This window comes from Pseudonaja textilis, chromosome Z, assembly GCF_049901715.1.
Source record: "Pseudonaja textilis isolate UNSWEBS1 chromosome Z, rPseTex1.2, whole genome shotgun sequence".
Lineage (NCBI taxonomy): Eukaryota > Metazoa > Chordata > Lepidosauria > Squamata > Elapidae > Pseudonaja > Pseudonaja textilis.
In genome coordinates, this window is record NC_142008.1 from 17,836,788 (window position 1) to 17,962,398 (window position 125,611).

General features: G+C 36.4%; 1 protein-coding gene and 1 long non-coding RNA gene across 2 annotated transcripts; one reads left to right on the plus strand and one right to left on the minus strand.

The window, feature by feature from the left end:
* Window positions 1-838: 838 nt before the first annotated feature.
* On the plus strand, window positions 839-16,124 carry LOC148123921 (uncharacterized). Its single transcript, XR_015739918.1, has 3 exons — window positions 839-916; window positions 13,354-13,439; window positions 16,044-16,124. It is a non-coding gene; the product is annotated as an uncharacterized LOC148123921 (long non-coding RNA).
* On the minus strand, window positions 6,349-121,652 carry SVIL (supervillin). The gene is given in 41 exon segments (XM_026710066.2): window positions 6,349-7,282; window positions 7,380-7,535; window positions 9,100-9,221; window positions 11,958-12,098; window positions 12,808-12,963; window positions 13,649-13,782; window positions 15,685-15,892; window positions 17,384-17,489; window positions 19,157-19,308; window positions 19,797-20,073; window positions 20,932-21,073; window positions 24,325-24,500; window positions 28,141-28,286; window positions 28,420-28,567; window positions 29,015-29,151; window positions 30,549-30,704; window positions 31,652-31,824; window positions 32,782-32,959; window positions 34,829-34,915; window positions 34,996-35,085; window positions 36,702-36,849; window positions 40,453-40,530; window positions 41,000-41,047; window positions 48,513-48,645; window positions 51,965-52,154; window positions 54,452-55,007; window positions 56,949-57,198; window positions 59,100-59,195; window positions 59,853-59,992; window positions 60,160-60,221; window positions 63,416-63,450; window positions 64,092-64,262; window positions 64,686-64,782; window positions 64,785-65,560; window positions 67,580-67,663; window positions 71,419-72,079; window positions 73,884-74,023; window positions 74,144-74,201; window positions 77,910-78,001; window positions 83,220-83,289; window positions 121,502-121,652. Coding segments are annotated over 41 exon segments (6,879 nt in total). The 5' UTR covers window positions 121,524-121,652; the 3' UTR covers window positions 6,349-7,195.
* Window positions 121,653-125,611: the final 3,959 nt, after the last annotated feature.

Here is a 125,611-nt window from a genome sequence, read left to right on the forward strand (position 1 = left end):
TTGGGCATGTAGGAGGCAAAATATTAGGCAGGATGAGTGAAAGAGAGAGACTGATGATGCTCATGGACATAATTTCAGCCGCCCTGGTAAACATCAATGGGAGCTCTTTCCCATATTGTCCGGGTTTATTTAGAAATCAGGTAATAAAGTAGCTGAGACAACTCATCAAGCTAAGTTAACAATGTGCTTTAATTTGGTTTTAGCTTAGAGCAGAGGTTTCCAAACTTGGCAACTTTTAAGATTTATGGACTTCAACTCCCAGAATTCCCCAGTCAGCATGGAGTGTATAAATCGTGGATTGTAGCCTAGGAATATGTCATCATTTCTCAACTGTGATATTTTCCCCCCAAGTAAACTTATTTGAGTTCCACATTGTTTAAGCCAAATCCATGGTTAGCACATGTGAATCCTCTTTTTGTCTTTTTCAATCAACCATGGCTGAGCCTTGGGTATGAACTCCTCTGCTAAGGGCTCAGTGTTCACAGGTAATGCGTGATCCAATGATCTGAGCCTGAAGGAACATAACACTGAGGCCAGGCATTGGATTGTTAATGAATCTAAGCTAAAATAGTACTAATGGTGGTGTCCACACCTCAATTCTGTCAGGCTCTATGTTAAAAAGAAAAGGGGGAAAAAAAAGGGAAATATTTTGACTCAGACTTCCAGCCCTGCAGACTGATGGGAGTGCCACGCCAAGTACAGACCCTATTTTATTACTGGAATTTGGCAGGAGCGAAACAGTTAAATTATACCCTTAGGAGAAGCAGATTTAACAGCCACAATTCCCTGGCTGGTAGCCCAGAGTGCCTTCCTGAAGCTAAGCTGGTGGGCGCTGCCTAGACTGACAGGATTGTTGGCAGGCACCGAGGACTCCATATTTCTGGCTAGGCGTGTGACAGCAATGAGGCCTTGAAATGTAAGTTTAGTTTAGATTCATAGTGCTGGAAGCTGTGTGACGTGGCATTTTCCCTCTTTCCCATACAGGTTAAATTAAAATCACTTAGCAGATAAAAATCAAGAAAGATAGCGATAAATAATTTGGTTACAGCCCATCCCAAGAGAGAGAGGGAGGGAGAGAGAGAGAGAGGCAGAGGGTGGGGGAGGGAGGGAGAGGCAGGGAGAGAGGGAGGGAGGAGAGAGGGAGAGAGGAAGGGAGGGAGAGGGAGAGAGGAAGGGAGGGGAGAGAGAGGGAGAGAGAAAGGGAGGGAGGGAGAGGAGAGAGACAGAGGGAGAGGGGAGAGGGATGGAGAAGGAGGGAGAGAGGGAGAAGGAGGGAAAGAAAGAGGGAGGGGAGAGAGAGAGGGAGGGAAAGGTAGAGAGGGAAGGAGGGGAGAGAGGGAGGTAGGGAGAGACTTTGTAGCAGGAAGTTTTAGTCTTGATTTTTTTCAGGCTAGAATCAGAATAACAAAACAGAACAACAGAATAAAGCAGAATAAAAGAATAAACAGAATAGCAGCATAACTGCGACCATAGAGACCTATTCTGCAGAATGAGAAAGGCAACCAAGAAGCCTGTAATCTGACATTAATGTTCCAAGTTCAGTTCTTCCCATACCCCACTCTAGTAGGGAAGGTTTAATTCTTGCAAGCGGAAGAGGGAGCACTTAACCCCCTCTTTACAGGAATTCTAGCACTTCGCTCCTACTTTACTTTACAGGACTTCTACCAGTTCAAAAGGCATTTGGAAGTACTTAGGATGATGTTCAACATGTTGAGGTGGAAGATTTTTGCATTCAGAAAGGCAGCATTTTAATATAACCCTCTTTCCTAATATCCAGTGGTTTGCAGGATTTCAATGAAATTAGGATGATCACTACAGATGTGGTTTCTGAACAGAAGAGCCTTTATCAGAATAAATTTTACAGCATACCCTAATAAAGGACAATTTTTTTTCATGCAGTAAAGCTGAACCGTTTCTATGTATCTTCCAGCCCAACCAGTGGTGGTATTCGACCGGTTCTTCCTGGTTCTGAAGGGCCGGTAGAAGCGATGAGCAGTGGAGACCGAACCAGTTCCCTCCACTGCTCTAGTAGCTCTGCTGTTGGGCCCACCCGCCCGCCTGGGCTCCCATACTCACCTTTATCCACTGAATTTGAAGCGCAGCTGTTTTACGTGGCACAGAATAGTGCCGTGAGGCAGCTGCTGAAGTGACCGGGAGCGTGCAGGCTTGCAGGAGGTGAGGTAGAATGCCTCTGCGCCCGCCAAACCACGCCCACTGAACCGGTGGCAACAATATTTGGATCCCACCACTGAACCCAACATACATAAATGAATATAATAAATAGAACGACAGATATAATTAATTATCTGCCTTTCTGCTTTTCACTTAACTGAGAAAATTATCAGAGTCTATTATGGCTGATGAGGACTGTCTATTCTAAACAGTGATGCCATTTAAAACTTTCATTTTTCTTATGAAACCATACAGTTTTAGAAAATGATCAAGCAGAGATGCCTGAAGAGTATTGTTTTAAAAAATGCAATACATATAAAAACCAGTCACTTTCTCTCAGACTTAGGAGGAAAAGTAAAGGCAAACCACTATGGAAACCCTGCTGAGAAAACTGAAGGGATCTGTCTAGGCAGTTGCCAAGCGTCAATGCTGACCTCAACGGGACAAAAAGAGAGCATCTTGCTGACAGATAGCAAGCTCCCATTTAGCCAGGGTTTTGGAAAGAGCAAGTTTGAAGGAACATGGAAATAAAGCACTTGTTAAGTCTCTTGTAAACATATCCTCTTTCAGTCATGTTTATGCCTCTGCTGAATCATTATGAGAAGCTATGCAATCACATTTAAGTGCCAGTGACTCTAGGGCTGACGGGCAGCTGTCACACACTCTGAATTCGTTCCATACTAAAAGCTGTACAATCACAAGGGGGCATGTCACCCAAGAAATATAATTTCGAATTAATTATGCTTGGTTTTCAGAGATTTCAAACTATATAGATGGTATTGATTGATGGTAGATTAACATCAAATCCTGCTGGGCACAATCCAGCTGCCAGTCCAGGCTGAAGATCTGCCTCACTGGTTTCTTTACTGCCCCATTTATTTTAATGATATTGGGTACTACTATCTTGATTCTGAAAAGGACAGATACCTTGCTCAGGCATTATGAAATGTGAGCGACTGATCATGGAAGTGTTGCCCTTAGCATCCCTTGCTGACATTTTGCGAATAATGTCTTTCTCTTGAAGATATTCACTGCAAATTTTTGCCAAGAGAAACATCTTTGCACAGGAGTATTAAATCCCAAAATTCCCCAGGCAACCATCATTTGAGTGAGAGGAGTGTATGGATTACCCAGAGGGGTGGTGCTTTGGTTTGGTCATCATTAGATCATTTTTATTTATTACTAAGTTCACTATGTTGTTCCAAGTTAAGCAATTCTGAGCAGGTTACACTACAGTATTAAGGTTAAGAATGTACAAAACAGAAGCATAAGCCAAATAATCAAAAATATATCGCATAATACAGCTCCTTAACCACAGACAATGAATGGTCCGTTCTGTCTTCCAAACTTTTCTGAAAGGGCTGGGACCTCACTTAGTACTACGAGCTAGCAAGAGTTCTTGAATTTCCCTTGACTCCTCCCTCAAGGAGAGCATATGGAAATCATTTATGACTAGAATCTGGATTAATAAAGTTAATGGACTTCGACACACCCAGATTAGTCCACCCAGAATGGACTTCAACACACCCCATCCCTTAACTCAAGCACACAAGCAGGATCTACTGTCTGTAGAACTGCACAGACCCAATTTATTATCCCTATCCTTCCCTGCTATGAGATCTTGGCTGATGCAATCCTGATACATGGATAATGTCTTGGTGATACAAACCAGATCTACCCTCCCTTCCACAATCAATCTTATAAATTACAGTCAACTCTGTGAAACTCACAGCTCTCAATAGTGAAGGTGAGTCCCTTATAGCAGGGGTCTTCAAACTTGGCAAGTTTAAGCCTTGTGGACTTCAACTCCCAGAATTCCTCCTCCAGTCATGTTAGCTCAGGAATTCTGGGAGTTGAAGTCCACAAGGCTTAAACTTGCCAGGTTTAAAGACCCTTGCCTTATGGTGTAGCAAATATTTTGTACAAATTTGATGAAACAAGCTCGATTTCTTGCCATTTTGCTTTGCATAAACCTCCTTTAGCAGTTTATGTTTACACAGATAACAAATTTGAATTTTATTTGTAAGGTCAAAAGAAGTTGTTGGGTGTTCATCTCTCCAGATGTGTTTTTGGACGATCCTCAGAACTGCTAGCTGAAAATATTGAGAAGGGAAATGCCACATTGGGGAGGAATAGATCAGGAGAACAGGAGATAGGAAAGAGCTGTATTTGGCATAACAGGAAAATGGTTGAACTTGCAAACAAACTGCAAGACCCTAGCAATCTCTCTGTGCCTTCTAGTAGCTCACTTTCAAGACTTAATCTGGTTGGAAATGAGAAATGTATGTGTAATCTAACATTTACACTATTTAAGCTTTCATTTCCAATTCTTTCTGCATTTTAATCATTTAATAAATGAAGTGACATGTCACAATCTTAGTTTAATGAGCCAACAGAGGAAAATATTTGTACCTCAGGTTGAAATGAGGGGTTCTTGGTACTCCCTGAATTTGGTTGTTTACTTGCAGTCATTTCATTACCCAAAATAGGTAACATAATCAGTTCTGGTAGGGACTGGAATTCTTCACTCCCTACCAGCTCCAATGATGTCTAGTTTGGGTAGTGAAACATCTGCAAGCAAACAATCAACCTCAGAGAGCACCCTCCATTAGAGCCATTCTAATTAAAAGACCCTCAAGATTCTTTACTGCTAGTGCTACAGATGAAAACAGGACTTATTACTATGAAATACACAAGCTACAGAAATATGAAGCTGCAGGGCCATAATGACTGAATTGTAAACCAAGCTTTTTCTAGCAAATAATTCAGACTAAAAGTGCAAGGAACTCAGGATAAATGTTCTAAACCCACTGCTTAATCTCAAACATGTAGATATATCAGTGTACTGCACTAACTTCTAGCTGTTTTTTAAAGGTTGATATTTGATAGCATCTTAGATAACTTGATATCAGACTTTTTAAAAGTTTGTGTTTGTAAAATTAGTCCAAATTTATTTGTCAGGGCAATTCAATAGGCTTTACCTGCATTTGGTTTAGTCAGATTAAGAACAATATCTGAAGAATTCATCATGTTACTTATCTTAATGGCTTGTAGGTGTTCCTTGCCTAAGGGTGTTTTTTCCCCAGGAATACTTCCCTGAAACTAAAAGCTAAAAATTGAATACTTTATTTGTGATGTTGCAGAGAAAAAGAAGAGAAACATCTTGTGTATAAGAATAAACATTACAGGCTTACAGAGTATACAAACATGGTCAATCATACTTTGTTTCAAATCAATACTAAATTTAATGCCACAGAAATAGGGTTCATTATTTCCTCATAATGAAATAATCCCTTTGCAAGTTTGACACTGCACAGAAGCTTGCCAGAATCAAGATTTATCCAGATGTTCATGGACTGAATCTGAACTTCAAATTAGATTTATGTAGCCACCATCGCGTTACTGAAACACACAATAAATTACGCTTACAGCTTTACATATAAGGAAAAATTGACACAAGAGTCTAAGTTGGATCCAGACATATATCATGCTTATGGATCATCAAAATTAATGGGACTTAGGTTAATCACACATATTCTAAGTCTGGAGCACTAAATGTTATATTTGATATATACTCCATTGCAATGCTATTTTAAACCATTCCCAGAAAGTAATGCTTATCTGCTCCTTTGTAGATTCCTTTCTAAAATGTTATTTGTTCCTTATCCTCCTTTTCCCTACAAATAACAACTAGAAAGTTACTTGACTCTGTGTGCCACACAGTTGTGGTACTGTTAGTGCCAAAAGACATAATAAAGATTGATCCTGAGGGAGAAGATTTAATGGCCAAGTTATTATTCTATTACCATGATCTTATTGGATTTCAACTCCCATGAGATGAAAGCTGCTAGTTGTGATGGGACATCATTTTGATTTAATTAGAGCCTTTAATATACAGGGGAATCTGCAACATAGGTACCCTATTTTTATGTACAGATCAGCCCCTATTTTATGACACTTTAAAATGTACAATCAAAAATCTTTATTGTCTGCACAGAACAGTTTTAGTCATGAAAATGGGATGAAAAGAGTCTATGGATTTATTTATTTTTCTTAAAGGCATTTTGCTTGTTTGCTGTCTGTGCAATGCAAACATTTCCCATAGTAATTCATAAAGCAAAATGCTCCATCCAGTTATCTACTTCAGATGGCAAAAGAGAGAATAAGGAGCCAGTCCATTGCTACACATTTATTCTGAAGCTTTAAGTGTTTATAACAAAAGATGATTTATGTTTTCCACATTATTACAAATCAAGGTGTTTTTAGTTTCTACTATTATAAAAGTAAAATATGTTCTGAGTCATTTTAAAAAGCAGGCCAATATTTTGATACATAAACTGTACATGAACAACAAAAAACAAGGCACTATACATTTTTGGGATATAAATTTGGATTCAGTGAGTTTCTCTAGAAATGCATCTGATAATTCTTTGTTCAGTTTAGCAGCTGAAAACAGCTTTGAGAACAATACTTTTGCAATTAAAAAAAATTCAGAATAAGGAAGGGAGAAAGCTGAAAATCAGCCATAGTCGAAGATAAAATAATAAGTCTAGCTACTTTCCTGGAACTTCCTTTACAAAAGTGTTGAAAATGAATAATACAAACTGCATTGTTAAATACATCCTTCTCCTATGCGTTTACATAAATATGAATCCTTTTGAAAATCCACAGCTTGAACAAAATAAAACTTTACAAAAAGAGCATTTTCAAAACTCAAATGACACGTAGTGTGAGTAGCCAAAGGATCAGCAATCAGAAAAGTTCCTGCTCAGAGTACAAAGAACATAATCTCTAAACGTGGCCTATACTTTGGAATTGTTGCCCAACAAAATGTCTTCCAAAGATGCTTGTCGCACATTTACATTATGATATGACTTCAGAACATATAGCAGAGCCTAGTAACTTCAGACAGAATCTTGCTTTTGAGGGTGAAAACAGGCATGCTACGTTGGCCAAGAGATGCAGAAAATGTCAACGGACATGTTCCACTCCAACTCCAGCCCATGATTCAATTCTGGCCCTTTCAGAAAAGCCCTTTTGCCTTTTTGAGGTTCACCTGCTTCCAGGAAGGCAGTGCGTTGTACTCTTCTCTAGTTAATTGCAATGCAGCCTGAACATGATTAAAATGAAAGAATTAAAAATGTACACAAACATACAAAAGGAATACAAAACAGAGAGATAACAGTGCGTTATTTCTTCTAGCTTACCTCAAAGTCCTCATTTGAAAGGTAGATTTCAAGATTAAGTGGATCCACTCCCTCAGGGAGAGGCCTTGCTAAGAGATCAGCAAGTGGATAAAACTTTTGGCACAGCTTGGCCAGCACGTCTTCTACCAGGATGATCTGATTAGAAGCTTCAGCATCCTGAGGAAGAACCAGAGGTCACAGAACAAAATAATCCAAATAGAAACAATAGACAAAAATAATCTGAACCAGTACCATATGGAGTTCGAATTCTTCAGGGAAGCAAAGCTATGGGTTATCACCCTCAATTCAGCCAAGTAATCTCTACAGAGAAATCAAGTTTATTTGTTTATTTAATTGCTTGCTTATTTAAGAATAGAATAGAACAGCAGAGTTGGAAGGGACCTTTGGAGGTCTTTTAATCCAAGGCACAGAGCCATTCCAAATCCTATCCTATTCAATGTATTTATAAATACCTGGATTGGCAAATTAGAAGAAATACTTATCAAATTTGCAAAAGACACCTGAATACAAAAGACTGAGAACATTACAGCTATACTGTACAATAAGCAGAAAGTAGCAATGTGAATTTCAATAGAAACAAATGCATAATCCTATATTTGGATCAGAAAAACCAGAAACATAAATATAAGACTGGGAAGCAGGGATGGGATTCTACCAGTTCGGACTGGTTCTATAGAACCGGTTGTTATGATACTGCGCAGTTTGGAGAACCAGCAAATTGTGCCCTGGCTGGCCCCTCCCCTCTCCACCCATCCCTCTCCTCCCCGCCCAGTCAGTCCTTATCGCGCATGAGCAACGTTGTGCACATGCCCAACATCGCTGACTGGGTTCTTCCCTGCCCAGTCACTCCTTAAGGTATTTCTTTTCCCCCACCCCTCCCAACCATCAGCTGTTCCTATGATCAGCTGTTCTGGGATTCCCCAGCTGTCTTATTGCTTCACCCAGGAGGCTTCCCCGAGGCCCAGGAAGGCAAAAAATAGAGGGGGGGGGATACAGCTCCCCCTATGTTTTGCTTTCCTGGGCTCCAAGGAAATTTCCTGGGAGCAAAAACACCCCCCAAAGCTTCCCTAAGACCCAGAAGGCCCCAAATTGGAGGGTGGGGAGGTGCTGTGCACCCCTTCCAAGCTGTTCTTTTTTCTTTCCTGAGCCCTAGGGGAGCCTTCTGGGAGCAAAAATGTCCCCCCCCCGAGGCAGGGAGTTGTTAAGAGATGGTCTCCAAGAATTTTTACATTTTATGATTCTATTAAAATAATCCAATATCATATTCTCTTTAATTGGCTCAGTCTTAAGTTTCATACTTTATTTACAAATTAATATTCTCCCATTGTTACCTTAAATTTGTATTTCAGCCTTCATAGTTCTAAATAAAGCTCTCTATTATATTACAAAGGAAAAGGTGCAACTATCACAAACTCCAGCTTTTCACAAACAAGAAATCCATTTCCTGAGAAAGATAAGGAGTAACTCCTGGCCCGCTATCTAACAGTTTTTAGTTCATTGTTGCCTTAGCACTAATATATTTCCTTGGGCCTTGAAAAAATAATGAATAGGTAATAAAACCCCAGTTAGAATTCATCCCCTCCCTATTGTTTTAAACTCACTGCCCTGAAAAGATTCAATCACCCTATCCAGGTTAACTCCCTGGATTTTTATGCCTCCTACTATGAAGCTCCAGCATATCCAAATGCAGACAGAAAACTGACGAAAAAAATTGATTTACCATTTCGGTGATTTCAGCAATGTCATCTCTGTGTTCCCAGCTGGGAAACATATTAGTAAATGTCAAAGGCTCAAGACCAGCATGGATCAGATAAGATTTAGGAGGCTTCTTCATGTTCTTTCCTATACATTAAGAAAAAGTGTTACTCACAAAATAAATTATTGCTGATATTCCCTTTTTACTGTTCTGAATTATTTATGAGCAAACCCAAGACCAAACCCTTTATATTGCAGTAGACATTTCAAACATAATGATTTTAATGTATATAATACTAAAGAGACTGAAACCAAATTATTTTCTGGACAGTGGGAAGCTGCTTGACTGCTTCAAAAATGTGTTCCCAACTTCCCTGAGTATTCGGTACATAAGGAACATTAATAAATTATTTTATGTGGGGCATCGTGGGTGTGGATTCCTTTTCCAGATAGATCTAACCAGCTTTCTTTTCCTGCTTTTGGATGAGGTGAGGTTATTTTGGTTTTTTTTTTCTGTTTTGAATTTTTCATTATTACAGTTTGTGGCACATTTAGCTGGGAGTTTAGACTGGACTTGGCATTTTTATCCACTTATCAACTCCTTCCCAAAAACATGGGATAGGCAGATATTATTTTTTGATGGTATTAATTGCAACATGTAGGCAATCACCATCATCATTATTATTTAAGATTTAATCTTCAATTTGATTCACAGTCTGGGATTGGTAAAAACTTAAGAGATTAAATCCTAACCAAGGACCTAAGAGCTGCTAAAGTAACAGCTTTATATAGGCAGTTCCGAGTAAGGTGTTTTTTTTTTTTTGCCATGTCAGAATATTCAGGTCTGATAAATTCAAAATTTCCATGTATCTAGGCAGCCATTTGGGCTCCTGTTACTATTGGTACAACCATTGATTTCTTCCTCCACAATCACCCAACTTCCATTTGCAAATCACAGTATTCCATTATTTTTTTCTAGTTGTTACTCTTCAATTCATGCATTACCTAGTACTGCAATATCAATGAACCAGACTTTTTTCTTTTTCACAACAGTAATGTCTGTTTGGATTAGAAAGTTTAAAAAAATCTTGATGTGTTCATTTTCAAGAACTTTGTTAGTCTGGGGTTCCCCGTACTTTTTCCTGCATTCAAACCCAAACTTCTGGCAAAGCTTCCAATGTATGATTTTAGCAACTCAATCATGACATTGTAGATAATCAGTTTGTGCGATTCTGCTGTATTGTTGTTGCTGTTATTATTGTTTACTTTTATTCATTAAACATGAAACTCAGTCAACAGAACATTTCAAAATGTATCACAAATATTATTGACTGGTACTGATGGTTGATACGGGCTGCTGCCAGCATCTTAGGTATCGACCAAGTATCTCCTTAAAATGTATGATGTTCCAAGTAGCGCAAGTTTTTTTTTTTTTGCAGTTCTGCTGGTATTATTGCAAAAATTATTATTATTATTGTTGTTGTTGTTGTTATTGTTGTTGTTGTTGTTATTGTTGTTATTATTGTTATTGTTATTATTGTTATTATTATTAAACGTTTGTTCATTAAATATGAAACTCTGTCAACTGAACATTTAAAAATGTATCAAAAATATCATAGACTGAAATTCTTTGGGGAATTTCAATACATGAGGAACTGAGATGCTTGGAAGAAAAATGAAATATAAATGTAATAAATGTGATTCTATGGCACGATATAAATAAAATGCTGTAATTTATTATACTCTGTTACAGGCCAATATTTAACACATTTGGTCCAGATGTCTTTCCCTTATATCAGGGGTGTCAAATTGGCGGCCCATGGGCCAGATGTGTCACGCACAGGCCATACCTATCCCAGCTTCGCAAAAGGGAAAAATGTCACAAAACGTCACGTGACAGCAACATGGTGCGGCGAGTTTGACACCCCTGCCTTATATCATAATAGAAAATTTTCGGAGCAACATATAATACTAAAATGTTCTATATTCATCAGGAAAGATGGGCAATGGGTTTTTCTGTTTTTTTTCTAGATATGATAATACTTGAAGAATTATTATTTTGTTGTAAAAATGTTATTGTGGAATTTGTTAGGGATTTTGTTAAATATGAAATGTCAAATTACATATTGTGTATGTAGCAGTTACTTACTAACAATTCATTTGAATTTGCATTTACTTTTTTTGTTTAATTAAAAGTAACCTGGTTTTCACATATAGCAAAGGGAGGTGCTTGAACCTGGTAGGGAATACTCTATAACTCCCTTATGTTTTCTATTCTGATATGCAGTTCTGCTAAAATTCATCTTCATGTTCAGGACAACACAATTTTTTGAAAATAATGAAAAAAAAAACAATGCTTATCTGCATAATTCAGTCTTGATTATTAGTCTCAAAAAAATATTAAGAGGATGTGAAATTTCCACCATGCAAGGGTTCTAGAATATGCTAGAATAAACCTTCATAGAAAGAAATGTCAAGAATTCTGGGCTATTCTTAATCCTGCCAATGTCCTAGGAAGATTACCAAAAGGTTATTGGAATAGTTAGGACTATCCACATGGATACAAATCTTCAGAAGAATATTCTAGTCCAACTTACACAGCAATCTAAATCTGGTTCTTTGCTGAGTATACTATACCTCTGGTCTTGTGTCCTCTAATATACATATACCATCCTCAGAACTCCCAGCCTTAATATTTTAAGATTGGGAATTAAGGAGATTAAGCTGCCACACACTTAGTCACATTGTTTCATTGTGTATTCTCCCCATTCCTGTTCCACGTCATTAGCAAAATCACCTTGATAATATCATGTTTGGCTGCATATTTTCCCTCTTCTTGGGCTGCATCAGCACCACTTCGAACATACCTGTATTTATTATTACCTTTACAGTACTGTAGAACAGTCTCCATGGCACATTTTCTGTCTGAAGCCCACCGAATTCGGGCAGATCCTGCAATGTTTTCCACCGGCCACCAGCCTTGCCAGAGATATACTTCATGGTGGTTGTCAACAAGGAAAAGAACTGCACAGATTAAATCAATGTTATTTTTCAAAGGGAACAGGCATTCCAAAGACTACACATATAGATTTCTGATGACCTAAACCAAGATAGATATACACCTAGTCTGAACATTCTAGGTATCTGAAAACTTGGAACATATTGGAAATAATATCAAGTGTGGTTCTGTAGCAATAGGAAAGGGGTTGAGAAGATGAAGAGCTTCTCCACCTCGACTTACATAGCATGGACACTTTTTGTTATTTTATAAACTGCTATCCTTGCCTGGCAAATCAGGTGCAGGAAATTTGTTGCCTTTCCTTAAGTGGCCTAGTGATATCTCCTCGGATGTCTCAGAAGAAATTCTTATTTGTTTAGAGAACTGTCATTTTGCCTCTTGCTGTAACTTTCAGTTCCCCATATGGTTATGGTAATGAAAATTATAAATCATTCAAAAATATTGTATGGTTCAAAGGCAATGAAAATAATGCTTGGCACACTATTGCACATGTACTTTCACTGTTTTCACATCTAAACAAAAGCATCTTTCTAGAGACAAAGTTTTTCAGATGTTTATAACATATATAATTTCATGTGATTATTAATCCTGCATCAGAGGTGGGGAACTATGGGCCTTTTATGACTTGTGGACTTCAACTCCCAGAGTTCCTGAGCTAGCATGAAATCCACAGGTCATAAAAGGTCATAGTTCCTCACTCCTGTGTTAACTTACCTGGCTGTGGGGCTGTATAGAGGTCTTCCTGAAGGAAGGGCATGGAATTAACCACAGAGGGGTCCCTTGATGGATAAATATACTCAGTGGCTGAGAATTCTCCTAATGAACTTCCAAAGATAAACAGGCGAGGTGTAAAATTAAACTTTCCAGGATCTTTAAAAAGAAAAATAAGATGTTTAAATCAGAAAAGTACATACAATTTGGATGTTACTTTTTTTCCCTGCCCAAATCTTATAAGGATGAAGAATAGCAATAGGTGAACAATAGGATTGGTAATGTAGATGTAAACTCTTGGAAACATAATCTGACTGCCTTACTTTCATCGTACTTCTGGCAAGGAGTAGATTTTTAAATAACTTAATATGGATAGAATAAATTTGTTTACTTTCTTTTATAAAACAGAGCAACTGATTCATATTAGTTTTCACTTTTTTTGCAAAAAAAACCCTTATGAAAATTTATTTATATTTTTGTACATAAATTTTTGCACCTACGGATTTTATAGGTTCTCCTTCCTAATGTACTTATTTTATTCTAATACAGTGGTGTCAAACTGGTGGCCCCAGGCCTGATTTGTCACGTGCAAGTCACCCTCCGTGAATGGGAAAAACGTCACGAAACATTACAAGGTGATGTGGCAAGTTTGACACCTGTGTTCTAATACATTCATTTTTGTATGCAGAATTTTCAGATCAAGATACTGCTTGTGTTCAGTTAAAACATTTACGTAGAAATATGATCCAGTACATTTTGATTACATTCTTGAGTTTTTGACAGACACTGATTTTAAAAAAGGTTAATAAGATTTAAAAGATCTTGGCCATCTTAAACATCCTACCTTGCAACATGCAGTCATATGCTTTTCGGTCTCTTCTTCCTAAGGCATCCCAGAATCCCACTGGCTCTGTTCCTTCATCGTGTTCATGTATTGTCACTTTGCTACTACTGTGCAGTCCTGCTTCCAAAGGACATCTACAATGCAATTATCAGTCCGTTAGATTCAGAATTGGTAATCTAGCATAATTCATACCAAGAACCAATCAAACTCCCACTCCTTTATCCTCAAAATATCCACTATTGACCCCACTCCATTCCTAAGAGGTCTATAAGGGCGTGCATAAGCGCACAATCGGCCTACCATCCCTGTCCTATTGTCAACAATTATTAGTTCCTATTTCTTGTAGTTAAACTTAGGTTTATTGTTATTTCTATTGTATTGCAAGCTTTTGATAAAATAAATAAATAAATAAAATAAAATAAATTTCGAGAGAAATCTAAGTTGGAATTCAGGGAAAAGCTCTTGCCCAGCTTCATCATCTCTCTTATCTCTTTTCATATGCACCCTTTTGCAAATGAAGCTCACTTAACCACATATGCTCAGTGGTGGTATTCAGCCGGTTTGCAACGGATCCGGTGAACCGGTAGCAAGAATTTGGTGTGGGTCGTTGAACCGGTAGTAAGTTCTGGCTGGCCACATCCCCCACCTGGTCGCCCTCCCGCCCGATGCTTGCTCACCCCGCCCGCCTGCCTGACATTCGCCTAAGGTATTTCTTTTTTTTTTTCCCCCTCCCGATAATCAGCTTTAGATAAGATCAGCTGTGCCGAGATTTCCCTTGCTGAGGCCCAGGAAGGCAAAAAATGGAGGGAGGAGCTCAGTTCCTCCCTCCATTTTTTGCCTTCCAGAGCCCCAAAAGAGCCTTAGGGGAGCAAAAACGCCCCCCCCCTGAGGCTTCTCTGAGGCTAGGATCTCCCAAAATGGAGCTTGGAGGGGTGCTGCATGCCCCTCCCATGCTCTGTTCCTTTTCTTCCTGAGCCCCAGAAGAGCCTTAGGGGAGCAAAAACGCCCCCCCCCCGCCCGAGGCTCCTCTGTGGCTAAGAAGCTCCCAAGAAACGGGTGGGGGCTGCAAAAAAAGCCACACCCACACAGTCACATGGCCACACCCACCAAGCCACGCCCACAGAACCCGTAATAAAAGTTTCTGAATACCACCACTGCATATGCTGTATTGGTTTTCCAATTTAAGGACAAAAATGCATTCCTTCCGAATCATTCCCAAGGTCCAGCATTTAATCTAAAGCATTCAATCAGATGCTGCTGCAGAGCCCTCTAATATATTGTGAATACCAATCTTCTTTTATAATGCTGTACTAACACCGAATATAGAACTCCCTTAAAATCCTCACAACTATTAAATGTTAATAGACAGTCTTTGAAAGTTGGGTATAATTTGTTGTTAGCCCATTTGTAACTAAAGCAGAATTTGTTGCAGTCAGTAAATGTTATAAATTAATTATTCATTGTATAAAGAAAATACATTTTTATCCATTTAAAATCTATTGCTAATTAATTACACTGGATAAATTTGTTTCAACATTAGGAAACATAGAGAAAAACTTCACAAGTCATCTTCTCCACACCATTAGTAATAGACAACTACAGAGCTGAAAAGCTTTAAAACTTAAAGAACAGTGCACTACAATTTGGAATATCAAGGCTCTAATCCTACTTTAGCTGATGAGAAGATCTTAAGGAAGTTAAGGCTATGACCCATTTCATTAGATTGTTGAAAAGCTAAATGGAACATTAAATTCACATACAGTATAACCATCTTGAATTCCTTGGAGCAATGGCAATGAATAAAAATGACACAGAATAGTTTATTGACTTTGCTTTTTAATTTTAATTATGTATGTATATGAAGTCATATCTGTATGATGAAGTGGAAAAACATTTGGAACCAGTTTAGAAATATCTTACATAAGTAGCATAATTTTAAATATTACCCTAGTGCATGATCATTTTTCATCCCCTGCTAGAGTTGGCAAGTACTAGTTCTACAAAACCAAACACAGAGCAATGGTTCTTCTACTTACTGTTCTTTTATTTTGTTGGCTGCTGTTCTTCCTACTTCCTTGGTATGTGGCTGGGCTTTGCAGCCATGCCACAAATAAATAAGGGCTTTGTTGATATTGAGAACAATCATTGAAGTCCTAGATCTCAGGCTGCTACAGTGGCAGGCTACTTCAAGCAAGTTTCCTTCAACAGGAACTTCTCCTCGAACACAATACAATCGCCAATCACCTGCAGCAGGCATTAAAGACACAGATCTATTATTCACCTGTCAAGTTGGTTTATAAATTAATCTACAAATGTCACCTAGACAAACTAAAATCAATGGGAACTGTTTATATAATGAATCTTCATTTTTTCCTTGCTTTGCACTTGATTGTAGATGTGCCAATTCCACAATGATGATCTCCTATCTGAACAAACTATCAGGATTCTCATAATAGAGGTTAAAATACAGTGTTACCTTATACTGACTCAAGCATGGGCTTACCTTTGTCAGAACTATTTACCAACTGACTGACAGTGGTATATTCACATTTTTATAAGGGAGCTTTCCTTATTTATTAATTAAATTTATATCAGGGGACTCTAGACAGCTTACAGCAAGCTAAATAGCAATATCAAAACAATAAAACAATAAATATTGCCATTAAATAGCCAAGAAAGCAGCAATATACAGTGGGGCGGAGGTGGAGTCTTCATTTAATCCACTCACCACTTCCTGTCTGAAATGCCTCAATGGATCCCAAGGCCAATTGGCAGGACCAGGTTTTCATGTTCATCTTGAAGGCCAAGAGTGTGTGTGAAGATATCTCATCTTTAGTGGCACAATGTACTAGTGCGCAGGAGCCACAGCAGAAAAGATCCTTCTCCTTGACCCCACCAGCTGGAATTCCATGATTGATGGGGTCTACAATCTGCCCTTTCTATTAATGTGGGAGGGGTGGATCAAACCCACTGAAGTGAGATGGTTCCTCAATTAACCTGGATCCATGCCATAAAGGGCTTTGAAAAAGATAATACCTTGAACCAGACCCAGAAACAAATTTGCCACCATAGAGGCTCCCAGAATTGTCCGCACTGCTGCATTCTATGCTAACTAAAAGTTCCAAATACCCTTCTAGGGTAGCCCCATGTAGAATTAGTTGAGATGACCAAGGCTTGAGCTTTTCCTTGCTTTGAAGTTGGGCTATTTTTGGCTGAAAAGAATAACTATACCATCAATCTACATTTTCATTTTTTTCTTCTTCATCCCACCCGACCCTTTATTGCTGTGGTTGGTAAGTTAAAAAGGCAACTTTTCACATATGCTCAAATGTACCGGATTTGCCTAACATTATTTTGTTTCCAGGACTAACCCTTAATTTTACACATAGTCCTTGTTTAGCGACTGGTTTATACAGCAACTGTTCACCATTTAGATGGTGATTAAAAAATAACTTTATGATCAGTCTTCAAATTTACTACCTTTGCAGGTCTGTAAAAGAAGGCTGAAGTAAAATAGTAAGAACTGCCCCAATTTAGCGACTGCTTCACTTAGTGACTATATTGCTGGTTTCAATTGTGATTGCAAAATGAGGACCATCTGTACTAGTTATTGAAGTAGCGTTTAAACTAAATAAAATAGCAAAAGGATTACATTTAAGGTTATTTGTCACACAAGTTCATTCTCCTGTCCCTTCAAATTTCAGCAAAACTATTGCAACAAGAAGCTATTTTTACTTTGTGTATTTTCTTCTTCCTCTTCCCTTCTTCCTGTATGAACAATCATTCCACCTTGAAAACACTGAAGAAAGTATGGAGGCTCTTTTCCTTGAAGAACTTGTACCTGAAAAAAATGGTAATTAAAAATCACAACAAATTAACATTTGTGCAAGACCACAGTAAAATTGGCTTGAAGGCAATATGCGGACTTTCCTATATATGGGCTTTGCACAAAATGTCTGAACTAAGAAAAATTAGTAAAAAACCAGGCCTTATTTGTGGCAGTCCCAGTAGGTTAGAACACTAATACTAATCCCATTAAATCCATCATATACTACTTTGGCAGGCCACATTATCCAATATAGTATTGATTGTATATTAATAAGGAACAAGTTAATTTTCATGCATTGTTTACATAACTTTTAGATCTGCCCAATTTCTGAGCAGTTATATCAGACTCCCTTGAAAAAGTTTCCTTCTAGTGAGAACCTGTCGCAAAGCAGGACAGAAGTGCTGGCAAATACTTGGCTTTTATAATTGTTCCCTGGCAACAGTGTTGTTCCCACAAAACTATTCTGCACAGAAAGTTGCCTTTTGCCAACCCGAATGATCAGTTTATTTAGATATTGTTTATAATAAATGGGATGACAGTGATCCTCTACAGATTCATTGTTCCTAGCCTTACTGGGAGGTTGGCAACTGAATCTATGTTCTTCAGTACAGAAAATAAGTGTCATTGATCTGTTGTCCAAACTACAGCACAATACCATATGCAACCGGTATGAAAATCCATATATTCAGTGAATTAAGACTGCCAAGCTTAGAGCAGCCCTTGTAGAGAATTCATCTACAGTTTTATCAAGCCATGGGATTATTCTTACTATTTAATATCATCTGCTCTGAAAATGTAATGTATTAAGTACAATAAACTATCTGCTGAAATTTTGGGAGGGATTGTAAGTACTTTTGAGGGAAATTACTGTTGTAGTTTCAAGCAATAGCTAAGTGATTGCTGATAAAGTGAGGACAACCTGTACTTGCAATTATTTCAATAGCTTAGCTCTTGTTTAAAATATAAAAAGAACATTACTAGCCGACACAGTCTACATGAGAACATGTCACCCAGTTTGTCCATAAACTTTCTTATTTTGTATTTTAAAGGGGGTTAACCATTTTTTAGAGCTTTTACTACAATATAATCTCAAAACAATAGGAAATCTGCTAATGTTTTGCAGTTGGTGTTAGAAGGATTTGGTGGCCTTTATGGCTCAGAGATTTCAGACTGTCCATCCTTGGCCAAAGTAAATTGTATGTTTTCCTTTGGGTGGTGGTGGTGTCAGAATATAAAAGAAATTCTACTGGAGTTAAAACAAGCCTCTTCTTGTTTAAGATCTTACAGATTAGGAGGAAGTTAAACGTAATTTAATCTATTATATACCACTAATTTTAATATTGATCATTAACCATTATTTACTACGTGTTTCATTTCAGGATTGTTTTATTACATTTCTGTAAGTTGCCCTGTGCTATTAAAGACATGGAAGCTTATACATGTTAGACACGGGTGTCAAACTAGCTGCGTCACATTGTCATCATGTGACATTTTACAATGTTTTTCCCATTCATGGAGCTGGGGTGGGTGTGGCCTGTGCATGATACATCTGGACTGTAGGCCGCCAGTTTGACATCCATAAGTTAGGTGGATTGGCAATATGCTCTGTTTGAAAGAGTGAAGCTAGAGACCCCAGACTCACAAAACCTATTATTCTGCCTATTCTCTGCTTTCTTCACCTGAGCTCCTCTCTCTTCATCAAGCTCCACAGTCATCAATGCAGAAGTCCCCTTCTCACTGACAGTAGAATGTCTCCCTTGCCAAAAGAAGTACACACATTTCTCTTTGCCAACGACCCTCGTCTGTAAGTCCCCCTTTTGTCTGCTTCCAACTGCAAGATCAAAACAAAGAGGTCATAACTTGGAAAGCATATATCCATCCAGCTTAGAACTTGTTTACAAAGCTGCACTAAGAAACATTATATGTAAGCAATTCAATATGCTGTTCAAAAGTACCAGGAGATAAATATTCAGACAGACCAATATCTTCAGGAGGCTGATCAGTATGATTGCGGTACTTTGCAGGCCCATTATGTCTTATTAAAATGTGTGTATGTTTTTATGTATAGATTTATATTAATAGGAGCATATATGTCACACACACAAATGTATATGACTTCAGATAGAGAAACATACACTCATCACTTGTTTTCTGTTTTCAGAAACAAAGCACTTTCTATAAATTAACATGGTAAACTCCATAATCAACTCCCGATGGCCTTGAATAGCTACATTTAATGTGAGATACAGGGAATGCTTATTAAATTATATCATTTATAGAAGTTTAAATCATAACAGAAGATGGAGATATTTCACTGACCTGAAGTGCTCACTAGGTATTTCCACTTGACAACGTATGTGTCACCTTCATGAAATTGCCCAATACTTTGTTTAGGAAGCCTGCTATAATCAAATTCCAGGATGTGCCAGACGTCCACAGAGATAGTGATAATTTCAAATTGTCTCCCATCTTCTCCTTCAATGAATCCATAGCCGCGGCCAATATTTATCCCATCTAAGACAGTGCCGACAGTTGCCTGGGGAACGGGGACCATGAGCAGGACATCATATGGCTTTGTGTCAGATCTAGTTTCTTCCTGTAACAAGACACAAAGTTATTTAGTCTTAGACAGCAAGGCAAAATGTCCATTGTTCTTATCACAATAAAAAGCCAAAAGTCTTATTATCGTGCTAATGCATAGACAGCTTTTATCAACAATTCACTCATGCTGCTCTCCAAAAACTGCATTTCCAAAGAACTGAAAGTAATTCAATTACTTTCTGAGTTTACCTGAGATACTAGGACTTGGATTTTTAATGATAAACTATCTCATAAATGAAGATGTCATTTATTTTTATAATGTATCACCACCACCACCAATCTATTATATACTTATAGGGACGTGGTGGCTCAGTGGCTAAGACATTGAGCTTGTCTATCAGAAAGGTCGGCAGTTTGGTGGTTTGAATCCCTTAGTGCCGCTTAATGGAGTGAGCTCCTGTTACTTGTCCCAGATTCTGCCAACCTAGCAGTTCGAAAGCATGTAAAAATGCAATCAGAAAAATAGGGACCACTTTGGTGGGAAGGTAACAGCGTTATGTGTGCCTTCGGCATTTAGTCATGCCAGCAACATGACCACAGAGACATCTTTGGATAGCGCTGGCTCTTTGGCTTTTAGAGCCAGAAATAACTAGCATGTATGTGTGAGGGGAACCATAACCTTTTATTATATACTTACTGTACTCTAGTGACTACTGTGCAGATTTTAGAAAAAGTTTCCTGATTATATGGGTCAACCACTAATTTAGGCTATTTATAAATCTACTTAAAACAACTTCTTTTGCCTAGCTGATTTTTTTTAAAAGCAAGGTACCTTTCATGCCAAAAAATCTGCAATACATTTATCAAGTGAGTCCTAATGTAATAATTATAAACAAGTAAGAAAGTCTGCCACCTTCTGAGTGGATTCAGTGGAATACTTCTCAGCAAGTTTCTTCAATTCAGTCCAATCAAGAAATTTTTCTTTAAATAGTATTGTCTCATTGTGTTCTGTGAGTCTGCCAAAAATGGCCCAGTCTGGTCGTCCTTGTCCTTTTCTGCATGACAAAAGCAAAAGAAAAAGAAAAATAGACAGTACCAACATCATTTAACATTTCATGCTATAAAAGAAAATTCAGCCAACCAAAACTAAATAAATAAATGGTATTGCCAAAATATGTAGCTCATAATTTTGCAGTTATGAGTCTTGATTTTTGAAAATTTCAGGTCAAGATTTCCATCCCCTTCTTCCCCGCAAAAGCCCCTGAAGATATAGAGAAGCCAACAGGGGCCTTGGAAGACTTTGTCCCCATAAATCTGAGTCTGTAGACTCCAATTTTGACCTGGATATCCAAGAACAACTTCAATATCTGAAAAGTTTGGGCAGTATCACCAGATAAAATTGAAGGGCTGAAGGTACAGTGACACAGTACTGCAAGAAAAATCTCCTTGTGGACTTCCAGTTTGAGTCCCTTCGCTGACAGACCGAAACCGCGATCATGCACGGTTTCAATCCGTGGTCACTGCCGGAGCATCCCGAGCTGGCTGGTTTCAGGGCTAAGCCACTCCGTACAGGTGAAGAGGGGGGAGACTGCCAGCACGGTTGAGGAGAACCACATCTCTTCTCCCCAGCTGGCCATTCCTCCCTTTCCCAAAGGCAGTTGCAGCGGTGGTCAGAAATGGGCACCCCAAAGAAGAACTCGACCGGAAAAGAATGTGCAGGAAGAAGATAAGAAGAGAAAGTTTTGGTTGACCGGGTTAAACTGCAAAAGCAACAACATAAGGTACCCTGGAATTTAAACTATAAAAAAAAATAACATTGTTCCCAAAGAAGATTTTGAAGCAGCAAAGGAGAGATGAAAGGGAAAGGATTTGATTTTTTTTTCCTTCTCTTCCCTATATTGACAGACTTAAGCAAGAAATTGAAAAAAAAAAACCACTTTGACATCAATAGGCAGTTAAGCTGAAAATAAAATGTCAAAGGGATAACAAAGATTTCTGGATACTTAAAAGCCTTTAAAAGCAGGAAAGGAGAGAAAAAGAATAAAAGGGCAGGATCTGGAAAAATGTAGGAGACTGCCTGGAATTAAAAGGAATTTACAGTGAAACCTCAACAAGATTCCTAAAAGATACATTTTAACTGAAACTTTACAACAACATAATAGAACCCCAGGAAGAGAAAGTGGAAAAAAGAAGCAAGAAGAAATAGCTTTGGATTATTTGGATTACTTGGTGATCTTTGGATTTTTGGTTATTGCATTTAAATGACTAAAATCAATCAGGTGGTTGTTTAAAAGTGTTTAAAATGGCACCACTTTTAGAAGAACTGAAAACGGAACTTTAAAAGTACAAAGAAGATGCACAAGAAGGGAGAGGTTCTTTTGGCTTCGTATTTCAACTTTTAGAAATGGAGATCTGGAACTATGAGAAACAAGAAGAAACGCTTGCAGAACAAGAAGACTGGGACAAGGAAGGAGCCATCTTTAATGATCAAGTAATTTTATGTGGGGGAAAAAAGGAAAGGGGGGAAAGAGAATGAAAAGTTTAAGATTTGAAAAAACAACCCCCAAAAAGAATAGTTTGAAAAATAAGTATAATATTAGAAAGCAACAGAAGACGGGATTACAGAAGAGAGAATTAGAAGTAGAGAGACAAGGGGGTAAAAAGGGGAGAGAGAAGAAGAGGGGGAAGAAGGAAAGGAAAAGAAGTTATAAAGGACAGAAATAAGATATAGAGAAACAGGGAAAAGGTGTAAGAATTGAAAGTATAAGCCTGTTTAGAGATAATGGGTGAAAACTTACTTGCAAAAGGGATTCTGCCAAGGTACATAAGATAGTATTGTTATATTACAAATAGAAATTTTTAGAAAATATGATTAAAATGATGGATAAAATATTTATCATAATCTAGTGGAATGTTTGTTAATAAATAAATGAAATAAAGTGAATGAGAGAATTAAATTAGGAAAGGATGGAAACATTTTAATTATTAATGATTTATAAAATATAAGTGAGGAGAAATATGGGGGGAAAAAAAGAATTAATTATGGAAAGTTCATAAGTGTTCCCAAGGAAGTATGATATTTAATTGGAAAGAAATGTTAAAGATGTTAAGATTTTAATGAATATTAATGATAGAATTGAATTGGATGGAATGAGTGCTTTATTTACACCCACACACCCACACCCACACCCACCCACACCCCCACACACACATATATATATATATATATATAATCTTTTTTAAAGAATATAGTGTGTATTTTAAGAATGTACCAAGCAGAATTCGACTGGAAGTTATGTATTATATTGAATGTTATAATCTTAAAGGTATACATTGAAGCTTAAATAAGAGTTGAACGGATAAAATTAAAAGATATAAAGGTATCATACTCCAATTAGTAACTACAGGGGAAAATTTGCTTAATAAGATAATATGAAATTGAAACAGGACAGACAAAAGTATAAATATAATGATTTGAATTGAGATGAGATAATCAAAATAAAGTTGAGAAAATTAAAAGAGGGGAAAAATTATGTAGAAAATGTAAAACAGTAATAAGATATGGAATAGAACATAAAAATGAACATGAAATTGAGTTTGTGTCTGTATAAAGAAGTGATAACCCGGGACCATCTATTTTCAAAAAAAAGATGTTTTATTTGTATTGTGTTTTTTTGTGAAAACCCAAATAAAATTTTCAAAGAAAAGAAAAGAAAAATCTCCTTGTAAAAATTATATGTCCTTAATCCTGCACGTTGCCTGAATATAATAGATGAATTACACGTATATTGGCTATGTTGGGATTAGGGTTACGTTAAGAAGCTTCTCTGTATAAATCTCCCTATCTGCAGATAATCAAATACTATTTCTAGGCTAATTATGCTGTTGTGACAAGCTATCTTCAATCTATCCTTGAAATGCTTTGCCTCTTGGAATCAACTTCCTCTCTCTCTCAATTTGATGTGTTCAAGACTGAAACTCTCATGATCTAATTTGGCTGAGTTTTGCACTATATCCATATTACTTTTGCACCCTATCTAAATTATGTTTTTCACTCAACATGTACATGATTACCTGTTGATTGCCTGGGAGTTACAATTAAGGACAATTGTACTGGTTTTAATTAGGCTGTGTTCCTGCCTATAACAGGACAATTTTGATACATATTCCCACAGGTATATGTGGGACAAAAATCTAGGAATGTAACTTTCCAATAATTTGAAAAATAATATCAAAATTATTATCCTAACATGTTTCTTTTCTTAAATAAGGATAGGAAAATCATTGCTGTCATTAGACTTGATACCTTGGAATAAGAGGATTGCATTCACCAGGATCCAGGGGATTGATGTCACAATTGACGTAGTCAAAAGTCCCATTCCATAAGTGTTTGGCTAACTGGAAGGCAACTTTCCTTTGTGCTAGTGTAACCTCTTTCCCATGCCAAACATATACTTCACTTCCAAAGTCAAACACCAAGACCTAAAAGAGAGAGAGAGAGAGAGAGAGAGAGAGAGAACAAAGAAATAAGAAATAATTTTTGAATGGGCAAAGGGAAAGATTTCATTTATTTATTTGATTTATATTGCTGCCTCTTTGCCCATGGTGATTCAAGGCGGCTTACACAGTGTAAAATCATATTTAAAACAAAAAAATAAAAACAATAAGAACCAAAAGAATCAAATAAATTAGGAAAGTACAATAGAGCAAAATTTGGGAAAAACAAAACAAAACAAAACCAAAAACCAACTCACTCCCCCCACAATGACAGCGGGTCACACTAGCCATTTGATAGGTTGCATCCCTCTCTGGGTTCCTCAGGCCTGCTGGCAAAACCAGGTCTTCAGTGCCTTTCGGAATAGTATTAATGAGGGGGCCATACTAATCTCTGGGGGGATGATGTTCCAGAGAGATGGAGCCACCAGAGAGAAGGCCCTTCCCACCAGGTGTATCTCCCTCAGGGGTGGGACCTGCATCATTCCCTGCCTCCTCACTCTAATGGTTCAGGTAGATGTCACTGGCAAGAGATGTTTCCTCAGATAACCCGGACCCAAGCCATGAAGAGCTTTAATGGTGACAACTAGCACCTTGAATTGCACCCCAAAACAAATTGGCAGCCAATGCAGCTCCTGCAGGAGAGGTGATACATGTGCACACCGGGGTCTGCATAAAACCATGTGGGCCACTGCTTTTTGCACCAACTGGAGCTTCTGGATGCTCTTCAAGGGCAGCCCCATGTAGAGCATGCTGCAATAATCAAAACGGGAAGTGACCAGGGCATGAATGACTGAGTAGGGACCGCTGATCCAGGGAAGAGCATAACTGGTGCACAACCCGCAGTTGCGCAAAGACCCTTCTGGCCACGACCACCACCTGCTCTTCGAACAGAAGTCCTGAGTCCAGGAGAACCCACAGATTACGCACAGGGTCTGTTTGGGGTAGTGCTACCCCATCCAAGAAATATAGAAACAAGATTCAATTTTTAGCCAAGCAGTAACAGTTAACATACATTAAAATGTCATATGAACAAGGGCAAGCTCTGGATTGATTGATAGTCTTCATCTGGGGATTTTATGAACTTCGATGCATGTTTTGATATATGCTTGTCTTGTTCCAGGTGCTACAAAACATTGTTTATATTGGAATGAACTAAAAATGTCCATAATGAACACTTCCCATTTTATTTATAACCATTTTCTCCCACTCATGACTGTATGACTGTAACTTTGTTGCTGGTATCCTTACTATTTTTACTGACTGCTTCCTAATATGATTTGATTGCTTATTTGTACCCTATGACTATCATCAAGTGTTGTACCTTATGATTCTTAACAAACGTATCTTTTCTTTTATGTACACTGAGAGCATATGAACCAAATTCCTTATGTGTCCAATCACACTTGGCCAATAAAGAATCCAATCCTATTCTATTCTATTCTATTCTATTCTATTCTATTCTATTCTATTCTATTCTATTCTATTCTATTCTATTCTATTCTCTATTCTATTCTACTCTATTCCTTATTTTATCTAGCCAGACTGAGGAGATGGTAATTCTGTTTTTAGGCTAACTGAATGGCAAGAAAGCATTAAAGAACCATTATGTTTTGATGAAACAAATCAGTTTTGAATACTGTTATCAGATTTATATTCAACAAACTGTATTTAAGATTACCTAATGTAAGTTTGAACAGTGGAAACATGAAGATCTAAAATTGAAGTGAGGGCTTTGAAACTCCTCCTTAAACTCATATGGAAAGAATAAGGAAGAGGAGAAATTGTGTAAGCTTAAAGCTGTGTAAAACTTGTTTTCATAATACAAAGCTGTGTTTTCATGATACACCTGAGGGAGGCCAAACCATAGGAAGCACACTGTTCCTTGAGTTGGATATCCTTGGTATCTTTATCATGTCTCTCTGCATTTTTAAGAAGCCTCTCTGTTTTATGTTACATTTATTTCATTTGCTTCTGCTGCAAAACAAAATAAATTCTGGATTATTTACAACAGAAATGCAAATGAAGCAGAACCATATGATGCTCTGTGACTTGCATTGCTTAGTTGATATATGAACTTATTTCATCCCTCTCTACTGTAGTATCTCGGTAAAATATATGATGTACTACATTTTCCTCTTTCCTCTGTGCCTCTTCTTCACTAGCTGTTGATGTAGTTGTACATTGGGTAAGTTTTTTCTACAATTCATTCAACTGTGTAAATGTAATACATAGCTTAGATATGATTGTTTAATAGTCTCCTTATACAAATGCTTCTTGGCTACCTTCTCCATAACTCAGAACATTTACAGTCATACCATTTCCATTTTAAAAAAAATCACAGGATTAGTTTTTTTTAATTTTTTTTAATTTTAATTATACACATTTAATTATATTTTAATAGTGCTTATTGACACAGCTATCTTACTGACTCTCTTCAGAAACCCAAATGTTACAATCTGCTTCCTGTAAGGTTGCTCAGTTTTTCCTATTGATTCACTAGAAGCTTTTAGATTTATACATATCATGTTTGACAGGAAAAAAAAAGAGAACCATCCCTGAGCCCAAAGAGGAAAAGAGCTTTTAGCATGTGAGGGACCCCTCAGGACCCCTCAGCTTATGACCATAACTGAGCCTAACATTTCTGTTGATAAGCGAGATGGTTGTTAAGTGAGTTTTGTTCCATTTTGCAAACTTTCTTGCCACAATTATTAAGGGAAATACTGCTGTTGCTTGCCAAAAGGTTGCAAAAGATTACACAATCCTGGGATACTGCAACAGTCATAAATACGAACCAGTTGCCTAGCTTCCGAATTTTGATCACGTGACCATGGGAATCCTACAATGTTGCATGAGAAAAGATAATAAATCACCTTTTTAGTGCCATAAACAATTGCTACCAATCTGCCTTCAATCATGTATACTGTACGAGTCAGAAAGAGAGCTGTGAAATTATCTACATACCCTTCACATCCTGGACATAAATTGTTTCATCTTTTATTCTCAAAACGATGCTATAGGGCACTGCACATCAGAACAACTAGACACAAGAACATTTTTCCCCAAATACCATCACTTTGCTAAACAACTAATTCTCACAGCACTGTCAATGTATTTACTAAGACTTTTTACTATTATTCTTCTCATCCATCCTAGTACCTATCTCTTCCCACTTATGACTATAACTGTGTTGCTTATATTTTTAGAATTTATATTGTTTTATTTGTTTCCTAGTATGATTTGATTGCTTATTAGTAACCTATGACTATCACTAAGTGTTGTATCTTATGATTCTTGATGAATGTATTTTTTTCCTTTATGTACACTGAGAGTATATGCACCAAGACAAATTCCTTGTTGGCCAATAAAGAATTCTATTCTATTCTATTCTATTCTATTCTATTCTATTCTATTCTATTCTATTCTATTCTATTCTATTCTACTCTACTCTACTCTACTCTACTCTACTCTACTCTACTCTACTCTACTCCATTCCAATCCAATCCAATCCAATCCAATCCAATCCAATGGTCTCTAAACAAAAGATCGCATTTTGAGGACATCTGCATATACATTTTCACCAGCACTTAAGCTGACTCTTTAACTCTGAAAATGCTTCTTACTATACCTCTTTCGAATTTAGCAATGTACACTTTGGCATCTTTCCCCAGTGGTCATCATCAGGAATAAGTTTGTCATCAACAAGCCGGTAAATGCAATTTGTTTCTATTATTGCAGCTTCATACATCTCATCCTCCTCCGGAGTTCCAACCGCTTGAAAGAGGCAGGCAAAATAAACAGGTGAACAATGCAGCCCAGGGTTGGAAAATTAAAAAAAGAAAGCAATTTAAGAATATTCTTACAAGAGGAAAATGCACGGAGATGGCAAAAACAAACCCACTCTTACCCTGATAGCTTGTTTGCCCACCAAGTAGTTTCCAGAATTCTTTGGCTGCATGAGTATGAGTATTGATGCCTTCTTCTATGGTCTGTATATAAGGAGCTCTGCAGCCAAGTTCTCGCTTTGTCTGAATTAAAGCTGCGAGCTCTGAAGCCTAAGAAATTGAACATGATTAGCTGAATAGGACTGCCTAAGCTTTGGGGACAATTGGACTATTCAAAAAAGAATGAATGTGTACTTGTTGCTATTTTCATGGGACATGCTAAACTGAAAGATGGAAACTGTGTCAAATACAGATAGGTCCCCTTGTTTCCATTTTAATGAGAACACAGCCCATTGAACTGCAAAAGTCAGAAAGGACTTCCTGTCATTCACGACTTATTTCTTTCTTTTTGAGCATGGACCTCTTTTTCCTAATGATTTTTAGCGTGAAAAAAAAATGAGAAGGGGGATGGTAGGCTGTAAGGATTTTCCCATCAACATTCATACTATGTTTACAGACATTAAGAATCTTGTGCATGGTTATTTTTGTAAATGCCCATGAACCTAACAAAAGAGGATAACCAAGGATTGTGCTATCTCAGACTTTCCGAGCACTAACCTTGGCTTTTTCTATGACGTTTGCAAACTCTCCTACCCACAGGAAGCAAAACTGTGGCGTGAGTAGCAAGAAACAGTCACCGCTATTAAGTGATGAGGCCCTTGGTTCAACTAATCTAGTTTGGACATGTCTTCTTCCTAAAAAGAAAAAAAAATCCAACAACATCCTATAAATAAGGGACTAGAGGCAACTTTTGGATCTGTTTATTTCAGAAAGAAGACCTTGATTTCAGACAGTAATATCATTTTCTAAATGACATTTAATGCATCATAACAGCAGAAACTGAACATATGCCAGGAATAAAGCAGCTTGAAGCAACTGTTCACTTAAGACAAAAATTATCAAGTATTTTAATTTATAAATTTCTCATTTTCTTATTACCTATCACCTTTTCTACTTATGACAATAACTTTATTGCCTGTATCTTTATGATTTATATAATTTTAGTTTCCTAGAATGGTTTGTGTTGATTGCTTGTTTAGTATCTTATGACTATTATTAAGTGTGGTATTTTATGTTGTATGATGAATGTATTTTTATGATGACTATGATCATGATTTATCACTTACAGCTTTTATGTAAATTGAGAATTTATGCACTGAAGACAAATTCCTTGTGTATAAATCACACATGGTCAATAAAGAATTCTATCTTATCCTATCCTATCCTATCCTATCCTATCCTATCCTATCCTATCCTATCCTATCCTATCCTATCCTACCCTACCCTACCCTACCCTATCCTATCCTATCCTATTCCATTCTATCCTATCCTATATTCTATTCCATTCCATTTCTATTCCACAGTGGGCAATCCATGGTAGCTTGTAATCTCTAAAGTACTTCCCCAAGAGTGAGTCGCTGAAACCTGATAATAAATTGCTCATTTTTAGCACTGAGGGTTTTTTGTATTTAAATGAAGAGTTCAAATAATTGCATTATATTCATTGGTAAGGATAGAAAGTATTGCCTCTTCTACTTCTGCATTGTAACTGTATGTCACTATTACAATTTTCAGCTGCCCTGAGGATCATCATAGGATATCAATCTTAAAACCTAAATATTATTTTAATGGATAAAAGCCTGCTGGGTGATTTTGGGCCAATCACTAGTGGGACAAGAACTCCCACTTTAGGCATGAAAGCCAACTGGAGAGGGTTAGTTACTTTCTCTCAGCCCACAACAACTAACAGGGTCATTGTTGTGAGGAAAATAGGAGGAGGGAAGAGTATTAATTAGGTATGTTCATTGCCTTGTGTTATTTATAAAAATATACGGTAAAAGTAATAAACAATTATTTTTTAAATTCTAGTCCTCTTACTAATATTGCCAGATTTTAATGTGATTTTTAAAAAATAATATCTGCCAGAGAACATGATTACTAGATAACAAGTACATTTATTAATGTATTAAAACATGGTTACAAGTCCCTCTCCTAATCGTCTCCATAGTTGAAAAAAATCATAGAAATGCCTTGCCAATATTTAATGTATGTTGCATTTTGGATTAATTAAAAATGTATTCATTCCATCTACCTTTGATCTGTAAGAGCATCAGCTTCTTGTATGGGACAGCGCTGTTGTTTGAGTTCTGCTCCGTCAAATTAACACTACGCAGACTAATATTGCTGAAGTTCTCTTTACTCGCTAAACCAGCAAGTGCTACTTCTGAGAAATTTGAATTTGCAGACACTTAGGACAGACAAAATAGGGAAAAAAATGACAGAAGAGGAAAAAAAGAAAATACAAAAAATAAATAATAGGACACATACACACACACACAAAACAAAAAACAAAAAAAGGATGTTATGTTTTGTTTCCATATTTATTTAGCTTTTTTTTTCATGCATGACTCATATCCAGCCTTTAGTTTTGTTGATGCTGCTGAAAGAGAACAAAACCAGGCTGAGCTCAAACTACTCCCTAGTCTGAAGACCCTCACATTTCCAGGAGGAACATTTCAAGATAAAAATGAAAAGTGGATTATATCATTAAATATTACCAAAAACAATGAAGTTCAAAAATATGCAAGGCCCGTTCCAATGGTTATTTGGTTTTGCACGTATACAGGTGTCTTAGTAATTCTGTGAAAAGAGAAAAGAGACAACTCTTTGTCTGGCCAGAGGATGTTGTTTTATCGGGAAATGAAAAATCACATCCTCATTGTCTTTCCCTCTCTTAAACTTTGTGGGGTGGTAATGAAGCTAGGAAATCCAGGTTCTGTGGGGTTCTTGGTGCTCTCTGAGTGTGGTTGTTTTCTTGTAGACCTTAACAAGAAATAAACAAATGAAAACAACCTCTGTTTGTGTGCTTCTATTCTGACATTGTGTATCAGGCATAGGCACCTACCTTATTCATGGTTTGTTAAAGATAGTTTTCCATTAATATTCTAAATTGATTTAATCCTGCTTTTTAAGAAATGAAGATTTTATATTGTGAAACTGGATTAAAAGAGCTACAATATCAGCATTAACACTGGAATAAAAAATAACCATAATGGAAATACAACTTCCATGACTTGCTGTCAAGCAAACAAACCACGGTTCACCATTATGATTGAGAAGCATTATGACATAAGCTTTAGGGGAAACAGAGAAAAATAAAAATACACAGAAAGCTACTTGGAATCTTAAACTTACTTTTTTCAACTTTCATTCGCTTTGACTCCATGAAGGCCACATTTAATCTCTGCTCCGTGTATTCATGAAGAATGTCCTCTCTTGCTGCTAACATTTTTAAAGGGTTCTTAGAAGCCTGGACTCTGCGTGTAGGCCTCACAGCCCGTTTGTGTTCTGCTACTGCAGAAATTAACCTGGAAAGCAAAAGATCCTCCCACTTAACTTACTATTTCATCAGCTTTTCTTAAAGGCACAGAATGCAATTAACTGCCACATCTGAATGTCTTACCAGGGGTCTTCAAACTTAACAGCTTTAAGACTTGTGGACTTCAACTCCCAGAATTCCTCCTCCATTCATGTTAATTCAGGATTTCTGGGAGTTGAAGTCCACAAGTCTTAAACTTGCCAAGTTTGAAGACTCTTGGTCTTAACCAACATCCAGAAAAGCAAAGAGAACCATCAAAGCTTGTCAGATAAAACTAGGAAGAGCATAAACTGGGCCCAAATACTCTCTTGTGCCTAAAGCAATTGCTTTATTGTGCCTAAACAACAAATCATAAGGGGCTACAGAGCAATATCTTAAAGTGATTGAAACCCTCACAATAATGCTTTAAGGTTGACCTGAAGGGTGAGTGGTGACATAGATTCTGCAGTGGAAAAGGAACATGTAAATGCTTATGGCAGGAGTGGTAGATGCCCTTGACTCAAACTATTTCCTGCATCTGCTTTTCAACTTTTTGATTTGTTCAATATTCCTGTGATTTGATATGACAACCTCTATAGAAATACAGAATACAGGAAGTATTATACTTGAGATTAAAATTCTCTAAATACTAACTTAGTAAAATGTTACAACCACTATTTGTCTCTATCTCATTTTCTTCAAACTAAGTTTTATTTTCCAACATTCTTTCTTCAGCATTTCCTTTGTGAGAATTTGATTCTTCTGTCACCTCCTGTGCTCAGATGAGGACTAAGATGTAGGAAGACAAAAGAAGAAAAACTGGAAATATTCCAACCATAAATGTGCAGAAAAGAAGTTAATAGAAGTGATAATGCAAATTTGAAGCATGGCATCTCAGAAATGACTGATCCTTGGTCCTCACCTCACTTCCATAAAATTTTAAAGGAACAAAAGGGAAGCTACTCACTTTGGTGCATTGGGATTAAATATGGCGTCAAAGTCTTCATCCAACTCCACAGGCAAAGAGGGAGCTGGAAAATTCATGCATCGATAAAATTTGGAAAATGTTTCTTCGTCATCCAATTTCATGACTTCTTTCACAGACTTTCCTGTGACTGTCAAGACTGTCTCCTGCATTCCAGCAACTACAGATCACATTTAGAGTAATACTATATATTACAACAGTCTTTGATTTTAAAACTCCTATCACAAAATATTCATTTTAGTGCAGGTCTGTCGATTTGGTACTAGTATGTCAAAGTATATTCATGAACTGGAATAGAGCATTGGTAACAAGGTCAGCCAATGAACAGGCATAGCAACTAAATCAGCCAATGAGGACTGTTTGGAAACTGAAACTAGAAGTAGCCTAGGCATGGCTCTATATTAAGCTCTGCAACTCTGAGGCTGTGTTGAGCTCTGAGTCTGTCTATTGAAAATGAAACTGCTTTCTCTCCTCTGCTGTTGTGTCTTGCTTGCCTGCTGAACTGAAGTGAAACTGATGTCTGTTTCTGAGACCCTGAGTTGCTGTTCTGCTCTGAACCTGTAAGATGTCTGCTTCTGTTTGAGTTTGCTCCATGTTGGAGAAATCTACAACTGGAATTGTAAAAGTTACTTTATATGTTTGTAAAGAAGTTGAATGAAGCCCCAGTCATCTATGTTTACGTTTCTGGTGCTGAATTTATCCTGCAATACTCTGAACATACTATAATAGCATACCACATTCCTTCCCTGATTGACAACAAAGAACCCTGATGGTTTTAATATCTCAAATAGTTGTAAAGAAGAAATAGACAAATTTAGAAAGTGTACAAAAATGTGTCAGCAGTCAGTGCTTTTTATATGATATGAAACTTTTAACTCGAAAGAATGGACAATGCAATTTCTTTCATGTCCTGTGTACAAGTATCTTTTGGGCAATACTGGAGAACTAGCAGTTTAGCTAGGTAGTCTTATATTTTAATCTGAAAGACATACTAATTATAGGAGCATGAATTTCTTATTGTCAATTATGCTAGACAAAGGTTTATAAGCAACCTAGAAGATTTTTAAAAAAATTTGGTTGCAGTAATAAATGGAACTTTCTCTAGTGAATATAGAGATGATGACAATTGCTAGCAGTCACAGCCTTAATGATAAATGATGAAGGGTTATGGAAATGGTACATTTGAAAACACCAGGTTGGAAAGGGCTAGCAACAAGATGGTCAAAAATGTATATTCTCTTGCTTGAACTCTTAAGATAATAGTTTAACAGAAATCAGTTGTTTTAAGTAAAGGTGAGAAGCACTCCCTCTCTCTTATCTATTCAAAACTTTAATAGCCAAGTCTAAAAGAAGAAGGCCAACACATGGTAGCAAAAATCTATTTTACTTACTCATCCTGCCCATATAGTATGAAGTAACTAAGCAGGCAACCATGGTGAATGGCAAACAAAAATTCTAACATTACATTTTAAAACAATCTGTCTCAGCCATGTTTGTTCCCTAACTATCATGAGAAATATATTTTGTGTTCTCTGGAACACCATTATTTGTCAGGGTTCTTTTTAAAGTCTTTCATAAAATTTTCTAATTTAGTTATGTTGAGCAGAATGACATATTGTTTAGCATTTTTAAAAAATATCTGAAGAATACTTATACTATCAATATTTTGTGCTAAAAATGTATAAACCATTTGAAGCATTGCTTTTCAAACTTGGAAACTATGTAGGCTTCAATATTTGCTGGAGAATTCTGGGAGTAGAAATCAATATGCCTTAGTTGCCAAGTATGAAAAACACTGATTTAGATCATGAAATATTTCGAACATTGAACAATAACCAAGCATAAACTAAACGTATATGTTACATGCTACAAGGTGCTATTCATCTCCTTAACAAACTAAACTTTTGCTAATGAGTCCTTACTTACAATTTTTAATATAGTCCACAGACCATTATTGGAATAATGAGTAAAGTTATTTACACAGAACAGTAAATTAAAACCCAGGCTGCCTTCTCAAAATTTTACAGACCTTTGTTGTTGAGTTTTCCTAAGAAAGTTTCTAGTTTATCCAACTTCATGTCTGATTCTAACTGCATATCTGGTCTCGCTTCAATTTCTAAAGAAAATAAGAATAAAAATGACCAACTTTTTAAAAAAGAAGGATTCAAATTGTTCTTACATGTTTTAATGACTTACCTTCCAGGGGTTTTGAAATAAGTGAGGTTGATTTTAGTCTGTTGCAGAAAGAGGATGTTGCTGGATTGATGGCAGTTGGGGATGCTAAGCCTGTGGAATAATAAAATGCTTAATTTCATATCAAAGAATGGATGTTTCCAATTTTCTGCACAATCTAGTTTTCAGGCATGCCTGGAACTTTTCAGGGAATCTAAAAAGCCTGGCATAAATATATTCCTTGAAGGACATTAAGAGACTCTATTACTGCACAAATAACGCAAAAACCAAATGCTTAAATCAGCTAAATAAATAAAATGTTCAGGTTCCATGGACAATAAGCAATATTAATAGCTTTTCAAGGGTCAAACAGAGAATTTTTGATGATACAAGCAACCCTATTACTTGCTTTAATATGATAATTAAAAAGATGAGCAACTGTGCTGGAGCAATTGTGGCAAATCTCCAGAAATATATTTAGGATACAGCGTATGTTTTCAAGACAGTCTTGACAATTGTATCCAATATTTCTGCAGTGCTTATAGCACATCATATTGCAAGAAATCACTGAAATATGCTAATGGAAGAACAGGTAGCTCATTGATGACTAGTTTTTGTTAGATTTTACAGTTTGCCATTTCCATGGTCTAGCATTATCAACATTTACCCACATTATAATTTAGAAGATCTAATAGTGATTGATGTCTGATAGAATAACTTTCTTTTTTCTCAATGAGGAATCCTTGAAGAACTTTTAAGGACTTCTTCAAAATTTCATTCTAAATTCTCTAGAGTGCTTCAGATGTAAATCCAAGGGCATTTGTGTCTGGAGGTTCACTTCTATTCTACCATTTGCAGATTGTTAACTCCTTCTGTGCAAATGTAGCTATTGGACAGAATAGAAAGTTAGACTATTCAAGTGAAATTTTCACCTTAATATATCTGGGACAAATAGTCATTGCTGTAACAAGGTATACCAAGAATGAGATGTTTCTAGCCCTCCAAGATGTTGTTAAACTATAATTCCAGGCAGTCTTGTATACAAATGATTGCTAGCAAGGAATATTAATGTTCTAACTAAGCAACATCTGGAGGAACAGAGGATGCTGTGAACTAGATAAAATGCTGGCTGTGTGTTTCTATTTTTTTAAATTGGGCTTTCACAGACAGCTGTGCTCTTAAACGTTAGCCACACAGATGCCAAGGAAATTTCTTTATTTCTAGTAGAAAATCCCATCAGTTAAGCTGCCAGAAGAAAATATAAAGGCATCCTAAAAATAGTATATTCAGTTTAAGTGGTTTCATGAGATGTGATCAGCTTGCTCACTCAATTATTGTGTATTTTGTTTCTTATTTCAATTACAACCTATTATGTACATCAAGATATGAAAACATTGCAGACTTCAGAAATAGTATGCTGTTTCTGCTCGCGGTGGTGTTCTGTCCAATTAAGTTTTAAATACCACTGAAATGACTCCTTAAATAATATGCAGATCAAAATAAGAAATAACTTCTGGAAATGAAAGCAACATAAATCCATGGCAAAATCTTTTTTTGGTTGCTTCAGGTTTCTAAGTTATTAAAAATCCAGATACAAAGGATACATTTACTGATTCATTGTTTTTAGTTGTTTTAACTGTTTTAGAATTGTAAGCTTCCCAGAATCACTTGGATGAGAAAGGCAGCTATAGAAATTGAACAAATAAATAAAATTAAATACATTTGCTGACCTTTTTTTACCATTCTGCCAGCCACTGTAAACTGGGTAGAATCATTTGATGCTCCTTTGCCTTTAGCTTTCCAAGCTTCTTCTCGAACACTTATTAATTGCTTTCTTTCTTCAATTGTCATTTGATTTTCACAGGTATCCACATTCCTCTGTTTTTTTCAAAGAATAAATGTGGTTATCAATATTTTATATATATTTTTATAGGATTACATGATTAGATTAGGGTCTCAAATGGCTATATTGAAATTTTGAACTTTAAAGATTTCAAAGTACCTTGTACTTATTTTCTGTTATAATACAATTAAATAGAGCAAAAAGGGGTTTGGGGGGCTTCAGGATATAATGAATGCATCTATAAAACGGTTGCAAATTGTATCACAGCCTTGATCATCATATATTATTATCTTCTCCAAGGTTTCAGTCATGGGTATTTAATCTAACCTCACCTGCCATTTAATCTAACTGGAAATGCCAGATATTGAATTTGTAATGTCCTACATATTCTGTCCTATGTGATACCACAAAACTGCTCATTTTCTCAAAGTTAAATCACACCTCGTTCCCAAGCACAGTGTGCGACAATAAACAACGTGGTTATTTATTTAATTTAAATATTAATAATCTATGTATGTTTAGTATTTGGCTGATTACTACTGGTATGTATAGTGTATCTATATAGAGAAAAAATAAGAGTTGACAGCCTGGGAGCATGCAAATTATGTTTTTTCTCAGATAAAAGCAGTCCATTTAAGTGGTAAATAGTTCCATTTTAACAAACAATCCTTCAGCAGCATTTACCTATACTGTGACAATTGTATTATCTTTCTTATAGCAGTGATGTCACAAGAAATATTTTCTTAAAAATATAAACTGGAGATTTCCCCTGCTCCTTCCCAAATTTATGTGTATATGGCACTGGTATATGAATGAACCTTTCACTGGTAAATGAATGAACCTATATTTCGCTTATTGTACCAGTGGCACTCACTCCTATCATCATGAAGTGCTTTGAGAAATTGGTCTGCCGGCACATCATTTCTGGTCTTCCAGAAATGATAGTGATAAACACTGATTTGAAACAGTGATAAACACTGATTTGCATACAGAAGTAATAGACTTACAGAGGATGCTATAGCCATCACTCTTCACGTTGCTCTGACACAGTTGAAACAGCCACGGGTGGGGGTGGGGCTATGGGAGGGTGTGTTTTTTAGATTTTAGCTCTGCATTTAACACAATACTTCCACACAGACTAGTGTCTAAAATTATGGATCTTGGACTTTCTTATTCAATCTGCCTTTGGATTATGGGTTTCCTGTCTGGCTGATCTCAAGATGATCAGATTAGGTAATCATATCTCTTCAGCCCTTATTCTTAACACTGGTACACCACAGGGTTGCGTGTTGAGTCCCTTACTCTATACTCTATGTGCATGATGTCAAGATGCATTTACACTCATGCTAGTAATACTATTACTGAATTTGCAGATGATACAACTGTGGTGGAACTCATCTCCAGGGGGGATGAGTCTGCCTATCAAGATGAGGTGGACTGGTTGCTTTTATGGTCTGGAGACAATAACTTGGTCCTAAGACCAAGGAGTTTATAGCAGACTATAGAAGGAATAGATCAGACATCCAGCCCTTGCTTTTCAATGGAGTCTAGGTGGAGCAAGTGGCCAGTTTTAAGTTTCTGGGTGTTACCCTATAAGAGGACCTGACCTGGGGTGCCCACATTGTACCCCTGGTCAAAAGGGCCCAGCAGAGATTATACTACCTGAGACTTCTCAGGAAACAACAACTGAATGAAAAACTGCTGGTGACCTTCTACCGCTGCACCATAGAGAGCATTTTAATATACTGCACCTCTGTATGGTTTTCCAATTGCACAGTGGCAGATAGGAAAGCATTCCAGAGGGTTAATGTCATTGCCCAGAAGATCATTGGTTGCCCTCTCCCCTCTGGAAGAGCTTCTTAGCTCCCGCTGCCTTAAGAAAGTTCAAAACATTTTCAAAGATCCATCTCATCCTGGGAACCCTTTTTTTGAACTATTATCATCTGGCAGATGGAACAGAATAATAAAAACAAGGACAAATAGGCTGAAAAACAGTTTTTATCCCAGGGCAGTAGCTCTTTTGAATTCTACTGTATAGTGCAATATAAATGCAATTTCGGATTTTCAATTCAATTGTACAGAATGCAAAGGATATATGCTTGTGTTTTATTTTTATGGTTATAATGTACACTGAAGATGGCATTTAATTTTGTTGTACAAGGTGCAATGACAATAAAGTAAACTAAACTAAATTTGAAATCATTGCTTTTCAAAACTGTTTCATTTCACTGCTTGCTAAGTAAAAGAAACAGGCCGAAAAGGCAATATTTTACTTTCCATCTCCAAGGGTGAAGCTCAAACTCCATGGGGGTTGGCTGTGTCAAACTAGCACTATTGACCTTAAGAGAAAAGAAACCCCAAGTATCAGAAAGAAATACAGCCCAGAAGCAGGTTCAGAATTGAAGCAGGAAGTTCAAGATCTCCAATCAGAATTATTCAGGCAATACAAAGAGAAACTAGCATACTTAAGGCAACTTAAATCTAGTTACATCAAGCAATGGTTTGTGTTTGTGATCTAGAACCTTCTATCACAACGGGTGCCCTCCCACTGATAAATGTAATTTTCAAAGATAATGAAAATAGAAACCTAGTTACCAACACAGAAACCTGGTTCAAGCATCTGGATTCTTATACTAAATGTTCCTAGGTATAGGAAGACTTGAATTTGTTTTAGAGAAAAAGAGATAAGAAATATCCAGAATAATAATACAATGATGCAGAAGATATTTATTGTGCAGAATGTCATTAGGAAAACCTCTGAAGGGAAATTAAAGTAATTTCACTGGTTCTTTTGAAAGATAAAGTCTCCTGGGCTCTTTTTTTCCTTCAGTAAATTAGTTTCATTATTATACTGTAAGATTATTAATGAGTTCTAAGAATTCTTGTTTTCTTCCACCCTAAATTTTACCAGCTTGTGTGCATTATTTGTAACTGATAATATGCACCTCACTGACTACGAAAACAGTGCAATATATTAAGCAAATAAATAATAACTTCCACTATTGCTGCCTTCCTTAACCTAGGATTAAAGAGATAAGATTTGTGTGTGTGTATGTGTGTGTGTAGTACTTTATATAGGTTTCTATCATATTGCAATTCAAAATTTATTTCGAATTCCTAATCTGAAAGCAAACTCATGTATTTTTTAACTATTGACTTTACCGAATATGGAGCCAGTTTGATATAATGATTAAAGTACCAAGCTAGAAACTGGGAGACTGTGAGTTCTAGTTCCTACTGAGGCACATCAGCTGGATGATATTGGGCCAATCACTTTCAGTCCTAGGAAGAAGGCAATAATATAGCCACTTCTGAAAATCTAGTCAAGTAAAGTGTTATGGCTGATTCAAAGACATCCCTCCACATACACAACCAACGTATATTGGAAAACAATGTAAACAATCTGTTATGTTTCTATCACTGATGTCTAGGAAGTGAGCTAGAACCTGAAGTACCTTGAAGAAAGAGAATTAATTGAAGAAATGAAACTTATTCTATGTAACCTTCTCCAACTATTGATACAATTCTAAGAACTTCCAGACAGATTGATATATGTGTGGGGGTGGAGAAAACATTGTTGAATAAATGCTCAATAAATCATTGCAAGACCTATCCTGGAGTATGCAAGATTTGCTCACCTGATTAATAGGTATGAAGGAATGGAGTTTATGGGCAGCAAGTATAGCAGGAGAATAAGTAGAAGCATAGACAGGTTCCTATGAAGAGGGAGCAGAAGCATAGGACAGAATTAGGAAGACATGGAAAAGATATGTTAGGCAGTTAGAGAAGAGAAGTAGAAATGAGTTTACACCAAATAATTGATGAAAGTTCTTACACTTTCAGGATTTGTCTACCTAAGCCGATATGCTGTAATAACCAAACAAGAAAATCCATGCAAGAATGTTACACATATTATAGCCACTCACATGCAGCCATAGAAAGGATTAAACATGAAGGATTAGCGATGATAGAGAGGTTTGAAGAAGGCAAGCAAGAAGAATGACTTTTAATCACACCAGCAATACTTTGGCTAGTAATGTATTTGGCTCTTGCTAGAAACCAAGAAGTGCCCATGATTGTGATGCAGCTCTACCACATAGAGCTTGAACATGAAGCTGACTATAACCAGAAAACAATAAGCCTGCGTGCCCAGAATAGCTGCCCTTGCATTCATGTCAGGCTTACCCAAAGAAGCTTAGATATGGCTTTATCATCTGAACCTCCTGCTTCTTCCTACAGGTTGAAACAGACAGGAAACATTGCAGAGAATGAGAGAATAGAAAAGTTGGAAAGAACTACCTTGTGTCCTGGATAGTATGGTTCCTCGTTTAATTAAGAAGCGCAAAAAACAAAAAGAAGAAGAAGAAAAGCTACCAGTTTCAACAGACTGCCAACTGAGTCTGTCAAAGAAATTACCAACCACTTCTTTCTTTTAGAAAGATATTCATACTTCACACAACATTTTTTAATCATTACTTCTTCTGTTAAATTTTGTCAAGATCATTTTTAGTTTTTGGTTAAGTTTTGGAAAGATTAATCTTTTGCAAGAGGCCTTTGCTGGAATAAAGTGTAATTAAAATCCTTTGGTTTGGTTAATCTTCTGACATAATGACCCGAAGCTCAGTGAACAATCTGGTGCTTGAAATGTAAATGTAATAAGGAGTGGCTATTTCATTATTGGAAAAATTAATCTAATAGGTTTTGAGAGTAGAAGAGGTCTTATATGATTATGAAACTATGGAAGGAGGAGGAAAAATTAAAATATAAAGAGAATGTGAATAAAGAACTTCTTCAAATAAAATTTTATTTATATCTGGATGTTTTAAAAATATCAAACCAATCACAACTTTATACACATGAATTAACAATTAGCCTACTCCAAGGCTGGCTGGAGAATTCTGAGAGTTGAAGTCCAAGTCTTAAAGTTGCCAAGTTTGGAGACCTCTGGTCTACTCTAATGCAGTAAAATGCCACGCATGTCAACAATTGTAGCAGATGGTCACAATTAATCCATATATTAATATATATTAATTAATATATTAATCCAGATATATCTATTACCAACTACTTTTAATACCATGGAGATTAGCATATGTAATATTTCTATCAAAACTGTGCAGGTATTTATTTAAAATATTTTATTATTTCTGAAGGAGATTTCCATAAATCTCAATGATTTCCATACTAGCGTATATCATACGACTTAATCTTTAATTTAAAACATTTGTATTTAAAATAGTCAGTGTTTAGACTTTACAGCTATCAACTTTTGAAATTCCTCATTCTGAAATAATATTTTTTTGTGAAATAGCCCAGACAGGAAGCATACCCATATATACTAATTCTTCTTTATTGTAATGTTACATTAACAGAATCTTGCAAGTCTGAAAATACATCATTCCCCTTCACCCTTATAACCCAAGAAACTAGGGTGGGGGCAGGAGTGGGATTCAAATTTTTAAACAACCGATTCTGTGGGCGTGGCTTAGTTGGTGGGTGTAGCTTGGTGGTCATGTTATTGGCTGGGCGCGGCCAACTCAATATCACTCACATTGAGGCACGCATCTCCTCGTCTGGCCTCTCATGACTGTGGGGAATACTGCAACAGTTGTAAGTGTGAAAAATGGTCATAACTCACTTTTTTCAGTGCCATTGTAACTATGAATGGTCCCTCCACACAAGCAAAGTACCAGCAAAGGAGGGGAAAAAAACTCCAGAGAAGTTCCTGAGACAGGAAGTCTAGTCCTGCCAAGAATGTAATAAGGGTTAACGGAGAGGCAGTTTATGTAAGGAACACCAGAATGTTTCTTTCTTTCCTTCCTTACAGGATTAGGCCAGTAATTTCTTCTAACAACTGGTTCTCCAAACTGCTTAGAATGTTAACAACCAGTTCTAGTGAATAGGTGTGAACTGGTAGAATCCACCCCTGGGTGGGGATCTCTTCTGAGATATGTACTATGCCCCCATTTCTTCTATGAACTCAACTGCCTCTTATTTGATCATTCTGCTGGTTGTGGCTCTTTCTTTGGTCTCTCAAAACCATTCTCACATACCATCATATAAATACTCTAAAAACAAGTGAGAGTGTGATGTTTCTTACATTCTTTCAAAGTGTTAGCATGCCGAAATTTTTTAGGACTGTCTTTAATTTCTACATAATTTATGTAGAAATCTTAACTAAAAGTTTACTGTCTGAATTTTTTTCAAGCATTCGGTGGCACCCTTTTATTGCTTAAAACCATTCCAGTTTTATTCTAATGATATTTATATTTAGTGGTGCTTCAGGTTGTTGTATTTTTTGTATCATGATACATGCAAAACATACAAAGCAAAAGTATTTACTGCTCCAATTTTACATAATAGCATGCACCAACAACTGATTAACAGCAACCCTGAGTTGAATAAGATAAAGAAGTTATCACTATTTGTCAAACAATTCTCAGTACGATTGTTAGAGTACTGACCTGGAATTTAAGATTTTTTTTAAGCTGTATTATTTCTTGAAATAGTACTGTTATTTCCAAAATATAAAAAAAACCAAAACACTACACTGTAAAACTGGAGTTCAGAAAAGTTTTTAAAAAGAATTTATATCCCATTCCCACAAAATAATTTTGGCCCAAAAACTTTCATCTGGAATGTAAAGCTTAATGACCAGTGATTGTAAAATTGCAATGAATTGACATTGCAGTTGGAATAATTTTAGAGATTTTTTTTCAGAAAAAAAATCTCACAAATATTTAGAACTTAATACATGTAGTCTAGCATATCAAGAAACACTGCTCTTTTCAGATTAGGTTCATTGCTAGCTCTGGAATTGAATCAACCATTGTTGTCCTGATATATGACCTCCAACATAAAAATAGAGATATGGGTCTTACTCATTCAGCAATTTTCATAGTATTCCCACCAGTTTGCAGGCATGGTCTCAGGAAATAGAATTAGGTGACTCTAACTCTCTACCACCAAGCAACAGTGTAAGATGTCACATGCCACCACTTATCTGCATTACTTAGGTTAGATGTTGTCAGTAAACTAACAGCATTCATATCTCTTCTTTTCCTTATGAATCAGGAGAAGTTGGATGTTCTGAATTAGGTTTTGGATGTACTGACGTAGTGGACAAGGTAACTCAACTGAGATTGAATTCTGACAGAACAGAGATCTTGTAAGTAGAATGTGCTTGTTCTAAATGGGTTTACACTCTCAGAAAGAATAGACACATAACCGAGGAGTTCCTAAGGTCATCACAGGACCAAATAAACTCTAGGGCAGTGTCGGCAACCTGCGGCTATTTATGCTCTCTGCTGCAGCTCCCTGTCAGATGATCCCATCACTGGCTGGCTTGACCCCTCGCCCTCCCCTCACAGTCATTCCTTGCCCGGCCTGAGAAGGTAAGGGTGAGACCGGTGGATGGAGACTCGCTCCATATTCCAGAGCGGGAGCGAAGCGCCTGTCTAGTTGCTTCTTCTTCCGGCCCATGTTGGTGCTGCATGCACTTTGGTCACTCAGGAAGACACGACTTGCTCTCCGCCCCAAGACACTGGCTCAGCCTGGCTACGGCTCATGCTGCCTCTATGCTCTTCAGCGCTTTGCTTAGCACACTTAAATTTAGTGTGCTCACAATGGGGAGACAGCGTTCCCTCCTCCTCTTGCAGTCCATTACAATGCAGAGCATCGTAAAAAATCCTTGCCTGTTTTGGAAATGGTTCAAGATGGAACACACACACACACACACGAGAGAGAGAGAGAAAGAGAGAGAGAGAGAGAGAGAGAGAGAGAAGGAGAAAGAAAGAGAGAAAGAAAAGAAGGAGAGGGAGAAAGAGGAGAAAGAGAGATAAGAGAGAAAGAAAGACATGAGAGAGGTAGGAAGAGAGATGAGAGAGGGGAAGAGAGAGATGAGAGAAGGGGAGAAACAGCGAGAGAGAAAGAGAGATACAGAGAGGGAGAAAGACAGAGAGAGAGGGAGAAAGAGAGATGAGAGGGACAGAGAAATGAGAGAGAGAGAGAAAACAGATGAGAGAGAACAGAGAGAGAGACAAAGAGAGACAGAGATACCTGTTTCCCAGAGAAAAGAAAATTCCAGAAGCCACAAAACCTGAGGGGGGGGGGAGGAGAATCATGTGATTTGGGTGGGAGTGAGTGACGTCGAGTTGATGACATAGAGGTGCCCGCCCAGGTTTTGTGGCTCCCAGTTTTTTGTTTTCTGTGGCAAACAGGTCCAAATGGCTCTTTGACTATTTAAGATTACAAACCCCTGTTTTAGGGCCTGGACTGCCTATTGCCAGCTTCGGTGTTAACAGAAATAAAGCTGTTTATTCCAAGACAGGAATAAACTTGTTGTAAACTGAGATTTAAACTATGTAACATGCAGAAATCAGTTTACTCAATGAAATACCGGGCTACTCACGAAATACATCTCTACTGAAGAACTGCAGTAGCTGTAGTTTCAGAGCAAATTTAAAGTTTTGCTTTTTAAAGCCTAAGCAATCTCAAATTTGGAAATCTAAATTTACATCTATTCAAGCAAATCAATTCATGTGAATTGTAAGTAAATGTGTTTTTGTTTCAAAATTCTGGCTGATGTTTATGGGCACTTCTATGTCACCCCAATTCCATTCCAGTGTACACGATTTTGAAGCTATCCATGAGATTATGTTGACTCATATTGGTCCAGTAATCCAATGAAAATCCTCTAACCTCCGTGAGCAAATAGGTGTTTCCCACCAGAAGCCAGCCAATAAGAATGCAAAAGACATAATTCAGTCTTGCCACTTGAACTGTAATAAATTATCTCATAAGAACAATCTTATCAAAATTCCACCAGAAAATCATTTTAAAAAGCTAGCAACCACCTCAGTTCAATCCCTTTTTAAAAAAACTCTTCTGTACTTGTTTAATTGCACAGAAGCTGATTGGTGAAGCTTTTAAAAATCCGCTGTTGAATTCTTCTGAGCAGGAAAGTTATGCAGAATGCTGTTTGCACAATACACATCTATGAAGAAATTATGTGCATTTTTTTTCTACGTTTTTAAATAAAGAAGGCTTCTAGACAGTGGTGGGATTCAAACTTTTTTTACTACCGGTTCTGTGAGCGTGGCTTGGTAGGCATGGCATTGTTTGGTGGGCATGACAAGGGAAGGATACTGCAAAATCCCCATTCCCTCCCCACCCCACTAACCTGCTTTCCAGCTCTGTTCTCCTGTGCAGGACAACAAAAGAAGAGTCAGCCGATCAGCCGGGACTCGGCAGGCAGAGAATAGATGGGGGGCGGGGGGGGCAGTCAGAAGTGGTATTCCAAACTACTCAAAATTTCCACTATCGATTCTCCAGAACTGGTCAGAACCTGCTGAATACCACCTCTGCTTCTAGACCATTAAAACACATCTCATTCTAAGGGAAAGCCATGGGGCTGAAATAAGACATTTGCAATGAGATGCCTTGATGTGGCAGCAACAGAAAGGAAAGAAAGCACTTGTGCTGAAGCTAAGTGATCATTGCTGTCACCAGCGGTGGGATTCAAACAGTGTTACTACCTGTTCATTTATTATGTTTTGTGTGCGCATGTGTAAAATAACTTTAGGCTGTGCCGCCCGGACAGCTGAAAAGTGCTGTGCGCAGGTGCAGAGCGTTCGAAAAGCCTCTTTCCCCCTGCTTTTTCAACCTCAGCTGTGCCGTGCAAGCAGCTGAGGTTGAAAAAGCGGGAAATAAAGGACAGGTAAGAGCCTGGGTGGGCAGGTGGGCCAAACAGCAGCAAACATGGTTCGGTGTCTGCTGCTCTTCAGAGCTACTGGCTCTATAGAACTGGGCAGAACCTGTAGCATCCCACCCCTGGCTGTCACCATGGAGCAGCTGCCAAAGCATGCCTGGTCTGACCCTTCACCAGGAAGCTGCTGGCAGAACTTTTTTCCACAATTTGTGCATGGTGGCTTCCTTGCAAGATCTGGAGAAGAAGGTCTCACATGGCCAGCACCTGACTTTTGAACTGCTTAGCCTCCCACTTGTCAGGACTAGTTGGACCAAGAAGACAACGGAAGTCAGTTGAGATGGCGGACTGCAGGGTGGCAAGACCTCAAAGTGCAGGGGGATTAAGGCTTATCTGTTGGGGTTTCCTGCACTGGTTGTGACTTTGTGCTGCACTGCACCTCAGGGCTTCTTGCAGCCCACAGCCATTCAACAATTCATGACTGCACTACTTAGCAAAAGAAATTTCTGTCCCAATTGCCATCATAACTGAAGAACTATCTACAATGAACCTCCTCAGCCTCTACTTAATCCCTCCACCATTTTGTTTCCACTTGCTGTTTTCAATTGATCCCAAGATATTGTTTTCATTTCCCTACATGACTGGGTTGCAACAACGGCTGACGACTAATGACTTGCTTACACCCAAGAGTTGAGAAAGCCGATGAGGCAAGAGCTATGTCAAAAGAACAATAATCCACTTGCAAGTTTCAACACTGCCCCCACCCATGTTTTGCCTTGACAGCTTTGAGGAAACAAGCAGGCTGAGAGAATCTTCTGAATGGCACAAAAATTTTACACTGAGCTGCTTTAACCATTTATCCCACTGTTAAAAGAGAAAGATTTAAGCATAACATTTTAAGAAATCATGTTAAATGTCCTATTTGTATTAATCAGCATACTAGCAAATCCTGATTTTTAGCTACCATTACATGACTGTCTTCCCACAATGAACCAACATATATCTATATCTACACCTATATCTCTATCCATCCATCCATCATCTATAACTCATATGTTGACATATGTCCTAGTGTCTCCTGTGACCTTAAAATTTCTTTCTCAGATACACAGCACAACCAGGTAGGATATGCTGAATTACTCACTTAACTACTATTCATCAGAATGTCCAAAACGTTCTGTCCATAAACTACAGTGCAGGGATTTCAGAAGGTTGGTGCCAAAATACAAGTTTTGAATTACAGAATAAAACAGGGTAGTCTGAAGTGGGAGGGAGGACAAAAAAAAAAAAAAAGCCAACTGGCAGAGCCAGTCAGATATCCCAAACTGTTAGTTATGTTAGCTGCAGAACCAGTTGAGAAGTGAATGCAAGGAGAATACAAATAGGTAGGTAGGTTAGTGGCTATGCCATGACAAGATGTTGGCAGTGGATGAGTGACAGGAACACACAGGCAAGATTGAAGGTGGGCACACCAGTGGAATATACTATGTTGGGAATTGCTGAGAACCTACATAAAACCAAATTCAGGATGGGATACAAAATATATTTTCAGATGTTTTGAATCTTGGGGAGAGATGAAATCCTAATATATGAACAGTTCTAGATTATATCTGATCTTCTTATAAAACCAGACAAATAATGCTTTAGCAATACTTCAAGAATTATAAAAATACTGAGCTTTAAAAGTATAGGATTTATTGTAAAAATACATGATTTATTGAAGAATATGTTTATATAGATTGTTTCTGACAGACTGTCACACAAAATATTGTATAAAAATTACTGTTTTTGGCAAACCAATGAGGTTACACAATGGAAACCATAAAAAACTTAGATTTATGACGTGGCCAACCTAAATATTATGAGTGATTAATAATTCTATAATATATGGAACTTTTTGTCTTTTCAGAACTTCTTTCCTATTATGGAAACTTAGAAGTAAAAAAGGAAATTTTAAAGAGGATTGTTATGTTTTAATATAGGGAACTGTACCTTCTTTGTAAATAGTTGCTCCTTCTCCTGTAGTTGAGGATTTAGTTCAGCACCTAATGCTCGTCCATGCTCCGTTTTTTTATTCAATCTGGTTTTCCAGTCTTCTTCACCTCTCTTCTTTAGAAGTGCCAGCCTGAAGAAAAGAAAAATATACGGACTTAGTTGGATCTATAAATACAAATTGTGTGAAGTAACTGAATTCCACTAAGAATTCCATTCAATAATGGAGACAAAGCAAATTCTGACTTTCTGAAATTTTACTCTTTGACATAACCATACTTTATATTTTAGTGTATATGTACTGAAGAAAGATTTAGGAGCTAACCCATGATACAAACCTCAACTAAAAGTAACCTGAAATTGATACAAGGAATCCTGGATCATTTAAACATCATATACAAACAAAAATCCAGTAACAAATGATCTTAAATTCTTCTTTTGAAAAATCTATGAAGTGTTGTGTTCATTATTTTAATACTGAAATGGCATTCTTCTTCATCTTAGAATTATTTTGGGCAGGACCCAATGAAACTCAGGCTGACAATTAAAACTTAGAAAGACAAGACAAGAACACTGCTGTTGTGGTGTGTATTAATAAATACAGTGTTGAGATCTACTGCCCTGATCAGACTCTACTTGCATGCAGTTCAAAAAGGACACAGTGACAACTTGAAGCAAATTCAGACAAGCACTACCAAATAGTGAGGTCTGAAAATAAGCCTTTTGAAGAATAGTTACCATCTTGTTATTAAGTCCTAGTTTTTAAAAGTTTGGCAGTTTTCCTTATTCTCTTTTAGCAGAAAGGATGATATGCCACATGAACCAATTGTGCTTGGTGGTGAAATGGGAGCATCAGACGCCAAACATAAGATGTTCTATTCTAAATGAAGATATCCACTCCTCATTTAGAAGTGGCATCTCAATCTTGATCACATCCCATTCCAAAATCTGAATTCTGTGTACAGGTGGGGGTACTGGTGCTGTGTCTCATACAACCTAAGGTGATTGCCTAGAAAGGCAATGTTTATTAAAGGAAGATTGACAATGGAGAACCACAACAGAGGACACTGTCTCAGATTAGTTTCCACTTGAGTTTTTTTCCTCTTTTTTTCAAATGAAAGCCTGCTACTTCTTTTTTTTTAAAGCTCCTTACTCATCTTCCCTCATCAAACTAAGCCTCAGGACAGATGAATGAATTCAAGCATATTTTTCTGTTACAAATGGATTATTACTCTTCTTTCATTTCATGTTCCTTATCTGTACTTTCCGTTTTATCCTTACAAAAAAGGAAACCTTAAGTGAATTGTCATTATACAAAAAGGAATGTTAAAAGACCAGTAAACAATATAAATTATTATCTGCCATTATAAGAAGTACAATATGATTATAAGCAAACTGGCTTTGACCCTTAAGAAAATCACATATTCCGATTGTAGATGATGCAAGACTAATGAGTAATTTATCAATAAACAAGAAGATAAAAAAGATAATTTAGAATGGAGACAAAAATATACATAGCTGTATTATCTATTCCAGCACCCAATTAGCAAATCACTTGAATTTAATCTGACACCTCTATTATATGGCAACTAAACCTACATGTGCACTTGTGTTTTGGTATAAATATGGGTGCGTGCCACGATTGGAATATAATTTATCCTTACTTTTCCATTCCAAAACTGAGTGTTACGTTACGTGGAATTAAGCATTCTATCGTGTTCAAATATATAAGTTAGGATAAATACCCACTTTTTGTTCAAGAGAAGTTGATTTTCCTCTCTTTGAGGGATATAATGTACTTATAAGAAGCCAAACTGCAATAGACTGAAAATCAATATTCTCTATCACCTCACCAGGGCATTGTTTTTCCAATCCCTCCAACAGAAATTATGACCACAACTTTCTTCCATAGAAAATATTATTTAACACATGAATACACTGGACTTTTAGGGACATTTCTGAGATGACAACGTAATATTTCCCCATGAAATTTATGAACGTGGCAAACTGTACACTGGGGGTGACTAAACATAGTCCTTGTCTTTTGACCACAATGTTTCTATTGGTAAGTGAGACAGTTTTAAGTGAGTTTTGCTCTGTTTTATGATCTTTCTTGTCCCAGTTGTTAAGTGAATCACTTCAATGTATAAGTTAGTAACCCAGTTGTTAAGTAAACCTGGCTTCCCCCTTGACTTTGCTTGTCAGAAGGTTGCTAAAGGTAATCACATGACCGTGCGGGGCACTGCAACCATCGTAAATATCAAGTTTCCACGCATCTGAATTTTAATCATGTGATGATGGGGAAGCTACAATGTTTGTAAGTGTGGAAAATGATCCCAAGTCACTTTTTATAGTGTTATTGCAACTTTGAAAAGTCACTAAACAAATGGTTGTTGAGAACTACCTGTAGTCCCAGTTCTTCATGCAGCCTGCAAATGCTAGTTCCTTGCTTAAAAGCAAGAAGAAAATATAGGCCATGAATTATACCAAGCCAAATTTCTTACTATGTGAAAATCTTGACATCTTGACATAATTTTGAAAGTTACAAAAACGGTAAAGCTATAGTTTGTACATTGTAATCCTGCCATGGAAAAAAAGATGTGTGGCCAATAGCTGTATTGGGAATTATATATAATGTATGCTTAAAAGGAAACCATGCCAAGATAACTTAGATTTTGCACAGATGTGGAATAGTGTATTGTAACCTGTTCATTTGTTCAATTGCTATAATTCATTCTGCTTCAACATATGGATCAAGCAAAGCATAACATTTTTTTCAGTTTGATACCGACAACATACTTTCATGCCATAAAAAAGCAGCTCTTTGTTTAAAAAAGAAGAGTGGGAGACTCACAAAATGCTAAATGCTGCATCCACAGCTATATTTTGGCAACAGGATAACTGTAATAAGCAATTGCTTGGTTTGCTCTCCTTAAAGTTAACCACTTATTCAACCGTCTGATGAAAACCACATTTCAGACTCTGCGTTCTCATGTTTGCAAGGATGCCTTACTTTAATAAATTAACTATCCAATAGGATTGAGTGTCATGTTATTCTATTTTTAGCAGTCAAAAAGGTGGCTTAAAATATGCAGAGGTACCTTGGTACTCGTCTACTTTAAAACTCATCAAATTTAGTACTTGACGCATTTCAGTGTGAAAATTTTGTCACCTAGTGCTCGTCATTCGTTTGGTACTTAATGTGCAAGCTAGAACTACTAAGTCTCAGCTGCCTCGTGACTTGCTACTAAGGGTCACGTGCTAAGTCACATGGTTTGTTTGGTACTCGCCGTTTTTAGTACTCGTCATGCCTCCTGGAACCAATTAACGGCAAGTACCAAGGTACCACACTATATAGATGAAGATTGTCCACAAGGAATGGTCTTCTGTATCATTACTAGACTCCTCCTATAAATAAGAGGACAATCATACACTCAGAAGAGTCTATTTACCTTTCTTTAATGGACATAGTTTTGCTGGATGCATCAAGGATGTCCTCTGTTATTTCAGCTTTACTGTCACTAAAGCCTTCTTTTCCTAACAGCTCAAAGGTTTCCTGTTGCCTACAGGACAGCACTGCTGCTGATTGAGAAACACTTTCTGTTGCAGCTGCTCTAAACTCTGAAGATGGTTCATCAATCTCTGAAGGGGAGAAATTCATCATTAGTGCTTCAATTGCAAGAACCTCCTGCATATTTTGCATCAATTAAAATCGATAAATGACTTCTACTTTTTAATATGCCTTTATATAGTAATTCATAACTAAAAATTAATGTTTGTCCTCACAGTTAATAGATTAATGCAGCTTTTAAAATGTGATTTAAAAAAATCTTCCAAGATTGACTTCCCGGGGATTACAGAGAGCTGTATAGTGTCTGGATGTGGTTTTTCAACTTTCCAGACAGGTTTTCAATCTTAGTGTGACTTGGAAAAGCCGCTTTGGATGTGGCGTATGATTTTTACACTTCCACATGCTACAAGCCACAAATGCTAGCCTAGAAACTGGGATACTGAGAGTTATAGTCCCATCATAGGCATAAAACCTGGCTGGGTAAATCTGGGCCGCCCTATCAGGGTTGCTGTGTGGAAAATATAAGGAAGAAGGAGTATTAGATATGTTTACCACCTTGAGTTTATAAAAATAATAGATGTGGCATAATCTAAAATAATAACTTTTATTATTATTTAATAAAAATAATAATCTAAAATAATAACTTTTTTTCAATTGTCTGAAGTGCTAAGCAATAGTAATACAACACTTCTACTTTTTCAATAAATTTAATCTGAAATGTCCAATTCACTGTGGGATAGTGATTCTGATAACCTTTTATGATATTCAAGCACTATTTATTTTCATTGTTTTTCTTAATATTCGTAGGAACCTTCCAATTTGTCTGGATTAGTAATAACAAATATTTCGCAGCAGGTGGCAGCACTAAATTTATCTGGGTTGACTTTAGCCTTGGTTAGATTTTGGATGATAAATACAAAGACCATGGGCTATTTGTGTTCCTTGCTTAGAACTTCTGCTCATCATAGTATAGAAGATAAACTTAAGCAGAATTTCGATCTGTAAGACTGCCAATTCAAAGTCACTAAATCATATCACCTCTGGTTTAAATATATAAAAGATGCCCCTATACAAAGATAATTTATGAAAAGTTGGGTTCTTCATAAGGTGATCGCAAAATATCTAGTAGGTTTTCCCTGATGAACAAATTGGCACTTTTCCTCCTATATCAAAAAAAAAAAAGGGAACTGTGAAAAGAGTACTAGATTTCTTTGTTCCTTGTAAAATTAAAAGCACTATAGGTGAAAGCTGACTTTTCAACTTTTCCCAACTGGTCAGAAAGAAATATTGTCTAGTTTGTTTTTTAAAAATTGTTCTAACACTATATGTTATTGTTGAGATTGTTTTATTTTAAGGGATTAAAATAATTGCAGTGTGAAAGGCTTTCATATCTTAAACAAAGTCTAATTATTGTTTTTATAAAGGGAAATATTTAGAACTAAATATCAATCAGTATCAACTGCATGATAGTCCTTATTCTTATAGTAAGAAGTGTGTTTTAATATCTTGTACAAATATTCAAATACTTATTTGGTTCATATATTATGCCAAGCCATGATTTACTTAACCATACTTTTATTAAATCTCAAGGGCTTGATGTACACAATAAATTAAAGCATAAACCATAGTTTACAAATAATGTATTCACTGAATAAAGACATTACTTTATGCAGAAAGGATTTTCAATTGGTTTTTAAATCAGAAAACTGTAAATGTATTTCAGCAAATTTGCATTAGGAAAAAAAAAGATGAATAAAGAAAAATAGACCTCTTTAAGATAATTTATCTTTATGTTACCCTATGTTAAGATGGGTGGCTAATAAATTTGATAAGTAAATAAATAAAATTTTGAACATAAGGTTTAGAAATTTGGTTTGTTCTCCCTCTGGGGAGAACAATGCATGCTATATTGTGATATTTTTTTTTCCTGGAAAAGTTATGGAAGATTGGTATGAAAATATCATCATTGATTTTATTAAAGAGGAAAAATATATATAACTGCTACATTTGATAATCAAATAGATTTCCTGGGAATAACTACTAATAGTTTATAATCACATACTGAATTTAATGGACAGCAATATTTAATTGATTAATCAGGCAACTAACTCAAAAATATGTTCCAGTTAATCAGGCAGCTTTTTAAAATTCACATTTTAAATGTAAGAATTTATAAAGAGAAGGAAGGGTATTTTTAGATTGTAGCTTACAAGGCATGTTGCTTCAATCCAGTTTCCATAATTTCATCTTCACTTACACATATACAAACATGCACACACCTTCACTGGGAGCTAAATGCTGATTAAAATTCATATAACGAGATTAAGATTTATTTAGACAAATGAAGAGCTGGAAGTGAACCATTTACCTCTTCGCAGTGCTGAGTCCACGGCAATTCCTTCACACTCCATCAACTCCTCAAAGGACTGCCCTTTGACTCCTTGTTTCTCTGGCAGGATGTCAATGACCTTTTCTTCAGTACGCTGACAAAGAGGCTGTGCGCTAAGCAATTCCATGCTGCTTTTTCTTGGGAATGTATATTTCATCTCTTTGTTGTAGTCCACTGTTTTATCAGGAAGGGGATGCGAGGGCTCTTCCTCAAAAGAAAACTTTCTTACGCCATTCATTTCCCATTTTGCAAATTCCTTGGACTCTGCTTCTTCGTGGCTTCTTAACTGTTGATTGTTCTCTCTTATTTCTAAGGAAGGCTGCCACAATTCTGTTTTTAGGGTGTTTCTTAATGACAAATCCATGCTTTCCACTGAAGGGTGGTATTTGAAATCACGATTACTGACCGTTGGATCTTCTGTTGCCTTCACATGGAGATCTTTACTAAATAATGGTGATAACGCAGATACCATGGTTGACACAGATGTTATAGTAGTTGGAGAGAGAGGAGTGAACTTCTCGCTCTCACTTTGTACCTATGGAATGAGACAGAGTCTTAAAACTGGTTGTCTACAAGAAAAACTGTGTAATAACCAGCAATTATGCTAGCTATTCATTATTATAACCTTTCAGATGTTGAGTTGGCAGCACAATCATACAGAAGCATGAGGACTCTAGTGAAAATAAGATAGAAGAAAACAATTGTGTTTTCTGTTCTTCTTTAGCCATAATTCCATATTTTTAAAATGGTGCTTCTAGAAACAATTGCAATTCAAAATTTTCAATGCTTCTCTTTTCGTCAACAGAGAAATATATTTATTTACAAACCTACTTTTCTTAACCTCTTAATAAACCTACAATTATAAAGGATGACGGATAATGTAGAAAATTAGAAACAGAAGTGAGAAATCTTGTTTTTTTCCTGATGTTGGATTAGAACCTCTATTGTCCCAATCTCTGATTAGGACATCTGAAGTCTAGCATTCATCTGGAAGGCCACAAATTCTCCAGCTGAGGATTAGAAATCAAACTGGGCCTCAGATTCAAACCCTTATTCAGCAGAAAACTTGCTGGTGACTTTCAGATGAAGTTTTCCAACTAAGTTCATCTATCACACTAAGTCATCATTTACTTAATTCTGTTCAGCTGAATTAATGAAGAACTGTATAGCACAATGCTACATACACACACAAAAAATCACATTTTGCTTTAGCACAATATATGAACTCATTCTCTTCATACAATCTATCTTATAAAAGTTGCAGGAAATAAGCATGGGAAAAAAGAATTGGATTTAATCTTGTATGTAAATTGGAGGAACAGTAAGATAAACATATAATAGTTTAATTTGAAAAAAAAAATACTTTGCACTGTATTTCTAAGTATTTATGTATAGGATCCGGAAGCATTAGCCTTTATATTTTAATTTTACAATTCAACTACAGTATACCTATCAGTGCTACCAGTTTTAAATAAAATTTATAGAATGTACAGATTTTTAAAAATATTATTTGCTGCAGAACATGATTGTATCCACATTAGCCCAACACACCTATGCCATTATGGGTCACTGGGGGAAAAAAACCTTAACATTGAAAGATATTTCCCATTTGTACCATTTTTTCAACCCTAAAAGCTAGTTTAACAATATTGGTCATATACAGATGAAAATAAGATACACACAATTCTTGAATATGCACTGGTCACTGATCCTAATAAAAATTGTGTCCAATTATTGGGTGTAAGAACATTAGCAGAAAACAACTTGTTTATAAATCAAATCATCTAAGCTTTGAAGATGAACACAGTTACTGTTTACCCTATTTATAGGCAAGTTGGTTCCAAGTAGCAGCTGGGCCTCTGAAATTAAATTTCCAATATGGAAAGAATTTGTGGTGTACTTGTACCTAAACCAAGAGGGATTTATTTTTTACCTAGTAAACATGTTTAGAATTAAAAAGCAAGCATGTAGCTTTGGGAGTTCAGGGCTAGAATTGTGACTAGGAGAACTTGAGATCTGCTTAGGACAATATATCAGCTGCCCATTTTCCCGAGTAAGACAGATATTAACAGTTTCAGGTATTTCAAGAACTTACAGAATTTATGTGGGGCAGCCTTTGCATTTAAAAATGTCAGCTAATAGGTAGCGATATAACTGTCTTGTTAACAATCATGCAGCATCAATATTGTACTGTCTTGACCAGTTTGCAAAATTAAAAATGATTTTGTACTGACCGCTATCTTGCATTAGAAAAATGTGTTTGGGTGTTTAAAGTTTGCCTAGTGATAAGAGGTTATCACTATATGCCGAAACACTAATCGCACAGCTTGATTAACATCAGTGGTGCTGCTATCAGATGAAGTGCTAGACCACATTTTTATGCAAGGAAGTTTGATGAAACAGGACATTAAATTCCATGTGGACAATTTCTATTGAATAAACATGACATGGCTGAAGAAAACATTTGCATTTGTACCTGCTCAACTTCTCCATGAGTGACAGGTTGAGTCTGATAACGAGCTTTCGATCTCCTTTGTCTAAGATCCCTCTTCTTTACAAAAACTTCCTTTGTTATCGGCTGAGACAATTTATTGAATAAGGCCATCTTTTCAGCCAAACTCAGGGTAGAAGAATCTGGTTCTCCAGACTGATCTTGCTCAGCAGCATCTTTGGCTTTCTTTATTTCTTCTCTGGCTGATGTTTTTTGGTGGGCAGATGCTTGCAACCTTAAAGGAAACCTCAGAATTAACATACCTAGCAGCTTTAATAGCACACGAGACATTAAAAAAAAAATAGGAAAGCTTCAAACAAGGTCTAGGAAGAGTCAGGAGAAAAGTGTTGGCAACTTGGTTTGGTGCAGCTGGATCTGCATTAAATTTTCTTAATCCTATATTCCACATTTAGTTAAGGGCAGTGTTTAAAACCCAAAAGGAGTCACAGCAATCCTATCTATGCCATACCAGTTTATACTGTGTAGCTAAATATCACAAGACAGAGGGTATATAATCTTGATGAAAGGCTCTTCTGAAACTCTCAGCTATTAAATTCAACATTTTTTTCTTTTAAAACTCTTGTTTTGATTAACCTTATTTGTTGTGAACATAGCGAGCCATTTGTGCTGTTTTCATAGTAACATGCATAAAAGAATACCAAACTCTTGAACCATGTTATACTTTTGCTTTGCAGGAATCCATTCTTAGGGTGAGGGATATCCTTCATCTTATCTAGCCTTTCCACTCACTGCCTACAATTTAAGAAAAATAGTGACTATGCTAAAACAATATCTATTCTATCACCACTTCTTATGCAGTCTTTCAAGCTTGTATTACCCACAAAAGGAAGTGGGGAAAACATTAATCTTTGTGCAGCATGCTCAATTCATGGGAGGAGCAGGAAGGACTGAGCCAGATGTTTCATAAGGTCTATAGTGAGCACTACATGCATCAGTTTCTACATGCAAAACAGGCAACCTTGGCAGCAACACTGTCACATGGCAATTATTTCAAATTCTCTATGTTGGTCTGAGATATATATGTATGTGTTTTGTGTGTGTGCATGCACACATATGTAAGATCGAGACAGAGACAGAGAGAATGACTCAGGAAATTCTGGCAAGATTTCTTACACTTCAGGGAAAGCTAACGCAGTAGCAGTGGGCATTAATTGAATGCATAATGCTTATGACTTGAACCAGGGTAAGCTTGTGAGATCAGTATAATTGCATCTTTTTATAATACTGAATTTTACTCTTGATTAAATACAAAAGTTGAGCAGTCTTCAAGAATACTTTATTTATCATACATAACTTTATATGGCTGGTGGGGTAAATTAAGAACTATATTGTCTTCTAAATGTTCAATCTCACTAATCTCCTGTTTTGGATTCACTAATTCCATTACCCATTTTCTCTTGACCTATTAAGTTCAAACACATTCTCCTAATAAATATACAGAGACATTGGGAAACAGTGAAGAGTGATGGAAGGATGAGCCACGAGGGTCTATATTGTGGTTAAAAAGATATTTGATAAACTATCAATCCATCTTTGCAATTTAAAAATTACCATCTGGCAAAGCCAGCTCTAGTGAACAGAAACAGAAATCCCAATAAAATCACTAGACTTTAAGAAAATTAGGAATTGTTTCTTCTCACCATATTTTAATTTTTTAATTCTGTCCTCAAGTTTTTTTTACCATTATTAAGCAGCTGAAGGACAACCCAAACAGGAGGAATTTATGCTTACACCTATAGATGGCGCAGTTGTTCATCTTTCCATTAATCTTTCTAACTGTTAAGGGACTGGAGACAGAAAGGAAAGTGAAGGTCCCATGACTGTATCTGACTTTCTCCATGCATTTTGCCCCCTTTTATATTTGAGAATGGGATCCTCCCCCCCACAAAAAAGAAATAAACCAGATACTGTGCCTAATCTAAAAGCTCTTGAATCAAGCGTGCAACAAGCAAAATATGTTTGATTGCTTTTGCAGTAGACAAAGAAAGGTTTTTATAAGAAAGACAACCCTTCTTTAAAGATCTTCAAATCATCCAGTACACTTGCTTTTACAGATGCATTTGCTAGCAATGAAGCTTGCATTCCCTGTAACATGCAAGTTGCGTCTCTCAGTACCTGGTAGGTTGTATAGTGCTCTTAACTATAGTGGGATTAGGTATTCTTGCCACTACAGTGTGGGTATTCACAGTACATGAGGCAGGGGTAGGTTCACTTTAAAAAAAAAAAAAAGCCAAGAGGAAGAAAAATTCACAAGGAAAGAGAAAAGACAGCATTAAGGAGAGCATATAGTTTTCACAATGCAAGACCACATACAGTAGCTTTTCCAGAGTTGAATAAAGTTCAATAAATATTTTATAAAACTGCAGTTCCAAGGCCAAGTTCTCTGTTAAAAGAAATATTTTCCAAAAAGTTTAACTGATTTTCATATTGTATACAAGAGCACAGAGATTTGAAGGAAAGCCACAGGATTTTATACATTTAGAATATGAATTCATTATTAGAATGGTACACGTGTTTATAGAAGGCTTCTGCTCTTCTGGTGGATTATAAAATTTTACTGGCAGAGTTTTTCAAGGAAGGTGATATATTTGATTTCATTTCATTTGTAACGCTAAGTAATATCAAGTATATTCTATTATCATCTGTGATTTATTAATTATACGTATACATTGTCCTGATATAAATCACTGACTGACTCCAAAAAATGATAGTTGTTCCCCTTAAGCTACCATAATTTTCCAAAAATTATTTCCCCTCTGCAAGAACCCCTTCATAATTACCTAGCTATAAATACTTCATGAGTGGAAGTAAAACTCTCTAATTAAGAAGCCAAGCAAATATTTTAACTAACATATTTCTAGTACTTACGTGGCAGCAATGACCATTTCTTCAGGTGTAACAGGTTGCGTGCGTGACCTATCTTGCATCCGTCTTAATCTTCTCTCCACAGCATAATTTTTTGAACGTGGTTTTGGAACACTTTTATCATCAAATGATTTTTCCATTTCCTGGAATGATATATATTATTAGCTTAAAAAGTGGTCTTGGGTCTTGGACCAATACATTTATGAAGAAGAAATCTCCAGTGCATTGTGAGAGTTTACATCCACACAGCTGTCTCTTTAAACTGAAATAGTGAGAAATTTACATCTTCTGAGAAAAATAAGATACTTACTCTGAAAAGCAATCTTTTAGCAGCAACGCTCAGCTTAGCTCTTTCATCTAATTTCTCTTCATCTACAGAAAAAATGATGCATTAGGCTCTAGGGCAGACTATCTAAATTAATCCCCCACAGCACATACCCGAGTTTCAGTAGGTAAGCCCCTTCAGTGATCATCAGTCTATGACAAAGAATTGCTACAGTAATAACCAGCAATAACAAGAAATCCATTGATCCATTTGGTTCCTTGATGAATGAATAGCACTGATACCAGTTGAAAACCCATAGTATTCTACAGAATGTATGGAGTCATGGAGATGACCGAGAAAAAGGCACCTGGAAACTGTTAGGACCATCTGTGTTAAGTTCAGGCAGGTGGAAAAATACTGAAAAAAACTTGTCTCTCCTAAATTCTCAGATTACAAAAGGGAAAACATGGACAGACTTGTAATATTCTTTTACTATAACCTATTTCAATAGAGTTCTAATCTTCCTATGGAGAATCAGTGTCTTCACCTGGGTTTATCTTGTAGGGCTGGCACAGAGGGCATGAACACTTAAGCATAACCATAACCTCTGCTTATATCACCATCCTAAAGTCTACTCCAGCTGATTCAGAAGAAAGACACTGTGGGGGCTGATAAACAGATAATGCTTCAACGCAGTTTTTTTCTCCCCTATACCTTTATCTTCCAACAGATCTTTAAATTTTATGAAGTTTATTACCAGATGTCCCCAGAGGCAAAGCATTTGAAACTGCAGCAGTCAGGATGTTTTCATGTTACCTTTTGTTATTAATTCCAAAAAATTGATAGCATCTAGAACAGTCCTCATTTGCAACAGATTTGCACAAGTTGAGACCAGATGTGACCTTTACAGTTGCTGTTTGATTTATTCACTAGTCCCGACCTCTCTAATGATATCCTTTATTTTAGTTCTAAAAATTGTCTTATCACATCAACAAAGAAACAAGATTTAGCCTGTCTGACTGGCTCTTGAAAGTTAAAAGAAGAATGCATTTCTTAATGACTATAGCATAAAAGCACTGTCTCCTACATAGTCCTTTAAGGTCAAAATGTCCCTCTCTGACAATTAGCCTGTCTTCTTTCTTTTTCCTTTCAGAACAGATGTTTTTTGAAAATGTACATTTACTCTGGGCTTGTCAACCGGAAGGTTGGCAGGTTTGATACTCAAGCACCGTCTGAAGGGATGAGCTCCTGTTGTTTCCCCAGCCCGTCAATCTAGAAGTTTGAAAGCATGCAAATGCAAATAAATAAATTGGTACCATTTTGGTGATAAGGTAATAGGGTTCTGTGTACCTCAGCGTAGTCATGCTTGCCACATGACCACTGAAATGTCTTCGGACAACGCTGGTTCCCTCAGCTAAGAAACGGAGATGAGCATCGCCTACTAAAATCGGACATGACTGGATAGGGGAAATCTTTACCTTTTACTTATTTTACCAGAATATCACTAGCTGCCCTCAAGATGTTGAATAAATTATCCTTATTGTTTCATTACATCTTATGTAATACTGGAGGGTTGAATCCCCCTTCCCATTCTTTAACATCCCTATGAAGGCAAGAGGATGTTCATGTAATGTTCAGATTAATTTCTATCCAGCAACCTGCCAGTCAATCTATATATTCAGATGAGGTTAGGAAAACATTCCACTCAGTCCACCTCGCCAAAAAATATAGCCTGATGTTTATTTATTAAATATCAGTGAACGTTAAAACAGTGAACTGGAAACAAACAGGATGAAAGACAGACAAAAGCAGGGAGAAAGAAAGATATGAATAGGCCTCCCCCACAAACAAATAGGCATACATACACAAAAGACATATATAACAGTTACAACGTCCATTCTGCTACTGAAGGAAACAATTTACAGGATGTGGTTAATATATCTAATACAGTTTGGAGTGTGATTATTATTATTATATTAGTCTATCCAACTTTATCTTTATTTTTTGACTGAAATGGTTTAGGGTTTCCTGCCTGAGGAGGGGGTTGGATTAATTCTATTCTATTCTATTCTATTCTATTCTATTCTATTCTATTCTATTCTATTCTATTCATGTTCATGTTCATGTTCATGTTCGTATTCCTTTATTCTAATATTCAGATTATTCTATTCCATCTCATCACTTCAGGATAGCTGAAGGGTATGACAGTCTGGATGTAAGAGAACTGGCTGAAGATGAACTCAAGAAAGACAGAAATGAGAATAGCTAGTTCTCTTACACTCCAAATTGTTCACCACCTGAAGTTTACCAGAAGATGAACTCAAGAAAGATAGAAATGAGAACAGCTAGTTCTTTTATGCCCAGACTGCTATAGTCTCCAGCCACCTGGAGAAGACATGGATAGCATCTTTCTATTGTTGGGGTGATTAAGATAAAGTTGGATAGATCAACATAACAATGCTAGCACAATCCAAACTGTTGGATGACTTCTCTGTGTTGGATACATCAACCTCATCCTGCAAATTCTTTCCTTCACTTCTTCAACAGCAGAATAGAGGTTTTAATAAGGTGGGGGTACTGGTGTCAGTATTATCTTTGGCCAGGCAAGCGTTGCCTCTGGAACTGTGGCTTCTCAACAGAATGGCTAGAGGGACTTTGATTCACTTTGGCTGGTGTGCCATCTGTAGTTCCCTGGTGCTGGAGGACCTGGATAAATTAATTCATACCTTAATTACTATCTATGCATTCTACAGAGGCCTTCTTTTAAATATTATTCAGAATATGGTGGCTTTCTGAAGCTTGTGATATCTTATGCTAAGGATCCTCAGTTAACTACTCATTGGTTTTCAGATATAATTTAAAATGCTGGTGCTGAATTGGTGCCTGTAGATCATCTATTTCAATTTACATTGGAATATTTGATAGATAATCCAGGCTAAAACTCCGTAATTCCCCACTTCCAGGAAGTGAAAAGGGATGAAAGAGGTGCATTTTTAACTGCTTTGGAATAGCCTTCCAAACAAAAACAGACTGGACCTTTTATGATGGCTTTGTAACAGGATGTTACAAAGAGCTTTTAATTCAGTTAATGAACTTTCATTTTATTGTTGTTATATTGCTTTAGTCAGATTTATTTTCTGATGCATTTTGGTCTTTTCATTTTTAACTTATCATGGATGTTAATATGTTTTTATATATAATCAAAAGATGCCAGATTATACTGGGATAAAATGTAATAAGCAAAAATAAAGTAAAATAAAAAGCGTCAAGAAAAAAGTATGGGTCAAAAAAAATATCTTACCTTCAGGAGATGGCATTTCTGGATTGAAAGTAGACCTATGGAAATTTCACAAAGGAAAAGGATAAATCAATGGTCTTTCTTTTTACAAAGGAAAACGATAAACTAAGTCAAGGAGGACAGGAGAAACCACAAATAAGATAGTGTTTCAGTTTGCAATAATCTTTTGTTTGCAAATAACCTGAAAGCAGGATCGCAAGCAATTCCAGCCAGGTGTAAGTTGCATGAAGGAGAATGAAATCAGGTAATTCATTACATAAATAATAAAAATAAAACACCTTAAAACACTTAACCCAATGATTACATCTAGCACTGATTTCAGATTTTTTTAAAAAAAAATTGCTTAAAACATTATAGATAAATTGAATCTATTGCAGGGATAAGCTACTATTTTTTACTTTAGAATACATACTGAAAATTTAAAGACAGTTTGTTTCCTGTATGGAATAGAATGTAGTTATGTATATGCGTGGGTGCATATGTATCAATGTATAATAAAAACACTCCCTCCAAATCAGCCACCTCCAACTGCATTATTAGTCTGGCTGAATAATATTTAATTTTTATTTAAAAACAAACAAAGAAATCCTAGAAGACCTTGAAGAGTCTAGTTTATTTTACTAATATAAAGTGCAATATATGGATATTATTCAGTGTTCTCAGCTTTACAAATGCCTACCGATCTGTTTCCTTTCGCTCTGCTGAAGTTATGGGTTGAGTCCTAAATCTTTCAGAAGTCTTTCTATTTTCCTCAGGAGAAAAATACCGCCTTGGCTTTCGTGACCTTTTTTCGCTTTGAGCACTGCCCAACAAATCAGTACCTGATGTTTGCATCTCACCCTGAGACTCGCTTTTTAACATGGCAGAAAGTGGAAAGAGGGAATAACACAAAGAATTAGAATGAACAGGGAGAGAAGAAGAATGAGAAAAGAGAAAGATGAAGGTCAAATGTAAGCATCCCATCAAATCAGTCCATTATTACTCACTCTGCATGCTTCCAGAAAAACCATGCACAGAAAAAAGCACAAAGTCATTCCATTCCAGCCACCCAACATCAGAACTTGCACTAAGCAAGCAGAAGCATGTATGAAGAAGATGGAGGCCAACATCGTGTCAAACATACTAGATGGAAATTGCACCGGGTATTTGAAGTGCTGCAGAATGCAACTGATGTTGAGTTTTGAGTGCCTTTTATGCCAAGGACGTGCAAGTGTTCACATCAGTTAAATAGTAGCAGTAGTAATAACAATAATAACCAGAAAATGTCACCTACAGTTCAGGTTTCTTCTTGGCATTAGCAGTTTCCAAAAAGGCATTACGGAGTTGGGCCACAGAAACTTTTGTATCAACCACAGTAATCTCACCATTAAGATCTTTCCTTCAGTGCTTTGAAACTGCATGGTGTTCTTTGTAACATGTTCTTTACTTTTGAAAACTTCTAGTTTAGGAGATCCAGTGTGATCAGATAGGGACCGTATAAGGAACTTAGGTTTCACAGTAATCTCTTCCTGGGCCTGAGCAATCCCTCTAGCACTTCGCAGGTACATAACCTTTTCAGTTTTCTCAACATTCTCATGAACCTTCATTTTAAGTTCGGGCATCCACTCCTTAAAGCTCTTTAGATCCTTCTCAACTTTCAAAGGCTTTAGTTTCACAATTGAATCTTTCTTAAATCCACCTTCTCCACAGCAGGCCTCTCTACTCTTCATTTGCCTGTGCATCTCTGAAGCTTGAACCGTTTGTCTTTCCTTCTCAGCCTCCAATCCAGAATAATCAAGCTTGGACGATCCATAATTCTGAATCACGTGACATTTCTCACTGTCCATCATAGCATCTGGTGGGAATCTAGTTATGAAGCTGGTATTGGCCTGTATGGGAATCCTGCTAGTAGGATTCCTTTTTGGTTCTTCAGGTCCCACCACTTGAGCTGTATGAGCAATTCCAGCAGGCTGAACATAGCCTTGTGCTGGTTGGCAGGCTAAATCAAATGGCTTACTGGCAACTCTATGGAAAGCAGATGTTTCTGACTGAAGAGGCACAACAAAAACGGGTACTGGGAGAATTTTTCTTTGAGACAGAGTGTCTGTGAGAAGTTCAAGGCTTCCACGAGAACTGTCCTCTTTCACCAGTTTCTCTCTAACTTTTACTCTTTAAGAAAGAAAAATGGATTAAAAAGTGGCTCAGCTGTAACTAAGAAAAAGAGAAAGAGAGAAAAAAAAACATGCACCAACTTTGGGAAGAGACAGCAACATTAAAGTATTAGATATTGTTAAAACAGGAATTCGCAGAGAATCTTTCCATGAACTAGCTGTTGTCAATTTCACCCCACTCATATCATGATTCTGGTCACTGATTTCAGTATAGCTACTTCTCCATCTATTCTTATTTTCATGCACTAAGCAAAGTGTTTTGAACCTTTATGGTCTACAATGTTAATTTGCTAGGGTGGATATACAGCTCAATATGGCCAAATAGACTTAAATGAATAGTCCACCTCCCAAATAATAACTAGACCATTTATTCCCAAATGTGTTAAACATGCCTCTTTCTAATGTTTGCAGAATCGTGGAAATACTTGGATTTTTGACATGTTGTCATATGCACTTTTATAAAATGGCTGCTGTGGAAAATGTATCCAAACACAGAACACTTTTTTACTAGGAAGAAAGCTGATAAAAATGTTTCCTATAAAGTTTTGAAACCTCCTAGAATTTCCCTTTCCCATTTCATTTTACTGCCTCTTTTTTTTTTTAGCAAGTATGAACACTTTCTAATGAAGCTGTCAACCACCATTTCTGACACATAATGTCTTGGGAAACTTAGCCATCAAATCAATGTTTTGAAGTATTGTTGGAAACATACTTGTCAACTTCCCATATATTTATTATTTTTAACTAAAAGAATATAAAACAAGTAGAATCTGCTGGGAAAGGAACTTGGTAAACATACAGAGGTGTTGGCAGGCAATTTAACACCAAATTGGAGCTTAATCGATTTCCTGATAAGAATGATTATAAAATTATGGACAACATATGTCTAATGAGGGCTAATAGTTTCAAATATAAACAATACAAGTTTCTGAACAGAAAGAAAAGAGAACCTTACATTTTGGTTTGCACATAGAACTATTATATTTTCAACATACATAAATTATTTGTAAAAGACATGTTCTGAAAAATAGTTAATGATCAAACAGAAAAAAATAAGGTGCTGAACACTGTATATTATACTGGATATGTATTCAAACATTCTATTATCAAAATTGCAACCCAGATGCCTGGGACATGCCAGTTCAGTTGTCATTATCCTATTCCCAATTTTGTGTCCTTGGGGAGGGGGGTGCCTGCAAGTTAGCTTTGACCCTGGACATTACCTGGACAATTCTCTGCAGTTTTTTGGGAAGATTTTGAACTCATTTGCTATTTCTTTTCTTCTAGAGCTGAAAATGACTAGTCCAAGGAGACCCAGCTGGCTTTCTACCTCACTAGGACAAGAACTCACCAACTCCTGTCTTAACCACTATACCAAACTGGCTCTCTTAAATCTTGTGCTATTTAAAAATGTAGCTCATGATTCTGAAAGTAATATATCAATAATTGTGATTAAGAATCACTGACATTTTTAGTGACATATTTAGTGAAATTGTCAAACATTTATTAAAGCTAGCCACATACTAGCATTTGTTAGTCAATGAAGGCTCCTTCAGTGAGCATAACTCATCTATATGTAAGCATGAAGATTTTCATGATTCTAAAGAAAAGTTACTGAATTAAATATTATGGGAAACAACGCAGTATGGGAAACATTTCTGCATTTTGTACTTGCAACATTTCACAGGCTGTTATTCTGCTGTTACTCAATGCAAGCCAACCAAGTAAGTTAATGACATAAAACTGTGAAAAGAAAGCTTAAATTTAGCCAGTTCCACTATATCTATAGCCATGGAGCAATTTCTATCAACAAGTTATTAATTAATTGTGAGTGACCAGGATTTCCTAGGGGAACATTGTGCACCAAAATGGTCCATTAACTAGAAACAGTGATTTATGATTCCATGCCATCAATACATATTAATGACATTTATTAAAATGATTATGGGTGAAAGAAACAGAGGGAAAGATTACAGTCCAGTTATTATTTATACCACACAGCTACATGGTAAAATACCTGGAGGGCCAGTTGATAAGTGAAGTTGTGTCCCCATCTGAATCTTTCTGAAGAAACCAATCGGATTTTGTTTTCCCTGTACTACTACAGAAAACAGAACTTCAGAAAATGTTCAGATACTATTCAAAACACTGTACACTCAACTCCTCTATTGACCCTAATTAAACATGTCTTGTATGTGGATATAACTAGAGATCCATCTACAAGAGTTACTTCTACTGAAACAAGCCCATAATATAGGGTGCAGAAATAAATATTTGTCTAAATATTGAATCTAAATAAGAAATATTATTTAATCTGAATAAGAAATATTAAAGAAATAAGTTAATAGTTAATAATAAATTAACAAATGATACACTGACTTAAAAGGGGAATGGAATTCTAAATATCAAGACATAAATTAATTTAAAACTTAAGGTTTTCCTTATAATCTCTTATATTATTAGACTAAATTTTTTATTAGAAACAAAATATTTATTTTTTAATATATATTTTATTTAAGAAGCATAATTTTTCAAAGCTTTTAAATATCCTGGACTTGAAAAAGAGTTAATGGAAGAATATTCTTCACTTTCCCACATACCTAAATTATAATAAGTAAATATATACATGTAAACAAAAAACATTTTATTTATGGGATTTATTTTAAGTAGATATGCATAAGATTACCCCATTTGTCATTCCTTGCTTGAAAGCAAGCAGTGATGTGTAAAAAAAAGGGCTTGACACTGAAACAAAACTATATCTTTTAATAATTTACAAACTTAAATTCTTTATTAATACGACTTATAGCTGTTTTAGGTCGGTTTCTCATAGCAACTACTTTTTTCTTGTCTGATATTGGTAAAAGTAAGTAATACTTGTGCACTGATCAGGATACAAAAGTGAAAATGAAATTTGGGGTGTGTCACATATTACGTATCAGCACTACTTTATATCATATATGTTTTTTAGGAAATGTTAAAAATGCAATATCCATACCAATGCAGACATCAAATTATCTTTTCTTCTTCAAATCCAGACACTGTACAGTCTTACTAGGTTTTATTAACTTTTGAAGCCATCTGGAAGCTACACTTTTTCAAATTACTGGCAAAATGCTAATCCTGAAACAAGAGACTGAAGTGATAACAAAAAAAGAGGAACAGAGTCCATGATTCCCAGTGTGGTGTCTTAGCCCAGATCTTCTTTGTGGAATCAGTAAATTTGATTCAATTGTTTCCAAATGTGGTATACTCCAGATATATTTGATGTATTCCTAGGTATTTAGCCCTGGGAATTATGAGACTTGTAGTCAAGTATATAGAAAGGACCACGTTGGGGAACACTGCTATAGAAATACTTTACACTGAAGAAATGAATCACAGAGCAAAGAAATGTGGAAAATTGCATTAGGAATTATTTCTTTAGATCTAATACAAAATACTACCAAGACTATGGGCAATTTTATAAAACAGAAGTGAATTCATGGAGGGCATCGCTGAAAAAGGCAGTAACTGTTGCAGTAAAATAAGGCATTAGCATCAAGCCACAACTTTTTGTTTTTCCATAATAATAAGAACAAGTCATTTCTATAAAGATCTATCAATCTAATCTATAAAACCCAAAGTCAAAGTTACATTCTTTTCCACATCAAGCACAAAATTCAGAAGTGGTTTCCGTGTGGAAACAAAAGTAGTTTTTTTTCTTTAATCAGAGTAGTATTTTAATGCAAAAGAGAGAGTTGGAAGTCAATGCTTCTTTTTCTCTTCTTTCTCCTACTCTTCCTCACTTCTCTTTCCTTCCTTAATGTTCCTCTATTTACTTTTATATTTTGTATTTTATAATATTTAATAATTTAATTAAAATGTTTGGAAAAAAAAGAAAAGGGCAGTAACTGTCATCTTTTTGATCAAAATCTATGGCTAGAGTTTTATTTTCTTAGTAACTAATTGCTTTAGAATTTTTAATAAATGGAATGGAAGAAGCATGTCTAAAATAATTGTCAGTTTTAAGAACTAGCACTTTTGCTTTATCTTTGAAAGCATAATAAAAGTGATGATAAAGTTGTTTAAATAAAGTTGTTCTGTACTCTTCAGAATTTATATTAGGTAATCATAAAGTAATAAAAAGATAATGTGAATCCAAACCACTTATATGGAGAAGAGAATGTTATTACAGTAGTGCTTCCCCAGCTGATAGTTTTATATAGGAAACAACGTATTCAATCAACGTTCAAAGATCGTAATAAACTCCAAAGCGTATTCCAAAAGTTGTTTCTTTCACTGATGTAGCGTTGAAACTTTTCTCTATTTTGGCGTGCCCCTTTGGGCCTGATGCCCTAAGCACTGCTTAGTCGGTTTAATGGTTAATACACCACTGCCTATTTAGCATAAATCTCTTTCCTGATCTGACAGCCGTGTGAGACTGGACCAATTGTTTATCTGAACCAATCTTGTGCCCTTTGCTTCCTAACTCTTAAGTCTTGGCTTATCACCTGGAAACCCTTTTGCCTGACCTTGATTTTGTCTGTTGCTTTATATTATGAAATGTCATCATTGATACAGAACTTCATATGTCCTGAATGTTTGATATGGCCATAATTATACAGGCAGTAAAAGTGACTTATGAGTGGTTGCTTAGCAACAGTTTGAAACTTCATTGGACTCCCAAAAAGGGCGTTTAATGAACTAGATTTAACATTCCAATAGCTACCCTACAACAGCATTTTGAGTGCTTGTCAATCAGCTTGCATTTATGGCTGTTTGCAATATCCCGTAGCATGGACCTGGTGTTTACTTCTAGTTTCTGGTAAAAAAAACAACACAGCCATTGCAGACAATGGATTTGCTTAATACATGTGGCATTTGCTTAGTGACCATTGCAAAAAATGCTTAAAATCAGGCACAATCACATTATGACTTGCTTAACAAATGGAATGACTTACAACCATAATTCAGGGCTCAGTTAAGTCAAGGACAACCTGTATCTTCACCCACTAGTTCTACTATAAGTTGCTTTAATAAATCTGAGCACTATTCAATTATTTTAATTCCCTGGAATAGGGTTCAAGGATAGATTTACTCTCTTAGATTTACTCCTCAAAACAAAACACTTAAGTACACTTTTGCAAATGGTTGATAATGAATGAAACATGTTTTCCATGTATAATATAAGACACAGTGAGGAAAAATTGACCCTTCAGATATCCTTAAACAATAACTTCCAGGAAATGTCCCTATTCACTGCTGTTATCATGTTTTGAAGTGTTAATCTGATTTATTTTTCAAATTCTTTCCATTCTCAACAAGGCTTTAAAAAACAGGAGATGGTCTTTATAGAACTCTCATTGCATAATCCAAAGTTGGGCCTGTTATTATTTATGGTTTTTTTCACCCTCTTAATAGAAGTATAAACAAGTATGCATTCATATTTTTCTGCTTCTTCAGTGGATTTTCAAGCATTCTCTATTAATGCTCTATTCAGGGAGCTTTTCAATCGTAAGATTTTATCCATATCATTGTTTCAATTTCTTTTTCAAAACTCATTTTAGAATCACTCCTCTTTCTTTTCCCCCCTATATTATTATTAATAAATCTGAGCACTATTCAATTATTTTAATTCCCTGGAATAGGGTCAAAATATCACTTATTTCTAAATATTATTTTTACCGCTAATATTAAATCTGGGTGCACAATAGATGCATTTCTAAAAATATGAGCAACCCTTTGCCTCTCTCTTCTTCTCTTCCTTTATTATAATCATTTTAATTGTAGAGTCAAATTTTGAGCTAAAGACTTTCGATAAGATCATATAAATCAAAGCTGTTCAGTGAACAATGACATAAATAGCAGACTTACCCTAATTTGGAGTCATTCAGAGAAGGACTTAGTGATGTTCCTGGCTTTGTTGGGGAAAGAGAAACACTCTGAGGTTGCTTTGGTAAACTTGGCACTTCATTTACAGAAGAGTCATGGGCCAGAAGTGAGAAACCTGTGGAACTCTCTGGTACAGAGGGTGTTTTGCATTTGATCAAGCCAGGTTCCGGGGCTGTTGGTTCGCTGCCTTCATTTAAATGGAGATTTTCTCTTTCCGAAGAATTCTCTTTGTCGTCATGGCCAGGAAACTCTTTTGACTCAGAAGCAGTATTCCTCACCTCCTTATTCTCAAACCTCAATGAATATGGAGAACTGTGATCTTTGCCTTCATCCTCTTTTTTCCCGCTTTTCAATACTTTCTTCTCAGACACATCTTGGTCTTTCTTTGTCCTTGTGTATTTGGATAAATATTCTGAATCCATCTCAGAATCTATGGAGACTCCATATTTTTCAGCCAGTTGTCGACGTCTTTCTGCCTTGTACCTAGCTATCCTCTCCGCTTTGGACTCAAGTCCTTGGAGATCCATGACTAAAGGACTATAAGAAGGGGTTTTTGTTTTTCCTGCTATGGATTCTACTTGATGCCTGGATCTAGGCTGGTTTTCTAATAGAGAATCTGAAAATTCCTTTTCATTTGATCTTCCTATAATAATACAAAAGAATCAGGTGTATCAGCATGAAGCTTATGCTGGACTTTAAAGAATTTAAGTAATGATTTGAATTTAAAGTATTTCTATTTACCACAGCTACAGTTGAAAACACAGGCAGGGCAGCTTTCTTCAAACTAGTAAATACCTGACCTTGCTGGCTGAGATTCTAGGAATTTTAGTCCCAACACATCTGTGAAAAAGCTTAAAAGAACTGGGGTGCAAGCCTTTCACTTCTCTGCCAATTGCTTTTGAGTTAGGAAACTCATCAGATCTTGGTTAAAGATGTTATGGACTTTTTTAGATTTTTTTCCTTCTCTCCCTCAGGTTCAAAAAATGGATTTTTCATCAAAATCACATTTTTAAAGACATTTTATGTCTGTAGAGTCAGGAATTCTCTAGTTTCTACTGCATTCGGAATCAAACAATGTGTGTTTACAAATATATTTAAAAATATCTTTTAAGCATTTAAGGTTAGAAAACAGCTATTTCTAAGTATGACTTGTATTTTTAAAAAATTACCACATATCCAAAGTTTTGTAATCCTACACTTTGAATGCTTTATTTTCTTCCGATATTCAGGCTAACTTTGATGCTGATGTAAACAGATTTTTCTAGGTCCTTATAAAGTCATCTGTGTATCTGAACTGTGTGATACAACATACTCTCAGCTGGAGCTAGAAGTGATGAGCATTTACCATACGCCACTAGAGAAAAAACAGGGATATTTGCTTTGATCCTTCTTTGACTTGCAGCTTCATGAACTAACTACAGCAGGAATGTCAAACTCAAGGCCTAGGGGCTGGATAGATTTGGCCTATGTGGCTGCCCTGGAAACAATGAAGGACTGGCCTGCAATGCCTCTGCAAGCAAAAATGGAGTGAGGGAGGGCTGCATGCAGCTCCGTTTTCAGCTGTGACAGCCTCCTGCCACTATTTGCCGGCGAAAACAGAGCTCAGGGAGGCCATGCATGGCCTCCACCCACGGCCAGCCTGGGCTCCATTTTCAGCTACAACAGCTTCCTGCAGTTCTCTGCCAGCGAAAATGGAGCCAGTGATGTCGAGCTGGCCACGCCCACCCTGGCCATATCACCCCAGCCCCGAGATCAAACACAATCCTGATGCGGCCCTCAATTAAGTCAAATTTGACACTCCTGATCTACAGGCAATCCTCAATTTAAGATCGTTCATTTAACAACTATAAAAACTTCCAGCCATTATAAAAAAATGCACTGCATCTCTTGTGACCACAATTTGCAATTTTTTTTTGCCAGTTTCCAATGTATTTTGCTTATTGATGGCAAAAAAGCACCTATTTGGGAGAACAGATTCACTTAACAATTATATGGTCCTCTTAATAACCACATGATTAAGACTTACAGTCATGTGATTTGCTTAATGACCATCACTGAAAAATTGGGCCTGGACATGTTTGTTCCTCAGCTTATAATCAAAACAACTTACAACCAAAACTCCAGTGGTAATTGTGGTCATAAGTTTAGAACCAATTGTATCTACACTAGAGAGATGAAGAACTCTTTGGAAACAGTTAGGGAGTACCAGTGAATGCAGCCCAAAATGATCTCCGCTCTTCTAATAGATGTTTCTTCCAGATCTGATACTGTGTGGACAGGCATGTCTGAATTTAACCAATGATAAAATACCTTTAAAAATGTTCTAATAGTCTTTATAACATAAAAGCAGTAACATTTGTAACACTCTAGCCAATGACAGCTTCTAAGAACTCAAACTTATGACAGCAGTTGGACATATCAACATATATCACAAATATACTCCTTACCAAAATGAGGACTATATGGATCAGTTGCACGCATGTATCTTGGTGTATCCTCTTCTAACAAACGATGGGTGACTAACCCAGGACAATTTTGCTGAACATCATTTTCAATACCTTCTAAACGCCTAGCTATCCTCTCTTTCCTGTAAAAGAGATAATAAAAATAAGAGAGTATAACATAAATGTCACCTAGGGAAAAGGAAGATGAAACAATTTTTTACAAAACCATCTTTACTTTGCTTAACATAAAAATGGAGAAATACCTTTTCATTTCCAAAATATCCTGCCTGTTTGGTTCAAAGAGTTTTCTTAATTCAGAAACTAAAAAATAAAAAATAAATAAACATTACAAATTTGAAACAATATAGTTGCAAAAAGAAATGCTTCTGTTTTCACAAAGCAATTTTCATTAAATGAAATGAGGTAGTGATCACTTACCAATTATTTCCTTATCCAGTTTATCTTTTATGCTCTCCATAGGATATGTATTATGCAAAAGTTTGCAAGCAACTAACTCTACCAGAATAATATTAATAGTCTAACTCCGTGTTTCTCAATCTTATGATATGTGGGCTTCAACTTTCCGAATCCCTTCGCCAGAGAAGCTGGCTGAAGTCTACACATCTTAAAGTTTAGAGTTTAAAAAATGCTGCTCTAACTTATATGTAAAATGTTCTATAATGATATATAGTCAAAGCAAAATGTATTACAACCTATTCCTTAAACATTTATTTGTTCAATTACCTTCACTGTCTTTCTTCCATAGCTGATATCTACAGAAGACTGTACGGCAAGGTTTTTTTCTCTTGGTTCAATTCAGGATGCTGGTTTTGATCTTTAAAGCAGAGGTCTCCAACCTTGGCAACTTTAAGCAAAGTGGACTTCAACTCCCAGAAGTCAGCTTTGCTGGCAGGGGAATTCTGGAAGTTGAAGTCCGTTTGGTGTAAAGTTGCCAAGGTTGGAGACCCCTGCTTTAAAGCCTTTCATGGCATGGGATGAGATTATCTGAGATAATTCCTGATAATATCAGCCCATCCCATTAGATCTGATAGAGAGGACACTTGATGGGGCCTAGGAGGTGGGACTTCCCTGCTATAGAATATTACTTATTATGCTATGGAATATTATTTCTTTAAATTTAGGTAAGCTCTGTCCTTGTTAACACTTAAGAAGTCCCTCAAGACGTGGTTATGTAGCCAGGTTAGGGGGTTCCAGGGAGCTAGCAACATTTTAAGGTGGTTTTCTCATTATGGGCAATAGGTGATTGTGGTCTGTAATTTTAATTCTTTTAATTTTTAATTTTTTAAAAATGTTTGTCTATATTTTTAGAATTTTTTATATTATAATTGCTTAAATTATACACTGCTCAGAGTTTCAAAATGACCACTATTGGATGCATTGGTCAAAAGAGTCTAACATTTTGTATCTTCAAATCAGTCTTGACTTTCGATGACTGCCTGGACAAGTCTCTACAGTCTTCTTGTCCACATTTTAGGAACTGATTTGTCACCAACTTTGTCTTCCTAGGGCTAAGAGAATGTGATTGATCAAAAACCATCCAACTAGCTTTTACATTTAGGGAAGGACTAAAACTCATGGCCTCTTCATTCTAGCCTTTAATACAAAACTGGATCTTATGATCAGAGCATGCATTTCTTTTAGCGTGCTACCAGTGGAACCATACTGAAACTCCAAGGAATAATGTCAAGTATATTTTTTTACCCTCCAACTTACATGGACTTTCCTTCTTTATATGATCTAATGCCTGAAAGCCATTGATCCATACTTCCAAATGAGTCACTGAAGAACAGATGCAATAATGCAAAGTTTGCATTGAGTACTATACTATAGGATAGGTATATATGATGCAATTTTGTAGGTGAAATAAAAGAAATGGCCTTGAGAAGTATTTCCCAAAACTTTTCTGAGCAAGACTTGAGACAAAAATAGCACACACAAATCTATCTAGGGCTATACATTTTTCATGCTTTAAATTCTAGAGAGGTCATATCAATTAACTAGTTTGATCCTATCTACATAGAGAATTGTTAAAATATTTTAATTCTAATGTAAATACAAATTAATACACAGACTTCTGCAATATGTTCATGTAAACAAAATTCACATCAGATATACAGAAGATTATAAATTCCCGGAAAAAAAAACCCTTAAATGGTGCTTTTTCTGTACATCCTGCAGTGTATATGACACTAATGCAAGTCACCTACTTACTCCACTCACAATTCTGCTAAAGACAAGTAATTTCATAGAGATATGCTGAATAAAGTTTAGCCCAGTGTTTCTCAACCTTAGCAACTTTAAGAAGTGTGGACTTCAACTTCCAGAATTCCCTAGCCAGCCCAAGAGAGCTACAGAATATTAACGAGCTTAGCCACAATTTAACAGAAAAGGCAATTTAATTAGAAAAGAAGGAAAAGGCATTTTAAAAGTATGTGCCTTAGTAATGATTTGTCCCAGATTTCCTTAAATACTTTTATTTTATGGATTTTGCATGCAGAATGTCAGCAGCAACTTTATTTAGCATGCTGCCTCCATAATATAAACTGGGTAATGCTAAAATATATTCCATTAGAAATCATTTAAAAGCTGTATGTTGTTCAAAGTATGTTTAATGAACCCAACAGACACATTTCAGGAGTTGAGATATGCAAGCCCTAGGAATATCCCAAATATATCAAAGTAATAAAAGACAGAGCATATTTTGGCCTACTTCATTGCCTTTCAAGGAGCTTTAAATTACAGAAAGGAACAATCTTCCTATTATAACAAAGGTACAAATATCTGGCAGAAACTTCTTAAGGCATAAAAGGTTTCCTCTTAGATATAGACCTCAGGTCAGTATTTTATTTATTTTATTTTAAAAGCAAAATTGAATGCCTTATTGTAATTTCAGCCACAAGAGAAAGGCATTCAGTATAGTTTAATAATGATATCTTAAGATGGTCCAAAAGAAAGAAGAGTTAGAAATTCATATAAATCAACCCATGGACATTTGTTTTTATGTATTGCTCCAACTGTGTTGCAATGAGAACCTCAATCATTTCAGGGAAGCAATGTGGTACCAAACACTTAGCACGAAAAGTTAAAAGATTCAAAAACAGAATAGCTGCGCTTAAGGGAAACTACAATCTGGTAATCTGCACCTGTGCAAAACAGCAATTGCCTTCTTCTATAATAAGTAATGTGAGTCACATCTCAATGTTATCTAGACTGGATCTGTGATTACAACACACTGAAGTCCAGGGTGAACATTTAGATCAAGGGTGAGAAATTTGTTCACCAAAGATTCTATGTCTCCATTTTGAATGGAGTCTACATCTACAACAGTTTGTATGTAGGAGGAGAGCTGGAAGGGTTCTAAGACATGAAATAGATATATTAAGCACACTTCTCAAATCCTATTTCCTCACAAATTGTTCCAATTTCTCTCTACCCCACCCCCACCCGTGTGCTTGTGGAGTATTAAGGCCAAATAATGTTAAATTAGATAATTTTCTTCCAAATTCTCTGATGAAGAAAATGTGTTAAAACTTCAGTCTGCTCATTCAGTGTATCACATATGATTATGCCCACTTTAGAGATCTAATTGGATGCAAGTCATTGAATGAAACAAGACATATGATTTTAAACAACTGCAATTAGACATGGACTTTAAAGGCAAATATTACTAAAAATTTGAATCTCTTTAAGAATAACATGATTAAAATATAACTAATTCTTTATAGCTTAGATGTAGCATGCCAGAATAAACATCTAATAAATGCTTTCCCAAGTTCAATTTTTGAAGCTAAACAATGATTATCATAGCAAAGAGCTGATGGATGGTCGAGTTTCATTGTTTAGTAGTAAAACTGAAGTATTGGAAGAACACATATTTAATGTTTATTCTGCTTTGTCACATTTAGCATGCACTGAAATAAATTCTCTCCCAAGATTAAGTGTCTTATAATACATATATTATGATGCTCTTTATAAAGAAAACATTACTATTATAAGCCTTGTACATACCTTTTGGCAACACTGCTAAAAGACTGGCATCAATATCTTTAGTGCTGTTTGAAAAGTCTTCTTTATCTTCAAATGAAAACTCTTTCTGAAAACTAAAGCACCATCATCTTGTTTTAACAAAGCTGTAGGAGCTCCAGATATTAATCTAGTTATTTAGTATATTAAAACTAACATATTATTTTTATCATGGACATAATATGAAATAAAGAAGAATAGGACCAGTTCTCAACATTGGCCAAAAATGAAGATAATCTTTATTGTCATTTTTTTACTGTGAGCACACTGGTCCACATGAAAAATGAAATTCTGTTGCCTGTTCTCAATAAAACCTATCCATACACATATAACACACATATACACATGCTAACAGAGATTAAAAATTATTTAATCATGTTTTGTAGCTGATAATTCTTTTGATTTTAGCATGGAACATAGTATTCCATAACACTGGTACTTAGAAACTTCTCTTTTTATGTTTTTATGGAGACATGATCAACAAGAATTTACATTCTTTCTATATTCACTGAACAGCCAGAATATTTGCTGGGAGCAGTGAGAAATTTTCCAATTCTGAAAGATCCCTGTGTGTTTCCAAGCACAAGTTGATTTTGCCTAGGTAATCCATTTGATATGTTGGGTGTAATTCATATAACCATTGATATCAGCCATGCTAGTTAGGGGTTTTCAAGGTTTCGATCCAATTCATTTGGGGAACATCAGTTGGTTTGGCATGAGATTCCTTAAGAAACAACTGCATACCATGCGTATTTCCTATCAAAAGCTAATAGAAGGATACCAGAAAAGGGAGTTCTTTTTCAGTTGAAATCCTGTCTTTGCAATGTCCCGATAGTTTTCGAAGTGAGATGGGGAGCTCTTCCAACCTATGTTTTAACATAAGCATTGACATATTCTTACAGTACTATAATTTTACTGTAAATTTCTATTGAGCTCTTTGAATGAAGTGCAGAATAAATTTTGTAACAACAAAACTTGGGAGTATTTGGGGATAAAGTTTTGAAGAAAAATAGCATATCATTTTATGATGATTTTAGCTTCTGTTATTCTAAGCTTTGCAATTGTCCTAGATGGTTAGAAGTGATGGTGATTACAGGCTAACATACTCTATGTATAGAGGACATAGAGATGTTACAAGATATCTGCAGACAACAATCCTGGGATGCCAAAATGCATCTATCAGGTAAAATGCATTATTGTTCAAGTCTCATTCTCTATCTTAAGTGTTGTTCTTGGATTATATATTCCTAATTGATGAATTTTGAAGTCTCGTTTAGCCTATACACATACACTGAAAAAAAAGAAACCAAGTTAGAATACTTTTTAGTACAGAAAGTGTCTGCCATGCAGTACACCATTTTGTAATTTGATATATTAATGTAATTAGTTGGGAGCAAATTCTGATTGCAACCAGATTTATGCTGATTGCATGAAAAATGAATGCAAATTAAATTTTGAAATGTCCATATATTTTTAGAAAGTTTGCCTTTCTAAAAGTCATTTCTATCAATACAACAGAATATTTGTAGCCCAAGGATGGACTGGGATCATGGTGCCTTTTGAACTTGCTGTTTTCTGGTAGATATTTCATCACCCAACCAGGTATCATCAAGAAACTACCAAAAAGAAAACAACACTTGCACCAACGCTGACAAGGCTAAGCACTGGTACATAAACAGAGAGAAAACAGAACTGTTTTCTAACACTAGTTGGATAACTAAATGTTTGCAAGAAAATAACCGAGATCAGATGACACCAAGAACCCCAACAACTATTCCTGTTCTGGAGACTTGGAGATCAAACTTGATTATACTTCCATGACATATTTTCATTGAAGATACATATGAAGACATATCATATGAACAGTGATAAAGTCTAAACAGTTAATATATCCTTCATTAATGCATCCATGTTTAGGTGGCAAAAATAATTTGAAAATAACAGAATAAATAAAAAATAATAGATATAGTAAAAAAAAAGTCCATGTAATAGGAAGGCAAAAAATGGCAACTGAGGATAACTTCTCAATGGCCGTCAACAAAACCTCACTAATCTGCTCATTCCTATGCCTGGAAGAACAGCTTGGTTTGAGCACTTTCCTTAATGCTAGCGAAGTTGAGTTAAGCTAATTATGGGTAACGAGGTGTTCCGAAGGGCAGATGCTATGAGAGAAAAGGCACACTTCCTGGTGACCCCAGATGTCATTCTTTAATCATTAGGAGCTGGAGGATGCCTCTCCTGACAGATTGAATGGCTTAGGATAGTAGAGGAAATAGAGAGACCTGGTCCTTCAAGTATACCGTACATCAGGTAACAACCGGTGTCTTGAATTTCACCTGGAAGACAACCTCTTAAGCTTAGTGTTCTCATTATATTATTCCCATATAGTTTGAGATATTTCCTCTATATTTATTAAATATATATATGTTAAAACTTTTAGATCATGCATGACGTCTCTTACAACAGAATTTACTTCATTCTTAATGAATTCATCTCAGAATCTTAATGTTGTGAAAATGGGTATTGAAGTTTAAATAAGAGTTGAATGGATTTAATTAAGAGATATAAAGGTGTCATACTCCAATTAGTAATTACAGGGGAAAGTTTGTTTAATGAGAAAAGATAATATGAAATTGAAACAGAACAGACAAAAGCATAAATATAATGATTTGAATTGAGATGAGATAATTAAAATAAAATTGAGAAAATTAAAAGAGGGGAAAAACTATATAGAAAATGTAAAATAGTATAAGATATGGAATAGAATACAAAAAGGAGCATGAAATTGAGTTTTGTGTCTGTATAAAGAAGTTCAACCCAGGACCATGCTATTTTCAAAAAAGATATTTTACTTGTATTTTGTATGTGTGAAAACCCAAATATACTTTATTTAAAAAAAAAAGAAAATGGGTATTAATCACTTGGAAAATTAATATTTTGTTATAATACAGGTCATATTTCAAGCAGAATTCAGTCTTGTAACTTAATAACCTATAGACAATTTATTTATAGACTTACTTTAATTCCATTTTTGAAAGTACAAATTATAGTTAATTAGAAGTAATTGTTTACAAATTGTAAGACCCAGTTTGGTGTAGTCTTAAGCTATCATGCTAGAAATTGGGAGAGACTTCTAACCTCATCTTGGACACAATGCCAGCTGGGTAACTGGGTCAGTCACTTTTCTTAGCCCAATGAATGAGTAAATAGCAAACCATTCTGAAAAACCTTGTCAAGAAAACTGTAGAGACTTGTCCAAGCAGCCTTTGAGTACAGAAGGGGTGCGGGGTGGGCAATACAAATTCTAGAGCCAGTTTTTGTTGTGGTTAAAGTGCTGGCCTAGAAACTAGGAGAATGAGAATTCTAGTCCTGCCTTAGGCATAAAAGCCTAGGTGGCTGGACCAGTCATTCTTCCTCAGCCCAACCCACCTCACAGGATTGTTATTGTAGAGAAAATAGGAGGAGAAAGGAGTATGAGGCATGTTTCCCACCTTGAGTTATTTATAAAAAATAATAAAAGAGGGATTTAAAAATATCTAATAAATGAATAAATGCTTATTACTTATTGTACCCTATAACTATTATTAAGTGTTGATGATTCTTGACTCTTGACAAATGTATTTTTTCTTTTATGTATACTGAGAGCATTTGCACTAAGACAAATTCCTTGTGTGTACAATCACACTTGGCCAACAAAAATTCTATTCTATTCTATTCTATTCTATTCTATTCTATTCTATTCTATTCTATTTTCTATTCTATTCTAAAAACAGAAGTCATGAGATATATATATATATATATATATATATATATATATATATATATATATATATATATATTGCTGTTACAGCATCCAGTGCAAGAAAAAGACTCAATATTTTCATAATTTACAAAAGGATCATAAAAAAAGTATTTCTCCTCCCCCGCCCAAATGCAACTTATGCTATTTGCTAGTGACCATAAAACATGGCCCACATAATTATATCTTTTTATTTTTTTTCTTTACCATTTTAAACCTAGGTAGTTTTAAGCAAACTTCGTAGTTATCCTGCCAAACTCTCGTGCTATTGCAAATATTAATTGTGACAAAGACCTCACTATGTTGTAACATGCAGCCTTTCATCCATTCTATTAACCTAATTGTGATTAACATAAACCCTGGGGAGAATTATATTGTGTCATTATGGCTCATTTTATCTCTCTTCAAAAGACAGCTATTACCTTGAACTCCTATGGGGAAGAGTATCAAAATTTAACAAATTTCATCTCAAAATGAAGACAAACGTATTATACTGCATTTTTCAAGGCCTAACCATTTAAGAGTGATATATAAAAATACTAGATATGGATCTCTTCTACCATTTATTTATTTATGAACATTTATATGGCTACCCAATTCATTCTCTGTGACTCCGGGTAGCATACAAAAATACAAACCTCATATGAAAAACAAAAAACAAAAAAAGCAATAACTCCCTACTCCCTAGTGATACTAATCAAATGATTGTTCCAGGCTCCACCCCATTCTGTGACTCCTTGGCCAAATGCTAAAATCAAGTCTTTGGGGCCTTTTGAAAGAGTGGAGTCCAATCTTATCTCTACAGAGATGATGTTATACAGGGAGGGAGCTGCCCCGAAGAAGTCCCTTCTTCTTGGTCCTGCTAGATGTACCTCCTTAGGAGAAAGGACCCATAGATTCCCTACCTCCTTGCTCTAGTAGGTCAGGTAGAAGATGGTCTTTCAAATAAGCTGATCCCAAGCCATGTAGGGCTTTGAAGCTGATAACCAGCACCTTAAATTGGACCTGGAGGAAATCAAAAGCCAATGCTGCTCCCACAGGAGACTTGACACATGTGCATATATGGATCTGCACAAGACTATGTATTTATTGTGGTATAAGATTTTGGAGTTAAAAACTGCTTTCTTGAGAACTTAAAGTGTGGTATTTACTTGAAAGATGTACATGCTAATGTTTGTACAATACAGTGACAAAAGCATGAACAGCAAAGGACCCCAACATCATGACATTAAATCAGTACAAAAGACTTGCATACTTCTATTTGAGAACTGCATAAAAATATCACAAAATCAAATGCTCATTTTGGAATGTATGGTATTCCTCCTTCAAAGATTTAGTGTTTGTGTATCAATTACACACATATCTTAAGGAGTGACAGTGATCCTATACACAATCACTATAGATGAATTTCTTCCCAAATCACTGTCATGAAGAAATTAACCTGTTCTCACTGCAAACTAACTCATTATACACAAGAAGCGCAAAGAATGATTTACCTTAAAGTCCTCCTCCTGTTCTGGAGTAATCTTGGAGTTTTATACGTAAACAAATTCTCTTTGTCAAAATCTGAAACAGAGTGGTGGAAAAAGTTATCCACCAATACACAGTCTGACAGTAAGGAATAAATCTTCAAACCTTAAATAGCAATTAACTTGTAATGATTTAAGTGTTCATATTTCAAAGCAGTCAAGATTGGGCAGAGTGTCAGTTTAAAAGAAAGTAGAAACTTATGAAGTATGACCTAGAACTGTAAAAATGCTTCTAAATCTTATTTCAACAATGTTTGGTCTGTACAAACCTATCATATAGTATAAGTTATTTGTAAAATGTGCATGTGTATGTGTGTGTGTGTGTGTGTGTGTGTGTGTGTGTGTGTGTGTGTATTAAATCATACCTCTTTCTAGAAAGAACATCTTCTGTGTTGTACTTCCATGAAAATAATCATAATCATTCATAATCATCAATAATCATCTATTTGATAAATAAACAGATACTAATAACTAGCAATTTTCTGGTATTTCTTAATACAAACAATTTGGTAGGGATAGCTTTAAGAAGCAAAAATAACTACAAAGAGAAGTTACCAGACTGCACATCTGATAAAAACCCTTTCTGTAGACTTCAGTGTCTATACTAACTTCAAAATGATCCCAGACTGTCTTGCAGAGTGTCTAGGACAACAATAAATGCATAAATTTTCCTAAACCCTGATAAAGTCTCTTATGAAGAGATATTTTTAAGACAAGATGTAAATAAAACCGTAAGAAAAGATTATATGAAAAAGTATGGAAGAAAAATTGCATAGCCTTTAACAACAATAACCTATGACACGAATGAAGCCCCCAAACTGGTGACATGTGGCTGCCATTTTGCATCCATATTTTGCATTATGCCATCTATATGATGGCATTGCTGAATTGTTTTTACAAACCAGCCCTAAATCACTCCTCATTTTCTATCTTTCTCTTATCAATTTCCATGATTCTCAACTAAAAGAGAGATCAATAATCAATAAAATGTTATTTGTGTACCAGAAGAGAAATTAATCATTTGGAAAACAAGAAACATCTTCTGAGATCTTCATTTTATTTCTGGTGTACTGTATGAGGTTTTAGGTTTTTCCCATCACCCCATAACAAAGAAAACATGCATTACTTAAATTAAAGATTACAAATTATATACTGTTATGCTTTTAATTTGAAAATCAGTCCTTTTGAATTTGCACTAACAGTGGCACAATCATACACCTTATCTACCAAACATGTTTTTTTCTACCAAAGTTCCATAATATTGCATGCATGAGACAATCTTAAATTGTTTTTAACTACATTGGTATTAAAACAGAATTTTCCTCCCTATTTGGATACCTTCTAATGGTAGCCAGAAGGTGCACAATATGTGTTTAGCTGTCATCTCTTACCTTAGAGGGAAGTCATATAACAGGCAACAATTAGAGTTAGGTACCAGCTAGAGGATGGCAACTAACGATCCATCTTGGCAGAAAGGAAAGGTCTCAGGATCCCCTCAAAAATCATGTTAAAATATCTACTTGGTACTACTAAAAAAGGCAGCTGTTTTGTGTCTGGTTAAATTAGAACCAGGCACACATAAAATTTTAAATGGTATATAACTCAATAAAAGTTCTGGAATGTAACTCTTTCCACCATGAAAGTCTCAACTCAGAACACACAGTAGGTTCTTTTGTATTCCTGAAGGACAACACAGAGAAGGGTGAAGAACAGTTATGAAAAAGAAAAGGTCTAGACAATTATTCTGGCACACTATTAGCCATGAAATACCAAGCCACACCAGAATACTTGAACCTAAAATTTGGAACACACTTTCTACAACCAATTCCACAATGTTTTAATTTACTATAATCTCAAAATGTTCCATAGGTGAAGTTTTTAGTGTTAATATATCAGTGTAGCACTTTTGATAGTATATCTTTAAAAAAATCTCACCCTCCCCAATCCCTTTTACTTAAACGTGGTGAATGAAGTTTAATGTTCTTCTCTCAACAGGTATAACTGCTAATCCAGAAAGCATGTCTAGTACTTTTTCCATTTCAGAAATATAATTTATTACTCAGAAGACTCAGAATTAAAACTCTATTAATAAAACTCACTGGAAAGCAGCTTTCACATATTTGAAAAGTTTATTAAAGGTTTTTTATATGGTTTTTGCTTCCAAGTTTGAGCTCTTGAATCTTACAGTGCTTTTTTTAAAAAAAAATATTTTTAAGTCAGCAACCAATCCTCCCTTTATTGTAAGTTTGTCATGAAGACATGAACAGAATTGTAAAAAAAAAAAAAAGCTTTAAAGGTACTCTGGCATCAGCATTAATTTTACTGCTAGCTAAGCTAATTACATGATTAATACAATCCGATTTATTTTTTTTAAAAAAGACAATTCTTTGAAGGAGCAGTAAGACAAAGTGCTAAAATGAATGCAGATAACTGAAGCTAATGTGTTCTGCTGCTATTAGGGTGGGGAAGGAGAAGAGATGTTTTGATTCTGCAATTTGTTTACATTTAGAAAGCATATAAATGACAATGAATTGCATTATTTTTGATGTGGATATAATTCTTACCTGGCTGTTCCAAATATCTGACATTCTGCAAACAACTGGATATCCAAGGATTTCGGAACATGGATGCAGAATGCAAAGACACTCAAGCAAAGGAGGAAACCACGAAAACAGCTAATTCTTAGATAACCCTGGCCCCAAGCAGGTCTATCTTAGTAATGTTGTATAGAGATTGTCCATAGCCCAGGACTGGAGCTGCAAGGCTATTACGTCCTTGGGAGTACAGTAAATGCATAGTAATAGGCTGGAAAACTGGAACAGCTCAAAACAGTAATCATATTTCAAGCAAAAAAATTAAGCACCTGAAGGGTAAAGCAAATTGGATAATCGTGATTGGAATGGTAATATCACAGATTTTCCAAAGTCTTAGTTAAGTAGTTGTTTATATTCCAGAATTTTTTAAATGGATATAATTCTTTTCCTAAGGAAAACGGAAAATCTTTTCTATGAATTTGTATGCAACTGAACTGTCAAAATGAATGTACAAACACACGCACACAAGCACTCATGTGTATGTGTGTGTGTGTGTGTGTGTGTGTGTGTCTTCAGGTCAATGTTGACTGCTGGCAACTGCAAAGACTAATCCTGGCAGTTTTCTTGGCAAGTTTTTGGAACTTCATCCATTGTCCCACAGTGATAACTTAAACAGAAAATTTTAACAACCAATTACTCCACTCTTTGAAAAGATTCCTGCTGATATATATATATATATATTCATTCATTCATTCATTATGCCAAAGATATGTCTCTCTAGAGAACATGCTACTAGCAAAATATTTTAAAAGTTTAATTTTATGGGCCTCCTAATAAAGCAACCCATGATTGAAAGTATAGGATAAGAGCTAAGCAAAATGAAGGACTTCTAAGAGCCATCCATCTGCAAAATATTTTAAATTTCAGATACATGGCATTAAGAACGCAGCTGCAAAAATAGGAGGACAAAATTAATTTGATTTCTGACTTCATTTCAACCTTAATTTTCTAAACTGCTTTTAAGCAGTTAAGTCTTATATTTCCTTTAAAAAAAGAAATATGGTTTCTTCTCAAGACAAGTGAATGTTTTATGTATTTTACATTTAAGATTTGACTCAAATTCAGATACCTTGTTTCATGAAATATGGCTCTCTTTTGCAGCAATTGAAAAGCAGAAGACATGTGAATCTCATTCCTATCATCTTGAATTAATTTTGCACGAGACAGACCCTCAAAACCACAAGAAATTAAGCACAGAGTTCCAAGTGTTTAGTCCAGACTCATCCTGGCCCTTTGAGATATATCAAGAGTACAACTCCCAGGTCAGAATTCTCCATTTTCCATTTGAAGCGAAAAAGTGGTTCACATTCCCAAATAACTAGGGAACAAGTTCAACTACTTAAATAGTTCAAAAAATGGCAGTAGGCTTTTCCTTTTATTTAAACTGCTCCACAGAATGTTTTAATTGGTTGATTATAGAGAGAAGCTGTAGTGTAAAGGCAGAAAATCTGGTATACATCAAAATCTTACATGTAGCTCTTCCTCCAAAAATCCCACTGAACTATAATTAAAACCACAGATAATAATTGTTATAACTGGGCTAGATACTGAATACAACTATTGTTTTCTTTTTAAACTGGTGGTGTTAGAAAATGAACCACTTTGAATTCTTTTTCCTATTCATTTCCTTTCCTATAGATCAGGGCTGTCAAACTGCTGGCCCTCAAACTGGATGCATCATGTGCTGGCCACGCCCATTGCTCGGTTTAGCGAATGGGAAGAAAGTCCTGATATGTCTTGTGATGCTGCTGTGATGACATGAGTTTGACACCCCTGATATAGATCAAGACAAAAAATAAAGAACAGCCAGTGTCTTATTTATGGAACTACATCCCATATACAATATATTCAGAGGTGAGCTGCAGCTGGTTCTCACTAGTTCCAGCGAACCGGCTGTTAAGATTCTGTGCAGTTCAGCGAAACAGCAAATCCCACCACTGGCTGGTCTGGAATGGGGTGAAAGAGAGGATTTTACATTATGATTGCTCATAAGTAAGTAAGAACCAGTAAAAGAGGAATGGAGAAATCCCTATCTGTGGATCAGCGTTTCTCAGTCTTAGAATTTGGTGCAATTAAATCAGTTGTGGTATCCTTAACAAATAGTGTTTAAAGCGAACCATTACTGGATTTTTTGTAAGAAACTGAAATTAAAAGTTGAACTGGACTTTGATGATTAGATATGGGATTATGGAAATAATGCAGACAAGTTTTAATCTTAGAGTAAGAGTTTGATATATTTTTACTTATATATTTATCAAAGAAAGTTGGAAGTCATTCTTTTTTGATTTTCTTTCTTTTCCTTTTTCTTACATTTTTACTCTTTCTTTCCTGAGCTTTTTCTTTTTTCAAATCTGTTTTTTATTCATTTATCCCTTAGCTTTGTAATTCTTTTGATGTATGAAGGATTAAATACTCAGCCATTATAATTCTATATGCCTTATTTATAGAAATCATAGCAAGATTTAGAATGAAATCACTGGGAGCCATCTCATATAAGGCAAGCTCTGAGTCTCTCTAATCAAAAAGTGTTTATCAATAGAAGCTAACATTTGTAGCTCAGGGTTGAACTATGGGTCCTTGGTGTTCTCTGGGCTTGATGGTTTTCTCACAGAAGTTTCATTACCAAACTAGGTGACATCATCGGTACTAGAAGGGAGTGGAGTTAGTCTTATTTTCATATACTAGTAGATTACCCTGTCAGTGTTGATTAGTTGCTTCACAAACAGTGTTTTGATTGGTACCAGGGCTCTACAGCCTCAAGCAGAGAAGGGCTTTTTTGCACCACTCCCTCAAATGTTCCTTAAAATAGTTTCCCAGCATTTCTTTAGGAGCCTCCAATGTGCAAACTGTGGTTACTCATTCTAAAATGAATCCTCTTCACCTGGAACTTCAAAATTTGCTGTTTACTGGGAAGATGTGTAGCTAAAAGTCAGTTTACATTTAGTATACATCTGACTTTGGGAATATTTCTTCATAACCAAACAAAAATGTATTTTCAATGTAGTTCACATCCCTTGCTCACTGGATCTGGATGGCACAAAGCAAAGTCCACATTTTGTAATTAATCCCCGTACCCCGTTTTGACTGGCAGAGTGCTGCAGAACACTGAATGTTGTCACACCTCTGGCCACGCCCCTGGCCATGCCCACCCAGTCAGTCATTACAGCAGACAATCGGTTGTTAAAAAAGTTGAATATATTTCACACATAGACACCATTTCATAGTAAGATTCTGCAATGGTTCAGGAATGTTTCCTATCCTCAAATGAAAGACAATTAAAAATATGTTCTGTAACAATATTAGGGAAGGGAAAACTAGTGGAAGAAAGGAAGTAGATAATTTAGTTGGGTGCTTAATTCAAACTCACCTCTACTGTGTAAAGATAAAGAACCAAAGATAAATATGTACCTAGGGTTCTTGAAAAAAAAAGTAGCACATATAGAATTTCTGGATTGTAGCTGGTACAAAATTTATGGTACTACTAAAGGATCTCTTATACATGATATGGCAATAGCACTTAAGACTTATATACTGCTTTACAGTGCTTTACAGCCCTCTCTAAGTGTTTTACCGAGTCAGCATATTGCCTCCAACAATTTGGGTCCTCATTTTACCAACCTCGGAAAGATGTAAGGCTGAGTCAACCTTGAGCCTGGTGACATTTGAACTGCAGTCAGCAGAAGTAGCCTGCATACAGCACTCTAACCACTGCATCACCGTGGCTCAGAGATAGATAGATAGATAGATAGATAGATAGATAGATAGATAGATAGATAGATAGATAGATAGATAGATAGACAGACAGACAGACATTAGTGCCATTTTGCCACAGCCAAGTTTTTTATTGTATAGATAAGATTTCTATGGACACTAAATGGCTGAGGTTGATGGATTCTGCAGTCCAATACATATGAAGGACATTAGGCTGAAGTATTAATATTAGACCTTCCATAGTGGCCTTCTAAGTATCAACAGTAGAACCTTCAAATTTCTAGGTTCTACTATATCACATGACCTAAAATGGACACCTAACATCAAAAACGTCATCAAAAAGCACAACAAAGAATGTTCTTTCTGCGCCAACTCAGAAAGCTCAAACTGCCCAAGAAGCTGCTGATACAGTTCTACAGATGAATTGTTGAGTCTGTCATCTGCACTCTATAACTATCTGGTTTGGTTCTGCAACCCAACAGGACAAACACAGACTTCAGAGGATAATTAGGACTGCAGAAAAAACAATTACTACCCACCTGCCTTCAATCAAGGACCTGTATACTATATGAGTCAAAAAAGGGCTGTGAAAATATTTACAGACCCCTCACATCCCAAACATAAACTGTTTCAACTCCTTCCCTCAAAATGACACTATAGAGCACTGCACACTAGAACAACTAGACACAAGGACAGTTTTTTCCCGAAAGCCATCACGCTGCTAAACAAATATTTCCCTCAACACTGTTCAACTATTTACAAAGTGTGCACTACTATTACTGTTAATTTTCTCATCACTTCTTATCACCCTCCCCTCCCACTTGTGATTGTAGGACTGTACCTTTGTCGCTTGTATCCTTAAGATTTATATTGACTGTTTCCTAGTATGATTTGATTGTTGATTGTACCCTATGACTATCATTAAGTGTTGTACGTTATGATTCTTGATTCTTAACGAATGTACCTTTTCTTTATGTATACAGAGAGTATTTACACCAAGACAAATTCCTTGTGTGTCCAATCACACTTGGCCAATAAAGTATTCTATTCTATTCTATTCTATTCTATTCTATTCTATTCTATTCTATTCTATTCTATTCTATTCTATTCTATTCTAAGTGACAAACTTGGATGATATAAATACTCAGAGCCAAAGTTGCATAAATGGTGATACCCTCTTTCCCTTCAGATGAATTAAGTTAAAAATTGCTTTTCAATTTGAGTTGTTTTTCTAGAAGATAAAATAGGTTGAAATATGAGGAAATATTTCAAACATCCCACTGTAATACAATTACTAGGCAAGCATATAAAAAGTTTTATTCACACAGATGTCAAACCTATTTCTCTGACGCAGACATATAAATCATGATCTAATTCCACCTGGGAATGCAAATCTTAAGGCAGCTAGCAAAATTCTTCTACTCACATAGAATGGATTCACACACATACCAAAGAGGAGAGCTTATTTATACAATGAGACATAAGCATGGCAAAAACAGGGCATGCCAGTTCCAATACATCAAAGAATATCACAGCAGATTTTTTTCTTTCAAACTAGAGCACTTGATCTTTTCTTGGGGGATTAAGCATACAACCCATCAGCATAAAATGTAAAAATTAGGGAATAATGTCACTACAGAAAAAAAGAGTGAGGAGAGGATCAGCCAACAGCCTTTGCAAAAGTTGAAATGTATTTAACTAATTGCTACTTCTATCAGGTGTGAATTCAAAGGATAAGTTTGATTAATATAAATCAAGGCCATTTGAAAGCTACAAAAGGGGGAAATCAAGTGGCGCTTCTGAAAACAACAGCCTGACGCTTAAGACGAACTCAATAGATGGCGAAAAATACCAAATCCAGTTGTGGAAGAACTGTGTGACCAATCAACAATAATACATTAAATTTTATACTTCTGACTCAACAACACAAAATGATTTGTAGGCCAGGAAGAAAGTGAACTTTCTTCTTAGTGCATTGAATGCAGAGATTTTCAAAAATGTCACAGTCAAAGTAAAGCTGTACTTAGCATCTGAAAAACTTGAGTCATCTACTTGACATCAGTAAAGTTTGAGTTATATACTTCAAGTTGCAATAGCATGTAGGAACTAATTTACACTGACTTCATTTTAGACTGAAGCATCCTAAAACAGGTATCTCTGCTACTACCTTGCCCCACCCTCCCAAAGAGTCCGGTCTGATGTAGTAGGCATTGCCTCCAGCTGGTCTTTGATATCAGCTTTTTCTTTCTATCCTCTACCAGGGTTAAGGGAGCAAGTTGCAAAGAAAAAAATACATGTTTCCTTTTCTAAATGAATGACAGGAATACCTTCAGTTAGTGCCTCCTAGTCGTTTTGAAGAAGCATGTTACCAGATTACAAACCCCACCACAAAAACTGGCACTCTCCAAAATAAACTATGAATTATTTAAAACACATAACAAAGTAGGCCTTGCATGAGTACAGGTAGTCCTCAACTTACGACCACAATTGAGCCCAAAATTTATGTTGCTAAATGAAAAAATTGTAAAGGGAGTTTTGACTCATTTCATGACTTTTTGGAGGCATTTGTTAAGTGAACCACTGCAGTCATTCAGTTAGTAAGATGGTTGTTAAGTGAATCTGGATTCCCCATTGACTTTGTTTGTCAGAAAGCTGCAGAAGTGATCATCATCCAGGGATCCTGCAACTGGCATAAATCTGAAGTTGTCAAATATCTGAATGTAGATCATGAGATCATGGGGATGCTGCCACAATCATAAGTGTAAAAAATGTCATGTTTTAAGTGCTGTTGTAACTTTGAATGGTCACCAAATGAATTGTTGTAAGTCAAGGGTCATATGAATTACACTGAAAGAAAAGATAAATGCTTCAAAAGAGAAAGTATGAACATATCAACAATTCTAATATGACAATTAGGCATCCAACAAGCTAAGAGGGTAACTGAGTAAAAATTGACTTGAGAAAACACAACTCAAACTTTAATGGCACTATAGTAACCACACCTAGAAATCTATGTCGGTTATATTCCTTTCTTCATCCTAGAACATTTCACCCTAAACTCCTTCTGTTTCTTGGCTATTATTCCTGGGGAAAAGTCAACACAATATTTTTTTTCTAGAAAACACATTTGTAGAGGTCTGGTCCTTGGTTGCTGAATTGGCCAACTGACTCCAACAGGTAACTTTACTAGAGGTGGTAATAAAAGGTCTACAGGTCAGTTATGAGTTGTTCTGACGTATCAGGAATTATCCATAAGCTTATGTTGCTGCAACTGCCCATTACCTACATAAACATGAATAAAAGCCCACCGTAATAATTAACATGTCCAGTTAAATGCCTTCTAGAAGCTCACAATAATATTTGCAAGATGCAACTGCTTTTCATACTTTTCCTCTTCCCAAATTAGATTCACATGCATTCTGATCAACAAACCTTACTCATTTTGCATGGGCTGGCTGGCAATCAGCAAATGTTGGATATTTTTCAACCCCAATCCCAAATGGTAACTGCGGTGGGTCATATCACAACTAAAGCATTCGATCAAATGTGGAAAAGGGAGGAATTCATTTAAAATGTAACACATATTTGGGTGTGTAAATATATAATGGAGAATATTTTTTCTTGTTTCACTCCTCAAAAGATGTTTTCCTACTGGATATTATTTATGTAAGTTTCATTCTGGTATAAAGTTTCCTGACATGAGATCATTTCTCCAGTGGGAAACATGTTTAATGCATTTTATTTTCCTTCACTCAGATCTATTGCTAGGCAATAATTCAAGACTGCCTTAGAGAATGTTGAAAGTTTGGGCACATCCATTTACAGCTAGAATTTGTTATTACTTTAAACCAGGAGTTTCCAAACGTACTCGCTGGAGAATTCTGGTTTAGACCCTGCTGTAAACCATATTTGGCTGCATTGAACCAATTTCAACTACTACTTCAAATAGACTACAAGCTATTCCAATACTCCTTCCCCCAAATAACCACTAAGGAAACAAACAAAAAACAAAACAAAAAAAAACACCCATAAACATGACAATAATAAAAACTAAATAAGACAAATGACTTGCATATTCATTTTTTTCTCTAACATTTCAACATTAAATATCCCAGTGGTTTTTGTCTGCCAAAGAAGCATTTTGTACACAAATTTTAAAAGCTTTGTAATCTATACTGAAGTTTCATCTTACCAGCTGTTTTTTTTTAATGGTTTATTTTTGGCCAATGCCAAAGCCAAGAAGGTGGCTTCGTTCTGGCAGTTTAGAGTTTGAACTAGTCACGGAAGATCTTACCAACTATGAAATTGTTTCCAATATTGCATTTGTTTTTAAAAACAAAATATATGTATACACATAGAGAAACATATGAATGACATCTGACTCAGCAGAGGACTTAGGCCTATACAAAGTGTAATGTTGAGAATTCAGCATATGTCGTATCTTGAATCCAGTTAATTCTGGATTCAGTATCAAAAAGCAATTATGATATTATTGTATTACCCATTGGGTCTAAGGAATTGACAAACCACTAAAGCAGGGGTCTTCAAACTTGACAGCTTTAAGACTTGTGGACTTCAACTCCCAGAATTTCTCCTCCAGTCATGTTAGCTCAGTAATTCTGTGAGTTGAAGTCTACAAGTCTTAAATTTGCCAAGTTTGAAGACCCCTGCACTAAAGATATGTATATATTTTTAATTGAAACAACTAATTGATTGTTTGTTTTTGAAAAAGAAGAAAATTTAATGGTTTCTTTCAATACTGAGTGAATCAAAGCGGTCACGTTTTTATTCTAATCTTCCAACCAAAGACAATTCCACATTCATCTCCTTATAGTAAAGTAGAAATATAGCAAACCTTTGTACTTAGTTGACATCTTAAGAACTTTAATTTGTGGGATAGGAATTTCCTGATCCCAGGAACTTTTTAGGGACAGAAGGTTTCTTTGGCTGGAGAAGGTAAAAGTAGTAGCCATAATTTAGTTATAGGACATGTGCTTTGTACAAAAAGCTCAACTCTGGCATTTGCTAGAGAAATTGGAAAAAAATCTTGCTGGAAATCCTAGAGAGATACTGTTAAGCCACCTCATACAAGATTAAGCTATCAAGAGCTGGCAGAAGGCAACATGTTAAGGATCCTATGGTGTCCTTTACATATTACTTGCATATGAGGGAAGAAACATAAGTGTAATTATTTATATTATTTAAGAGCAATTTCTGCCTATAATTCTGCCTTGTACAGAGCATAAACTCTATATTAAGAGTTCTATTGCATATCAGTGCCATTGTATCAGTGTGAGGCATGGGTCAGACTCTTGCAAACAGGATGATTAAAATAATTCATGTTTATAGTAATTTAAACCCTGGCCATCCTCTTAAACTTAGACAAATCACGTCGTATTATCTTCTCACCAACAATTTTGTGCTACTTTTGCCTAGTCTTCGACCACTGTACTTATGCAATCCTGTATTCTTGGGTCATTTTTGTGTTTGTTTTGAACCTACTTTGTTTTTTAAATTACCAGATTTTATTAAATGATCAGAGGCTAAAAGGCTGTTTTCCATATTTGTTTCCACACATCTATTATTTTTAAGTTCCAATTATTAAATTTATGATGAGCTAAAATTTTTGCTCTAAATCAATAAATTAGCAAAGAGAATAAAATAAATCCATCAATATTGTTAGAAAAACAAGTACAGTAATGGAAAACTGCATATAATGCAGGCTTTTCTAGTTCAAGGCACAGTGAAAGAAAAGACATTTGACTGTTTTATTTCTTCCTGAATTCATGAGCTAGTTGGATGAATCTTTTCACTACAGTTTATAATGCACACCCAGTGTAGATTCTATGTTCAATGAAAATGAAAATGGAAACAAATCTCAGCACTATGATTGTCTTTCAACTAGGCTTACATCCCTTCTCTCTCTCTCTCTCTCTCTCTCTCTCTCTCTCTCTCTCTCAGAAGGATGTTCAGCTTGCCATATAGTCAATTCTGTCCTCAGACATAATCCCCAGCTGCTTACCTAATAAGGCAATGTATGAGCTGACTGGCTGGCTTATAGGTCATGCAATGTTTACCTCACAAGAAACTGACATCCTACCTTTTGGCAGGCAGAGGGTGCTCAGCTATCCATTCTCAATGGTCACAGACAATTTTCTGTCAAGTCACATAAAATTTTCACATTAACAATGTGTGCTGGCAGTCATGGGGAAAGATGCAACTGTGCAATCAATATTGGGAAACAATGCAATTGTTTAAGAGGGTGAAACAGGATTGCAAATACATTAATGCCCAAAGGAGAATAAATTCTCCTCAGAAGACTTATTTTTTCTCCTCCTTTTTCCAACAGTGCAGTTTAAAAAGTGCAAGGGATTGGGTATTTATTTAGAAATGGATCCAATGGTTGCATTTGTGTGTATATGTACAAATGAAAACTTAAATATATCAAAGGCAAAATTAACATGGAAGTAATCCTGAAATAGCATTGATGCTGCATCTGCTATGAAAACTGTCCCAAAATGTTATGATCAACAGCAAGAAAGTCTTTAAAGAGTTTCTAGCTTGCTTTAGTAGGCCTTTTACAAAACAATTTAGGAGACAAATGTAATATGGAATAAATCTTTAAGGAATATTGTAAAAATTTGGTCATTGTCAAAAGTTCCTTAGCAGGACTAGTACTTTAACTTCATGCTCTTATAATGAAAGGGGATCTGGATAAGGGTGTTATAGATTCCTTTATCTGCATCTATGGGGACCAAGGAAAGAGAAGAATCACATTTATTGTAGAAAGATAAGTTTATTAAAATATCCATTCCTTCCACTCTAACTCAACTTTGATTTCGTCTTCTCTAGATTTAATCCATGGCCTTTCAAATAAAGCCCATATTCTGTCATTAGCTTACCTAGAATATGACTGCTCCCAAAGACATTTTAATTCTGCCAGCTGTCGTCATCCCAAAAACTACTAATGTCTGCTCTGCAAGATCAGCAGTGAGAACACTCAATATATTTAGGATGGAGTAATGGCAAAAGCAGTTTGGCTTTCTATATTTGTAAGCAGTACTATCTCCTGCAATTGTTAAAGAATAGGAACACATTTTGTTTTTCAGCTTTCATCTGCTTTCTTCTTTGGGGACTCAAACTTGTTCATTATGATTGTTGGGGTGGTGATAGAAGGGAATTTTTTAAAAAATAAATTTTATTGATTTTACAATTAAAATAAACCAACAACACATACATAAATGAAAGAGAGAAAAAGAAGAAAGGAAGAAGAAAATAGAAAGAAAAACATAGAAAACAATTAAAAGCATTCTCATCTTCAACAGTTTGTAAGACCTCTTTTTATCCTTATTTTATGCCATATACACACACCTAATCCTTACATATATCTGTATATCACTACTATGGATCTATCCTATCCTCTTTTGCCTTTTACTGTGAAGTCTATCTTTGGTCTATCCATTTGTACCAGCAGTTCCAGCTGTTGTAGTATATTGAAGTGTCTTTGTTTTTCCAAAGTTAATTTGTCCATTTCTGCACAACTTGAAATTTTTTGAATGATCATCTCCTCTGATGGAACATGAGGCTGCTTCCAACATTGTGTAAAAGCCAATCTGGCTGCTGTCAAAATGTGTATTATTATATATTTCACTTTTTTTGGATATTTGTTTATCAAAGATCCCTAACAAAAAGGACTCTGGTTTGAATTCGATCTGTTCTCTTGTCATTTCTTCCAGCCAATTTCTAATTTTCTGCCAATATTTTTGAGCTAGAAGGAAATTTAATGTGGTGGTCTTTGACTTAACTATTAATTCAGTGACTGTTTGAAATCGCAATGGCACTGAAAAAAGCGACTTACAGCTGTTCCTCACCCTTATGACCATCGCAGTATCCCCACAATTATGGGATCAAAATTTGGGCACTCAGCAATCAGTATGTATTTATATCATGCTGAGGATATAGCAATCAACACGCTACATGTCAGGGTCATGTGATGGCCATGAGTGACCTTCTCAGCTTCTGACAACTGGAGTCAATGGAAGAAAGTGCATTCGCCTAACTGCTGCATTACACTTAACAAAGGTAGTGATTCACTTTAAAATAGTGGCTAAAAGGTCATAAAATTGGGTACAACGCACTTAACAACTGCCTTTGCAACAGAAAGTCTTTTCCAATTGTGGTTGTAAGCTAAAAACTACCCATTCTACTCTGTTCCGGTCCCACCAGCAGCATGATGGCTAATCACCTAGCAGATGGGCCCCATTCAAACTCTGTCCTTTTTGCACTTAAATGAAACTCCAATGTCATTATAAAAATGTTCTTAGTTATATTGGAAACTTATATATTTCTTTTAAAGAAAAATATTTGCACTTGGTTTCGATCAATCTCCTCCTCTATGGCCACCAAAAGTATTTGTTGATAGAGACAACAATTTTCATTCTAATCATTGCTTTTTTAAATTCTTGGACAATAATTCCCTTTTTAATCATTGCTTTTTTTGAAAAAAATGTTAGTTGGAAACATTTTATTTGTGGCACAAACACCACCACAGTTTGGAACACAATACATGATTTATATCAAGAATATACAGGTTCAATGGAGTAAGGAATCCAGCAGCAATTATTGTGGTAGCATTGGCCACAACCACAAGGATCCAGAATGCATTGTCTCAGGCATGCACAACAAACAGCAGAACACAGTATAATGCCCAATTTATTGCAATGTCTTAGCAGTCAGAGGTCAGAAAGGCTAAAAACAAGGTAGGGATCCTGTCAGACTACACCACCTGATTATAGTACTAGAATAGATACTGGTGTTATTTGATTAACTAAAGGCCAATCTTTGACACTAACCTGGAAGAGTTAAAATATATCTCAAAGGGATGGAAACACCTACAGGTAATCCTTAAATTATAATTTATAATTGAACCTAGCAATTACGATCTTAGGTCTTGATACCCATAAAATGGAACATTACAAGACCAGACCTGATTTTGCCATGCAGAGGTTAAGTGACATCGTGTTTGTAAAATGAATGCATGGTTATTAAGCCAATGTTACAGTCATTAAGCGACCCCCTTTTTTTTGTTACTTTTTTTTCTAGAAACTAGAAGTAAAAACATTGTAAATTGTGGTCACATATGGACCAGCTGCCCCAAATACAATCATGTGACCATGGGGAGGATTGCAAACTTTGGAACTGTAGCTCCTAAGTCGCTTTTCTTTATGAGCTGTGGTGGCAGTGGTTAGAGTGCAGTACTGCAGGCTACTTCTGCTGACTGTCAATTGCCTGAGATTTGGCATTTTGAATCTCACCAGGCTCAAGGTTGACTCAGTCCTCATCCTTCTGAGGTGGGTAAAATGAGCAGCCAGATTGTTGGGGGCAAGATGTTGACTCTGTAAACTGCTTAGAGAGGGCTGTAAAGCACTGTAAAGTGGTATATAAGTCTAAGTGCTATTGCTATTTTAGGGGATCCATTGTATCTTCAAATGGTTATTAAGCCTTTTAAGTACACTTAGCACAGGGCAAAATATAAGGCCGTTTTGCACATGAGAAATATACAGATATGACTGCAGTTTAAGAAATTAACTGAAATTAACTGTATGTGAAAGTTTATGAAACAATAAAACTGGAGTGCCTGATTGAGGTAGAATGATCTCATCAGAATAATTTTATTAGACAGATGTTCCAATTTCCTTCTCATCTTCGGACAATAAAGCCATATTTAAATGATTTACTATGTGTGCAAACAATCCCTTTAGGATTTTATTTTTCTGCCAAAATCCATTTCAATTAGTAATGACTTATCAAGGGAATATAATAATAAACTCTTGCATGGGACTCTTGAGAACATAATACTCCAAGGCTTTCATATAACATATGTCTGTCCCAACTGTTTACTCTTCACAGTTCTAAGAATTGGGAACCGAGTTCTGAGTCACCTTAATCCCTACTTCCAACGTAACCTTGCAAGAGGGACAGAAATTGTTAAATCCCAAAGCACATTTATTGTATTTTTGCTCCAAACAATTATTCAGAGAGTATAGATGAAACATGCTTAAAGGCATTACATTCTTGCATCTGCTTTGCCTCAGTAATCAGTAACTCTTCTAAATTAGGTATTAACTTGTTTCCTTTATGACATATTGATGTATTGAAATATAGCAAATGCTTTTTCACTAGCCCAAAAGCAAGGGAGCTTCTATGCAGCACTTTCTCTCCCAAATTTATGTTGGTTGAAAAAGATCTTTCCTTCAGCCCCTGCCCCCATTCTCATCACCCACCCAAAATTATAATAAAGTTTCTCAACTTTATCAGTTTTAAAATATGTGGGCTTTAATTCCCAGAATTCTCCAGCCAGCATGGTCTGGCCAAAGGACAATAACAGAGTGTTTGGATTGATAATATATCAATTCTAAACAACATATATATGTATGTATGTATGTATGTATGTATGTATGTATGTATGTATGTATGGCATTCAGCTTTGTTCGGGTATTTTCCCACGTGATTGTAGTTGTGCTTTTAAAGTTGTAGCGACGTTTCAGCAAGAATCTCATCTGCCATCATCAGGCTTCTGCTGAAACGTCGCTGCACAACTTTTAAAAGCACAACTAATCACGTGAAAAACCAACAAAGCTGAACCATACATGTATGCTCCATGAAAACTTAAGAAAACATACATATACATATACATATACATATACATACATACATACATACATATATATATATATATATATATACACACACACACACACACACACACACACACACACACACACACTTTTATTCTCCAGGAAGGACTTTGCCAAACTCTCACCTGCTTTTAAATCAAGTTTCTGCATATTTTCACCACTGCAATGTTACCAAAGTTTTGCTTTAAATCCCCAGCTTTCTGAGTAATTTTAATGATTGCAATTTATACGTTCATATATATTTTGGTAATTGTTTAATTTCTACTTTACATAGTGTAAAGTGAATCAGAAAGTTTATGAATCAGAAAATGTCAACTGATACATTGTTTTTGATGTTGCATCAATATTCAATCAGATCTTCCATTTTTAAGCCTATTAATAAAATAAACCGACTGCTTAAGTTCGTAAGTTTCCTGAAATTAAGTTGCCTTATGAAAAAGAAATTCAGCCCAGTAGATCACATAGCCAAATTTAGTGACTTTTAGATATAATGGACTACAACCCAAATATCATCACTGAATGCTAAGAGGAAATTCTGGGTATTAAACCAAAATATTTGACAGATACTAATTTGAAGAATGCTGATCTGTACCAGTTAATACCAGTCTTCAAAACCTCAGTTCAAAGTCTTCCTTCATTCAGTAGGTATTTACTGAATGATAGTTATGAGAAAATATTGTCATTTATTAAATTCAGAGGCCGCCCAACTCTATAATGACTCTGGGCAGGATACAAGACAAGACAGTTTAAAGCAATGAGTATAAAATGACATAACACAACCTCCAATAGGCTTCTTTATCCTATAAGTGATCTACCACCTATTCAATCTCAAAGCCTCAGGGAAGAGCAAGGTTTCAAAAGCTTGCCTAAACAAAACCAGGGTGGGGATTATACAAATCTTAAGCAGGATGTTGTTCTAGAGGGCAGGTGCTATTACAAAGAAGATGCACTTCTTTACCCCATTAAGCGATACTGTTTAATTAATGGGACCCACAGCATGCCAACTCTGCTCAGTCATGTGGGATGGCCACAAACTAGAGAAGGCAGGTGTTATATCAGACAACTAGGCTATGAAAGTAGTCCTCAATTTATAACCAGAATTTCCATTGCTAAAGCAAGGTGGCTCTTAAGTGAGTAAAGGCTGACTATGAACTTTTTTGCTGCAGCTGTTAAGTGAATCACAGCAGTTGTTAAGTGAATTACATCAGAGGTCCCCCACTGTGGGCCGCAGCCCAATATAGGGTCATGGCCTATTTGCAACCAGGCCCAATTAAATTACTCAATTACTCAAATGCTATAATAATTAATACTCAAGTAATGGTACTCACCTGCTCCTCCCACAAAACTAGGCCCCTCCTCCCCTGCTTTGGGCCGCCAACCCAAAAGTTGGGGAACTCTGAATTACATGATCATTAAGCAGATCTGGCTTTGTCAGAAGCCAGGTGGGGAGGTTGCAGATGGTGATCACATGACACCAGGACACTGCAACCATCAGGAATACATTTTGATTACGTGACTAGGGAGAGACTGTGGCGGCTTTAAGTATGTGGACCAGTCATAAGTCATTTTCCAATGTCAATATAACTTCAAACATAATTATATGAACTCAAGCACTATCTTTAAAGTCTTAATAAGCAACTTACCAGGAAGCCTACTGACAACCAGTACAGCTTACAAAGCAGAGATGTTATGGATGCAGATAGTGATAACAACCTGTGTTACTGCATTCTGGAAAAGCTGCAAGCTCCCAGTGGTCTTCAAGGGCAGCCCCATGTAGACTGCTTTGCAGTAGTCCATACACAAGAGCATCATGACATCAGTAACTGCCCTAAAGGCCTTCTGATTCACATATGAGCACAATCAGCACACTAGATTAATCTATGTGAAGGTTTTATTGGCTAGATTGCCACCTGCTCCTTCAATAAGAGCTGGAAATTAAAGACAACTCACTCTCCCATACTGAATTGTACACTAAACATAATGAGGAAAGTAGGATCCTCTTCCAGTGTAACGACACAACATTTTCAATCTGGAGATCCAAACGCTTATCTGATCATGACAGAGGTTGAGTTGAGTATTTCCTTCCCATCCATAGACCCTGAGACAAGATCTTGACAGCAAACTGACTTAGTTACTTTTAAAGAAAATGCTGTTGTGCTCTGAAATTGGGCTACATTTCCTTTTTCTTTTGCAATATTCAGAAAAACATGTATGCAGACAATATTAATCTTATTAATAAGGTGCAAACGCTAAGTGGCTCAAACTACAGAGAGGTGTGGGCCAGTTCTCATATATGGATGAAAAACATATCATAGAAGAAAATAAATCTTATTTGTTTAGAAAGTTATTTAGCACAGTTCTCCATTAAGTGGCTTCCATAAATGCAGAAATATAGATACTAATAATTAATATTGTTTATTTAAAAGATACTCTTAAAAACAGTATTAAAAACCCTACAGCAGAAACATTTAATCCAAGGATCCCCAAACTTGGCAACTTTAAGACTTGTGGACTTCAACTCCCAGAATTCCTCAGCAAGCTTTGCTGGCTTTGAGGAATCCTGGAAGCTGAAGTCCACAAGTCTTAAAGTTGCCAAGTTTGCAGACCTCTGATCTAATCTATCAGCATTATATTACTGAAATCAGTTAAACCAGGGCTGTCAAATTCCCGGCCCGCAAGCCGGATGCTTCATGTGCTGGCCACGCCCATGCCCAGTTTAGCCAAGGGAAAAAAAGTCCCAATACATCACGTGACATCGCTGAATTAAACTATTACTTACATTATTTCAACATTATTTCAATCAAAACAATCCATTGCCTTTAACTAGAAACTATTTAGAAGCCTAAACTGCTGGAACATAAACATTTCTATCAGGAAAATTTTCAAATTGATGATCATCACTGAAAACCAGTCATATACATATTTTTAAAAAATCTGATCTTGAAGGACACCAATTGGAAATATTGACGATTGATGCATCTGGTAGCATATTCTGATAACCCTATCTATGCTAACATAATTCAGTGTTCATTCAGGTATTATTACCAATAAAAACAATATTCTGCAAAGCTATACATTAAATCACGTTAGGGAGTAGAATGAAATAATTTCTTTCATTTCTAATAAATCAATCAATTCAATATACCTAAAAGGTAATTTTGTTTGTATTTTCTGTTTCATAACTTTTAGTCTCTTTGACTACTATTATCTACTGTATGTATACTTATTTTTAATTGGGCACATTAAATTTAATTGAATGTTTTTTATTTTTCCTACAAGTACAAGGAAACCATTATATGGGGTAAGTGGCCTTCATTATAGTTTTTCCCGCCATATCTTCTCAGGAACCTCTGCTTTAAAATACGACTTCAGCAACAGAGTGGTCAATGTCTGGAATACTCTACCTGACTCTGTGGTTTCTTCCCCAAACCCAAAAAACTTTAACCTTAGACTGTCTACTATTGACCTCACCCCTTCCCTAAGAGGTCTGTAAGGGGGGTGTGCATAAACGCACCAACGTGCCTACCATCCCTGTCCTATTGTTTCTTTTATTTCTTTTCTTTTTCTTATATGTAACCATGTGTTCATAACTATGTTTTTACTTATACCTATTATCTTGTAAGCAATTGACAAAAATAAATAAAAATAAATAAAACCTTCAAATCCTCAAACTTCAATATTTTACTTTCACTTGTGACTTCTTTCAAAATTATACAGATGGTTCAATCCCTACAGGGTGTTTTGCAGACTGGATTTCATTTTGGACAATCTTTCTTATCATAAGAATGTACCTATAATGTACAAATACTGAAAAATGACATTCCAAAAATGGTTCTCAACAGAGTCACTTCTAGGATACCAAATAGAGGTCTGCAACTTATCTTCTCCACTATAGTTGAAGATAACGTATTTTAAAACATCAGTATTGCAAAGTTTAGTAGTTTACAGCAACTAGAAAGGAATACAGAGAGCGAATGACTTCACCCCATAATTAATAAACCCATAATTCATCCCCCTTTTCCTTAAGGGCCTAGATTTTCCGGGTTTCAATTGTGCTTTTATCAGAAAAAAGAGCAATCAGCATGCAGAATTGTTTTGTTGCAACCCAGGCGAGCAAAGAAATGACCCTTTCAGCTGGCACTAACAATACATTCAAATTCTGCTTACTGTGGTTTTAAAAATAAATGCAATTTTCTAAAATACCATCTACCCAAATATGAAATATTCTGAAGCTGTACAAAATTGAGCAAAGCACTTTTATGTTGTTAGACTTAAAGTGGACCCAATGTATTTGATTTTTTACTGACTTCATAACTCTTAATGAAAATATTTGCCTGTATGAAATATTCAAAATTAGATGTCATCTTGGCTTCAAGTGGTAATTAAAATAAGTTTAAGGACAATTAGACCTTTGTGATATGGTTAATATTAAAAATCTCTAATTTAACTGACTGGATCTCCAAAGCCAAGCACTGTGAAGTGGGGCTAATTTTTGGATTAGAGACAACTAGGAAACATGAGAATAGAGAGTTAAAAGGAGAAAAAAAATCCAGGAAAAAGCAAGAGACCACATAAAAAGATGCATGTAGTCTTGAGAAGTTTGCTTTTCATTTTTCCAAGAATTTTTTTCTCAATATAATACATTATCTACTTTTATTTATAGATCTTTTTGAGGAATGGTGCAGTGGCCTTGAGATGGAGCTCTCGTCTCACAATCAAGAGGCTATGAGTTCAATCCCCATTGGTGACAGGCAGGGCATCCGGTCATTAAACACTCCTGCCAGCTCCATTGAGTGCAAAGGATTATGGGATTACCTTTGTGACCCATTTGCTTAATATATGATATGTGTATCTGAAATGTGTGTGTGTATTTCTTGAATTCCAAGTCACATTCCAAATTTGAGAAAATTGTAGATCTCACTCTCCAATTATGTGAACTGATTCACAAACAGATTTAGAGAGTTCCAAAGTAAAATAAAAATATTTTTTAAAAAATTGGATCAAAGAAATGTCTCATCCAACCCTATTGTACAGGATGCCTAAAATTATGTACAGGATGCCTAAAATTATGTACAGGATGCCTAAAATTAAAACTTGGAATGCTTCAAATGTATAAACATCTGGATTCCAACCATTATGAATTGTTTTTAAGTTTGCTTGGTTTTTTTCTTCAAACCACAATGTCACTTTTATTATTTTCTTGTTTCTTTCCTGCCAGGATTACAGAAGCATTTCATCTCTGTTTATAATGCTTCTTAAATTACAAGAACACAGGACTGTCATTTTCATAAATTCCTTCCACATCTACAGCCAATGATTGTCTCACTCTGCTTCAAAAGGTAATTTATGCCAGATGTAAAAGATGTAATCTGAAATTACACAATATGAATTGCTAACACAAGACAATGTTCTCATTTTTAACATGCTATTTAAACCAGAAGCAAACTTTACTCCAAACTTTCAACAAATTTGCAGGTATGCATTTGATTGATCATAATCACACTTGTTAGTAGAATCATTTAAATACAGGAAGAAAAGATTTGCCAATTCCTATGTAATCCTATCATCTATAACAAATTTCTCCTCTTTCAAATCCCAAGCAGTTGATGGAAAGAAAATTTTTCTTACTCAGCTTGCACGCCACAAATAAAATGTTCTTGTTTTCTCATTTATTGAAAGTGCTTAATTTAATTTAATTAAGGTATTAATTTAATTGTACCTAAGGAATTATCAAAAAACCTTCAAATTTTACTTGAACGGGAAAAGAGTACTTACCAAACTAATAGGATAGAAATCAAACAAGATTGAAATTGTTGGATAAATTGCTTTGAATTTGTTGAATGGATAGTTATGAAATTCTAAAGACTTATTGATTTGTGATGTCTAATCTGACCAAAAATCAATAAATAGGAAAGTTTTGTCTTCATTTTTAAATTATTCTCTCAATATTTCATAACTTTATTATTTATTTATTTACTTAATTTAATTTTTACACCACCATATTCTCAATATGAACTCTGAGCGGTTCGCAAGAAAATATGAAAACTAAAATGATTAAAAATAAAATAAAATAGCACTAAAAGAAGAAACACAAAACAAGGACGGCAGCAACAAAACACATACACATTCCTTGGAAGAGGGTTATACCCATTTATGTCAAAAGTTGGGTGAAGAGTCAGGTTTTCAAGGTGCTCCAAATGTGGAGGCTCCTAAAGTAAGAGCCTCCCAGATCTTAGGGGGAAGGGCACCTTGTTCCAATGGCCAGGCAATGCAACAGAGAAAGCATGTCTTTGGAATCCCAATAAATGGCATTGTTTAATCCAGTGGTTCCCAAAGTGGGTGGTACCACCGCCTGGGGGGCGGTGGGATGCCTTAGGGGGGTGCTAAGGGGCAAGGGGGCTGGCAGGGGGTTGCTAAGAGGTGGCAGGGGGGCATTTGAGGCACTGGCTCACTGACTGCTGGCCATGCAGCCCATTGACTGTTTCATTGCTCTGTAGCTGGTGCCTCGAATGCAGAACTCGCACAGTGAGCCTTGCCAAGCCTGGAGGGGAGAGGCGGGAGGTGGCGGAAAGGGGGCGCCTTAAGCTGGCAGGCTGCCCTCTCTGGTGGAAGAGGCAGAGGTGCGCCAGAAGGCCCGAAAGCAAAACCCTCCCAAGGCACGCAGTGGTGGGTGGTCCGGCGTTAGGGCCCCCTTCCCTGGAGAACAAGGGAATGCACAGTGTCCACCTGGCCTCCGCCTCCTCAGCCAGCCAGGCGTGCGTGCAGGATGCGGGTGGGTGCAGCTGCGGCTCTCCAAAGTGTGTGGCTGGGTTCAGTTCAGCTCCCCGTGGCTGGCCTGGACCTAGAACCTAGCCTCCCTCTGCAGCCCGGTTCTTCTGACCAAGCCCTGTGCTTGCTTACTTGCTTGCTTTCCAAGCAATTGTTCCTTATGTCTGGGCTGCTTCTGCACGCTTTCCTCCTCCCAAGCGGAGCCTAAAGATGGGCGGAGCGCTTCCCTGAAGTTGGGAGTCTCTGAGCGTGTGCAGAGTACCTCCCTTTGCTTGGCCTGATGGAAGTGGACTTTGGTCACAGCAAAGAGGGTGAGGTCGGCTGCATCGCTACCCCTGGGAGGTTGGCAAAATTGGATGCCAAAGAAAGAACTGGGGCAGGGGGCTGGAGAAGGGGCAGAGGGGCAGCTGCATTAAGGAGCAGGAAGATCTTAGTCATGGTTTATTGACTAAGCCAGAATCAAACAGCATGCTAAACACTAACCAGAATGGCTGGGTTGATATATTCAACCCGTACTTCACAACCTTGGCAACTTGTGTGGACTTCAATTCCCACTCTAGCTTTGCTCTATTTTCCCAAAGTGCCACCGCTGTTGCATTCTTTCTGTCTATCTATCCATACATACATCATACATACATACATCATACATACATCCAAAAGATCTGCCTGCCTGTCTGCCTTCCTTCCTGCCTTTCTGTCTACCTACCTACCAATATAGATTGATCAATCTACCTAGCTACCTACCTACTTATCTACCATCTATTTATCTACCTACCTACCGATCCATACATTCATCCAAAATGTCTGCCTGCCTGCATGCCTGCCTACCTACCAATCTATCTATCTACTTACCTACCTACCTGTCTCTCTCTGTCTCTCTGTCTTTCTCTCTATCCATCCATCCATCCATGTTCGAAGCACCAGCCCCGCAGGCACATCAGGAAAGTAGAGCAAAGACAGTCTGGGAGGGAGGAAGCGGGAGAGAGAGAGAGAGAGAGAGAGAGCAAGGGAGAGGGGGAGAGAGAGTGCTGATGCATCAGATTGAAATGAGGCCTAGTTTAGACTGAGGCCGTTTTCCATATTGAAACATCTTTTCCAGCACACTGAAACATCTTTGGCTTCTATTAAAGGTTTTGTGGACAAAACATGGTCAAGACCATCAGGAAGCTCTCACATTTTGTTGAGGCTTTAAACATGACCCATTGGACCAGATCTCCACCCTAAAAATTATTTTTCCCTAATGTATTACAGTACAAATTCTGAAGAAGGCAAAACCAAAATGTACTGGTAAATTACAAGGAGAACACACCCACACACTCCCTTCTAACACTGCTGGAGCAGGTGATTGGACCAGAATAGATATCTCATTATCTTTCTCCTCCGTCCCTCCCTCTTTCTTTATTTCTTTTTCTTTGGGTCCCTTCTTTCCATCTCCCCCTCTTTCTTTGTTCCTTTTTCTTTCTTTCCCTTTTCTCTTTCTTTTCTTCCTTCTTTCTCTCTCTCTCTCTCTTTCCCTCTCTCAGGCTCAACCCATTGACTTGACTTGCTTGGGCAGGTCCCTCAGGTGCAGTGGGCTCAATGGGGTGGACCTGCAGGGCCGGCACCTAGAACCGGCAGTGGTGGCATGTTTGAAAAGTAGAGCAAAGCCAGAGGTCGGTAATCACAAAAGCTTCTGGGTTGTGCACAAGGGACACATGTGTCAATGCAATTCAGCAACATAAAACAAAGAGATACAAATAAAACAAATCAAGAATCGGCAAAGCATCTCTGATTAGATTTTATTAACTACTAGAATCTAATCAGAGATGCTTCGCTGATTCTAGTCCAATGACCTGCTCCAGCAGGGTTCGAAGGGTTAAAAGGGAGTGTGTGTATGTGTGTGCATGGCTATCAAAACTCCAAAACCAGGTCAAGTATCTCTGGGGAGGCTAGTCATAAATTAGAACATGTGCTAAACAACTGGCCATTAAATGAGGACCACTTGTTTGCCAGTCACCTGGCCACGCCCACCCAGTCACATGACCACCAAACCACACCTACTAGGTCATATGACCAGCAAGCCACGCCCAGCCAGCAAGCCACACCAGTCACATGACCAGCAAGCTACACCCTCAAATTAGGCCACGCTCACAGAAATTTTAATCCCACCCCTGGGTGGGGGGCACCGAGGATGAGTTTGTAGCACCAAGGGGGCGGTGAACTGAAAAAGTTTGGGTACCACTGGTTTAATCCAAAGATCTAGGAGTGTGTCAATCCTGTTGAATCGAATTGGCCAGGTTGATACTATCTGACAATATAACTGACATGCAACTCTTCGCCAAGTCTATGTCCTCCTGATGCTATTAGCCATTCTGGCATATATATGTGGGAGGCGGATATTGTGTTTTAGAAAGCATCAGATTGGGAACAGTTTCCCACAACTTTTTAAAGTGAGAGTCAATTCATTGATATAACCCAAACAAGGATCATCCAACTGTTTTTTTTCCCCCAGTTGTCTTTGAACTTTCAAACTTCAGATGAACTTTGAAATTATTCCCAATTTAAATGGTAGATATTGTATAAAGTACAAATCATTACAGTCCCCATTATTATGACCAGCATGCACTCATAACAATTTTCTTTCAGTGAGCAAGACCAATGTTGATTTAAAAGACTGGTTATCTAAACCTTTTCAAGAGAGAGTGCAGGTAACAGCCTACAGACTATATGACCTCATGTGGACACTACCACTGCACACAGAGAGTCAGGTCACATATGACAGTTGCCACAATCTTTATTTTCAAAAGAACTAAAAGTGTATCATAATATTTTTACATGCAAAGGGCTCAGTTATGTTCATCTTTTCAGGTTGTTTACCATTTACCAGAAAATGTCTATAAGAATCTCGGCAATTTAAAAATTAAAATTTATCCTACTGGACTGAAAAATGCTTACCTTTATTTATATATTTTTTATTTTATAGTACCCTATAAAGAGGGTACACTTAATATGAATTTGCTGGTAGAATAATTCCAGCTGCAGCTCACTGGCAAAGTAGTTTTTTTTTTTAAAAAAAAACACACCCTCATTTTTATGCATTTCTCTTGATGATTGCAAATTTAATTTAGTCTTATAATCTGCAATTAGATGATAACTAGCCCTTCCCTCCAGGTCACTTGCACAAATTTAAAATTAGCAACTGAACTGAAATACGAGTCTTAAAAATATCCTGCTTAATCCCCTTCTGCATGCCAGGATGCTTAATGTAGTAATATGTCTAATGTCTCTCCCCATTTTGCCCCCTTTCTACTTTCTTCGAGATTTTCAAGCTTTCAATCGACAACAGCATTTTGGGACTGTTCTTCTCAGTCTCTTTTTCTGCCAATTCACATGGAAGATTAAAGCTCTCATCAGCCAATAAGCAGATATGCCCAATCCTTCCAATTGTTTCATGTCACACTGCTCTGCCATATACTAAAAAGTATGCTAGGAACTGACCCATTTGCAGAAGCTATTTAAGTCTCTGACATTATTCTGTGATGTTCAGTCGATCACAACATGTTAGTAACACCACAAATATGCTTAACACCATAGTTGAATACTCCAGGAAGCAACCAAATCATTTCTACTTTCAGGAAACCTCACGCATGCATCAGCTGCTCTACTTTCTAAACTGACTTATCTTCAGTAGTACCCATGATATCATCAAGATCTGCAAGTTCTTAGTAGGAATCTCAAGAAATTTTCCCATCATATCATACAATAAAGCAGTTTGCAATAGACAACAATGTACATTGCTTTTTTAACTGTGAATGTGATCTACAGATGTAGAATAATGTGCATTATACCACACATGTCTTTTAATTGGCCCAATCTGAGCTCTTTAATAAAGTTCAGATTTAATTAGAATTTAGAAATATCACTAAGATAGAATGCTGCCAAGCCTTATGAATATGAAGTTTGTAGCAAAATGATTCAAGTCTGTGGTCTGCTTCAGCCAAGGCAATGGAAAATTTTCCTGCCATGTAGCTTTCAAATTCAATGTATGACTTAAACTATGACTCAGATGTCTGCCACTATTTTATGAACTATGTCATATTTCTATCCTAAGTACTTTCTCACTGGCAGTTTTCTCACTTCGATTAAATACTTTATCGCTATTTTTTTCCGAGCTATGTCCTCATATTGTCTTTCTTTGATATTTCCATTTCATTAGTGAGACAGACTTAAATTGTCTTTTAAATGTATAGGTATTAAGGTAATATTTTCCTCTTTATGCCAACACCACCGAATAACAAACACAAATTATACTTTCCAACCCATTTACTTTGGAGAGGAATTCAAGTGGGAGTGGACAGCAGAGAACCTGGACAATGCAATACTACTGGTCATTTATCAGACTTTATAGTTCTGATGCAGTGGTTAAAGACCTTGAGCTGTCAGCTGAAAAGCTGTTAGGCTGGGTTCGAGGCCTGAGTGCCATGCGATGGAGTGAGCTTCTGTTAGCTGCCTCAGCTCCTGTCCATCTAGTAGTTTGAAAGCATGCAAATGCGAGTAGATTAATAGATATCCCTTTGGCGGGAAGGTAATAGTGTTCCATGCATCTTAGCATCTAGTCACACTGGCCATGTGATCACAAAAGCATCTTTGAACAACACTTAATTAAGAAATAGAGATGAGTACATCTCTCTAGAGTTGGATACCATTGTATAGGGAAAACTTCTACTTTTATCTTAGTTACCAGAAGCCAACATCTATGGAAAATTTCTATCAAAGTGATATCTATTTATCTACTTGCTTTTGCATGCTTTCAAGTGCTAGGTGGACAGGAGCTGAGGCAGCTAAGAAATAGAGATGACCACCATCCTTAGAATCGGACATGGCTGGACAGAGGAAACTTTATCTTTATTTTTACTTCCATTTACACAAGGCTGAAATACAAAACTATGCCATGATAGTTCTTGTTCCTCTCCCAAACTGAACACAGAGGAATCTGAAAAGTGGCATTTTTGCCTATTCCAAGAAAAGAAAAAAGAAAGAAAAGGAAAGGAAAAGAGGAGAAAAGAAATCTTAAATAAGAGTATTGTTGCGACTCAGCTCCCTTCTGACTCTAATCTGGGTTGTTTTGTTGAGCTTAGTTTATGAGGGTGTGTGGTGTAGGCGGGAGGGCCCAGGAAAGGGTCAAGAGAACAGTTGAGTCTTGAAGTCTGACCCACTCTATTTTTGTTAAGAGTAGTACAAAACATGGCAGACGATTTTCCCACGAGCTGGTACAACCAAAGAAATCTTGGCTTACTGCATATCAACAGGAAAAATTAGGATAATTGGCAGCAAGTCAAAATACACACAATCTGAGCAAAACTGGATTCAGTGAGAGGGCCAGCAAATTTCATGCCAGTATTGTTTTCTGCATATATAAGAATGGTAGATAACTCTGCTGCATAGCAATGGGAAAGGGTCCTGAATTTTAGTTTCAGATTGCATTACTATACAATACAATGAATATGAATATTGTAACTGAGATATAAGCAATGCTAATATTCCAAACTTCTGCAATGTTTTTATTGTTAATGTTTATGAGCAGAATATTTATTATACAGTTAATCTGTGGTTATACTTTTATATTTTAACTAGAGTGAATTTTTTTTTGTTCATGTTGCAGATACAAGCATGGTTTCTTTTTACAACTTTCAAATGTAAGCAATTATTTTAATTTTTTAAACTTACCTACTTAGTTCAGGTCAAAGGAAGAAATTATACCCTTCAGTCTGACAAGAGGGTAGATTCATTGAAAGAAATGAAATGTAGAAACTTAGGGTTAGGTTTCTTCATTGCCAACAACATTTCTGGAGGATGCGACTAGCCATTTTGCACATATAACATTAACAAAATAAGCAAGCATTAATAGCACATTAGAAAAAAGTGAAATAAATGCTTATGCTCTTTAGTTCTAGTTTTAGAAGGATATTCCCTCTCAGCAAAACTAAATAAATTATAGAATCAGTAGATCAGAAGGATCATGCTATGCAAGAATTTAAATGTGTTGACCTCTTTTAAAGTTTGATCCCTGTTGTAATTATGGAACAACTGCAAACACCTATTTTATAAACTATGGCTCAAATATTTAATGACAAACATCCCTTGGATGCAGAATAAACCATGATATTAATTTAGTAATATGATTAGAAAGTCCTTCCAAACTGGAGGCCTCAAATTGGGCCCACCTTCAGTTCTTAAAGTTCTTAAACCAGCACAGCCAAGTAACCTACTTAATGTGCTTATCAAATCACTGATCATAAAACATTATCCATTTTCCAGTATCAAATCAAAAAGTTGACCTTCCCACTGTAATTCATCGCATGTGAAAAACATGAGCAAATATTTGTTGGCCAAATTCTGGTGGGAGAATACTAGCTTCTACCAGCCAACAAGACTCACTTACATTGCCTTTCCAATCAGGTAAAGGAAAGATACAGTTTGTGAAATAATGCAGAACACAGTAATATTTCTTATTTAGTTTATTATTATATATTATAACTTTACTATCTGGAATCCTAACCTTGATGAAAAGGATAGGCTTCTGTAGAAGGAGGAATGGCAGAAATTGGGGGCAGAGTTAAAAGAATGCTCAGCTTAGAATCCCTACGTAGCCAACAAGCAAGCCCCTTGAGTGCCATTGATTTTTATCTAAGCAAGTGCTGACAACAGGTAGTCCTTGACTTACAACAGTTCATTCAGTGACTGTTCAAAGTTACAATGTCATTGAAAAAAGTGACTTATGACTGTTTTTCACACTTAAAAACCATTCTGGCATTCCCATGGTTATATGATTAAGATTCAGACGCTTGGCAACTGGCTCCTATTTATGATGGTTGCAGTGTCCCAGAGTCATGTGATCAGCTTTGGTGCACGTCTGACAAAGTCAATGGGGAATCCAGATTCACTTAACAACCATGTTACATATTAACAACTGTAATGATTCACTTAACAACTGTCTCACTTGGCAACAAAAATTTTTGGGCTCAATTGAGGTCATAAGCCAAGGACTACCTGTATTAGTTGTGAAGATTCTTATGCATAGGCTTTTAGCAATAAATTAGCTTAATTGAACCTTCCCTTGTGCACCTGGTCTTTTGTGCCTGACAGCTCCCTAGATCATGTTTCAACTTTACAACTTTAACAATTGTGGACTTCAACTCCCAGAATCCCCCAGCTGCTGAAATTGAGAAACAGTGCTCTGGAATACTGAATAATCAGCTTCTTCTTCTGCAAAGAAAACAGCAGATGCTTTATTTGCGTGCTACTCATGCTTACTGTTCTGGGATATGGAACAGAATGTCCTAGTGCTTTTTTCCCTGGTATGTAACATCTGGATTACGGGTGCAGCATATAATTAACAATAACATATGTCCCTTTAACCAGCTTGTATATCAAAAAGAGCCCTTCAAATATTGTTGAATCTTCTCATCCCAAGAATAAGCCCTATAAATATGCTTTAACAAATGAAACTACATCATTTGTTATTGATGTGATTCGTATTTTCTATTCAGAAAGTGAATGTTACTCATGTTTATTTAATTTGCTTTTAATCCATTTTCCCACTTTATGAAGCAAATTAATTTCTTTTCAGTTTGCTTTCAAATTATTTTGCTTTGGGAAAGCAAGTTATCTATCATTACTTTCGATGATGGTTTGAACCTGTCATTCCCCAAGAAGAATAGTATTCAATAACAGTTCATCCATTCTTTAATGGCAAAGAGAGACATGAGGTTGTTGACTGATCACCCTATTAAGGCTCAGTGCAACAGGGAACTTCTGTTTGAAAGTAGCAATTGTCACTCAGAAATAGCTGCAATCCAAAATCCTCTCTTTTACTGGGCACTGGACACAACAATTGGAATGGACATTTGACACTCGTCGCCATGATCCTGCCTTCTGGGGAAAGTGTCAAGGTGAGAAGGATGTATTTATTTATATTTACATGTTAGATTTGTATCTTGACTTTCTTCTAAGACCGTGATGGCGAACTTATGGCACGCATGCTGGAAGTGGCACGCAGAACCATCTCCGCTGACACACGAGCCGTCGCCCCAGAGCAGGTCCACTGTGCAGGTGCAGGCGCCACCCACCCACCCACCAGCTGATCGTCAGGTATCTGGAGGGGGGACCTGTGCAGGAGACACGCATGCATACGCAGAAATGGGTGTGCGTGGGGGGTTCTCGCATGCGCAGAAACGTGGGGTGCGCATGGGGATTGTGCATGCATCGGCAGGAGGTGGGGAGTGCATGCATTGCCTTATGGGTCCTGGCACGCATGCGCACGTGCACACTTTTGGCACGCAAAGACATAAAGGTTCGCCATCACTGTTCTAGGAACTCTCCCTTCTTATTGTTGGCCCACTAGGTAGACCAGACCACGAAATCAACTCCACAAAAAACTTTTATTGCAATTGGTTATAAAAACAGAACCTTGAAACTGTGGTTTGCTGTTCTTTTTCTTTATTCTTATAGTTCAGAGATGTCTATCTGATTCATTTCCAAACATGATCTTGATGTTCTAGAGTCTAGACTGTTTTCCTCCTTGTTGCTTTGCCAATGGAACTTCCGTAACTAGGTCATTTTCCTTACGCTCTATACTTCCTCACAACAACAATTCTGCAGACAGGTTTTGCTAAGAGAGTGAACTTGCAAAACATCACCAATTAAGGTATTGATTTAGGACTAGGAAGACCTGGAGATCTAAACCTGGGTCTGGCCAGTGTGAAGGCAACATGTTAACTACGTATAGCACACAGGTTCTGGCATGTGCCACCATAGTGACCAAACAAAAGGGTTTCAATTTGTAATCTTGAAGTTTGCATGTGCATATTTTTAAGGCAGCAGGGATTCCTTTGTCGGTGTGAAACTGATACAAGGCACTGAGTTATTAGACAGTGACAGAACATGGCTTGAGATATTTCTGCTTACTTGAAGGTCAGGAAGAGCTTATTCTTACTGCCTATGCCACATTCTGAGCAGCGTCTACCTGTAGCGTTCTGCTAGGATTATTACTTCAAATCAGTCATTCAGTCTCTGCTCCACTCAAATGTGAAATTTGAAGGACTTGGCTTGGGGAAGACTAGGGGATCTGGAATCCGCCACAATTCAAAACATCTGCACTTGACATAAGAATGGTTTGTATTTAGGAAACTCCAAATAAGCATGTGGCTACAAAGCCCAATTTTACGAGACAGCATGGTGTGCTGTTTGGGAGTGATGGGAGCTTTACTTCAACAAACATGAAAGGTGCTATGTTAGGAAAGGGCACCTAAGAAGAAAGCAGTATATCTTTTGTAGAAGCTGTCTTAGCTTTCTCCACTTAGACATATGTACAGACAACATATGAGTCTGTTGATGCCTTTAAGAATGTCTGGGCTCAAGATATAAATTTCTTCCATAAGAATCTTTCCATGCTTTCTGATCTTAAAAGCTCTTTGATTTAAGCTCTTTCCTCTGAGAATTTTTTTTCTGATCTCCTTTTTTCTGCTATTTTTCTTAATAAGCTTTTTAACTCTGCCCAGCTTTGCTTTTGGTTCAGCTTAATTTCTTAGTCTTTATACATTAATTACATGTTTTTCATGTTGCGACTGTTAGCTGCTAGTGGGCTATCCAGGTAGTTCTCAACTTATAACCGTTCATTTAGTGATGTTACAATGGAATTGGAAAAAATGACTTATGACCATTGTTCGCGCTTATGGCCCTTGCAGCCTCTCCATGGTTATGTGAACAAAGTTTGGGCATTTGGGAACTGGTGATGTATTTATTATGGACTGCTGCAGTTTCCCAGAGTTATGTGATTCCCTTTTGAAACCTTCTGACAACCAAGTCAATGGGGAAGTAACAACTGTGCTACACACTTAACAACTGCAGTGATTCACCTAACAACTGTGGAAAGAAAGGACATAAAATGGAGCAAAATTCACGTAACAATTTATTTTACTTAGCACCATAAACTTTGGGCTCAGTTGTGGTTGTAAGTCGAAAACTATCTGTATTAGAATGTTAGCAGTAAGGGAAATATTAGGGGAGCTGGATGAGAGGAAAAGGAGAGATGGCTGTATTCAGTCAGTTTCTATAAAAAATTCATTAGTATAATGTGTTGCCAATTGAAACATAAGAGCAATCTTGGATAAAGAAGAGATAAAAAAAACTTTTAGCCATAATTAGCTTACAATCAGAGTCATTTCAAAGTAAAATCTAGCTGTCTTTTGCCTCGTTTATGGACAGCAGCATGGAAGCCCCTTAGAGCAATGTCTATACCTGATTAGCCACAATATGAACAAGGCCAGATGGAGAGGACTGAGCAGGCTATGTACCTGGGACTCAGAAGATATTAAGGGCTCTGTCACTTGGCTTTACTATTAGTTGATTGTTTATCATTACAACTATGTGCATTTGTTTTTATTCTTCCAATGTTTTCAATTGTTTTATCATTTTAGAATTGTAAACCACCCAGAGTCACTTGGCTGAGTTGGGAAACTATAGAAATTGAATAAATAGAATAAATAATAAATTAATTAACTATGGTGGTTGGTACTGGCTTTACAGCATCCCTTTACACTGCACTGAAGTGGCTATCATTTTGCATGCATGCAAAAGACAGTCAACTATTGGAATTATTAAGGAATGTATAGAAAAGCCCATCTTTACATACAATCCTGCAAAGAGGTATGTATGAAATTAATGGAGGAAAACAAATATATGTGAATACAATAGTGTCTCAATGTTCTCATCTTCAAAATATTGGCTTTTAGGGAATTCTGTTTTTTTTAGTTTATCACTATAGCTACTTTTCTGGTACGTGTGCTTTACAAAGGACTGATTTCATTTTCCACTTAGCTAATAGGTTTACCGATCATGCTAATATATTTAGTATGTCAAATGTCTCATCGTTCCACGTCTCTAAAGCAGATCTACAAGATAGAACACATCTTTTTTTAAATCATAACATAGAGACATAAACAGAGGGTGGTGTGCTACAATACCCTATCTAGGAGATCTAGTCTGTTGGTGTTTGAATAAAAATTGAACTTAGGGCACCTTGGAGCACAGTTTACTTTTAGTCACCACATTAAGTTAGGATATCATGCAGTATTTATATGAATATATGTGAATGCTGCCAGTCTTGTACTAAGAAATGAATGACCCGGTTATAAAACAGGCCAGAATATTAAAGGCTATGTTCCATAATAAATGCTGTTGTTCCTTGTTTTTTTTTTTTTACTTTATTCATTTCCTTTCCCAGAGATGCCAAATGAAGGAGAACAAATGGCTAATTGTCACTGCCAATTGCTCTAAACTATTTAATTTGGGCTTAACATGTTACGTGTGTATAGTAACTGTAGTCTTTGAATCATGATTTTGGATTTATGTTATATAAGCCAGCCAATTATTCAGTAATTCATTATTCAGAAATTGTGACTCAATGAACCCAACCAACTATGGTTCATTCACCAAACCATGGTTAAACATAATATAATTTAGCATACTGTGCTAAACCAGATTATGTTGACTCAGAAATCACAAGAAAAAAGAGTTCAGCATAACAAATTCAAATTTAATGAGAATAAAAAGTGTGCTGCTAACAGTTCAGAAGGAATAGTTCTTATTCATCTTATATAGATGTTAATAAAAGCCATGCAAATTTTTCACTATAAATACTAACCCCCCATGCTATATTTAATCTGGTGTATCTCATTGGTATTTAAAGGCCAACACATTTATCATTAATTGCAACACACTTCACACAAAAAAAAGGCATTGAGGAAAACATTCCATCCATAACGAAATTTATCCAATACGCAAAAAAAGAAGAAAATGGAATCAAAACATTTTGAATGACTGACATGCACAAACTTGGGACAAAAAAAAAAACTTCATTCACATAACAAGCTGACAAACCTCAAACATTCTCAAACAACTGGCTTTGAACACTTTTGCTATCAAACATTTCAAGAAAATAGAAATTACTTACTTCAAGTCTTGTTGGCTTGTTTTTTTTATAACCCTAGCTTATTTTTCTTAATTATAGAAAAAAATCTTTCACAAAAGGAAAGAAACCCCACTATTCTAAAACATTTAAATCCAGTGAACTAAGTTAGACTTCAGAAGAGACTGCAGCATCAACAAAAAATTATCTCAAATCAAATATTTAAGTCTAAGTGACACATCATGTAAGAAGTTACTAGCGATATAGGCTCTGAAAATATATCTGTGACTGGTCAAGAAAATTCAGTGCCAGATGAATTTAGAAAGGTGCTTTCCGATAGTGTGTGCGCACCAAATAGAGTTCATGTACAAAAGTTATATTCCAGGAACTAAAAGTCTGGGCCAAAACATTAATGCAAAAACCTTCCTTTCAAATGTTGTCCAGCATCTGAAACTCTCAATAGAACAATTCTCTGGTTTAGCATTTCTATCCATCATTGGAATTCCTTCACAGACAACTATAGGCTCCCAAACCTTAGCCAAATGCAGGGTGGTAGCTTCACACAGGACCAACCTTTTAAGGGCTGAACACTGGAGCTTTGATACCAGCTAATCTACCATAAATAGCTCTTGAAATGCAGAAGGATCAGGTCAGCTGTTATAACAGTTCTAGTCTCCAGCAAGTTCAAATCCTATTCCTCTGTCAAAATTTGCAATCTTAGTCTTTATTTCAAATGTGGGTGCGCTTCCCCACTCTCCAAACAAAAAGTGAGGTGGGTGGGATAAATATCCTAATAAACAAAAATGGGGAGAGTCAACTGCAGGAAAGAGATTAACAAGAGGAAAATGCCTTTCGGAAAGAAAAAGATGCATATCTGGTCTACACCATTTCAGTAAGCAGTTTAATACTTTTGGATCAGAGTGATGTCTACTAAGTCACTTCTTCATCAGATTAATAGAAAATGGCTAATTCTTCCCCCTTCCTCTAGAATGCAGGGCGAAAAGATTGACTGTGTTGCAGAGAGCACCCCACAGTTTAAGAAGCAGCTTAGTCACTAAAATCATTATTGGTAAGGGAAAAAAATAACCAGACAGCAGACTGAAAACTCCTTTAATTCAGATTAATTCAGAGATACCCATGCCAAATTAAAATACATATAGATCTTAAGGGACACTTGTTATCCTTTACAATAAAAAGTTTAAGGAATACTGGTGTTTCAAAAAACATACAGTAATTCTATGTTTCTACAGGATAAATCAGTCCAAGTCAGGGAATTTAATTTATTCAACCTTCACAGAAATAACAACCATTATACTAGTACTGTTTTCTTGTATTTATTAATACAATTTGTAGAGGTAAAGGTAACTAGGTACAAGATGGATCACCAGCAATTAATAGCTTCTTGGGAAGAATATTAGGAACTACAACTTCATTATTTATAATTATTAATTTGTTAAACTTAATAATATTATCATTTATACAGGAACTCATTAAGCATCCCATTTTCCCCCACAACGATCTTGTCAGGTAGGATGGGCCAAGAGTGACAAGCGCAAAGTGAATGTTGAAGAGGCTACTAAAAGTCATTCCTATTCCCTTTCTTACCATAACTTCCAGGTTCCTTGAAGACAATGACATAACATTAACAGAATAATCTTTAAATGTATTATTTAAAACAAAGTGTTACTTAAAACAGAGCTCAAAGAGACATTCTTCCAAGCAACTGTGCTTAGAATTGCAACCTTACCCACCATTATCCTACTGAACATTATGCACTTATTTTTAAGTAACTCCGTAAAACTGAGTGCTGGAACAATAGTCATGTAAGCAAATGTAAGGAAAACAAAACAAGTATATTAGAACCAAGGAGTTTAATTAGGTCTAAGTGCCATCTTCAGAAGAATCCCTCCTAAAGCAAGCATAAAATTATGCCTTTGTTCACAGCCATCCAGCAAATGTGAATTCTTCATGACCATTTAACCAGAGCAACATTTACTCACAACACACCCTCTGCATAGTTTTGAAGAAGTCATTTGAAATGTTTCTAGTAACCCAAGTTGCTATTACAAATAACCCAAGTTGCTATCCCCTTCATTTATTTGTTTTTTTTTTAAGTATGCGGGGTTAAATTTTAAAAAAAGTTTTCATAGCCACCCAATAACCTGTATCATGGGGTTTGCAACATCCACCAGACTTCACAGCGTGCTGTTAAAATTTCCCTTATGCCACACACTGCTTCTTTGGAATTTCTCAATGCTTAGCACAGATGACTCTCTGTGAAATAAATCAGAGCCACGGCTTGATCTGAGATTGCTCCTGCCTGCCTGCCAATACCTCCCATCTCACTTCTAGCTCCATTAAATATGGCATATTGCAGGGATGAAGGTCCCCCACAAGGATTTCACATGACATGCTCCACAGATACTCTTTAAGCCAATCACATACTAATTAGGGTGTAGGCACGGATTTCCTTAAGAGAGCAATTGTAATGAGCACATTTGCTTCCTTCCCCTCGCCCGGTAAAAATCTTACCCGTTTCCATTGTTAAGATCATAATTCCACTTCTTTCTCTCTCTCTTTCTCTCTCTTTCACCCTCTCACTTTCAGGGTCAAGCTTTACTTATCCAGGGCATGTGAGCGATTCAGAGACACAGCTTCGCTTTGTTTGAGCTTATATCTTCTGCCTCACTCTCCCCTCCTCCCTTTGGTGTGAGGAGGGTGGAGGAGAGAAAGGAGGAAAACACTGCCTGTACCCTCGCGGCCAGGCCATCTCGATTGGCTCATTCACAAACAATTCTAATAAGCACATTCATGTTTCCCCGAGAGCTTGAAATGATCCAGAGAGGCATTTTTGGACTGCCTTGTTCGCAACTTGTGGAGCTAGAAGTTAAAGCGCATAGCCAACAATTGTCTTTCAAGCAGCTTCTCTCCGGAAGGGTTAACCACTGACTGAACACAAAATCTTGTACTTTGCCAACACTACCTAGACAATATATACAGAGCTGCCACCCCATTCAGGAGAATGCCGTCATCTCTTTCAGGAGAGGGTTTAATATTGTAAACTTGCGCAGGAAGCTTTAAAATGGTACCTATGGGCATCATAGGCAGTGTCTAATTTGAGATTGGACTTAGGCCCAGAACCAGCTTTCTTTGTCAAGACTTGGCTTTGGCACACAACCTATAATCAATGTTTCCTCAAGAATGTCTGGCAGAGGAGATTTTGCTGTGAGTACTTTATCTGTTTACAGAGGTTGTGATGAGGCAAAAGGGATGTGGTTGATATGATTTTCCATCTTTTAGGATTTGGGGGAAGAGATGGGTGCTATTTTTCTGCCTTGTATGTGGGAAACTTAGCAGACAACATCCCCTGGATGACCTTTGAAATGTTAATCATCAGACCTGCTTACTATTTGAATAAGAGACCACCGAGAAATAAAAAGCTGCATACTAAAGCTGGAAGAGAGAAAAAAAAATCCAGAAAACAATTACCAACTTCTTCTTCATTGTTGCCAAGAATACATGAACCAATTGACTTGTTTTTTTTACTTTTTAAGTTTCTTAGTTTTTACCATGTCAGTCGTGGTAAGAATTAAGATGCTATGTCATTTTCAGCAGTTGTTCTGTAGAAATTTGGGGAAGGGAGAAACGCAAGGGATGGGAAGTCCAAGGCCGAGAAATAAAGAACATTCCATGGCTCTTACTAGGTTCTGAAGGTGATCCTTTTTGAAAAACAGGTTGATTCTCATACACAGACAAGACTACTGACACACATTTTAGGATAGTCTAAAAGCCTAACATACAGTACATGACTTTTCACAGTTGTGTGGAAAAAGTATATCCCGTTTAAATTTTTGACTGATCCAATACATATATTATTTACTTATTTCATTCAAAAATTTATTTATTAACCACCTTTATTATTTTATAAAATAAATCAAGGTGGCAAATACAGATAGTCCTCAAGTTATGACCACAACTAAGCCCAAAATTTATGTTGATAAGTGAAACATTTGTTAAGTGAGTTTGCCGCATTTTACAACTTTTCGTGCCATGCATATTAAGTGAATCATTGCATTTGTTTTATAACGTGGTTGTTCAGCGAATCTGGCTTCCCCACTGATTTTGCTCGTCAGAAGGTTGCAAAAGCTGATCACATGACCCTGGGATTGTGTAATCATCATAAATGTGTCAGTTGCCAATCACCTGAATTTTGATCATGTGACTGTGGGGTTGCTGACACAGTTGTGTGAACAAGTCCCTTTTTTCAGCGCTTTTGTAACTTTGAACTGTCACTAAATGAACTGTTGTAAGTTGAGGACTATCTGTATACATAATACTCCTTCTGCTCCTATTTCCCCACAGCAACATGTAAGAAGAGTTGGGCTGAGAGAGAACCATTTTATTTTATTTTTTATGCCTCCAATAACTTGCAATAGTTACTGCTATCAGTATTATGAGTAGAAACAACAACAGCAATAATATTAATGGTCATTATGAACAGAATTATTAGTTTTTAATGAGTAACATCTTTTTTTTTGTCCAGATAGGAAACAGGTCCATAAAAGATAGCTTTGACATGAAAACTTAGCCTTCTTAGGTGGAATACTCTTAAACTAATTATAGGTCTCTCCAAGTTTTCCATTTTCTTACAACTTCAGGATTTTTCCGATATCAATGTTACAGCTTTATCTGTATTTATTGAATGCAATTTGAAAGTATTTGGGAACAATCTATATAACAAAGCAAGGCCAAATTGAGCATACAGAAAATACATACTGTTATGCTGAGACATTGTAATTATTACTATATGTAGCTACCCTACCATGACAGAAAATTTGTAGGAAATACTTCCATTGCTTCTCATTGTGAAATATGCTATACTGATAAAGAAAAATAGAAGGGCACCCTATTTTATGTTTCAGACTCCTTGCCTGAAAGCCAGAACTCATTCTTTAGTAGTCTGTCTATACTATAGGGTAAAACTCTGTATAGTCCTTTCCATATTACTGTATTTATTAGTGAAGCTCCACTAATAAATTCAATAATTAGCAGTGAAAATATCCAGTCTATTGAGAAGAAAGTAGGACAAGGCTATCAAACTCGCAATCCGTGGGCCAGATGTGTCACACTCTGGCGAAGCCCAGTTTAGCGAAGGGGAAAAAAAGTTGCAATATGTCATGTGACCACGTGAGTTTGAAGTAGGACAAAACCTTGCATTATGTGATCAATACAGGTAGTTTTCGGCTTAGAACTATAATGAAGCCTGTCCATCATGGACATAAGGCATGAAGGTACTAAAATTATTTGGGCAGCAGTCACTAAGTGAACCACTGCACTTGTTAAGTGAATGCTGCGGTCATTAAGCAAACCGATGGTTTAGCATGGGTATCTGGTTTCCCCCAAAAACTGGAATTTAGATTTTCAACAAAATCAATGTAAACTGTGGTCATGTGACTGCGGGATAGACATCCAAAATGAGGTCATATTGCCAAGCAACCCAAACTTCGGTCACATGACTGTGGGAGGGCATGTGAACTTCAAATCTGGGACATAAATAGCCTCCAAATATATCCATTGTAACTTTAGTCACTAAGTGACCAGTTGTAAGTCAAGGACTACCTGTACTCCATGGTCATAGTTATTATATGACCTATAGGTCAATTTTTATATCTGTCTGTTTGGTTCAAGAACTGAATTAATAAAGCAATGAATCTTCCTTCTTGATGTATTCAAGAGGTAAGGCTATAGACAAAACTGTTAAGTTTAACATTTGAGGTCTGTTGCTTCTAAAAACCACCTTTGTTAAAAACTCACCTTAATAGTTGACTGCCCAGAACACAGCTGATCAACACCGACTCTCTGGAGAATTTTTCTGTCAGAAACTACTTTTCCCTAGAGGAAATAAAAAGGATATGATCATTAAAAGGGACCATCAAGTCAAATGAAATAATTATTGCCTGTTTGAACTTAAGGGGTGCCTAATGCAAAGCTTTGTTAATGTCCCATCATACAATGGAGCCACTTGTGATCACAGTAAGGCAGGGGTGTCAATGCATGCAGGCCAAATCCGGCCTGTGGGGTGCTTTAAATCTGGATCGCAGGGCTGGCCTGGAAATAGCAAAGGATCGGTTGCGGTCCTCTGCTAGCAAAAATGTGGCACAGGATGGATGCCTCCTTCAAGCACCATGATGGCCAAAATGGGCCACCCTGCAACCCATTTTGGCCAGCAAAGTGCTTCAGAAAAGTGCCCAGGCTGAAAACCGTGTGCGTGGGGGCTGTGTGTACCCCCCCCCATGCTCCATTTTGGCCAGCATAATGCGCTGAAGGAGGCGTCCATCCTGTCTTATCTCCCCTGGCCAGTCCGCAGAGGAGAACAACAATGCTGATCTGGCTCTCTAAAAAATCCAGTTTGACACCCCTGACAATCAGGAGTAGATTTAACAAATGCTAGGAAAACATTTTAAGAGATAATTTAAGCACCTTACAACATCCTCTGAAATTTTATGAATGTAAAGAACAATGCATGATGTTGAAGTCCTCAACAGATAGGGTTAAAGGTGATGAAAGATAGTTAATCTGAAAGATTAACAGTTTGATGCTGAGAGAACATGAGATCATGCTAATAAAAGCAACATGAATATA